Source organism: Scophthalmus maximus, chromosome 1 (assembly GCF_022379125.1).
Source record: "Scophthalmus maximus strain ysfricsl-2021 chromosome 1, ASM2237912v1, whole genome shotgun sequence".
Taxonomy (NCBI): domain Eukaryota; kingdom Metazoa; phylum Chordata; class Actinopteri; order Pleuronectiformes; family Scophthalmidae; genus Scophthalmus; species Scophthalmus maximus.
In genome coordinates this window covers 8,932,563-9,045,662 of record NC_061515.1, presented here as the reverse complement: position 1 = coordinate 9,045,662, position 113,100 = coordinate 8,932,563, and the positions used below count along the sequence as shown (strand labels likewise).

Below are 113,100 nucleotides of genomic sequence, written 5' to 3'. Positions count from 1 at the left end.
TTAAAAAAAATAAACCTTGGCCTGCTGACAAGCCTCAGGCGCATTTTGGTACAGAACAACTCCTCTTGATTCATCCTAGCTTCTGGTATGTTAGTTGTGAAACAGTGAGTCTTTACATGACAACTCATACAGGTAAAACAGGAATGTGCTGCTGGCGGCAGAGAGCCAGAGGAAACGGGGTTATACAGGGCAACTGCTGCTCAACGAAAGAAAGAAAAAATCCTCAATCCCAACATTTGGCACAGGAGAATCTTTTCAGTTTTTTTCTGCTTTGTAGACTAGTCATTTTCCTACAGGTAAGTGGAAAATCTTTTTACCTATTTTCAATACAAATCACATACTACTTTATGAGCGAGGTTCATCTTGAAGTATACATTACTGGTAAAAAAAAAAACTGTTCAATTAATTTGATCCAAAGTAGGACCGGTTCCTGAAATCAGGCTGCTTTTCTGCACTGCTTCTTCCCTCTGCAGTAAACAACAAAGACAAACCCCAGGATTTGATTTCCTTTTTGTCAGAACCAGCCAAACAAGTTCCTTCTTTTGCTGAGGGCGGAAAAAGGCTGCGTGCTACAACACACTGACCTTGGGGAGATGAGGTCGACAACAATAATCCAAGAGATAAAGAGGAAAAGTAGACGAAGGAACCAGCGGCAGTCTGTCAGTCAGACCCGTTGATACAGGGGTAAATACAGTAGCTCGACCTGCATTCGCTCAAATTAGGCAAATGTTATTTTAGAGAGACAAAGCAATAAAAGTTTACAGAGAGATCTGCAAGCATGGAGCAGTATGTCATCATTTATGAATGCTAAAATAAGAAAGAGACAATCTAAAACATCATTACAGTACCTATATACATGGAACAGCCATGTGGATTTTAATGTTGTGTTTTTTATGCGGCCTGTCTTTGAAAGATTAATGATTAAATCATTTTACATGATTTCATGGCTTTGAAACTTTCTCGGTTCTTGGTTTTAATGTTGTGGCTGATGGTTGTAATCCGTAACAAACACACATGAAAAGGCACATACAAGCAGGGATTTTTATTTTGTTAAAAACAGAACTTATCTGAGAGTAAAAAAAAAACGGTAGCCACGTGCTACAGATGGCCAAACAACCCAGAATGTCACATTTGACTTAAAAAATATGTACATCAAAAATATGGCTTGACAAATAAAGTTTTCAAATCGCAACAAGCCTCTAGGCCGGGAGTCTATATGGCAGGAGTCAGACGTACAGTACACACACAATGGCTTGCATAAACAATCACAGGTAACAATGAGGACGGTTATGTTGACTGCAAAGACTCCACGGAGTATAGCCACGTTTCTTTTTCTGACACCACCTTGAAACACTGCATACTAATACAAAAAATACTTGCTTTGTCTTTCCTTTTGTCATTTAAAAAAAAAAAAAAGTTTCCTCTGTCGCACATTTGCTGGAAAGATTAAAAAAATGTCCTTGAATTTAAGTGACACTCCCACGGGAAACATTAGACCACTAAAAGAAGAACGACTGCCCAAAAAAGGTGCTCCGCTCTGTAACAGCAGTAAATGACAGAAGACGGATAAAATTGTCCAACCGTTGTTGCTTACATCCCTCGTCGACGTAGCTACTTTAGCTCCGGTGTTGCCCCTTCAGAGGAGCAGAGGAGCGCCCGAAGAGTCTGTTTCAGTGTCGTGGTGGTAGGGCGAGTAGGTGGTAGTCGTGCTGGAGGAGTATGCTACAAGAGAGAGAGAGGCAAAATTTGAGAGCGTTGAAAACAAAAAAAGAAACAACGCAGTGGGAGAAATAGCCATAACAGCACATTAGATTTCATGAGATTTGAAATGTTGAGTTTAATCCAGGACGTTGACAGGTTCCCAGGCCGCGATGTGAAAGTTGTAGAAACACAATGTGGTGTAAACCTCATTCAAAACACATGTAATTGGACACCCCGTCCTTACAGCGGCCTCTTTGCTGAACAACAGCACACACAAAAAAAATGCTGCTGTTTAGTGATCCACCTGTAACCCAAGTCATCTCGCTGAAATTACATAATAATCCAGGGGACATTATGTGGCATATATTTAATGTGACTTGATCTGCTGCTTAAGCAGGTGGTGTAGCATGGCCCCTTGAGCTGGAGGGGCAGAATGAATGAGGGAGATTTATAGGTGGGTGTAAGGTGGCAGGTGAGGGGAGGAGGTGGCTAATGAGCGAGGGATTGTCATATGCAGAGAAAAGGGCAGGAATGCTTAAAGAGCGGAATGCTGATGGAAAGTGGAGAGGAGGTGAGAAAATGCCTGCAGCAAGTACAATGGACTGCACAGGTAATTTAACCTCAGTGGCCACGACAAATAAGGATTGTAGCTCCATCGGCACAGGGAATACAATTCAGATTAAGATGTGAAATGTTTCTAACCAATAATCAACTCTGGTGCGGAATAATTCTGGATCTTAATTCAACTCTTAATCCCTTCGCTCGTGTTTTTTTTGCTTTTCGTCACAACGGAAAGGTACAAAAGAGTCTGTGCCTCCGATGTGGAAAATTCCCACTTCGTGCTCACTTTTCCCGCTGTAATGTCTCATCTTCCTCGCCAGCTCGTCCGACGGCGTCTGCTCCGACACTTTCACCTCCGGATCTGTAGCAGGGGGAGGGAGGAGAAAAGAAAGAAAAGAAAGACAAAAATTAACACAAGCAGAAGAGGAACTCCCACCCTAATTTGCCTATTAATCCGGTCATCCCATCTATTGTGCAATATGTTTGAGAAAACACTGTGTACGTGTATCAACTTGCTTAAGATTATTGTTATTAGGTCACAGCCTGTAAAAGACAAACAAAAGAGCTTCAGCGGCATTACAACAGATGCTGTGAGTCACTCAGAGAAGACAGGTTAGACCATTGGTATATTTAGTATGAAACATCTCAGTTTTCATGTGGTATAATCTCATAAAGACTTATACAGCAGTAATCATTAGTGGTAATTGGTTTAACAGATGTTTGCATGATGTTCTCACAGTCACTGCTCATGAAGGTGTTGGTCATGGTCTCGTTGCCGCTGTCGGGTAGAGTCCCGTCACTCCTGCCGTTGGCACGCTGTCCTGTGGACTGGTGGCTCTTGTTCCTCTTGCCCTTCCGCGTGCTGATGCGAATGACACCGTGCACCAGCTTGCACTCGGCCTCCTGCTCCTCCAGGTTGTAGTCCTGAGCGATGCTGTAGATGAGCTCGCTGATCTCGTTGGTCTTGCGGGAGAACGAGGAGTCGGACGTGCACTTGGCCAGCTGGTCGATCTGGTGCAGGGCGTACAGCTCCAGCAGCTTCTTGGTGATGAGGGAGTCGATGTCCGTGCCCGTGTCGCTCAAGTCGTCCAAGTCGTAGTCCTCGCGGGAGAGCAGGCTGGTGTTGCTGACCGGCCTGTGGCTTTCCCCTTTACCGGGCGCACGGGTCCGTTTTGGGGCGGCGACCGGGTACCTTACTGTCTGACCCGCGATGCGCACATCCGGGTAGCGGAAGCTGTCACTCGTGGGCAACTTGGAGGCCTTGGTGGCCTTGCTGGACTCCAGGGGAATGCCACAGGTGGGGTTGCACACGGCCATGCCATTCGGAGGGTGAGGCTCGCCGCCCGCTTTAGGGGGATGGTCTGTGGAGCTCTCGTTAACAGGCAGACAGGGCTCTCGGCTGCCATAAAATCCACAGGTCAATACGCAGCAGATAAGAGCCTTGCAGCTGCCCCAGCCCACCGAGGCACAGGAGCCACAGGCATGTCTGGTGCTGGGCGTGTTGTCTGCGGACCCGGGGATAAATCCGATAGTCTCCGAGCCCCGTGCCGTGCCGTTCCGTGGGTGGCCTCTGCTGCGACTGTACTTGTTCTCTGAGTACCGGGAGTGGTCAGTGTTGTGCTCGTGCAGATGCTCCCCGTGAGGATCCTTGCAGGAGTCTTGGCTCTCCCTGGAGATCGTCCGAGCGTGCCTGTGCTTTTCCACCCTGGAGCCGGAGCCGGAGCTGTGGTGCTTGTGGTGGCGGGACGCCTGGGGAGCCCCTGTGCTGTGGCCAGGCATGGCTCAGAGCGCCCGGGACCTGGTGTGGGAGAGACATGTTTTTAGAAATAACAGCCAGGTATACCCCCCCCCCCCCCCCCCCCCCCCCCCCCCCCCCGTTTGGTTGCCACACAGACTTGCAAGCAGTAAACGCACCACAGCATTTTTTTTCTTATTTTTTTTCCTGTAGTAAACACTCTCCACTTCAAGTAAATAAAGCCACTTCCCGTGAAAGTGGCAGAATGTAAATAAACCAGACCAGCTGGATTGATTGCTGGCCTGATAATCAGTCGGCCCATTCCGTCGCGCCCTTAAAAGCTTGTTTGGCCTCCGGGGAACGTGCAGGTAAACTGTTGACCGAGAAACAAACCTCGTCCAACGTGTAACCGCCTGCTTTCCTTCAACCCACACACACACACACACACACACACACACACACACTCACCGCATAAGAGGAGACCGGGCTTCGTCCCTTTGTCCCGGGCCACTTGCTCGGCGAGCAAACCGCGGAAGTCTCGAGGAGGCAACTTCTCTCCTGCCAGCGTTTCAAACGCGGAGGGAAGAAAAAAACCCAAACAACAAGCCCTCGGTCTCCCCTCTCCCCCGCCCACGGGTTTCCAGGTGACTCCGCTTCCACGCAGACAGACAGACAGACAGACAGACGGACGGACAGACGGACTCCACGGAGCCGAGCCGAGGCCGAGCGACGTCCTCCTCCTTTAGGTCAGAGGACGACGAAGAAGAAGAAGAAGAAGAAGAAGCAGAAGAAGAAAGTAGTCCCAGTCCCTTTGCGCTGTCGAGCGGCTCCCGGTGCTCGGCTGTTACCTGCGGCTACAGCGAATCACAGCTCCTCCACCCACAGGTGGGGCGTGACGTCACGCGAGGCGGACATAATCGCAGAGGAGGGAGAGAGGTGAGGGGGGGGGGGAACTAGGGCTGCAGCTAACGGTTGCGTTTTCGCTGTCGATTAATCTGTTGACTGTTTTCTCGATTAATCGACTAGTTGTTTGGTGCATAAAATGTCCGAAAAATCGTTTCTCCCAAACCACAAGATGATGTTTTGTGGAGCTGCAACAGTTAATCCATTAGTAATCGACTACTCAAATAATCGCCAAATATTTTCGATAAACGATTAATCGGTTCAAGTACTTTCTCGTGGAAAAGAATTGATTTCCGCTTCTGAAATATTTTCTGGTTTCTTTTTTCTCCGTTGTGACAATGAACTGAATATCTTTTGGTGTGTGGACAAAACAAAACATCGTCTTGAGTTTTTGGGAAACAAAATTTTTCACCATTGTATGGACCAAATAACTAAGCGATTAATCGAGAAAATAATCAACAGATTAATCGATAATGAAAATAATCGTTAGTTGCATCCCTATGTTTTGTTTTGTCCACACACAAAACATATTCACTTCACTGTCACAGAGGAACAAAGAAATCAGAAAATATTCACATTGAAGCAGCTGAAATCAGAGAACTTTTACTTCCCCCCCATAAAAAACTATTCTAACCGATTAATCGATTATCAAAATAGTTGGCGATTAATTTAGAAGTCGATAACTCATCGATTAATCAATTAACTGTTGCAGCTCTAGAGGTAACACAAGTGAAAGGGAAAAAAGGGACAAGAAACGAACAGTTATGCAATAAAAAAAATGCAATTGAAGAAGAGCAAATGATTAATTGGCTCAAAATTTGATCAATAAAGTGGGGAAAAAAAGTTTGAGCTTTGCATACCCAGATAGTAAAATGTAATATAATAATATTATACATTATAATATAATGCAACATAAAGACTGAACTTTATTTTGTTAGTGGCATTCCAAATATCCGCAATGCTGTAAACACACACACACACACACACACACACACACACACACACGTGACAGGCATGCACAGAGATGCACAGCTGCACAGCCAGCAGGTGTATTTCCACGTATCTTTCATTCTGCCCTATTTTTCCCTCTATATGGAAACACTTAATCACACACTCGCTGGTTTGAAATAGCAGGGCCACCTCGCCTGGGAAAATAATGTGAGTCTGTGTAGTGTGGTGGTGTCGTGTCGTTTCGCTGCAGCCACAATAAGAAAACTGGCAAACAACAACATTTAATAATCAATGTTATTTTATTCATGATGATTGTAAATACAGGTTTCATATCAAATACACACTGACTTTAACTTTTTTCTTCGACTAAATACTATAAAAACTAAAGACGCATAGCTAATTAAATATAGGGAATGATATTTCTAGATTAAATGATAGAAAATGTAATAATGACTTATTCTTAAATTGACTGGGTATTTATGGATTACAGTTTCTGAGGTCAATAAACACGTTCCATGCTACTGAGCAACAATCTATGTCCTTTATCCAACGGAAACCTCCGGCAGTATGTCAAGATATATAAAGAAATAATACCCCAAAAACACAGACAATCTTCAATGAGATGTCTCCTAGTGTGCTTTCAATCTAGTCTATGTTTTATATTAAATTTTTATTATATAAAATTTATGTCACTTTTACACAAGCAATGTTTTAGTGCCTCAAAAACACAAAGGCACTTTTAGGGTGAGGTTTATAAATGCAACATGTGCACAGACAGATCAAAAGAATACAATTAATTCATAAACGTACTGTCCTAAACTATTCATATCTACATCTAGCTTATATTATGACAAATCATTTTAGTATCATTAGGAGATCATAAATTCACAGAGGGGGAGGTTTTCACCCGTTTGACCTGTGTGTCTGTGGGAACCGGGACGATGCAGGTGTCGTTCGGCAGCTGCTGTGACAGAGCTAATCTTAAGTGCCCTCCTGCCCTGCCGCTACTGTCGTCGGCTGCGATGTGGCCCAGCCGGGGGTCTGAGTCAAGCTCAAAGCGGTAGTGATATCCCTCCAGAACGTCTCTACATGCATCTCTCATTTCATAGATCCACTTCTTCATGCCTTTGCGGTTCAGGTAGAGCACGAAGAGAAAGACCATCCCCACGAAACCCAGCACCAGCCCGAGGAAGACGTAGGACGTCTGGAGGGTGAGGTCGGGCGCCTCTGCTTGGACTGGGACTACACAGCCAATAGCCTGGACACTGAGCCCCCGCAGCCGGGCGTCGATTAACGCTCTTGGTGAGGCGCATCTCACAGCATCCACATCGAGCACCGCTCTTGATTCATTCAGCCAAGTGACAAAATGATGGATTTTACAAGAGCAAGTGTAGGGGTTGTAACCAAGAAGGATGCGGATATTGCCAAGCTTCTCCAGCTCCTGTAGAGAATCATCTCCAAAGGTCCTGAGGGCATTCTGTGTCAGGTCCAGCACCTCCAGATGGTTCAGGCCAGAGAAGGTCCCACTGTAGACAGCTACCAGAGAGTTGTTTGTGAGGAAGAGCTGCTGCAGACTGGGAAGGTGGGAGAACATGCCCGCGGGAAGAAGGACGAGGTGGTTTCCGGAGAGGTCAAGGCGGAGGAGCCCCCGGAGGCCACCCCAGCGCAGAGCCGTGGCGAGGTCCGTCAGGGCGGTGGAGTTGTGCAGCGAGCGGCTCAGGTTGAGCTCCTGCAGGGGACTGCCAGGTATGCTGAGAGCCTCAGGGTGGATGAGCGCCAGTTGGTTCCCACTGAGGTCCAGGAAGCGCAGGTTGATGAGGGCAGAGAAAGTGTGGGACTCCATCTCTGTAATCCTGTGGAGACGACAGACACTGTAACATCTGTAACATCCAATGTAATTCTCGAGCTTGGATACAAGTTGTGCATCTCTCTGTCTTGTCTCTTTCACATCAGCAAAGTTGGTCACACTATCCAAATATGGCTCAACATACATGAATGGAGAAGAAACAAAAGCACTGACATTCTCACCTATTATTGCTTAAAATGATGTTGGTGACATTTTCCATCTCTGTAAATGATTCAGGCGCAATCTGTTGTATATTGTTCCCTGTGATGATGACAGTCCTTGCATATCCTGGTATACTTTGTGGCACCGTGAGCAAATCCGTAGAAACACATTTTGCTGTGCCAGTGACAGCAAAACACTCACAGCCAAAAGGACACTCCGAGCACAGGCAGGGTGCACAAAGCAGAATTCCCAGAAACGCACGGACTGCAAAAATACACATCTCGAAATTAAATAGCCAGTTAAAAGGAAAGATGTAAAAAAAATGTTAACACAAGACTGGGATATACAGCAGAGCAAATTTGAATTGCATGTGAAGTAAGAGAAAAATTCAAAAAGCTCTCGCTCTCACAAACTAATCTAATACTGCAGAGGCGGCAAACGCTGCTCGCTCCGGCATCAGTACGTCCTCGTCTGCTCCGCTCCGGGAGTAAGAGTTCCCATAAAATTGATGGTAGGTCACATCACGCAGAATCTGCTGGGGGAAAAAAAGCTAACGTGGTTCCCTTAAAGGTACAGAGGACGACTGGGGCGTCCACAGCCTGTGACCTACACGTCTGACAGGGGAGAAGTGAAAAAAGAAAAAGAAAAGGGCTCTAACACATCGAGAGCAAAGTTACAAAAACAGAAATATTAAACTGACATACAATAATAAATAACACTCTTTCAGGTACACAGCATTAAAAACTAATCATAAACAGAAACGATGCATGATAATGTAATTTATTTTTGCTCATAAGTTTGTTTAAATCAAAGGAGTAATAATAACATTCCAGCACAAGGTGGTTTAATTGAAAACATTCCAAGTTCTGTGTAAGATAAAAACAACAATATACACTCACATTGAAGAAAAAAAAATACAAAACACTGGATTAAAGGGAGGAGGACATTTTTTTGACAGTTCGATATCTCTATTTTTCACATGTGGGCCCTGCATCATTCTATCTTTGGGAGCGGCTCATATCTCTTAGACAAATAATTGATGAACTATATTTCAGCGTTCAGATTTCATGGCCATGCATCACTGAAATGTACATTAGCCAGGCTGGAAACACATTCATCATCGCCATCCGTTGAAAAAAAAAAAACGTAGCTGGAGCTCACCACCATTACTTTACCGAGGTTGGGATCTTCCTTCATGATCCTCCTGATAAACTAAGCAAAAAAATATACCACCATGTGAAAAATAGCAATGGTAACTTTTGAAGAGATGTAATCCATAAAAACATAAATAACAAAAAAAGAAAGTATTTTTCTTGAATCTTTAAACCAGGGTTTGCCCTTAATTACCCTCCTTGAGACTAGATCTCTACAGACCACTATAGACAATGAAGTCCTTTATTTTGGTATTTTAATGTCCAGCACATCATTCATGTCAGTGACAATGTATGAAGTATAACCAGAGTCCATGAATCATCCCGTTGGACTGCTCCGCTCTGTCACTGGAGGTTGAACGTGAGGACGAAGGTGGCGAGGACTCCGCACAGCATGAAGAAAGGGAGCCAGGTCTTGAGGAACGCTGCCCAGCTGAAGGATAGAAAGGGGGTGACGCATGTTAGAGTAATCCTCAACATACAGAATACTGTAAGTGTGGGTGGGAAGCAATGAGGGTCAAACGTCCAAACGCCTGTATATTTTGGACAGACAAGGTTGTGTGAGGTGTGTGGAAGTGTCACATGGTCCAGTCTCTTTGCTCCCAGAGGCCCACAGCTCCCCTCTCTCCCTCCCTCCCCGTGGCTGCACCCCGGCCTTGCCTGCGTCCTACTGTCCTTTCCACCCAGCCGGCGCAGGGAGTCCCAGCAGAGAGAGGTGACCTCCAGCGGCGACACAGAGGCGAGCGCTGCTGTCAGTGATGAATTACACGACTCCCCTTTCTGTTAAAAAGACTCCTGTGCCGTGGGAGTGCATGTGCGGAGGCAGCACAAACTCTGACGCCAGCGTTCTCTATGTGGGTCAGTGGAGAATAATGAGGAGGGGCTCTCCGAGCCATATGTCTCTTAATGCTCTCTGGCATCCAGCAGCAGAGCAATTAACAGAGTTTTTGTGATAAAGTTGCTTCAAGTGTGTATCATTTTTCTGTCTTCTCTGTAAATATATGTATAAATATATACATAAACACCCATGGAAGTCTGATCGGTCAAATGAATATAATGTACCACTGTAGCTGTAAATGGTAGTCGATTAATCAAAGTTTTATTGTGGTTTTAAATAATTGCTCACTGAGAATCTTCTGGACATTTTCCTGCTGTATTCTCACATGGGCTCATTTGGACATTTTAAAAGGAAAATTTTACAAGGGGGCTGGCAGGAAAAGTTCCGTAAAACTGTTCCGTAAAAATTCATTCACAGGAAATTTCACTTGGGGTTAGGGCACGGAAAGTCAAGACTTCAGTGTCTGCAAGCAGTGGGCCGGACTTTGGCTTTAAATTGTTCTCACCATGTTAGAACAAATGGCAGAATGAGGCTGTAATAACTCACCTCACGTGTTTCCCGTGAATGAGAGACCGCGTACACAGGTTCACCATGTTCCAAGACGTGCTGTTGTCGTAGCACATGAGGTTGAGGGCCATGGCAACGTGGGAATGGCAGTTGTCGAAGCAGAGATTGTGCTTCAGAGAAACAGGGGAAAAAAAGAGTAGATATCATTGTTATGCATGTTAATATTGAAATGCGATTGAAAACCTTAAAATGTTCTCTTACCGGTCTACACTTGTATTCCTCAGACGCATCATGCACTGCTTTGTCCCACGTTGCAGCTCCGCTGCCACACACTTTGTCCACATCCAGCTTCCAATACCTGCGATATGAAGTCCAATCAAATGATGTCAATTTTTAATGTGGGATTTGCTGTGACATCTCTGTTGAAATATTATTAAGGCACCATTTTTTATCAATGAACTTACTTTGTTGGTCTACCAAAGCCCATGTTGTCCTCCTGAGGAAAAAAAACATACATTTGAAAACATTTATTTAAGCATAAGTGAACTTGTGCTTGACGTTATTGCGTCATAGCACCTAGGCTGAAATTGTGTTTGCTTTTGTCATGTGTGTGCGTTGTTGGCCACTGTTTATAAATTGCACTATATGAATAATTTATGGATGATGGATGAATGTATTTGATTGTGTTTTTAACACCGCAGACACTGTGATGTGACATCAAAGGCAAATTTCCCCATGGAAAAAGTAAAGTCCATCTCATCTTATCTTATGTCCGAGTGGTTTATTATTGGTGCATTTAAAATACATTCTCCCGTCATGATCAGCTCGATGACATTTCACGTTGGAGGTTTGCATTTTGAACCCACGTGACCCCACTTCGAGGCTGTTTGTTGCACCTGATGCATTACGCGACGATGATGATGAGAAGAACTCACCGAGACAAAATATGATCCTGCGAAATCCCGGATGACTCCGGAAGAGGTGCAGATGCCCATGTGACCGATGAAGGGGAGCACCCACCTGCAGGACGCACAGAACAACACACGGATTACACGCGTCACCGTGAGCTGCGTGTGCACTCATGCAACAACTCATGCACAATTGTGCAGCAAGAATACACAACATAAGTGGTGATTTATTAAAAAAGAAATGGACAATATAAAATTTAACTAGCTGCTGCTAACACCGCTGCTTCTCCACAACAACATTTAGACGCCAAGCTCTCGGGACCTGGACATCATCAGTCACAGTATAAGCTCCTTACGACAAGAGAGGAATCGGCGTCCAGACAACGCAGTACGGGTAGCGGCCGTGTTTCCTGTCGCCCTTTAAGAAATCGCCTTGGTAGTTCATCATCACGTCGGTTTCATCCACCTCCGCCATCACTGCCCCCGGAGTGACAAGAGGGAGAGAGATGTCAGTGACGCACAGGCGGCGCCAGGCGGCGCTGGATGGGAAGCCGGAAGCGCGTAAAGACGGTCGCCATTGGCGGGTCAGTGAACGCAACACCGGTCATTCGTGAGTCGACTGCGGCGTTTCAGAACCTCGATTTAAATGGGAATTAACACTGTTCCGCACGGTTAAAGTGATAAAATAAAAACGTTGGTCATTTTTTCTAGGCTCAGTTGTTGTGTATTCAGTTATGACTGAGGCACGGATGTAAATTAAACACGAGTTACATTTTGTATCATGTATCAAACAAATGCAAAATCTTATTTTTTTTTTCTTTACAGGTTTGGGAGCCTCCTAAATCTAAGTCTTGTTTCACCAGCTTCATCATCAGTATTATAACCTCCTCTCCTCCTAAAGCTGGGTCACCTCATTACTGTGCACAGCATATGGGCCACGGGATGCTCCCGCACTACTCCTGCTCATGATTTACTGTGCTCACATTTGTATCCTAATAGTCAGCAAAAGGCAGAGAACAGCAGACAATGATGAACGAGCAGGGAGCCAGAAGGTTCACAGCACATCCCACACCCACGGTACATCTTCCCAACATAGTTGAATCCGTGCTGCCAGGGCCTGTTGTTGGAAACAGTTCAGTCGTCATCATCATCATCATGGAACAAAAGTACAAGAGATGATAAGGTGTTCAATCATTTGATCATTTTACTTTGCTTGCAACAAAGGTTATGACAGGATTCATCAAAGAAAAAACACCCAACATATCTTAAATTAATGATGAAAAGTAAAACACATACAAAGCCTTGCGTGTGGTGCATGGTGCCGATTTCTTAACTTTCACTCCATCAGAGAGGGAACAACCCAAAGATCTTGTTCTTTGAGCAGTGGATGTGTTGGGTTCTACTACGTCTGTCTTTTTTTTAAAAGGTCAGTGAAGCCTCATGCAAGCAGGACTGAACGCCTGACTGCAGCGGAGAAGCCTAACTTCACCTACTTACAGTACAGAGCATTATTGAAAACACCCCCTTTTATCTATTTTTTGGGGTAAATGATCACCATTACAATTCATAGGAAGAGTGTGTACCTAATAAAAACATCGGACAAATATGTTATCATTAAAAAATGGATGGGTTGTTAAGATGAGGACACTCTCTTCCCTCCACCAAATATGTAATATTGTAGTATTTCCTTGCTCACTTTTGGTGATGAGCCGACCCTTCTCAGTATTGAATGTAAACGTTTGTCTTCGTTCCTCTCCTGGAGGACGACCTCCCTCGAGCTCCTGGGTGTTCAGTCGCCAGCGCTGCACGTCTCGTCTCTTCAAAATTCCCCACATGGGCTCATTGAGTTGAGGTTGAGTGGTGGCAAACTTGACCACGGCAGCTTTTTCACCCTGTTCTGCGATAAGGATGCAGCTCGCCTTGGAAGAGAGAGGGAAGGGGCATCGTTGGGCTACGTTGTGTATCCGAAGACCAAGTTGTGTAGAGAGCGATGAAGTACAAATTCCCCCACACCTTCAATATTATTTGCTAATCCTCTTGTGCCCTGGATCCTTTTCTGTGCAATGAAATAAACCTTGTTCAGGTCTCCAGACAAATTGTCTCTCTCCGATTTGATGTTTAATTTGTGATTGTCAAACAATTACATCTTTTTGAAGATTCAAGAGACAACTGCCCTTAATGTGCATCCGAAAAACATTTCATGAAATGTTTTTGTCAAATACAGTAGGATGGACTTTCAACGTGGCGTTTTAGCATTTAAAAAAAGAAAGAAACAATGTTCCTGTTTAGTGTTGACACATTATTGTAAACTGATTAACAAGTTAGATTGCAGAAACATTACATCACTTGTCATGAGAAATTATTGGAGTTGACAGGTTGAAGTGAGGGTGTACTCTTTTATGCTGTATACTGTACCACAAAATGAGCGTGTGTCCCAATCGAACCCGACAGAAGTTTCATTTCACGCCAAATGACATTTACAATCAGTCAACAATGCATGAGACTTCATTTTAAAACAAAAGCTGTATTAGAAGGTGTTGGGATTTTTTTTCAAACAAATATTTGTTCAAATAATACCTCTTAAGTAAAAGGAGTACAGTATGACAAAATGATGTTTCAATGAAACAGAGAAAAAAAACATTAATCCTTGGCCGCTGAAATGACAGACAACCTTTGGCAGAAGAAACCATTCCTTTTTCCCCTCTGACAGTTATAAACTAAACAAAGCTTGTAAATACACTTGATCGCAACAACGCGGGCAACTTTCACGACTTGCAGATTCTAATGAATTCTAAGCTTTTTTTTCCATGATCAAAACTGCAACAGAAAATATGACCCAGTCTAACTCAGAATCGGTGATGTGTGTGCGCAGCCTTTCTGAGATGAGCGGGCACTGTGACTTCTCTTCTTGAAGAGGAGGCAGCAGATGCAACAAAGCACCGTCTTCTGGTCTGTGATGCGATCCTCCATGGAGGACACTGCCACTGTGTGGTCACACTGACCTAAAAAAATAGGTCGCCCAAGTGCAGGCTTCTCCTACGTGTGTGCGCGTCTCTCCAACATAAACCTGAGGAGGGATAAGTGTCAAACTCCTTCTGCGAGAGAAACTGTGAGTGACATAAAAGGTGCTCTCCTCAAAAGTGTCCCCCCCTGCAACCGCAGAGTGGAGGGAGGGGCTGAGGTGTGAAAGGGGGCGAGATGGGCGTCGTCTCCATCGTCAATGACTTCCCCTCCCCAAAGTGGTCTCCGCCAATCCTGTCTCAGGATAGCGGAGGGCGATGCATAGTGCAGAAATGTGGCATGACATTCACTCAAATGTTATCGTCAGACAGAGGGGAAATAAAAAATTCAAACGGGAGCTGGGAGAGCGCTTCGCTGTCTACATCCATTCTGCAGAATGGCCCGACTGTTTGCTTAGCTTGGCCGACACTGCACTTGTCCCTCTGAGCTGTCTTCGTCATCCGAGCCGTCTGGGCCAACGCCACGCAGACCCGTGATGCGGTAGCCCATGTTGAGCAGCATAACCTCCAGCGGATCGGCGTTCATACGTCGCTGGTTTGCCTGAGCAGCACCCTCCATGTCCTCGACCACGCGCCCGTTCTCATTCTCCGTCTGTATAATGACAAAATTGCGGGGAGGAGAAAGGGAAATGAAATAACGGGGTAAAATGAAACTACATACATATATATATACACTACCGTTCAAAAGTTTCGGGTCACTGAGAAATGTCTTTATTTTTGAAAGAAAAGCACTGTTTTGGATAACATTAAATTAATCAGAAATACAGTCTAGACATTGTTGATGTAGTAAATTACTATTCTAGCTGGAAACGGCTGATTTTTAATGGAATACCTACATAGCTAATCGAGTTAGAAGGCTAATTAATGATTAGAAAACCCTTGTGCAATTATGTTAGATGAGAGAAGCTATAAAACTGGCCTTCCTTTGAGCTAGTTGAGTATCTGGAGCATCAGTATTTGTGGGTTCGATTATACTCTCAAAATGGCCAGAAAAAGAAAACTTTCTTCTGTAACTCGACAGTCAATTCTTGTTCTGAGAAATGAAGGCTATTCCATACGATAAATTGCCAAGAAACTGAAGATTTCCTACAACGGTGTGTACTAGGGCTCTAACCAGAATAGAAAGAGAAGTGGGAGGCCCCGGTGCACAACTGAGCTAGAGGACAAGTACATTAGAGTCTCTCGTTTGAGTAGTAGACGCCTCACAGGTCCTCAACTTGCAGCTTCATTAAATGGTACCCGCAAAATGCCAGTCTCATCGTCCACAGTGAAGAGGCGACTCCGGAATACTGGCCTTCTAGGCAGAGTGGCAAATTAAAAGCCATATCTGAGACTGGCCAATAAAAGGAAAAGATTAAGATGGGCAAAAGAACACATTGGACAGAGGAAGATTGGAAAAAAGCGCCAGCGCAGTCACCAGATCTCAACCCTATTGAGCAGTTGTGGGAGCATCTTGACCGTATGGTACGTAAGAAGTGCCCATCAAGACAATCCAACTTGTGGGAGGTGCTTCAGGAAGCGTGGGGTGAAATTTCTTCAGATTACCTCAACAAATTGACAGCTAGAATGCCAAAGGTCTGCAAGGCTGTAATTGCTGCGAAAGGAGGATTCAATGACGAAAGCAAAGTTTGAAGGACAAAATTATTATTTCAAATAAAAATCATTATTTCTGACCTCATCAATGTCCTGACTATATTTTCTATTCATTTTGCAACTCATTTGATGAATAAAACTGAGATTTCATGGAAAACATGAAATTGTCTGTGTGACCCCAAACTTTTGAACGGTAGTGTATATATATATACACAAATTAATACACAGATTTTAAGTTGTTTACCTCTGGTCTGGGGTTCCATAATCGAACGACAGGGTCAATGCCGCTCGTAGCCAGGAAGCAGTAGCTGGGATGGGGCTGCAGGCAGTTGACTATGGACTCGTCCCCCTGCAGGATCCTCACCAGATTGGTCGTCTCCTTTTCCCAGATGAAGAAGGAGCCGTCGTCTGAGCCACTGACGATGTACTGCCCTTTGCTGTAGAGGAAAGGAGGAAAGTATTCAGACCTAAATGTGGATATTTTGAGCTTTATTATTAATGTTGGACTTGCTGAATCACAAAACCTGATCGATATAGTTCCCACAGACTAGATATAGGAACGGGAGCTCTTTATCACTGTGTATCTTTGTGGTTCTAAGAGCTTGTGACTGCCCCCTACAGGCCCCCTGCAGGCTGAGGGTGAGAGCCCCTAACCTTCCGAAGAAGTTGGCCTCTTTGATGTCAGTGGTGGTGTTGCAGTGGCCGCAGTATCTGTGCTTGTAGTCGAAGCTGCGCTCTCTCAGCACCAACTCGTCCTCGGGGATCGACTCTTTCCGACTGTACCAGCGGAAACGAATGGAGCTGTTGGCCTTTTTATCTTCGGCTTGAGAAGAGAGACATCGAAACGTATTACAACGGAATCATTCACTGTAAACAAAATGTGGGTTTGCAACAAACCTACTGAATTATCACACGAAACCTAACAAAGATCCCCCCCCCCCCCCCCGCTTATATCAAACTCCATTTCAGTCTTCCAACAGTGTGTACTCTGTGATTACACTCAAGTTCAAACAAAAGGGTGGTGGCAGTGTATGTGCTTTTTTATAAGTTTATTTCAAGCTCTAACTGTGCACATTTTTGCTACACATACGACAGCTACAGCCTAGTGTGTTTTTCTCCTTCCGTACCTGATTCCGTCTCGGAGAAGAGAGCAGCCTTGATATCTTTGTCCAAGGCGTCACAGGCACTACTGTGTGCCTGCTCCGGAAACTTTCCCTTGAAGTCGTCCAAACACTCCAGAGCCTCAGTAACGTACTTCAGCTCAAACAGACACCGTGCCAGTCTGAAATGTGCTTTCAGGTGGCCGGGGTTAAGATTCAGAGCCTTCAGACAGTCCTTGAGGGCATCGTAATGGTCTCCGTCCCTATGAATCAGAGGTAAACAAAAAACACTTTGCTTTCATGGCCTTCAGGGAGAATACAATGCAATTGTCTGTCTGCGCTGGCACTTCAGGGGTCACGACACGATGAGGCCTACCACTTGCGTTTCATGTAGGCTGCAGCCCGGTTCCCGTACAGCATGGGGTTGCAGTTGGCCTGATGAATGCCTAAACTGTACAGCTGGATGGCCTGTGTCCACTGCTGCTGCGCGAATGCATCATTGGCTTCCTGCTTTATCTTCTCCAAGTGAGGAGGGAGCTCAGCAAAACTAAAATAAGGAAAACAGAAGAAACAAGACTCAAACGTTTGCACTCTCACACTGTGAGACAATCCATCAGTGTGTAGAAGCAATCAGTCTCAGGGTGAAAGAAAATCTACCCAGAGCGCATCTTGCTTCCGGCAAAGTGAATATGGCTAGTTGGCAAGTGCATTCCATTGGAGACGCCGTTGGTCGTCTTTCCATTCTGCACATCTCCTGAGAAGCAAAAGATTTGGAAACCACCATTACATTTTCAGACACCATACTTTGTACCATACTCTGGAATATTCTGTGGCATCTGAGTAGAGCAGCAGGAGGCGTGAAGATGATTCCGCTACGGAAAGCAGTGTTTTTGTTGACAGACATCGACGCGCCCTCTTGCTTGCCGAGATTTTCTTGCTGTATTTTCACTCTGACATTCTCCAGATATTATTTGACCGGGGGCTGGCATGATAAGTTCTGGACAATGTCCACAGCAACATTTGCCTTCTCATATATAGCCCCCCTGGAGAAAATGTCTGGACTTTAGTGCATTGTCTAAAAGCCTTCGGCATCCTTCAGCTTTTAATTTTTTTCTGGTTGCACAGACCCACCTGCTGATGACTGGCACTTTTTGGGAAGCAGGAAGGTGTATGGCTTCTGTTTAAATGTCAAGTCAAACAAATAAACCTAGAAGAAGAAACAAAAAACAAACATTACAGATCAGAAAATAGATAACTCCTCTCCCCATCCCTTTGTTTGTTCTGAGAAGCGTTACCTGTTCCCCGCCCATGTTAACAAGCAGCTCTGTGCCATCGGGACTGAATGTGACATAGGTGGCCACCAGGACCCTAAGGCGGTTATTGTAGTCGGGGAGTTTGACAGGCAGGTGCCCTGGAGAATGCAAACAGAAACTGATGTTATTCAAACACATCCTTCCTGTTCACTTTCGTGCAGCCTCTGCATGTACTGATGTCTTAACCCTAGAATAAGAATCCAAATGTTGTACAGTACCTGCAACGTAATACTGCCCGGCTCCGTCGGGGATGGGCTTCTTACTGTCACAGAATGTGTGCACAGCTGCCGACGTGCTCTGACTCATAGACTTCCTGTGTGAGGAACAAAACAACTTGGGTCAAAACCTAGAAATGGAGAACATACCACATCTCAGTGATTATTGAATTTTCATTAACACAGAATGAAATAACTTATAAAATATATATAATAATAATTATAACTTTTACTGACCTGTAGTTGTGAATCATCCTGATGTCGTAGAGGCGTACAAAAGGACCATTGGCTCCCACTGCCAGGTAATTATTGTCCTGTGGGTTGACGGCCAGACACTTGGCCTCGACCAGCTGACCACAGAACTCCGTCAGGTCGATCAGCACCTCAGAGCGTTTGCTGCTCTCCCTCAAGTCATATTGTCTGTAGCAAAAAAAGGAGAAATTAACATATTACCTGTGGTCAAAATTAGACATGAGATGTGTTTTGACTGAACTAAAAGTGAGGTGATTTAAATCAATTTCAATCCATCGTGTCTGACCTGATGATGCCGTCCTCCGCAGCACTCCAGAAGGTGTTGGGCCACATGGGTGCAGTGGCGATGCGTTTGACTCTGTTGGTGTGATCAGAAAACATATGGATGGTTTCCTTCACCGTCAGGTCGTGCACGTGGACCTTTGTGTCGGCTGCGCCCGTTATCAAAATTCTGTCTCCGGAGTGAGGGAGGAACTGTGCAGACAAACAAACACAGCAGAATGAAATTATGAGAAATGTCTTGTGATTAGCTGCATAAAATAGTTCAGTTATTTCCAATGAACACTGATGGCAGCATTAATAATATGTTTACCCCAGGAAGAATTTATAATCCATTAATATTCCCATTCCAATGCAATGAATTGAAGTCTCACTAATGGTCTTAGATAAAACCTCCAATCATGTTTCAATATAACACTGTCCTTCATGTTTGTGACATAATTCCCCATCATGTGAGGAACCTCCAGTGGAAGGCCATCATGGCAATGTCTGTGTGACATGTGAAATGTGAAACACTAACTTTTCACACAGGGAAGCTTTTATACAGTAGAACATTTTCCTCCAAACAACGTGCCACTCAGTAAATGATCAACAGTGCCACCCAATGTACAGGAAGTGAAGTTGTAAAATAGAGAGCATGAGGTGAGGCACAGCAATGTCCAGAATCTGAATGTTAATGGTGAGTCAAATTTAGATTCAGGCATTTAAATGGATAAAATGCACTTTCAATGAAACATGAATGGGAGTAATTCACTGATCTCTCTCTGTCCGTATACAAAACATAACACCTTTCACATCGCTGCCTTTATCACACTACGACTTCATAAGTCAGTTAATCCAGCCACTGTAAATGATTTCAATTCACTCCTCCACCTGCGGTTTTCAATACATCCATCTTCCATCCATGTAGTACCTCCTTACCTTCACAGAGAATATATTTGCCGCATGACCCGTGTGCATAGTTGTAAGCTTCTTGTGTCTGAACGGATCCCAGATGATGGCATGCTGATCGTCTGAGCCCGAGGCCAGTAGACTGGATGCAAAAAAGTAAACCACAGGACAAGTCAGGCAACATTTGTACAGGCCCTTCGCGGCCGATGCCGTTTAAAATCTTGCACTGTGAAACACTGAACAGCTGATGCTGTTTTATTTTGGCGATATAAATCAGTGCCTCAAGTTGAGTGCTGAAGGTATCAAGTGTGAGGCAAATGTTTAAGAGCCACTTCTTCTTAGCATATAGACCCCAGTACAACATAGTGAAACATGGCGGCCCTGTATTCATTTGGTAATTAGCTGTGCAGCCATGATGGGCCCCTTTCCATTACATACCTTACAAATAATAATTTTTTGTCATAGTCATGTGTGTGTGCTGTAACCCAACCTGTGACCCCAGGTCAGAGGTCATAAATGGAATAGAAGGTAACGTTTTTGAAGGATTTGAAGACTTACTCTCCTCGTTCATTCCACTCCAAGCAGTTCACGCAGCCCGTGTGGCCCTGTTGAGACAAGGTGCAGTAGTATCCCATCAGTCTCCCGTTTTTTGTTGTTGTTGTTGCAATTCTTTCTCCATCTACACGTGCACACGCAAACACACAAACAAACAAACATGTGCTGTGACCGACCTGAAGCTCAGCCTCCAGTCCAAGTCTCTTGATGAAGGGGTCAGTCACGTGATAGGACCTTTGGAAGCCTGCAGCTCTTTTGTCCTGCAGACATGAATCAAGAGTTTTGCCACATCTCATTCGTCGGGTGGTATCTGGGTTAGAAACCACCAAGATCATTTCCATGTACGTGATGTGTCTACTCACCCTGATCTGCCTGTGCAGGATGTCTCTGGTGATGTTGACAGCAGTCATGGCTTCACCGCACAGCACCAATTGGGGGTCGGGGGGCTGGAGGGTTCCAGGGGTCAGAGCTCAGCTGACATTTACTCTGGATGTCTTGAGAATCAGCTGCACAGATGTTAGAAAAAACATTCAGGCTGGTTGGACAATATACAGAACGAACTCTCATCATAAGACCCCGATTTTTTTTGATTTTTTTTACATGGGTTTAATGGGAGAGGGAGGGTGAAAACAAGTTTGGAGAGATTTGAATTATTCCCTCATCTTCGCGTTCTTTAGAAGACAGCTGAACAATTCGCATGCCATGCAGTTTACATCTCACACAGCAGGTCAACAGACTGTGACAGCACACTGAGCCTGCCACGGTCAACGATCACCAACCAGGCGAGTGCAGTAGCGAGGTAGCTAATGTTAGCCACGCAGCTCTGCCACTACAAGAACCGGCGGACTGTCTCGCACATAAACTGACACTCATCCTCACGTTGAGGTGCTGTAACCCTGCAGCACTCGTTCGCCACCTGTGCGTCGGGCCTTCCACAGACCTGTCGCTCGCCAGGTAGCTGCTGCCGTTAGCGTATCTGCGTGTTGCTAGCTAAACACATCGTCCACATCGCGACAACGTCAACATTTTGCAACACTTTACTTGTGGATCGCGGCTGCGTGGAGGAACCTCGCCGCGTCCCTCGAACTAAAACTGCGTCTGTCAAGAAATGTCCATTTGGTAAACGTGATTAATCGCACTCTGTGGGAGTTTGTTGACAGCAGGGCTCTCGCTAATAACGCTGCCTTACATGAACACAACCCTCCTCCTCCCACTGAGCAGCACATCACGCAATTTTGATCCGCCTCTCGAAAACACTGCCAACACTTCCGGTGCCTTTCAGAATAAAGGCCTTCTCCTTTAGCTCACGTTAACAAACATTTCCATCTATTGCACGAAAAGTCAAACCATTGTAAAAAGTAATAATAATAATAATAATCATTCAGAGATAACAATAATAATACAAAATAAAAGCTGCAATGAGTAAAAAAGACAGTCAGCAAAGTTTTTTTAATATTATAATGGTAGCATAAATATTATGATGAACTCATGCACTCCTGGACCAATCCATTGATTATTATTCCTGTTTCAATGCTATGGATTAAAGTCTCATTTACCTCCAAAATATGACAACACAATACAACATGACATTTTCCCTCCAGTATTCCAGTTGAGCATTTAAACCATATGCTAAAAAAAATAGTTTTATTGTAAATTAAGAAATAAACCAAATATGCACTGGTCACATGAAGAGAATGGAGAAATGCTTATTTTACCAAGCAGCCAGACAAAAGATGCAGATAAAGGGTCTGATCTGATCATAAGTGGCAACCTGAGGATGTAAATATGACTTGAATGGGCTCAGTCAAATGAATAAACAAAAACAGGACTTTTATTGATATGATATCAACCTTGCAGGTCACAACCTGAATGCTGAACCAAAAAGAAAATGAAGAAATTTCAAACAGGACATATCCTGTTTCTTAAATACAGTGAATGCAGCCTGTCTCAGTTCCTACTGTGTCATTTCCATTACACGCGCATGTTCTCTCAGGTGTCACTTTCAGCTTCTATGAGGCAACATCTTGGACCACTGCACTGACATTTGGATGCTTTTTTGTCCTGCATTAGTCATGATACAGCCACACCCTGAGCTTTAGCAGAAGAAAACTTGTGTTAGTGAGGTCAGGGAAAGAAATTTTGTTCTAATCTTGTTATTGTCACATAACACATGAGGCCTTCCAAGGTAAGTTTTTATACAGTTGTCTCAACACTAGTTCAGACAGCACCTTATTGCAGTTAAATTCAGCTAATCAGTTAACTATTGTGTATAGATCATTATTGTTGTACCAGTAGAAGATGGAAATTAAACAGATGTTGCAATTTCTATTTCATCCATTGCAAAAAAAAGAAATCCTAAATTACGTGTCACTGTATGGTTGAGGCAAAGTATTTACAAATGCTATTATCAATGTCACAACTTCCTTCAAGTCACTGATGTCAGCAATTGGGGTATTTTCCACATACATATAATACAGAGCTGTTCTGTCACCAACAACATCACCCAAAGTGTAAAGTAGAAGCGTTTGAGTTCAAAAAATGGGAGAAATTAACGTTTTGGTGGTGGTATAGCTAATATGGAAAATAGAAGGAAAAAAAAGAACAATAGAGATTGAGTATTAGTCTGCAGCTGTCTTTTGTATGGTACTTTTGCTTTTAAATATGTTCAAGGACAATGATACCTTTATTTTATTTTTTTTTACATTTAATCTTTCAGTGGCATGACTGAATGTGTGTTAAAAGTGTTTGTAGGTTCAGATTTCAACACTTTTAAAGCCCTGTGGATTGTATGGAAGTCGTATTTTACAGGTTATTCTTGCCCTCTCAATGCATCTTGCTTAGGTTGGCTCGTTTTGTGTTGCTGTTGTGGTATTTGGTCATGTGGCAGAATTAACACGGTCACATCTTTGTTGCATCAACATAAATTTTATGGGGGGGAGAGTTCAAAAATCGCCGCTCCTCTGTTTTTTTAAGCTGTTGTTTGTAGACGTGACCACGGCGGGAACACATACCTCACAAACAGAAAAACAACAACAACCAAACACAAACGGGTTTGAGGGAGAAAACGTGAGCCGTTGGAGCTCAACGGGCGGCGCTGTGGTATTAAACAAGCGGCCACTGTGTCTTGGCTGGACCGTCTGCCAGCGGAGGAGGATCAGTTAGCTAGCGGAACAACAGCAGCAGCAGCAGCAGCAGCAGCAGCAGCGGATGGTACAGATTCGGCTTCGGTCACCAGCCTGAAACCGAGATTTGTTTCTTCTTTCTGTGTTCATGTGGAACTAAAAAGGTAACGTGAATCTAACATCCGACACCGAGGGCTGCCTCAGTGATGTTAGCACGGAAGTCTTTAAGATAATGCCAACGTTGACGTTCACTTAGGGCAGCGAAGCAGACGACAACGCTGTGTTAGCTAGCCGCTAGCCGTTAGCCGTCTTGTTAGACGGAAACCGATTTGTCATGGATTAGCTAAACGGTTAACGGCGCAGCGCATCGTAGCGCAAATGTTGTGGGTTATGATACATTTGAGAATAAATTGTCGCTTTTAAAACAGCCTTGACCTGGATGTGTAGAATTGTCGCGTTTTAGTTGATAACGTAATTTTTCTCCAACAAATTCAATTTAGCGATTAGTCACGTTTGGCTGACTTGGCTCTCATTGGCTCCTTAAAGCGTTAGCGAGTCATTTCCGTTTTGAATTAGCTGGTTGAGGAGGATTAGTCTGTAACAACCGAGCTCCGCGGATCCACAGCCCGTCGTTATATCCCCTTCGCCACTGGAAGGTGCACGACTCCCCGAAGCGTCGCAGGGATTAAACATGTTCGTGTAACAGATTATGTAACGCCACGGAGATGTGCCCGTGTTGTTATTCCTGTTGCCACCCCAGAGGAGTCTCTCGTCGGGGGTTGTTGACGGGGCACGTCGACGGGCTTTGATAGGTGATTGCTAATCAGTCACTAGCTAACAGCTGTTGTCCCGAGCCACGAACACTCGGGTCATAAAGTACAGTAACTGTGCTCGTGACGAGGTTTTGGACTCAATGGCCATGTTACATTTCTGTTTTCCCCAGACAGACACACGTGAAGACTAGTTTGTCAAACATAAGTTGAAGTGTTTCAAAACCAAAACAACGTTGATCGTATTTCTCAGTGTGTCAGCACTTGTATGTAAATATAACCTTTCCCCCATCTGGTCATCAGGTGACATCGTCTTGTATGGAATGACAACCTCACAGAGATATATTGAATCCAAACCAGCGGGTAAGTTGGCACTGAAAATACACAAACTGTGTGTGTGTGTATGTGTATGTGTGTGTGTGTGTGTGTCAGTTGAGCGTGTTTTGATAACCTCCTCTGTTTCCATCGTCGTCCCCCCTTCCCCCTTTTCACAAATGTACATCAGCTCGGTTTGCTGACATGGAGTGGCAAACACCAGCTGTGTCAGAGAAGTTCCAAAGCCGCTTTGGCCGCCGGCCTGGAACATCGGACAGTGGGGACACCGGTCTTGGCACCTCAGCATCTGACAGCACAGAAGGTGAGGAGGACTTTTGCACCTTTCTTCCCCTCCTCGTGTTGCACGTGTTGTGTAACATTGTTTTGAAGCCTGTCTGCCAGTGGCGGAGTCTCATAGAGCCAGAGAGCTTAGATTTAGTTTTTATTTAATAGTCCGTGATGCTATATATCATAGGATATCTGTATTACACAACATGGTTGTTTGACATCTATATTTAAGGTGAATTGTAAATTGATAATGTATAAAGTTGTGAGGAGGCACAAATGAGCCTCAAAGCTTAAGCCCCTGTCTTGTGCTCAGACTGGTAAGACTGTCTTGTCACTTGTGTCGTTTTCCTTCTGCTATTTATAGAGTGGGCAAAATGTTCATGATCCACAATCCATGATTAGGAGATTTGCAGAGGTCGATTAAATCCCCAGCCAAACCCCCCCCCCCGGCTCTGCTGCACTACTCTGGTGTTGTGGCTAATTGGGAGGATGGGGCGTTTGGATACCAGGAAGGCTAAATGGAAACTGGACCCATGCCTGTGGTGTGAAATGTCACACTCGACATTCATTTTTATATTCTCATGGTTTTAATTTGAATATATAGTGAGTGGAAAAACGAGCAGATTCTCTTATCAGAATGGGTCCGTGCACTGGCTCACTGGGATGGGTGGTCACCCTGTTCAACAGGAAACCCTGCGAAAATAATAGGTTGAAAAGCAAGCAGGCTTGAACCAACACTGTGCGGTTTGAGCTTCACAAACGCTGGTGTTTATACGCTGGATGCTGGCTGGAAACTTTTCATAACAAATTCAAACATGTCACTGTTGTTTCCCCATTACGCCAAGTTACATTTACTTCTGTTGACTTTGGTGAAACGCAGGCCCAAGGATGAATTTAACACCATTTATTTGAACTTCTTCTTACTTGTAATCTCTTTGGTGTCACTAGTGTCCATATTCTGTCTGACCAGGGGTGTGTCAGCATATAAATTCATTTCATAGGACCCTGTGCAAACGGTTAGCCACCCGATGCTGTCCTATTGTTCGCCCCTTCATATACGATGCATGGTTTAGTGCTTTTCATATCACCATGGTGAATTAAATGCTCTCTGCACACCTCCTGTCACACGTCCAGTCACCAGATCTAAATCTCACTAAACCATAGAGGGTGTGAAGAACGATTATCATCTCTCAAAGATACAGAAAGCTCTTTCTTCTGGCGGCGTCTGGTGTTAACCTACCAGCCTCCAACCATTGCAATCACACCGCTAAGCTTTTGTAAGACGACATTCCTTAAAGGACTGAAGAAGCATTCAAGCAAGTAGCAGCCAAGCTTGTGTAACCGTTTTTCAAATAATTTGTTAGGTTTGCGAGATTTTGTCCGATCCCCTTGCATGTTTTGTTGTGTTGTTGTCTCTGGATACATTTCTCTTGTAGCTGCCGTCCACAAATAGGACTGACTGTAGCTTCTTGAAGGCTTTACGTGTTTCGCTACAACCGGTGAACATACTACTGGTGCTGGTGAATCTTAGTCCAGGCACTTCAACTGACAGCAGTGCCTAGCAACATGACAATTAAACCCCACATTTAGCCACAATAAAGACCTGTTGTAGTAACACTGCATATCATACTTAAAACGTAAATTCAACAGCTTTAGAAGCCAAACTGTTTTGTTTTTTTAAAGAAAGAAGCAGAACAGAAAATGAACATGGTGATAATCAAAACAAAATGTTTTACAGCTCTACATAATTGTTGTGTATTGTGCAAAGGCAGGAATGCCTGTGGAGCAAACATCTAGTAAAAGTTGCTCTGACGGAGCAGTTTAGACTTGTTCTTGCTAGTCATGAATTAGTGGAGCCTGGAGGCTTTGATATATTTGACGTTTTACATTCCTGATAGCTCGACGTTATTTCCATAATATTCTCGCCTAGTTACTGGTGTGTGGGAGAGATGTGTGTGAGAGAGAGATGTGTGTTACAGTGGGAGGAGGCAAGGTGCTTAAATAAGCGGCACCAACAGATCACTCTTGTAACCTGAGAGGTGGACTATAAATACCCCTAACCTTTTCCTGTGTGTGTCGGTTTTTATGTGTTTGGTCAGAGGTTGGTACAAGCTGGTTTGGCTGTTGGAGGACAATACCGCTTTGGCATGGGGGCCCGCCTGCTGCGCGGTTGCCGGTCATGGCTTCACGAGTTGTACAGTTATACCCAGAAATGCAGAGGACAGACTGTTGGTCGGATTCGAAGCGTTCTGCAGCTCTGTGCTCACCTAAAGTTCAACTTGTGAAAAAATGCCCCAGCTAATAACATGTTTGATGCGCACGAGTGATTGCCGGGTTTCCAGACATCAGCGAGACTCTCAGGTTTGTAACACAGTTGAAATCAGACTTATGTAATTTCCACTTGTGCTGAGGCGTGTGGAGACATCTGTAGGTTGGTGGTTGTGGTCTTGATTTTGAGAGTTATTTGTGAGCATAGCGTGTGATCTGATATTTGCAAATGAAGGCAGTCAACATTTTTGGGCATGTCTAATGGTGCAGAACGGGTGTGTTCTCTTTAGAATAATCTGAGGGTGTTTTTCTGTAAATGTTGTAAAGAGAATTATGAAGTCTATGCAAATCAAAAGACCATGTGTTCTATTGTAACAGAATTTTATATTAAGATATGATTGTCTTACATGTACAATGTGGCAGGTAATACCAGCCATATGTTATATAATCATGTAATGTAGAGCTTTTCCTCTGCCCATTGGTTTAAGTCTATTATAAGCCTATTCCCTGGGTTGAGTCAGACAGAGCCTGTTAATTCTTTCAATGGTGACATCTCATCATCAAAGTAGGCCACCCATAAACCCTGCTGCGTCTACTTTACATCACTGACTGAAAATAGAGAAAATTGCCTGCGGTAGTGTTCTACATATTCTGCACCGAATTTTTAAAAAAGATGCATCTGTATGCTAAATGGTGAGAGAGTATTGCCTATTGCTTTTTCTGTTTCTCTTTACAGATTTCTGCAGTTCTAGCAGCAGCCCCTCTTTCCAACCCATCCGCAGTCAGATCCCTATTCCCACTGCACATGTCATGCCATCCACGGCCGGAGCCCCGGCCTCTAAGCCCCAGTCATGTGTCCAGGAGGACTGCCTGTCCTCGCTTGAGAGTCACAGATCTTCCTCCGGCTCCAGGACCCCGAGCGGCTCCACCTCGAAGTCTTCCTCTCTTTCCAAGTCGGCATCGTCGCCCAACTTGGACGCTCAGGCCGGTGTGGGAGGGGAACCCTTGGGTCCAAAGCCAGACTGCCTGAGCCGCTACCGCAGCCTCGTCAACGGGCTGGACCACTCGCTTTTCCCCTCAGACCACACGCGGTTGGATGAGGGCCAGAGGTTTGACACTCCTGCCGTCGAACCTACTCTAAATCAGTCAGCCCTGTTGGGGGGGTTATGCCCTGATGTCAGACTCCGATTACAGGCGAGTGGGATCAGAGACAGCCCGGACTGTGTGTCTGAGGCCTACAGAGGAGGCATGGAGCACAGCTATAAAGTTCTGCCTGAAGCAAGGCCCGGGGTTGCCGGCACAGCAGAAGCCTCTAATCAGAGGGGCAGTCAGCCTGGTGCAACTGGCTCTGCTGGAGTCTACACAAGCCCTCTCAGCCTGCAGACACAGGCTCTGCTGAGGGAGCACACCGGCTCCAAAGGCTATGAGCCACTGCGGCAGGACAGATGTGGTGAACTGTCCAGCTGGCAGCAGCAACAGCAGCACAAGCAGCAACTGGAGAGTTTACGCCTGCAAGTGGAACAAATGCAGGTAAGCATTCATCCTGAGCAGAAAGTTATATAATTACACTAATGCTAAAGAAACACAAACCTGGGTATTGAGATGATACTTCCACTGTTGTCTGCGATGATGGGGAAGGGGATTCCTTTTACAACACAGTGAAAAAAGTAAAGGCCAAAGGAGGAGACATGTGGGGCAGTCGGTTATTGATGGCCAGAAATTCAGTGCGTGACATTCACATATAGGTCAACACAGGAAAACTAACGTCCCACTAAACAAAGCCTGAGGGCGCACAGACGCCTTGTCCTATTTTAAAGCGAAACGTGTCAAATCAATCAGCCCAATTACATTTACCAGAGCTACAAAAGATGGTCTCTGTTTACAGCTTTGAAAAAAATTGTCCTACTTTATTTTGCATTATGTTGATATGAATACCTATTATGGATAAAACAGAAAATCTATATTAAAAAAAGTTTGCTTCTACACTTTTGCAGCTTGTTAAAAGCTGCCGACATCGAGAAAAAAAAAACGTTTTACACAACAGCTCTTTACAGTGTTTTCAAAGTTCACTTCCTCTGTGGCAGACACTGACTGTGTGCCACTCCTGAGTGACGGTTGCTACTCCCACATCCTGTGTGCTGACACTTTTATCACTTGAATACATTTTCTAAAAAAAACCTTTTTGGCATTTGAGATAATGAGAGTGGACAGAATATTCAAATTTTAAAAATCTGATTGGACCCAAAGGCAATTTTACTGTATGAAATAATAATAATAATAATGATAATAATGATGTTGTCTTAACTATGGGAAGGCTTCTGAAGCTGTGGTTTGATTTGAGTGCAGCAGTCATCCGTTTGTTGTGGTACTGAATGTTTTGTTCAGAGCACTAGAATATGCCGACACTTGGCCGCCCGTGCCCTCACTGTGTGTTGGAAGAAAGACTTTAAATAGTCAGTTATGTGAAATTACATTCTATTCTAAAGAGAGATCGGCTCTACTTGATGCTCAAGTTTTATTTACCTTTTGGTTCTGGCCATTTGAAATTGACATTCACACATTTCACACACAGAAAAGTAACTTTGCTTTGCTGTAAAAGAAATTTGTTCAGGAGTCAAGCTAACTGAGGCAGTTACTGTTTGCATTTTGTTCTGTGAGCTATTTTTGCCTTTTTGTTTTGTGTTTGTGTTTCTGTTAATACTTATAGTTAACTATTTATAGTATACTAGGAGAAAGTGAGAGGATGTCCACCGTGTATATTTATGATCAGGTTTAAAATTATACACGTGTAAATCTTCTCGTCTCTCATCGCCAGTGCATATTTTCTCTCCACTCGGCGCAGCTCTAAAGTGTCACGTGCTTTAACATCTCTGTTACAGTTGTTGGGCGCCGGTGTGGGTCAGTACCCACCTCTGTACTCGAACCCCGTTCACTCGGAGTCTGGCAAGTGGGACGCTCTGGTTAAAGCCAGTGAGAGTCTGTTGAAGGAGAAGGAGCTCATCATCGAGAGGCAAGTGTTTCCAATGATTTTACTGCACATGTTTGGACATTTTAGGGAGGAAAGAGTCTGTTTCTTTCAGTTCTTATTAACATTCAGAATAACATCATTTTGTTTTCACACAATGTTAGAGTTGACTGTTTGGATGATTTAATGTGGTGGGAGGAATTAAGTTTAAAATTGTTTTATTGTCCTCGAACCCAAGAGGCTTCACACATTGCATTCTGAGATTGTTTTTCCACAGTGTTGTTGATTGTATTGTTGTTTTTTCTGTCGATGATGGTTGGACCTGTTTGTGACGCAGACAAAAGCAGCATATGGCCCAGCTGGAGCAGCGTCTGAGGGAAAGCGAGCTCCAGGTCCATGGAGCACTTTTGGGTCGAGGGGCGTCTTATGGGGACATGTGCATGCTGAGGCTACAGGTTGGTGAAAAACTCAACCTGGTTCTCACAAACAACAACAACAATGAGAATTCTTGTTTCATACTGTCTTCACCCGTACAAACACTTTCGCCCGAAGAACGTTCACTGAAGCTTTTGTATGACACTGTGGCTTCACAGGAGGCTCAAAGAGAGAACGCATTCCTGAGAGCGCAGTTTGCTGAGCGCACGGACTGCGTCGCCCTGGAGAAAGCAGAGGCAGAGCGCAGACTGGGAGCAGTCGAAGCTGAAACACGCCGACTAACAGACGGTCTGAAGGAGACCTGTGAGAGACACGCAGAGGAAATGAAGAAACAGGAAGAGAGGGTTGGTTCTTACCTAATGCCCCTCTCCCTACACAGTGTCGCAAGCAAGAAAATTACATAGTGACATGAACAAAAACATGACATTGATAAGTTTAAATGATATCAGGCCGTACTTTTTTTGAGAATCACCGTGCAGGAAACTTTTCTTTTAGAAGAAAATTTAAAATCTTGCTGAAGTCGTTTCTTAAAATTCAACATATGGTTGTAGGAGCATTTTGTTACATGCTGTTGCTACATACACTTGAATCACATTATCCCTCTGACCCAAAGTTCCCGTTCTGCTCTGCAGATCCGCAGTCGGGACAAACACATTAGCAACCTGAAGAAGAAGTGTCAGAAGGAAGCGGAGCTGAAGAGGGAGAACCAGCAGCGTATCGAGACTCTGGAGCGCTATCTGGCCGACTTGCCCACCTTGGAGGACTACCAGAACCAGAACAAGCAGGTTAGGATAGTTTCTGATTTATTTCCGTACCTTCTCACTCCGCCTGCTCGGATTAATTTGGGACGAGGAGTTTGAATAATTCAACTAGTTTATTTTTATACCAGCTCCTGGAGGCTGAACAGCAGGCAGCCCAACTACAGGAGCAAGTAAAAGAATTGGAGGTCTGTCTTGAGACAACACGCTCCCAACTAAAGGAAAAGGACGTCCAGCTGGAGGAGCAGAAACGCAGGGAGAGAGACCTGCTGACCACCATCACTGAGTATGAACACACACACACACACACACACACACACACACACACACACACACACACACACACACACACACACACACACACACACACACACACACACAGTCCGATCAACATGTGCAATCTTGCCAAAAGGCATGTTTGTTCTCTTTGCTCTGTGTGCACAAAGAAACGTTAGTGACTCTGCATAATGTCCATAATAATAATGAGCATAATTTTTGTCCTCATCAGTATGCAGCAGCGGGTGCAGCAGGGCCTCGAGGACGGAGCCAGGCTGCCATCACTGGATATTGAGAAGCTCCGAGGGGACAACAACTCTCTGAGAGAGGAACAGCAAAGACTCAAAAAGGTCTGTTGTTAATGACACGTCCTCTTAAAGAGCCAATATGTGTTCACCTTATATTTGAAAGCCCCAAAATCATCTTGTCATTACTTTCATAGTGTAGATGCTCTTTTAATGTATTCTGTTTAGTTTGAACTGCAGAGTGCCTCTGCTGCAAACCTCTTGTTAAACACAGTATTCCCATGTCCAACTCATGTCACAAACTTTTGCTCCCACAGAAAAAGGGAGAAAGAGAAATACAGTTTGATATTTAAATGAAAGGAATGGGAGACAAGTATCTGTTAAGCCCTGGAAACATGGAGACAGCACACAGGATATATTATGTGAATGGCGATAAACCAAAAAGATACATTTTTTGACCAGTTCTTACTTTATCGGTGCTGTTCTAAGTTGCAAATTCCTTTTTTAATGATCACTTCTTCTTTTTGGCAGGTCATTGAGAAGCAACACCTAATGATGGAACAGCTTGGCTCCCAAATCCAGGTGTTTATATCTTCAGCGTTTCCCTGCCCTGTTTGTGGTCTCACCTCGACATTTGTGAGTCATTAATCATTTGTGTTGGTAGGCTCTGGAGGAGCAGATATCTCAGGAAGAGAGCAGCTCCCAGGCTCTCAGAGAAGAGGTGTTGGCCAAAGAGCAGAATGCGTTGGAGCTCCACACGGCCATGAGGGAGGTGAGATAAGACTGATCCATACGCGGAGAACCTTCCTCCCTGACTTGACTGCTCTACTAACACAAACTCCTTGTGTTTCAGCTGTCGGTGCAGAACCAAGAACTGTTGGAGCAGAATCTGACCCTGCAGGAGCAGATGAGCGATCCAGAACAGAGGGGCACCAACCAGGCCTCCTCTGCCCTGCAGCCAGCCGGCGCTCGTCTCACACAGAGGCTCCACGTGGAGATCGCCTCCTGCCTCAGTGACCTGCGCTCGCTGTGCAGCATCCTGACCCAGAGAGCTCAGGGACAAGACCCAAACCTCTCGCTGCTGCTTGGTCTCACTTGTAAGCGTGGCTCGACTTTTAACTGTGTCCGCAAATGCTGCGTTGCCTTGACGTGTAGTTACATTTGTAGGGAGTTGCACACCAGGCAAAGATGTAGCTTATGGCTTCAATTTGATACAGAAATAAAAATTGGCCTTTTGAAAAGTTCTGTTAATCTATTTTTCAGCACCTCCGCAAGTGGCAGAGCAGGGTGAGGACTGGATGAGTCCAGAGGTGCTGCAGAAGAAGCTCGTCGAAGCCCAGCAGCTCCGTCGAGATGTTGAGGAACTACGTAACGTCATACTGGACCGTTACGCGCAGGACATGGGGGAGAACTGTATCACCCAGTAACCTTGCCGCCCCCGATGATGGAGGAAACTTGCAGAAGCCCACGCTTTTACCTCAGAAGCGTCTAAAACAACTCTTCTGTCTTTCATGCCTAGTTACTGAATGTCAGAAAAAGGACTGAAATGGATTATACATTTTTTTTAAATGAGGACAGAGGAAAGCCCATATGGTTTAGCTTCTACTTCCCTCGACTGACTGAACGTCAAGTCTCAGAACCCTCCCTTCTTCCTAGAGAGTTCATCTATTTCTGTCCAAGGGCTAACAGAAAATAACTTACCTCTAATACTTGATCCTTTAAGCATAGTGCGTGTGTTTTTTAATAATGATGACATGATACTGTCAGTTACCAAACAGTCTTATACTTTTTGTTCCGCTGAAGTGGATGACTATTTGTGTAGAAGTCCCACATATATAATTTATTTAAAATTTTATTTCCCGCCTGAGGGGAATTATCCAAGAAAAATGGTTGACAATCAACTGAAAATATTTTAACTTGTGCTTTTAACCCTAGTCACAATGAAAATGTTGCTAACTTGCCATTATTTAAAATGGTAGACACTGTAACGTTAGACTCTTAGCTGTGAGGTCAAAGACGAAAACAACCAAGTCAGCTTCTAACACCAACAGGCCTAAAGCGGTTTTTACTACCAAAGAAAACTCTGGTCGACGGAAGTTGTGCAAGTCTCCAAATGTTTGTGAGCGCTCCTCCCTGCTGCAGGACGCATTCATGAATGAACACCAACATGTGCCTTTCTCACGTTTCGCAAACAGCAATGCTAATTCATTTCAGACCAACCACAGAGGGGCTGATTGCAGCAGCTCTCTTCCATTCTGACTTTTCTCTCTCAGCGTGTGAACCAGTAGTGTAGTCAATACATTCCCTGACTCTGAATGTAGCAGATAACTGTGGGCTGCGTCAGAGCTTGCGGAGGCCCCGACACTTTTTTTGTTCTTTATTCCTCGTAGTTAAATACAACTCATCAGTCTGTGTGATCGTTGTAGCCTCTGCTCTGTGTAGACCAATAACTTCACAGGATACTGTACGTTTCCATTGACAGTGGCTTCAACAGAGTGGATCAGTGTTTAATAATTGTACGCCTGAGAACCAGTATTAATCTTCAGTATTATTTATTTTTATTTTGTTTGCATCGACAACTCAGCGTGAAAGTGTTTCGGATCCTCCCTTATGACTTGCTGTAATAATGTGCTAATGTTTGAGTTAACTTTGGAATCAACAATGTGTAAAGGTCCCATGAAGTGGCTCTTAGATTATTTCCTTCTGTGGCGTTTCGAATGAGTTGGCAGGCGATAGACACCGAGGATGAGTCGCTTCCTTCATGTGGAAGAGGGACATGTTTTAATCCCACATGGTGGCGATGATGATGGTGATGATGGGAGGGGTTGGCTGGATCACCCCTAAATCTCAGATCACATTGTACTCGACGGGATTTTATGTTTGCAAGATAAGCCATTTTTAAAAGACTCGACACTTTACAGGAAGAGAAAGGGATTTTAATATGAAAATATGCAACAATTACTTTTGACAAAATTTTACAGAACAACACACCCAGGGACAAACAAGCCATTTAGTTTTTCATTTCATGGGACCTTTAAACTCGAGTAGCACAAGATTTCTCTTTGGAAAAGTCAGGTTCCGCATGCCTTAACTTAACATCTCAAATGTTTTGCGAAAGGGAAAAAAAATGATGTTTATATTTTCATACTTTTGTCCTTGTTTGTATTTGCATATTTTAGAAATAAAGACTTTCAACTTTTTGTTTTAAATTGTTTAGAATTCCATTTGATTAAATTTTTTCAATTGATTTTTTTTTATCTGCAGTAGATACCTCCTCTGTGCAGAGATCCGCAGGATCCATTCAGGCTCTGACTTGATTGACTCCACAGTTTATTTTGTCAGTGTGATAAAAATATAATGTTTGACGACCAGCTCGGTTCTAGTGGCACAACAATCCTCATGTCCTCATGTTACTGTACATGAAGTGGTATTAATAAAAACCCTGAGTTGAGGTATTAGAATTGGTATTGGGAGAAAAGGAAGTGAATCCAAATGTGTAAAACTAACAGGAGTTTTTGAAACTCAAGTGTCCTTTTGACAGGACACAAGATGGTTGAATTCCATTTAGCTGCTTCAGGGTCCAGATTTAAAAACATCCATATTTCCTAATAGGTTGATCTGATTGACTCCAGTCAGTAGTGCCTCTTTTTCAGCAGCAAAGCGGCGTTCGTCGTGAGGCCACATGACCGGAGCATCCTGCAGTCGTCTTGGTAGCGGCACTGTGGGTATGCGCTGATGATGTCATAACCAAGGAGACCACCGCCTCTGTGGTGTAAGAAACACAAAGAGGCCAGTGTTGGCATGGTTACGAGGAAAGACGCCAGTAACTCTGGACAGGAGGATGTGCCGGCTCTCACCTGTGTTTGTCCAGATACTGTCGCAGGTGGCCGATTGTTTCAGAGAAGCGCATTTTCAACACGTAGGTTTGATTACCGTCCTCGGACTTCACCTTCAGTGTGATGACATCGCGGGCTGACGACGGCCTGTCGGAGCTGAACGTCTGCGGCCTGAGTGTGGAAAGAGACGAGAGCACTGAACTGTGAGATAATGTAATAACTTTCTGTAAAAAAACATGCAATGAAAAAATCAAATGAGCGACAACTGACACATTTCTTTCCAGATAGTATAACACTGTATTTTATGACATGGACCAAAACTGACATAACTGACTGCAGTGCAAGGCATTAAAAAAAAATCAAATGCACATTGTAAACCAATGCCTTGGACTGATCTCAGATTCCTGCATCCTAGACCACATCACAAGCTAAAGAGCTTCGCTGGCCAAGTGGGACCTGACCTATTTTATTTTTACACAAGTACATGTACATACAGTAATCTCCAGAATCTGGACTATTAGTCATTGCTGCCAAGAAAGGATTCTAATCAGCGTTTGCGTCATGTAGCGTGTACTTGGATTTAGCAGTTCCTCTCAACCCTTTAAACCCGGTTCTTCATTCTAATTTCTGCAAAGTTGTAGAATTAGCAAATTATTTGCACAGTGATTTGACACGTTATATCTGGATAATGCTTATACTTTGTTAAGTATTAAACCACAGGTGCCTGGTTTTTCCATCTCTGCGACTAAATTGAACCATTCTACATCTGTGCTGCCTCATTTTATTGAAAGACATATTTTTCAAGTTTTAGAGATGTTGGAATATCCTCTATGGTTTAAAATATCAACATCAAATGTGTTTTAAATGACATATCCCAAGTGCAAAATCAGATATTTGTTATTTTAGACACAAACATGTGAATCAGGATTTTATATAAAAGTTGATATGTCACGTACTTGATGATAAAATGTTCATACCTGTCTTTCATCGCCTGCAGTGCTGCCGTGTCGACGAGGATCACTGAGTCGCTGCTCCGGGCGTCAGATGAACCCTGGTCAAAGTGCCCGTTTGATTATTAACATTCATAAAATATATGTGAGTTTATGAGTATAGGTGCTTTTGGAGTGAGCTGGATCTTTTTTGTCTTCTCACCCGCAGGGTTGCTCTCAGCGTGTCCCTGATATCGATCAAGTGACCCCCCTTGACCACCGCCTTGGGCATCCGGTTCAGGAACTGACCCGTGGTCAGTTTCTTGCCTGTAGAAAGAAATACATGAGGATGACAATGAAGACAAAAGGATTTCCATCAGGTGTCAAAGAGGGATGTGTTCATGAACCAACCAAGTGTTTGAGAGCTGGCGACAGATGACGGTTCATCTTTCTTGCCACAAACAGCCTGTCCTTCACCGGGGAACTTCTCCCACGGTGGCCTGAAGATAAATTCTTCATCTCGTCTGTCATGAACCTACAGAGGGAGTCGCTGATAAGACACAAATTTGCACATTTGGAAAACGGAAATCAATGCAGACTCACCTCAAAAGGAACACCATCGGGAAATCTTTCATGTAGCTCAGATGGAAAATACCCGTCCATCAGATCTTTCATGCATTGCTGCGCAGACCAAAGAAAGACATTTTGAGCCATCAAAGGTCCCAGTTTAAAGTATGCTTCTTCTTTTTTTTTTGGCTGTGCAGTTTCACATTGCGAACCTGGGTGCTGTGCTCCTGATAAGAGCGGAAAGGACCGTCAAACATGACAATGCCGTTGCTGTAGAGCCTCAGTTGAATGGGATCCTTTTTCGCCAGCTGTGCCCCCGTGGCTGTGGATCGTACAAAAGACTCCCCCTCCCCTGCGAGGACGTTCAGCTCCTTGATCCTCTGCTGCACGAGGTCGAAGTTCATGTGGAAATCCCTGACCCTGGAGGAGGTGCCTTCAGGGGGAAAGACAACACAGTACAATGAATTAGGAATCTCTGATGACAAAATATCACTCTGTGTTATGTTTGCAGAGAAGCGCAAGGCCCATAAGGATAAAAAGTACCTGGCTGCGAGAGGCCTCTGCCAGAGATGTGTGTCTGCTCACACTCAGCGGGGTCACTGGTCTCCCCATCTCCCACCCAGATCAAACCATAGTCATTCAGAAAGCTCTATACAGAAAGCAGACGTAATCACGGTTTGACCACAATACGAAGTCACATGATAGGATGATTTAAATGCCGTATTGAATCAACGTACCTCCATCTCGTGCACTTGATTCTGCAGCAGTCGGCACCTTCTTTCAAGATCATGCGAACTCTCTAAATCAACACAGCATTGGCAACATTGAGTCAAAAATCATATCATCTCTTCACATCTTACCCTGTTGAAGGTGATTTACTTGATTCTTTCTGAACCCGCAGCTTCCGCTCCAAAACAGAGATCTTTTTATTCTTCAGAAGAATGGAGAAAACACTGAGTGGGTGAGTGTGACAGGTTTCAAATATATGCATACAGTATATATATATATATTGCTGCCATTTAGTTGTTGGTCTGGAGGAGGTGTGTGTTCACCTTGCACTCTAGCTCCTGGGCTTGGCTCCTCACTTGTTTCTCCAGCAGGGTCACGCGCTGCATCATGGAAGACATGAGCTCAAAGTCGCTCGGCGGAGCAACTGATTATCACAGCTGGAGTTAGATTGTTTGTTTGTATAACAGTAAATAAAAAGCGGATTGTTTTTCGCTTTGGAATTAAATGATAATTTTGTGTTCATTTGTACCTTTCTTCAAAGGGGCTTTTGACTTCGACGTGGGGGCGTTGCTGGCCGGAGTGCGACAGGGTCGGGGAGGATGTGGATCGAATGAATCATCCTCATCCTCGTCATCATCAACCAATGATGCCTGAAGCTCTGAAATATTAAAGCACATTTCAAAGATATGTGAAAGTCACAAAAAGGACTAACTGGAGTTAATATTGAAGCAGGAACTTTTCATTACACTACACTTCTACTCTACTACACTTATTTTTTTTACTACAGCTATTTTACTGTTACTTTAAAAAAGATTTAACACAACAAAACTATAAAAAGCTCTCAAAATAAAACTGAATACAACTATTAAGCTAGAATAAACATCAAACTATGAAACTTTTAGTTGATTGATAAATTAATTAGTCGAAAATGCTTTTCACATGAAAATATTATGATGTTCGGATATTGGTATTACAGACACATTTCTCTGGATTGAGTAGTTTATGATTTTACTTACTTATTTCTAATTTGTGTTTTCATAGTGTGGTATTAGTACATTTTCAAAGGATCTCAATACGTCCTCCACCACTGCTGATAACTTCTGTTTGAGTCAGTGTGTAATGTTCTGCTTTTACGTTTTACATTTGACGAGCCTACCTTTTGACATGTTCCTCCTGAAGGGGACTTTTTCTCTGCCACTGCAAAATCAAAGACAATTCAGTGTTCAACGTTTCCCCCTAGTACAATAAAACATATAGAACAGCACTGTGCCTCATCATGTCCAGTGAATAACCTGCCATTGATCACTCAGGACGCCCTGCAGGGGAGCGCGCCTTGTTTTCTTCAGCATCGACAGAGGTGAGCTCATGTTCACTTTTAGTTTACACCTAAAAATAATAAAAACACCATTCAGTTTGAGATTCTGTTTCTGTATTGACTGAATACATATTGTGCAATTTCGTTCAGGTCATTGTCCGGAGTGTCGTGTCGACTCCTGTCGTGGCTGACATCACTGTGTGAGATGATCACACCAGCCATCAAAGGAAGCTTGACACGGCAGGTGGATGGATGATCACGCTGCATCAAAATAAATACAGTGTAATGGTTCGAAGTGGGATTCACTTACAAAAAAAACCCAGAAGGTGTGTGTGTGTGTGTGTGTGTGTGTGTGTGTGTGTTACCCAGCTGCTGGTGCTGGTGCTGTCCTGTCAGCTCACAGGAAGTGTTTCTTCTTCTTCTTCTGTTTGTTGGCACTCCGTTGCCATGGGAGCCGCAGGGGAGCCGTCGTACAACGAGGGGACGATGCCGCGGATGGTTCCTGTCTCGTCCACAAGGGGGCGCCCGTGTCTGTCTGTCAGTTTTTTTCAATTTCAATAAACTTTATTGGCACGAGCCCCATTCACATGCGTTGTAACAGAGTATTACTACAATATTAAAAGACAATTGGGGAATCGAATTAAGAAACCTACCGATGCAAAAATAAAATATTTGATAAGGTGAAAATAATTAAAGGAAAAGATAAACAAAACTTGAATATACAGTATAAGTAACATAGGTTATATCGGTCTCTCTGTCAGTCTTTTCTCTCCTGATATTCGGCCCGTGTCGCTTTTTGTTTGCTTCAAGCAGAGTTTGCCCCGAAAAAACGACTATTCAATAGATTGTGGTCTTTTTAAAAAAGGTTTTTTTATTGCTTTAGAAAAATAATAATAACATCCACACAGACAGCGGAGTCTAAACAGCATGAGCTCATCATCGCGCCTCCCCTCATCTGCGGTCGACGTTGCCGCTTTGTGTCCTTAAAAACCCCCACACCGGTCACGGCGGGCAGACCCACAGGATGCCGGGGCCTGGTGCCAGTCGCACGACGCCTTCGCCCTTCACCCGGAGCTGCTGAGGCCGGTCCGGTCCGGTCCGGTCCGGGCCATGGCCGCGCCCGTCGCGCACCCGCCCGACGACTGGCCGCGTGTGGGCGACGTGAACACGGTGTCGGAGCCGGAGCTCCCGCGGCCGCAGAGAGGCCCCCCGCGGGTCGGTGATGGAGACCGCCCCGAGCCGCACGACGGCAGCTTCTCCCCGGCGGAGAGCGCCGGCGCCTTCCGGTCCACGGAGCACCTGGTGGCCCGCTTCGACGAGGCGTTGTCCGCCTGCTTCCGACACGTCAACGCCCAGACGGACAGCGTCGCTCCCGCCGCGAGGGAGATCTCAGAGGACACGCTGCTGGAGAAAGACGAGTGAGTGAGTGTGTGTGTGTGTGTGTGTGTGTGTGTGTGAACCTCTCATCGCTGCAGCTCGTATTAAACACACACACACACACACACACACACACACACACCTCCATCAGGCACCGTGTCTGCAGTGTGGGAAACATGATCTATTATATCAGGAAGCCAACATGTCTCAGCAAGGATTATCGTTATTATCTCTCTACCGGGGATGTGTCGGCCTACGACGACAGCCATCTTTGGTCAAGTCCTCATCATAACGGGTCCTGAGCTACAAGCCGTAGGTTTCACCCACACTATCGGCACGATATCTGCATCTGTCCTCCAACGCCGTTTTCAACACCGATATCGGCTGATGAGTAACCATAGCAACACGTGAACTATATACAGCCGATATTTGTGAAACTGGCACTCGAGTGGTCATTCCCTACAATGACACTCTGGTCCCAGTATCTCTTCATCCGTTGACTGACAAGTGCTTGGTCTGAATCTAGAAAATAGTCTGAAATTATTCTAAACATATATATATTAATTGTGACAGTCAACTGACGAAAATACTAAACATGTTGTGGTTGAGGCATTTTAATTCGCTGCCCTTCTCTCTTCTTCTGCATCATGGAGAGTTGAATGGTTTCGTGACTTTGAATGTGTCACCTCGTGAATCGAGAAGCTGTGCGAGGTGCAATCGTTTGACCTTTTGCAGACTCAATCATTAAGTGCCAAACCAAGAAACGGCCAGAAGTCATTGATAATAAACATGATAATTAAGCCCTGAGTAGTCCTTTGTGGTAATTGATGAGTTGGCAAACTCAAAAGTACTCAGAAAATCACCATTACAAATACATGAAACATAATCACTACACATTCTCCCAGTGACATATATTTAAAGCAGTCCAAAAAAATCCTGCGGCCTTGAGCTTTTGTGGCACAAAAATCTAATCATCTGTGGCATTTTCATTTTGATAGGGTTCCATGTCGGGGATTACAGGGGTGTGCCATATTTGCCCCCTACACCAAAACTGAAAAATGAATCTGATTGAATGATTGTTATGTGATTTCATTAAGTATTTCTGTGCTATCTTATTTCACGTTCAGTCCCTTCAGTGCCTCTGCTACAAGACAAAAGATAAGAGTTGCTATCAGGGCAGATGATGCTGTTTGTAATAATGACTGACATGTAAGTGATTGATGTTTTGTCTCCGCTCCCCACAGAGTCTGGAACGCTTTGACCTGTAACTTTGGCCACGTGATGCCGGTGGACTGGAAGAGGTCTCGAACGCGCCGCCTCCACATCCCCACGTTCAACAAGGAGGAGAAACCTGTGAGTGATTCCACCCCCCACCCCTCACCCCCCTTCCCATCACATCCCATCCCTGTCCCACTTTCCCCTCAACCCCAGCCCCCCCACCGCTTCTGCTCTCTCGCCAAATCACATCAGTTCATCGCACAAATCTCAAATTTTTATTGTGCCAGGGTTTAGTGCTCTGATTAAATCCCCCCCTCCCCTTGTCCTGTTGCTGGCCAGAGGCGGACTGATGTCCCCGAGGAGCTGTCGGACGACGAGGAGCTGAGGGAGCAGCTGGACATGCACTCCATCGTCGTCTCCTGCCTCGCAGACGAGCCGCTTTTCACAGCAGAGCAGGTGAGTTACACATAAACACTCCGACCTCCAGCGTAGTCGGGCCTGTTATCAGCCACACTTGCTTCAAAAGCCTCTGTGACATTGGGACGCGACGGAAATCCCTCTTGTGATTCCCGCAGAGATTTAACAACTGATGTTCAAATTCTTTCTGTTGACACTCGCAGGTTATTGAGGAGATAGAGGAGATGATGCAGGACTCGCCCGACATGGAGGCCGAGTACGATCCCTCTCAGTCAGACCTCTCAATGCTCTCTCTGGACGTCCAGCGGCCCCCCAGCAGCCCCAGCTACAAGGACAGTGAGTGTCCGCTGGATCAGGAAAAAATGATCAGTACATATGACACAATCCTTTGTGATATGTTATCAAAACAAAGGCACCAATATATCACGATGTGTCTTCTTGCAGTACTGAGTTTATTACATAAGTGTCATGATGTGTTCTTGTGAATATTTGCTTGTAAGGCCTTATCCTGTTACTTGTTAATAACACACTGGTACATTGTCAATATCAATATACTATATCAATACATCAAGGGTTTCTCCCCTGCACTGGGTTCTTGATAATGTGTTTTTCTAACCAGTTTGAGTTTAGTCCATCACACTGTTTAAATATGTATTAATCCGCAACTGAAAATTACTTCCATTTGAGTAATATCTAAAAAAAGAACTACAGCTCCCAGCTGTTTTAGGTTGTTATTTTACATATTTAAAAAAATTGAATATATATTTATGTGTTTATATTATTAGGTTGTTGTTTTTTCAGATTTACATTTTTCAGCATGAATGGGCTTCAGGCTGTGCCGGAGACTGGGGAGGGAAGTCAGAAATTATTATGTATTAAAAATACACTGAAAGGATTGTTGGTTTGAGATTTTTATGGGATTTACTGACAATAAGAAAAATGTAAAATAAGTCCGGGCTTATTCTTAACGTTTATCAATGCACTGGCACCTGTTTTTTAATGCATATGCTGTAAGAAAACAAAAAAACAATTACATTATTTCTTATATATCTTCACTTTATATTTTCACCTCAGATGTGAATCTAAAACTTTTGCAATCTAAGCTGTCTGTAAAATTCTCTGAAACTGAAGGCACCTTATAATGTACTGAATAACTTAAGTATATAATTGATTCTAGCTCATTTCTGTTTGTGTGTGCTTTGTGTGATTCTGTGCGTTTTGTATTTTTTTCCGCAGGTGTGAGGACCCTGAGTGTCGCGGAGCTGAACGAGCGTCTGGAGGAGACGGAGACGAACATCCGGAGGTTCTCAGAGGAGCTGGTGCAGCAGCTGGCTCTCAGGGACGAGCTGGACTTTGAGAAAGAGGTGAAGAACAGTTTCATCTCGGCGCTCATAGACGTGCAGAACCGGCAGAAGGAGCACCGCGAGCTGCTGAAGAAGAAGAAGAAGCTCAAGGGCGGAGCCGGGACGTCGCAGGGCCACGCTGACAGAACACTCGGAGCAGTCAGTACTTTATTCTTGCAGTCAGACTTTAAAGGAAACTTTATCCGCCTTTTGTGTCAATTTATTTTTATCTCCTCATTGATCTCTCGAATTGCTCCTGTAATCACGTGATACCTTGAGATCTTTACTTTTCCACCCATTGCCTGAAAATCATTTTCTTTTCTTTGATTATCTCTCTGTCTCATGTTTCTGGGCTTCGCTTCCCTGCCCCTTCAGCGCTTCAGCGTGGAGGGACTCTCCTCTGTCATTCAGAACAGCTTCCGGCAAACTTTTGGGAGTGGGTGCAGTGAAAGACAGGTTTACTTCCCTTTTTCTGTGTCCTACCTGCTTTGCTGCAATGAAAATACACACTTTGATGCAGTGTCGTGCCACAGAAGCATCCACATTATCTCAGCCATCTTAGTTTAATGTCTTAATGTCTCTCTCTGTGTCCTTGTCAACTGTAGTATTTGACCACAGTCATCCCTTACGAGAAGAAGGGACACCCTCCTTCGCTCGAGGACCTCCAGATCCTGACCAAGAGTAAGTTTCCTTCGTCTGTGCCGACCATGCTCGAGCTTGAGCCGCTGTGACAGATCCATTCACTCCCGTTCTATCTGCTGCTCCTCAGTTCTACTAGCCATGAGAGACGACAGCGACAAGGTGCCCAGTCTCTTGACAGACTATATTCTCAAAGGTGAGCTTTTCTCTTTCTCGTCTGTTTACTGAAGTTCTTGGTGAGATTCTGTGTGTGTGTCGTTAGCGTGTCTGCCCTGTTGTTTATATTATGACCAATCAGTTGTGACCATTTACAAACTATCTGTGCTTGACTCTGCCTTTGACAATTTCATCGCATTTCATCGCCGTTGATGTTCATTTTTCTATCTCAGAATTGCAAAACTGACAAAAACATAATCTTTCAGAGACTTGTTTTATCCATCCAGTCCGTCACACTGAACATGTCACACTTTTATTTTTATTTTGTCAAGTTTACAGTGTTTGGTTAAGTTACCATTACTGTTGCTTGGTTTTGTAGTTGAGAGCAGGTTCATAAGTAGATGAACAATATGCACATGGACAGTGCGAAAGTCATAATGAAAATCAGTTAGTATCGTTGAGTTAATAAATTTGGCTGTTAACTGTGAACGATAATTTGATTTAGTGTAAAATACTATAAATGTGATGCACATTAAACGATCAGTATGTTCCCTCTGCATGTCCTGGCTAAACATCTGAGCTCTGTCTCTTTGTTTGTCCTTAATTTCACAAACATCCTGTTTTCATTCCTCTATGTTTTTTTCTTTCTCTGCGTCTTATGTTCCGCTCGGCCTAATTTAGCTCTGGTGTGAGCGACGGATGGAGAGGTTTGTCACACACTCACTTGTGATGTGCACTGTTGTGTTGTCACTCACAGGGGAGTGGAGAGCGCCCCCTCTCTGCCACTGCAGTGTAGTGCAGTCTGACCCTGATGTTCCCCTCACTTGTCCCCCTCTCCCACACGGTGACACACTGTCTGACTGACTGTCTGCAGCTTTGGTTGATCCCTGCTAGTGTCTAAACTCACAGACAGCGACTCACATACACACAGTAGAGCTCCATTTACCCCTGCAGTTAATATTTAAGATGTTGTGTTATGATTTTTAGTTGCCTGCAAATATTTACCCTTCAGATCACCCCAACTAATGTTTGAGATAAAGTCTTTATGCGTCATTTAATATGCTTCGGTCTGTAGCCGATGTGGTGAAACGTTCACAGGTGTTTTTATTTTCCCCCTTTTATTTTTCCTCCTATTTATTTCCTAACTTGCAAAATTACTGAAATCAACTCATACGCATATCTTTGCTAATGTTCATCTCTGTTGTTATTGCAGTGCTTTGCCCGACGTAGACTAGAGGGACGGTGCCTAATACTCTGCCGAGGCTTCACATAGTTCACCGTGGCAACAAGATGAAGAGGACTCATTGTACGTTTTTTGTTTCTTTTGCAAACATGAAGCACTACTTAATTTATTCCTGCATGTTTTTAACATGACTTTTTTTTGTTGTTGTGTTCTTTATTTAGTTGTATTTATTTATTGTGTTGTGATTTTTTTTTTGCAAACCCTGTGAATGCCCACTTATTTTCAGTGTTTTTAATTTTCTTGCACTGTGGACAAGATTTCTAAAAAATTAGAAATTATATGAGAAATTTACCCAGACAGATAAACAAGCACTGTTTGGAAAAATAATGAGCTCTGCTTGTTGGTTAAAGGTGAGAGCAAAGCTGCAATGCAAAGGGCTTTGTACTTATCTCAAGTGTCTCTTATCCACTGAGCAATGAACAAAAAATGCACAAAGCACATTGAACACAGACATTGCAGAAATAGAGAAATTATTAAAAAAACTGTTCTAAACCGTTAAGACTGTAAAATTGAAGCGCTAAATAATGTATTATTAATGTAAAGTATTTACTGATCCCCAGAGGGACACAAGATATTCCACTTGCATGTAGGAACAGGATTCAGACAAAAATAAAAATCGAATGTCAACGAATAACAAATAAATTCATTACACAAGTTGAGTATGCATAAACACAAGGCACTATATGCGCACAACCATGATATAATTCATCACAGCCTTCCATATACCTGCAGACACCACACACTTCCATTATGTATTCTGTGGAGGATGAAGCGCTGAAGGCGAAGGTGATGTAGTCTGGCCGAAATTTACTAACTAACTAACTAACTATGCATTTGAGTGAATATTTTATTGTGACACGTGCACTGACTGTGATTTTGTGACGCTGACCAGCTCTGAATCAGAGGCTCTCGGTGTCGACGTGGGGCAGTGAAACACCACGACTGGGCATCGTTATTCTCTATGTATTTACGAGCTGCCTTCGCCTTTGCCTGAACTCTTTTGTATATTTATTATAAATGACTCATTTTCAGTGAATGTCATTTAACTGTTCTGCCTCCAGAACCGGCTTCATTGTTGAGGTATTTTGTAAATATTTTGATTTTAAATATATTGATAAGATCTCTCCCTGTTTGTGTCAATTTTTTTATTTTATTAATTTCATAACAGAGGCAATAAAAGAATATTAAACACACAAGAGCAAACATCAGTGACAAGAAGAGCCCAAACTTCCCTAATCACACCATCTGAGGTAAGGTGTTGACATGCTGTAAAAGAGATTTTTATTTTCAGAAGTGAGGTTTCACATATTAGAGAGATTAACACAAATTTCTTATCTGAACTCATGTGAAACTGAAGTTAGGAGTTGATCCTGTATTTCCCCAAAGATTTGAATTCAAATGTCTCTTGGTCTAAGGACGCTTAACAAAGTAACAAGTAGGTATGAACATTAATAGTTGATTCAATTATTATTATTGTTGTTTAATACTCTCCACTTTTTTAAAAATATAATCAGGTGAAACATAATTATCAAGATTTGACATAAAAGGTCAAGCTACCGTTTGTTCATGTTCAGACGTGGAGTCACGGTAGCGCTTGTTGCTTGCAGTGCTCACAGAAACAGACTGAGAGATATGTAATATAACAAATATTAAGCTCACATCAGTGATTTTTCATTAAACAAGTCTCTTATTACATAATAAGTCTCTGCCATGTGTCACGTAACCCCGCCTCCAGCTCACAGAGGAGATCCAGATGTGTTCTCTGGGAGCAACCCCCCTAAACATCCCACCTCTGGCCTGTTGGCAGCCTCAGCAGAAACAAACAGACATTTCGACGGGAATCAGCAAACAACTGTGAATGGTCGTTTGTTAATCAAAAGTTTTTGCTTTCAAGTTACAAGCAGATGCGGATTTTTTGATGAAGAAATGTCAACTGTTCCATTTCTTGTTTGTGTGAGAGATGTGATTCAACACAGACCGATAAGGACCTCCTGTGGTTTATTGGTAACACTACAAACATATGGAACCGGGGGTCATGCTTGCCTGGACCGTAGTTAAACGCTGCACAATCCTGCGCCCCATCCGTCTCCCTGCAGCGTTTCAAAAGCTCACACAAATGTCTGTAAAACATCTGTAAAACATTTGCTTTCCCACTGCTATAAGATTTCCTCATTTCACAACTCTTGAGAAAAACAACAGTCTGGCCAGGACTCGGAGCTGTGAGGAGCCTTTTCGTGCTGCTGCACCAAAACAGTATTTTTCAACACTTTGCATCGAGTGCTATGGAGGCCAGAGGGGTTCGCCTGATGTTCTGCCTCCTGCTGCTGGCACACTGCACGCTCCAGCAGAGCAGCTCCAAGAAAAGAAATGGCAAGAAAGGTGAGATTTTAACTTGACATTAGAGAAAATGAAACAACATCCCAACTTGTTAAGTATCTGGATAACTTTGACCGAAACAAGACGACTGAACTGCGATGTGAAAGTCCATCGTAACAAACTTCTGAAGGCCTTATATGAATACCTGAATACCTTTTTCAGACTCTGCAAACAGCGCAGCAATCGAGGAGCTGAAGAAACAGATCAACGACATTGTTCAGGAGCTGAATTTGTTGAAAGAGCACCAGGCTTTGCAAACAGGTAAGGGAATTGCAGCCATCACCTGGGATGCACAGTTGCAGTCTCACATCAGACTCATCTTTTAAAGTACATTTTTACTTTACAACAAACATGCTGTATCCAAAAACAGAAGACTAATTGAACTAATTTAACACCTTCCTTGTGACGGAGAGACAAGTGTAGGTAACAATGACCCCGGAACCACACTGACTCTCAACATCTTCCCCTCTAGTTTGTCTGAGAGGCACAAAGATCCTCGGCAAGTGTTTCCTGGCCGACCCGGTGAAGAAGACTTTCCACGCAGCCAGCGACGACTGCATTGCCAAAGGAGGCAGCCTGGGCACACCTCTGACGGGGGACGAGAACGACCAGCTGTACAGCTACGTCCGCCAGAGCATCGGCCCCGAGGCGCACATCTGGCTGGGCGTCAACGACATGGTGACCGACGGCCAGTGGGTCGACCAATCCGGGTCCGGCGTGCGCTTCAAGAACTGGGAGACCGAGGTCACCCTGCAGCCGGACGGGGGGCGCGGGCAGAACTGTGCCATCCTCTCCACCACGGCCAACGGCAAGTGGTTCGATGAGAGCTGCAGAGCCGAGAAGGCCTCGGTGTGTGAGTTCAACATCGTCTGAGAGCAGATTTCTGACATCGACACGACTCGTACGAACAATTAGAGCAGCGTGCAGTTAAGAAATGAAGAGCATGTGACTGATATATGAGCTATGAAAAATAATGTGCTGCATTTTCTCCTGGGCTCACGTTTTCTTGACCAAGCCATTCAGATCCTATTCCACTTCACACAGTGGTCTGGGATTCACCGTGTCATTGTATAAGCTAAACTCACTGGCACATGACATTCTACATGCTTTCAGCAAAACACACGGTCTCAAATACTTAGAACATATCAGATATTCATCAAGGTAAACACCACGGGATGGCTTCACTTTGTTATGTATATTTTCTAAAGCGTTATTCCGTGTATACAAATTCCTTCTCTTTTCTTTTTTCATTTCTGAAAGTTATAAAATATAAAACATAATGTAATGTCAATAAACACGTCTCTCCTCAGTGGCAACCCTCATATTCTAAAACACTTGATTATTTTTTTATCAATAAAAATAATATTAATAATAACAATTCGTGGTTTGAGTTAGTTTTGTCTTTTACCCAGTTACTATATTTGCAAGGCCAATGCAGTTCAGCAGTTTTTCCTTTCAAGATAAGACTCAAATACAAAGAGAGAATGTGATTCATAACAAAAACAATTTTACGATGGAGCAAACTTCCAACTTTGAATTCTGCCTCCCTCTGCTGTTTATTTTGTGAACAGCAGGAGGCAAATTTCATTCCAAGACAATCTATTCATCTTTCTGGACAACATTGTCTCAAATCACACCTAACTTTCTGGCATCTTCTAGGCAACTTGATGTCAATATTGAAAACTCTACATAAGTATTTTTGAAACGGTTATTTTTTCCGTTTCTCCGAGCTGTCCTCCCCAGAAAATGTGAAAAACAGAAAACAAAATATATTCAGTTTGTATTCACTCACAGGACGAGCGACTCAGATCTTCACAACAACACACAAAGACGTCCTGACCTCTCACCACACATATGTGAAATTATACCTCTTTTAAAAGTTCCCTTTAATTAATAGGAAAGATCCGTCAGCTTAAAAAAACACACACTGACATTTCTTTGTGACTGCACCTGTAAGTGTTTACAAGGTTTTTTATTCCATGTCACTGCAGTCCAGCACAAGGCGTCCGTGGTCATTGACACAAATAGCAAAAATAAAATGAGCTCTCAACTGATTCACAATCATCGTAATGCACACAGAGAAATAAAAATAAGTCTATGTAGGAACAAGGGAAAGGCTCACACGGTTAGCAACAGATCAGTCTTTAGAATTTCCTTGAGATGGGTCCAAATGCAAAAAACCCCCAACTTATTCCTGTCTGAAGCTATTCTAAAATCTCTTAAGTGTATTAGCCAACTCTGCAAGGCACATTTATGAAATGAAAACTAGAAAAGGTGTAAAAGCAGTGATAAAAACAAACATATATATATATATCTATATCTATATATATAGATATATATACACACACACAGAGAGGACGCTGTGCACATACACTGCTGGTGCAATCGCCTGCAACACAGGCCATCATCAGGCCATCAGCCTCCGATGATGCTATAAAGTGCAATTTATTGCAGCAGCAGTGGAGGAGTCCTCTCTATTCAGTGGTTTGAGCGTAAAAAAAATTACCAAAAACTCTGCATGTAAACAGCAATCGGGCGCGCCCCTGTACAAACATCAATACGTACAAAACAACATTCATAAAATATCCTGAAAGCACAACTGTCCTTTATTATTATTATAAATTGGTATAAAGGGGCTGATTGATACGGCTTTAAAAGTGTCTTCATTGAAATAAAACAAGGTAACAGCCGCATGCAGGTTTGAACAGGGTTATTTCTTTGTGCCTGGCTTCGGTGCAAAACTTCAAGATGCTCAAGAGAAGCAGAAGAAGTAGAAGAAGAAATTAGGCTTCTGTCAAGGCCGAAGAGCAGGTAATCACACAGATGCCAGGGAATGAATATCACAAATGTTCCAAGTTGTACATTGAAGAAAAAAGCTGAATCCAATCTTCTCCTCAGTCTCCACCCTCGGGCTCCAGCCTCGGCCCCAGATCCGGCGAGCGCTCCCCCTCGCTCGGGTCCTTGCTCTGGTAAATCTCATTGTCCACCATGGGCTGGCTCCGGGGCCTGCTGGGGAGCGGGGGAGCCTGCTGGGCTGCGGGCAGGAACGGCCGGTAAACCCCGACCTCTGTGTCCTCGGCGCCAGAGTCTCTGGAGACGAGCGGCCTCTGCGAGTCCGCGTGTCCTTCGTACGGCCGGAACGTGTCAGACTCGCCGTAGACGCCGATATCCATCCCCTTCCTCAGAAGGTGTGTGTAGACCAGGGTGTCCTCGATGGAGGCGTACACGTGGGACTCGTTGTCTTCTCGCGTTTTCGGGAACCCGTTGGGTCCCGGCAGGAAACTGGTGCTGTTCGGATTGTAGATGGACACCTGGTGATCCAGCTCCTTCTTCTTCTTCCTGTTTGGTGGGAGAGACAAGAGGAGGAGAGTTTTAGCTGCATACAGCGTCTCTTGTCACCATCTGTTGTCCTGTTGAATGAGAGGAAATAGTAACGATTACTTACATATGACTTATTAATATAAAAGAGAAAGCAGGTGCACTTACTTAATCACCACAAAGACCATTACCAGCACGAAGACAAAAATGACCAACAGAGCAGCCACAACACTCAGAATGATGGTCAGCAGAAGATCTAAACATGAGAATCAGATATTTCGTTAATATTTTGGGCCATAATACATATATTCAACTGTACAATCTTTATTTGGAATCCCCCCTAGTTAGTACAATATTCTTGTCTGAATTTTGAGCGTGCAAATTACTGTCCAGTCCCAAAAAAAGAAGAACGTCTTGCAGCTGATTCATAAGTAACCCTGCAAGATCTCCCCTTACTCTTGCTCTCCCGCAGGGTGATCTTGGTGATGACGCTGAAGTGTCCTCTCTCGGGCATACAGTTGGACATGTTGAGGTAGAACCTCTCGGAGACAACGATCTCCGGCTCGGCCTCCTCGTCCTCCCTGCGACTGTAGTCCTCCTCCCGGCTGCCGACTCTCTGCACCCTGATGTTGGTGTGGCGGTTGCTGCACTTGGGCCGGCTGAGGTTGGCGAACATCAGGTGCGCCTCCATCTTCGGGGGGACGGACACGATCCAGGAGACGGTGGAGTAAGACTTCATTCCCGCCGGCCAACCAGGAGTGGCCAAAAGGACCGGGGTGTCTTTCTTAGGCAATACAGTGAATATGTATCTTTCTGAATAGAGAGTTAGAAAGAATTGAATATTAAATAATCACAGATTAACCATCATTTATTTCATTCAACCGAAGCTACTCGTTTTTTTTTTCGTTTTTTTTTACCTGATATCTCCTCTTTAAAACAGACGTCCAGCACGTGCTTGTAACATGTCTTCAGCGCACTGCGCCCCACGCTGGACGCAGTGACCGACATGTTGGTGTGGATTTGGACCCTCTGTATGGCCCCCTGAGGGCAGAAGTGTCCGATGGCGGTGCCGTCGTCTTCGGCCACTTTGATAACAAGGCTGTCGTTGCACGGCTGTCCGGGCAGGGACTGTTTGAGGGGCCCGGCGGGGGAGGTCAGCTCCACGGTGCCGTGCAGAGGAGGACGGAGAATCCAGGTCACTCTGCTCAGAGGGGCGGGGAGGCAGCTCGGCAGCATGGGCAACGAGAGATGGACCGGAGCCTTCGGGCAGTCTGTGAATCGACTACACTCTGACATGAAATAAAGAACAAATAAAACACATTTACTCATTTGGAGTAATAACAACTTGGTGAAAATACAGTAATGGTTCTATTGTTAACAAAACCTGTCAGTCACAAAATAAAAGCTGTGATGTTTAAAGTCACCGTTTAGTAGCAGCAGGTAGAGTAATTAAAAAAACACATTTCAGTGGGATTTTCAAAAGTAATTTCTGACACCATCTCATTAAAATCTGATATGAAATATTGATCCTAACATGGAGCGGTGTAAAAACTACTCGGGGTTTATTTTCCCTGTTCAACCCTCAAATGTGGATTTACCTATGACTCTCATGGCGGTGACCTGTACGTCTTCAGGCGGACAGTCCTGGAAAGACAGCTCACTGTGCGACGTGACCGTGATGTTCTCCTTCGTCACGGAGTTTATTTTCATCTCGCAGTTAGAGGCCGGCCCCACCTTCTCGACGTGAAGAGAGAGGCCCCCCGCTTTGCTCAGGTCCACTTTGCACAACACTTGAGAAATAAAGTGCAGCAACGACATTAGCATTTGTTCCTTTTTTCTCTTAATCGCACACAGACAAGTAAATGTGTGGGGCTCGTGCATTTCAGCTGACATCATCATTCGTCACAACCGCATCGAACAGCAATCTGAATTTCATTTTGACTGATCGAGCTCAATGCCCCCCCCCCCGATCACTGAAAGAAGTGTTGCCCGTCAGGCTGCTGTCATTCGTGACTCAGCAGTGACGCAATCTCAGAGATCCCCAGGGTGAACCCGAGGCCTCAGATACTGATCGTTTCGGCCCACGTTTCGGGAAAATGTTGTAACACCCCTGACTAATGAAACGGCGGCTGTGTTGTAACACGATCACTAAACAGGGAAAAGGGGAAAGGAACGTTAAACACGCGCCTGCCGTAACATGCGGGAGACGTCATTCATGTTCCGCACTAGTTTCTGAACCTACACAGAACTATTCCCAGAGTTGATCACTGACACAGAAAGACGAAGCTGCTGTCATTTATAAATTGATAAGTCAAACAGTAGATTGACACAAACTGTATCTGTCATTATTCCAACATTTGCAGCTTTAAAGCCTTATTTCACATTTGTTTTTTATTCAATAAATAATTTGGCACTGACTATTTCAAAGATTTTTAGAGGCAATACCAATTTTTTGGAGACTGAATTGGTACAAAAATACTTTAAAGCAGCGATACTTTTTTTGGGGGGGGGGGGGCACTTGGAGGCAGCAAAAACAATCTGTAAACCCAGTCTACGCTGTAGACACAACGACGATATATTATTTACATAAGAAATTTTGATTTGTCGAACTCTTATATTTGCTCATCCATCAGACACAAAGCAACGGTAGTTTTCATTTGCAGTGAGTGATGAATCCAAGTTCAACAATCATTCTCCTTTTGTTCCATTTCCAGAAAACCCCCCACAGTCAGTTAGTTTCATAATTAAAGTAGAGATTAAAAAAATGGATTCGTCAACATCCATCTCAAACCCTAAATCTAAATATCTCTAGGGCTCAAGGTCTATTTGACCATATTTCACAAATATTTGAGATGATGAATTGAAATCCATGTCCAGGGGGCCAAATGCACAACCTTAAAAAAGTTTATGGCAAAAGCGGCCAAAGAACAACATGATCAATTGCAGATGTGGTACAAACCTGGTGAGCTTGCACTTGAAGTAGACACCTGGACGCCAAGGCGGAGTCCAGGAGAACCCGCTCGCCTTCTGTCCATCTCGCAGTTCCTCAGCGTCATGGAGAAGTCGCCCCAGGTCTGCTGCAGCTGGGGGTCGGTCAGTCTCTGCACCAGCGCTCCCCTCCCTTTGCTGTGGTACTCCACCGCCGTCTCCTTCTTCAGACAACTCGGCTGTGTGAGGTTAAGCAACTGAACGGCCGTTTTGTGTTTCGCCGGGACCTGGAAGTACCACTCCATCACCTTGTTGTCGGGAAAGCTGTCCGGGTAGTTTGGCGAGAGCAGCGCCGAGGACGAGGCCCCTTTCGGTAATGTCAGCGCGATCTTGGCGAGGGCTGGGAGGGAAACAAATAAACAAAACCATCAGATGAAAGTGACTTTGAAAAGACTCAGAGATGTGAAAACTTTCACCAACTCACACTTGATTTCCTCGCCGACAGACACATCAAACTGGCCATTTTGCAGCTTCTGCCCTGCCGGGACCTCCAGAGAGAAGCTGCCCAGTTTCAGTATCTGAGCGCTGCTGATAGCGCCCGCTCGGCAGTATTTCCCCACGGACACATTCCCTGTATCCTGGAAGGCCTGGAGGGTGTAGCTGTGTCTGTCCGGACATCTCTCAGATGGATGTATCTGCCTCAGACCCGTCCCGCCGAAGTCTATTTTGAAGGCTTTTTGCGCTGCGCCTCTCAGGTTCCAGGTGAACTTGCGGTCGAAATCCAGCAAAGGGAGTGAGCCGGAGTCGGCCTGGATGATGTGCCCACTGCACGACTTTGTGGTGCACTCTGAAGGAGAGGATTTCACAATAAATAGAATCCACACGTATTGTATCAGTTCGGCAAAGAGCACTGTACAAGATAACCTTTTGTATTTTCGTTCATAGAGTGACTGCGGCGCTCTTACCTATACTGCGGTTAATCTCAACCCTGAACACATCTTGAGGTCTGGAGCATTCAAACTCCACGGCGACGGGAGTGTTGTCTTTGAGCAGCAGAGACGCGACGCATCGCCGAGAGCGCCCGGCCCCCGTGCACACTTTGCAACCTTTGACCTGAGCGTTGCTGATGACGAAGGTGGTGCCTCGGTCGGGGGTGATGGTCAGCTTCTGGACCCCTGGATAAAAGACACGAAGAGTGAGATAAAAGATGTCCGGTCCTGAGTCATAATTGGAAATATCAGAATACAAGAATCGGTATATATTGTTAGATGGGCCGCTTGTCTCCGCTCCTTCGATGACTAACCACGCAGGCCTGCAGTGAGCAAACAGAGCCGTGTCAACACACTCCAGCACATAATGTGCAGCGTGAATCAACCGCCTGGCGCCTCACACATCCTCCTCTACTCCTTCTATATTTATCTATATACGCTCCTGGAGTGGACAACAACAACCCATCATCTGACCTGTGACACATGCAATTGTCCTTGCCATGCTTTTAGATGGTGAGGATTTTGGGGATTCTTTGTGGAACAAACAACAGAAAGCCGCCCAGGCGTGTACAACAACAACAACAACAACAACAACAACAACCAAACATACAAACCCCACAGTGCGGGAGGGACACTGCTTTTAGTTTTGTTCCTTATCCTGTCTGGGTTGATTTACTCAACTGAAGCCACCCAGGTTCCCAAACAGTTCACCAAAAGCCGCATTATATGATAAAGTCTTATGATTAATCCGCGTTGCTTCTATACAACTGCGCTTTAATTGGAGGAATAATCCCCATTCGAACAACTATCCCATGTTTAAACAGCAGATCCAGCAGCTTCCACACCATCTCTGCCCCCGTTGGTTAATAATTACGCGTCAACTTACCGGACACGGTGGAGACGATGCCAGAAAGACACAGGACCCGCAGACACACTCTGATCGCGGAGGAGGACATGCTGCTGTCCCACAACGTGTACAACTGGTCCTGGTGCGGAGGGGGAATCGGCGCACATGTCATCGCTTCTTGTCCAGAGCTGAAACCTTCGTGCGCAACATTTTCCTGTCGGTTTCTTTTTTTTTTCTCCCTCCTTTCAGGCCGAAGTCGTCGAGACTCAACGCCTCCACTTCCTAATGTGTGAGTGCGCGTCAGCGGCCAGGGAATGTTACGACACCAGGTGATGTCAGGGCGTGGCCAGGTCGGCCATTTTGCCAGGTGCAGAGTCCAGAGTTTCGTGCATAAAGCGTTTTAGTCTGTTTGCTCTGTTTTAGTATGTTATTTTTGTGTGCGTGTTCCTCTTTTCATTTCATCGCTGACCTCCTTGACCAGGACTCCCTGGCAGAAGAGATGTATCTCAGTGGGACTTTCCTGATTAAATAAAGGATTAAATAATCTCCACAAATATTGTCAATAAATCATTTCGTTCACATTTAAGCAAACAATTATCATTTTAGTTCAGTGTTCAGGATAAATCACAGCAATAACATTACAGAGAGCAGATTTATTGTAAAAACAATACACTTTAATTTTTCTTTATAGAGATTTAGGCCACAACACTGACGCACCGAAGCAGTAACTTGTATTAAAGTTGTGGTTTACTGGTGTAAATCCCTGGGCTGTTTGGAAAGAGTTCATATCAGTGAGGTGTGATTCAGTTTTCACTTTCCATGGTTTCATAGCTTAAATAAAAGTCAAGGACCCACAGATCAGCCACTGTTTTCAACAGATAAACCTCTCTGACTGGTTTGTGCCCACGCACAGTATGAAATCTGAAAGATCATTTTCCAGTCAGACTTTGTCAACATCACAAACGTCAGTCCGCTCAGGAGGACACCCTGATAAAGTCTCTCTTGTCTGGGACACGTAACACACCAGTGGTTAAACCTGTAACTGGTCCTATACACACAGTGGCACTAACGCTCTCACACATAGAAATCAGGTAGGTTGTTATGTGGTAAAACTCTCTTTAATTTTGGAAGGCAAAGAAATGTCTTGTGTAAGGAAACATCCACGTTGTACAGCGCTGAAACATCCATTTGTGACAGACGGGGAGTAATCGTCCAGAGCATCATTACTCTACACTGGCGATTAAAAAGAGGGGAGGGACAGAGAGAGGACCCCAAGATGAATGAGGTTAGCTGATAAAGATTTTTACAAAATGTACAATATAACCATGAGCTTTTATGAATGGATGTAGTATGAACCAACTGTATAGAAACGATTTACAGCCACCTCGAGCAGCACTGACATTAAGATGCTGCTCATTATTCAGCCATACATTATCACTCTGAAAGGGAATATCTTAATCTATTGAAGTAGATTTTAGTCATAATAATTCCTTACGTTCACCTTAAAAAACTGAGGTAATTTGTGAAATTATCATTATTATTATTTTTATCAGATATATAGCTACGGAGTTTGCTCAGTTTTCTGAGCATAAAGAAAGATGGAGCCAGAGGAGCCCCCCCTAAGTCAAAGGTACATCTCATGTCAAAATCAGTTTTCCAAAGACTTCAAGCATTTGACATTGTGGCCTCAAAATATTTAAACTTGAAGTGTGGAGTAAATTGATTCAGGCTACTGAGAACAGGTCAGAGGAAATCTGAGATATAGCCTACAATCTTTTTTTTTTTATTTTCATTCAAACAGTAACAGCCTACAAATAAGCACAAATTAACTTGACATTAGAAATCTAACAATATAAATATTGAAACTCTGTGTCAGTCATGAACAACATCGATGTTTCATTATGTATTGGGGGGAGAAACTATCACACTTACTCTGAACATGACCGGGTTAAATATATACTGTATGTGACGGCACATCTCGAAGTTCAGTCTTAAGTGCAAAAGTCCTACACATGGCATAAGGCAAAAAACTTTCTAGAAAGATTAAAAACTATACAAACACAGTTTTAAAGAGAGAAAGTCTGCACAGTTCACGCTGACATAATCTATGGGAAGGCCTACAAGGGTATTCAAAAACACATTGGTATTGGTCCCAGTATAGATTACTATTGGCTAGCACAAGTCTTCATACATTACCTTGGTTGTCCTAACGAGGAGGAGGTTTATTAGAGAACAACCAGAAACTAAAGCGTTTGATCGAAAGAAAGTTCCCCAGACCTCCACCATCCTTCATTCGCGTGGAGAGTTTGAATGGCTACAGTTACAGCAGTACAGGCAGCACGGGCTCATTGCTATTAAGGGTCATTTCGATTATCTCGGTCTCCTCTGCTCCATGCCGTTGGGCAGAAACCCTGCAATGATGGGCACCGGCCATATGAGCGCAGCAACGCTCCACACGATGATGACCAGAGTCATGAAACACGCCACAAGTGTCGACTCGATGGGCTTCCTGTTCAGCCGCCAACTTTTGTCCCCCTTCAGCTCGTCGAGGCTGAAATCCACGCAGCAGAAGGCGACCTGGTCGCCGCTCTGCTGGCCCCTCGACCGGCCCTGGCCGAAGCGGCGGTAGCGGGACATCCCGCAGCCCACGCACAGCCGCAGCTCCTGCTGACCCCCGGTGACCCCGAGGTGCTCGACGACGACGGGCGAGATCGCCCGGTTGAACGACGCGGAGAAGAACGCCCTGCCGTGGTTGTTGGTGGTGTAGATGAGCACGTCACACTGGAAGCCGAAGCTGCTGTCCCAGCGCGCCACCAGCGAGGTGGGCAGGAGCCTCTGGACGCTCACGTTGCACATGGAGGAGGCGGCGGCGGCGGCGTCGGGCGAGGCGTCGCCCTCCTCCGCGGACCTCTTGGAGAAGCGCACGTCCACCTCCAGGTTGGCCAGGAACCGGTCGGAGGAGTTGCTGGGCGGCAGCAGCAGGTCCTCGTCGCTCCAGCCCTGGCATCGCTGCAGCAGTCCGGCCACCGCGGTCAGGGCCAGCAGCAGGGTCGGGGAGGCGGTCAGCATGGCACAGGGCGCGTCTCTCCCGCTCGCATGGCGCTGTGACGATGCGCAGGGCGGCGGACGAGGCGGGCGCTGTTTGAATGGGCCAGTCTAAATTGATAAAAAAAAAAAAAACCCACAAAAAACGCAGCTCCCGACAGAGAGATTGAACACACAGCGCGACAAGGCACAACTAGACAGGTTCAAAGCTTGTCACATGCGCGCATCCCGACCCCCCCCACCCCCCTCCCGTTTGGATATTTCCCTTCTGACTTGCTCTCCAGACGCGCCGCGCAGTGGCTCCGCGGGAGAGGCGGGCGGAGCAGCTCCGTGCGCGGCGCAGCTCCGTGCGCGGAGCCTCGTCGTCATCGCGGCTCCGAGCTTCTCTCCTCCTCTGACACCTCAGGTGTGAGCGCTGAGCACCGGCACACGGCGGGGCGGCGCGGGGGGGGGGACACAGGCACCGAGGCTGGACCTCCTCCTCCTCCAATCAGCAATCCTTGCATGAACACATTCCTCTTTGTCTCTCTGTCTTCCACGATCAGACCGACTCTTTTTGTTTCACCCATGGGAGGAGAAATGTGGCGCACTGTATTCAGGACAACCTGCAGACACCCGCTCAGAAAATTCTGACCATACATCACATAGAAAGACTCCTGTGAATCATTTATCAATCTATTTATTTTGTCGTCCAATTCAAATATGCTGATTTAAAAAAAAAAAAGAGAGTCAGATTTCCCTAATAACCACAATATGCGAACAACAATATCAGTGTGCACCACTTTGGTCAACACCGAAATATCACGACAACTATCGGACGGATTGCCATGAAACTTTGGTTCTCAGTGGATGAGTCCTACAACCACTTCTTACATCTCCTCTTTCGAATCCTAGAATGCACAACGCGTTGGCCTTCATCAACGGAGGACCTCGTCTGGTCCCACTCCCGTCTGCCAAGAACCAAAATCTGAGGCTGCAGTAGGGTCCACGGGCTCATGGAAACTGGACAGTGGAAGCCTGATGAATCTGGATGAATCGGCTGACGATGCAGATGGCCGGGTCAGAATTTGGCATCAGCAGCACGAAGCCATGGACCCGACCTTGTGTCATCGGTCCAGACTGGTAGCGGTGATGTAATGGTGTGGTGAATGTTTTCCGAGCTCACTCTGGTCCCCTAAATACCGATCAATCATCACCCGAGACTATCAGGAGTATTGTTACTGACCACTTCCATCTCTTTATGGCCATACTTCATCATATATGATATATGATATCATATATGATAATAATGATAATGCTTCTTGTCACAGAGCAAAATTGGTCTCAAACTGGTTTCACGAAAAGGACAGTGAGATCAGTGAACGTCAGTGGCCTCTCCCAGTCACCAGACCTGAATCCAGCAGGACAACTCTGGGACGTGGTCGAACCGAGTGGCAACCCACCATGATGTCACCCAGTGGTTTGTGAACTGTCCTTTCGAAGCCTTGAGTTTAGCATTTTGGACAGCGCCACCGTAGTTTTTTGAAACCAGAAGTAACCATATTTGCTCCGACTCGTTCCCAACTTGGTGTTCCCTAATAAGGTGCTCAGTGACTGTTAATTTGGTGCTCTGGCGTCCCCCACACGGTGGGATTCCAGGTGACAAGAGGGTAACTGACAAGGTAACGCCGATAATTTCGACTGTTGTTTCATCAGAGCTGAGAGATAAGAAGTTAATCTGCGTACCATGCCGGAAAGATTAACACCTGAACCTTGACCTAATAAGAGTACATTCCCTGAGTTGGGCTGAGCACAGATGACGGCCACCGAATGAGCAGCCGTCCCGCCGAGCAGCAGGAACTGAAGAGCTTTGGCCGAGGGCACGTCACATCAAAATGTGATCCTTCGGAAATGTAAGGGACAATTTAATTCAGCGTGTTGAGAGTGAAAATGTTAGTCATTTGAAAGTATTTCCCTTCGTTCAGTGGCAATACATCCTGCTTTTGTCACACGTTACACCCTCACACAGGTTTCTGTGCTCGTCTGCAACATTGTAAAAATACAAGGTGAACCTAACCCTCATGAAAACTGTTCTGTGGGCTTAATTCGACTACATGCTGACGTTACACAACCCTGTAGATAAAAAGAAAAGGGGGGGTTTGCTCCCTAACAATTGTTCTACACAACAACCTACAATTCAGCACACTCGACGTTCAAGACGAAAAGTGCTGTTACAATTGTCAAGTCATGTCCCTTTTTCTTTTTTCCTTTTTTGTCCCTGTGTGGCAGCTTCTCACAAACACAGATTACTCCAGTCGAGATCAATCTTTTACAAAAGCAAATGAAAAAGTAAGAGAATCTGGTTCGGTCGCAGCTGTCTTTACACTAATACCACAACCAGGCTGTCGTAGACGACAATAAATAGTTATATTTGGTAAGTTTTCTAGCTTCGATTCATGAAAACACTAAAGAGACAGTCCAACAGCCCCGGATCAATTTGCTTACTTATTCATCCGTTGCCCGCCCGAGAGCTTTCTGTATGTTGGTGGTTGTTCCTCTCGGCCATGTTGTGGGCTCAGGGGCAGCCAGACGCATAAATAAACATGTGCCTCCACTGTGCTGAGGCAGCAGGGGTTTTGTACACAGTGTGTGTCACCCACCTGGCTGCTGTATCCGACGCTGGAGAGGACACAGTCGCTCCCACTCCCACTCCCATGCCCTCCCCCTCCCTTCCACTCTTTGTATTTTGGATCCCGTACTTTATCACGCACGGCAAATCTGATTATAGCCACAGCTGGGGACACAGTCGCAGTTAATCTCAATCCCACGGTGTTCAAATAAAAGTTTGAACGTTGGGGCCGTTGTGGCTGAACACCTGGTCCATTTTGGCGAAGGGGGTTTCAAGCCGCGGCCACTGCTGTGAGCCATGGTTGGCCCAAATCTAACTGAGCTGCATTTACTCAATCAAATATCAATTTTCTGCTGCGTAAATCCATAGATATTGGTTGATATCTGCCTACAATCATTATATGTGTATTTAAATGTCAGAGTTGATGTATTTTCTCTTTTAGTTGACATCCCAAATCAAGAGCTCTCTGACGTTTTAAAAATAATGTATGGACACTAGAGGCTCCTCAAAGGTGTAAAGGGTCATTATATTCATTTTGTATTGTACCCACCCTCCTGAAGAGGCTGTCCCCTCCTAAAAACAAACAAAATACAAAACAGATATCACAAGCATCCCCCAATCACTTAACTGTCCATGTACCACGCTTCTGATAGTCAGTTTTTCAAGAGCGATATGGAGTTTAATGAGCAAATAATTATGCGTTTTGCCAGTGTACTCTTCCTAACAAAGTATCCATAATGCATCAGAAAAGATAATAAGCTATTGACAGAATTGGGTCATTGACCAGAGGCAAAGCGGTGATGAATTATTCTCTTTTATCTTTGCAGGCTAGGATATTCTGTATGAATGGGCATGAATTGTTTTCTTCTGCGCTCTTTAAATGGTATAATTAGCTCGGGAGGCCTGCCTCCATGTATTTGATGTGAGGGCCCGCCGACGAGGAAAAGAGTCTTTGGCCTCAATTTGCACCTGAAAGCCCTCGCTCCTCTTGTCTCTGTTTAATTATGACAGTGAATACTCCGCGACCGTCTTGCTTTAAAACAATCATGTAGTTATTTGGTCCTCTTCCTCCACGCTCAGCCATCTCTCTGGTGCTCACAAATACTCCCACACATTTTCCAAATGCTGGTCCCTCCCCGCATCAGACATGCTCTCTAGACAACGTACTGGTGAGCGGAGCAAGAAAATATAAATGACTTTCTTGTTCATTAATTATGCTATAAAAATGTAAATTGCTTTGGTGACAAAAATGCAAATGGGACTAAGATAAAAGTCTCTTGTGCCGAAGGAGAACGTATGAAACATTCATTTTCTCGAAATGTTGGCTCTTTATATAGGAAAGCCAAAAAAGGAGGACCAGTTAGTGGCTCCTGGCCTTCATCAGCTCCGTGCTGGATCAGACAGCTACAGTCTGACCCACCGAGTTCCACATACAACCAACTTAATGAGAAGTTTAGGATTGGGTGCATGCATCCTGATAGTCACAATGTTCAAGGTCCCCCTTTTTACAGCTGAGCCTGATGAATCCCCTGCTGGTCTGCAGCAGTCCTGTCATACCACCAATCACTGCCAGGACTAATCACCACGGCAACAAAACAGAGGTTTCCCTAGAAGCAGGGGAGCAGACACACACTCAAACACACACACACACACACACACACACACACACACACACACACAAACACACACACACACACACACACTCACACACACACACACACACACACACACACACACACACACACACACACACACACACACACACACACACACAGATATTAAACTTGTATTGATAAAAATAAGACTAATAACATCGTGGCCATTGTTATTGCCATGTTTGGTGTTAACCGCAGCCACTAATACATATTCCTATCAATGCTGTGTTCAGATCCTGTCTATCACAAAATCTTTCTTCTGAAAAACAACACTATATTCAGAATACGATAAAGTCAGGTGGCAAAGAGTCAGTGATTTGCAGAGAACTGGTGACAAAACAGTTAAAATCTGGGCAGCGTTGTACAACAGTGATCATTATGTGATATTACATTCAGGCTCTGAAGCTATAACATTTTGAGAAATGGTTCAATAATACCCGCAAATGAAATCACGTTCTACTAACATAAGGCAGCAGAAGAAGCGTTCATGCTTTATTTAAAGGGGCCCTCCACCTATTATACACACAGAGTTCAATTTACTGTATCCTTGTACAGGGAGTAAATGTCTGAACACATCAGACATATCAGCCCCGGCTGTTTCAATAATGACCATTCTTTTTTCTGATCTATCTCTTGTAAGTCGCCGAACTTTAATAAAGTGCGACGCTAAATTTCCGTAGAACCCTCTTAAGCAAAAGTAGGAATGTTAAGTTAGATCAAAGAATTAAAACTGCACTAAAACATATACAATTAGAAGTGTATTTACAGGATAATATGCAAAAGTATTTATGTTTTTAAAAAGTAAAAGCTCATATGCAAGTATGTCTTACATAATGTTAGATATTGAATTATCATAACGCTGCATTAACATGAGAGCAGCCTTTTAGTTCTCTTGTCAGTTGGCATTTTGGAGTCAATTATCTCACTACTTGTACATTCGGTGGGGGATTTAATCCATAACTATGCGTCACATTTAATAAGATGAAAATGAAAAGAAAATGTTAGATTCTGAAAAGCAATTACTAAACTTAGATTTTATTAATGTTAACATGTGAACTCCCTGGGAAGCAGAACTGATGGTGTGTGGATTATTCTTGTGAAATAAAAATAAACTGCACAAAGTTGAACTTGCCGTCAATCAACTGTTGGGAATTCATAATTACAGTGTCGACTCCCTGAAATGTAGTGGAGTAAGTACAGCACAAATTGTCTTGGCCCCAAATATTAGCACTCCTTCACTAAGTAGATTGTCAGTCTCTCTCATTGTTAACCTTTAACTGAGAGCAATTAAAATGCTTATGAACACGTGCAGAAATTTTTTTTTTTTTACCCGGGGACACAACAAGATGGTAATTTAAAACTCATTGTGTTTGAATCTTAATCAGATTGCCACCTGAGCCTCACTTACAGCTGGTTTGGGTGCATCTAGAAGACTGAAGAGGCTGTGCGCTAATTAGTAACAGGGTAGTTTCGCAGAACAGTCTGTGCGTTGCAGAACCTTTGTTTTTGTTTTTTTATCCCGTGTGAGTGGACGTAGTGCAGCAGTGGGAGAAAATGAAGATCGGGATAGAAAGTGATGCTGCTAACAGATTCTTTAAACTCTTGTTCCAGCTACTAACCTCCTCATCTCCTCTGTACTGCCCATGTTTCTCTCTGTGGCCTTCGTCTACCACAAGAGTAGATAAGTGTTGAACACGTCGGGCTGTCGATGTGAAATAGGCCCTGGAAATAACATCACACTCATTCGATTCTCTGAAGCACGGTCAGAGGCGTGGGGAGACCTATTTCAGCCTGCTCCCTGCCGCTCTGAGGGAGCCGAGATGGTGCGAGATTGCCTTCGCCGTGGACCACTTCTTATTGAGGCAGATGTGGATTGTGAATCACACACACGTTCATGAAAGGTCACCTTGGACAGGTGAAGACAAGTCAGCCCCCCCGCTCCTCCCGTCCCCTCATCTGCTTTCTACCTAATGCATTGCTGCTCGGGCAGCTCCGCCTGGTCGTTTGTCATCTGGTTCTCCGCTGGTGAAATGCAATCGTCCCCCGAAACAGGGAACGAGGGGGTGATTACCATGGGTTGTTTGTCATGGTGGGAACGGGGAGGCGGATGTGGGTGGAAAATGAGGATGATTGGTTGCTTTCAGAAGTGATTTGTTTGAAAAACAACCAAGGCTGCTTGTACCTGAGACTCAAAGGAAATGCAACGGTCCAAAAACGCACAACTTTGATGCAACCAAAAATAAATGATTAAAAGACATTGAATTCAGAAATGATGCCAAGCAGCACTTTAAACTGTTAGTCGAGTCGTATATAAAGAAGTGGAACACTGAGACAAAGCTGGCACTTGGGAAGAGGATGAGACTTTCACAGAACTGATTCCATTTTTTTATTTTTGTCTTTTTGTTTCTCCACTCATTTCCAGCAATAACCTGGCTTTGTTCACTCAGACGCTCCCCTGAGGACGTCAACTCTCCATCTGCTCCTGTTATGTGACGCCTATCATTTTCACTTGTTACATGGATGGAGAGACATTATTTTCATCCAAATATATAGTCGGGGAAAAGCTAATTTCAATCAAGATTCAGTGATATTCAATCATTTGTGAGGATGTTGTGCTCTCAGTGGAATCTGACCAAACCACACCCACACAATCCTGACGGAAACGATTATCTGAGGGTGTTGTGTTGGAGAGTTGACAATGAAAAGGAGACAGGGAACAAGTGGAGAGAGAGAGAGAGAGAGAGATGAATGACTTATCAGCAAACCAGGACCTTTGCAGTTCTGTAGCATGTAACGATTCAGCAACTGGAGAACTACATTATCTGAGTTTTTAAGACTTCAAAATGAATTGTAAACTTGACAAGTGGTGATTTCACGTGGAGTTATCTACTGGTACTATGTATTCACTGGGTGCACTGCATGGCTTCCTTTCACTGTGCTGGGCCAAAGAAAAAGTCACATGACCAGACATAAAATCACTACTGTCATATCTACAATTTGGTTTGTGTATGGATGAAACAAATAATATATAACATGTTGATAAGTTGAGCTATAGTTAAATTCAATGCAATTCAGTTTTATTTGTATAGCGCCAAATCACAACATAGGCACTAGTAAGGTCACGACCTCACAATATTACAGAGAAACAGAATATTTCTACAAGAAATTTCAAACAGACCTGTTGGGGGGAGAGGATAGAAATTGGGGGAGAGAAGAGAGAGAGACCAGGAACAGTTATGTAACCATTATTTCCCAAAACACTGAACTAGTCCTTTAAAAAGATATACCTACAACTGTGATTCATCCTAAACTTTAATTTGAATTGTTGTCAGCTCATGCGCAGTTGGAACAAATTGTAGCGTACATAAATAATTGTTGGGAAGTTCTGTTAATCTGCTAGTTTTGTTTCTTTAATAAGAGCTAGAGTGGGAAGTCTAAATTGTTGTACCACCAGAGAAGCATATTTTCCGAAATTGTTAACATTTCATATTTTGGATTGCAGGTTCAGTTTTGAACAAATGGTAAAACACTATAGCACCAGCACCTGCAGTTCTCCATGAAATACAGGACTGATGAGGCGATGTGTATGAGATTCATTCATCAGGCTTTATGTGGAGAGTTAGAGTCTCAACTGGGTCAAAAACCCATTTCCCTGGCTCATTCCTCCTTCTCAGCCACATCCTGTTGTGCCCTGGGCGGAGGGGCCCATTTAACTCTGATGTGCAGCGGCAGGCCGGATCAGAGCCCAGGTTTAGCTCGCTGACGTCAGGCTGGAGAACTCTCTCCAGCTAATGACAGCCCACCCTCCTTTTTCTCTTCAGTCACCCGCTCTGACTTCTCCTATCTTTCACTTCGTCTGTCTGCATGTCAGATCAAAGGTGAGAGCCACGGGGAGAGGTCGAAAAAGAAGAAGACTCAGATGAGACGTTGCCTGTCTCCTCCTCCTCATTTTCCTCCTCAGCTTCTCTCTGCTCTGTGATGACGATAAAGTAGAGGTGCTGTCTCTCAGCAATCACCGTACATACTGAATAAAAGGTGGAAAAAGTGATACTCTCAGAAATCACTTAAAACAGAAGTGTCTCCTGAGATACTTGTAGAGGTGCAGAAAAATGTGTGTCATGTAATCAGCTCAGTCATGTTTTTGGCAAACTCTTTGACGACTATTTATAAGTTGATTTAATTTGGTTTGAAACGATTTCGTCTGTATTCCTCAATCAAAGATGGAGGCAATCTTTATGAAGGGATATGTGTTGTAATGGCCAACTAGCATTTAAATTAAGCTTTCAAGATCAACAATAAGCAATTATTAAGAACATTATTAAGCCAGGTTGTGAGATATAATAGGTGAAACAGCCAGCTGCGTTTTATACAGTGTTGAATGATGAAATAATCCTTATATAAATATGAAAGCGCCTGGTTATCTTTCTCCCTCCCAAACTCTGTGGGTGTGTCATTGTCAACCCACGACGTGTTAATAAAGTTTATTGAAACCAAGATGGCGGCGCCTGCAGTGAAGTCGTGATCCAGGGAAGCAGGTCACTTGCAGGGGATTTAAAAGCTCGACGTGAATATTTCTAGTATGGATTATTGGTTTTATGTCATCGGCAACACAACGCGGAAACAAAGGAGCGGGAACTGAAACTGAAGGTACATTCATTCAGCTTGTATGTGTCGCTAACAAGGCGCGACTGGCTGCTCGTGTGTTGTCGCACCAGAGGTTACGTCTGTCATGTGGATTGATGCGACACTGTCGTAAATGATATCCTCATGAATATTAGGACCGTACATCAAGACATGTGACACGTTACATCTGCATTACGTTTGTCTCACTGTGTGTGTGTGTGTGTGTGTGTGTGTGTGTGTGTGTGTGTGTGTGTGTGTGTGAGAGAGTGACCAGTCGCTTGGTCGAGAAACAATCAACTGTTTTAAAATGTTTGATTGGTCATTAATCTATTCAGCATTGGGTTGTTCAATTCCTAAACATTGTTTTTGTCCATTGTGTTTCCTATTTTGTTTGTTCGTCAAATACTTAAACCATTATTTGAATTTCAAAACTGTTGCCGCTTTATTTTCCATCAGTCAGTCACTCAGTCAGTGGTTTCATCATTTTGGCTCCACTATTTATTCCCAGTAAATTTCTGACTGTAATGTGAGTATTGTGATTAGAATTAGACCAAAATAAATAATACATTTCGCTCACACTATTTGAATTACATAAATTACAGGTGTTGTCTAATCAAATCTAAATGCATATGACAGTATTGCTTTAGTTGATTAATTCTCCGGACATCAAACCCACTTATTATTTTGTTTTTTCTCAGCACCAACATGATGCCTGAATTTCTTCCCATACCGAAGCCTTCCCCCCCCCCTCCAAACACGATTTGTTACTTTATTTGTTTTACAAATAGATAAACTACAGTTGACACAGTTATTATTAATTCCAGTAAGTATCTGCTGATGATGAGAAGAGTAGGAGGTCAAATGAGAACACAGCCAGCGTGCTGTTTGCAGAAGTTTTACCGTCTGTCTCTACAGGAGACGCCTGAGCCCGACGAGCCCAGTCACCATAGAAACATTTTCTCCGTCTCTCGCCTCAGCTCACTCACTCGCTCGCTCACACCGTCGGAGATGGTCACCACCTTGAGTGCTCGGCTCTCCCAGCATCGGGCCTGCCTGAGGGAGCAGCGTTGGCTGCTGCGACGCTCAGGTTACACTCCAGAGAATTTAGTGAAAAACAGTCCTGCGGGTGCGTGGGTGGCTGGCGGAGAGGTGAGACAGCACTTTGCGCTGTTTTTACACTCTTTTACTTGAAAAGTGTTGTAGTTATCGCCCAAAGTTTTGTCTTCTCTGGCCACTAATTCCTCCCGACTGCTCAGAGTCTTGATGAATGAGGCCTTCCACCTGACCGACAGTTGAATGGACTATGTTGTTGCTCAAAGTCTCTTTCATGATGCGTCTTTTGGTCATTATTTCATTCGCGCCCCTTAAGATCTTCACCTCTACACTTACTGCTAATCCTCTGCCGTAACCCTGCATTTTCATAACCTCTCTGAGTGAGTTCACCGTGGATCACATTTTCTTGTTTACCTATCATACGTCAGGCGTCGGGGGCGAGCAGATTATCACTTCCTCCATTCGGCAGCTATAAAATTCTCACTCTCTGTCTGATGTTCTCAGATCGCTCGACAGGTCAGATTAGCAGCAGTTTTCCTCATTTCCACGTTACTGTGGCAACTGTTTATATGTGTCTGTCTGTGTGTGCGAGACAAATTTAGCGTCAAATCGTTTTTTTTATTCTGTGGACTGTCTGACCAACATCAAGCCATATGAGAGTTTAGCCTAAATCAATAATTAGTTTTTTTTTTAGTTCCTATAGTTGTAAGATTGATAAACTGTCAGTTATTATCAACGAATCTGATTAATCATGTTTTGGGATTTTCCTATAATGCAGAATTTCATTCTTTCTTCCTACAAGTATTTACAAAAATGATATACTGGGAGCTGGAACTTCCCACCAGGTCAATGTCCTGCTAATGCAAAATGTCAATTTCCCAACAGCGGGGCAGATTCAAAGCGGAGAGATGAGGGAGTGAGTGACTGGAAATCAGATGATTGAAAATTTCATTCTCACATCTGAGCAGGGGGGCGGTGTTAATGAGAACAGGCGGCCCAGAGCCTCACTGTGATGCAGAGCGGAGTAATGTGGTGCAAAGAACACAGAGTGTGAAATGGCAGCGATGCAAAAGGAAATTTACGTGGTGAGCTGCAGAGCCGAGGCATCAGGACTTCAGATCCTGATGCCTCCAGATGTGCTGTCCTGTCTGTGGGGAAGGAGTAAAATTACCTTGGTTCATTTTTTTTGTCTTGAGAGCACTGATCATTATCATCCCATGATGGCACATTTCTGTGGATAAGATGTTGTGATATTTTTCATACCTCCTATACCGATTCAGTGAACATATCTTCCTTGTGGTTAGCAGCATTGTTTTCCCCTTTCACCGGACCGTTTTTTCAAGACTTGTTCTCTTTGTCTCTGAAGTTTGAAGGTTCTTAACTGTTCTGCAAAACAAGCTCAGTGTTTTACTTCACAGCTGAATCAATGTCAAGACTTTAAGTTGTATCAGTTTGTCAGTTTGCGTGGAGTCTAAGAAAATTTAAATACTGGTCAAATTGTTGTTAAATGCATGCCAGTGGGACAAAGATCATCACATTAAACATCAATGTGTGGCTGCACTTTTCAAATTCCTCGTCTCTGTTTTTATTTGGCAGAACCATGCAGGTGTCAGCGAGGAGGCTCGCTCTGTATCCGCTGGCCTTAGCCCGGTCCGGCCGAATTAGGGCTCCTCTCCTGACTCCAGTGCACCGCCTCTTGTGCCCCAGCACCCGCACCCTGTTCAGTGAGACAGGAGTGTGGGAGAAGGACTACCGGACAGAGAACCGGTGCAGGGTGGAAGAATGGTGGCACCCACGCATCATGGCACAGTGGCAGAAGGATGCGCTGGAGGAGGTAAAAAGGCCTTTGTGTTTATCTTGTTGACATCAGGCTAATAGAGTTGTTTACCTGTGTACTAGAGTCACATTTATGATTGATGTATCAGTATTAGGTGTTGTGCATGTTAACATCATATCCTGGTTTTAGAAAAACATGGATGAGCACGTAGCATGGTTTTTAGAAACTCGGATATGCTAACTACAATAATCCAAAACCAAAATAAAAAAATGGACTGCGCATGGTCTATTAAATGTTTAAAATGTAATGAAAAACTTTCAAGAGCTTTAAATAAAGTCTTCAGGAGTCTCGATTTGTCGAACCAAAGCTTCAAAACCAAAATATATCAACTCTACAATGAGAAGCAGCAAGTCCTCATGTTTGAGATTCTTTCTGACAAAAAATTTAGTAGTTGATCAATTTTCTGTGAATCAATATAACTAACAGATCCTCTCAACCAAATGCAGCAGAGTTTGGGCAGCCAGGAAAATGAGAAATGGTGGACATGTTGAGAAATGAAGATCCACCTTCATGCAGAAATTCAGAAACCTGGATATTGTTATAAAAATGTATACACAAAATATGAACAACTAGGTTCCTCCATGCTGGATGTAAATGTCTTCAGAATCAGAAAAAATTCAAAACCAAAATATTAACCGAATGTGCTGTAAATGTACTATTGCTAAGTGTACTTTTAAATCTATCAATATGGGCAGATCTGTTTATATATACGTCTGAAACACATTCAAAAGACTAATTGACTAATAGATCTTGAAGCTCCTTCAAATGAATCCTGGCTCTAACTATCCCAGGCCCCGTAGCTGATCTCAGACCTGCAGATCGGGTTCATTATATATCCTAATGGTCTGTCTGCGACAGGCTGACAGTGATTAGGTACATTCATGACATGCCTGCTCCTAATTAATTTATTGAAAAATTCATGACCCGGGTTTCCTGTAATCACGTATAGCTGGGTGTAACCGGTGCTTACCGTGCTGCCGTGGTAACAGTGTCGGTGAATGTAAACCATCCATAATCAACAATGCCACCGTTCAGATTCTGACGCTGTAATCAGAGGCATTAGAGCCTCGTGACAGTAATATACCAGAGGAGTCAGTCGGCGCTCTCGCTCCGCATGTGAGGATTTATTATGTTCCTGTCCAAATCTCGTCAGGTTAATGTGGTGTCTTTTATACCATACAAATTTAAAAGAGAGACAGATGATATTAGAGAAGTGCTGCTGCACCGTTATTGTCTTCTCAGGATTAAAGTTTTATGATCTTTTCTCCTCCTCCCATGATATTATCTCGTAACGCTGCACATTACTTTTGAATGTCTGTTGTTTTTCCTCAGGCTGCCAACAGGAAGAAGTTTTATGTCCTCTCCATGTTCCCATACCCGTCGGGGCGACTGCACATGGGCCACGTGCGAGTGTACACCATTAGTGACACCATCGGTCACTTCCAGAGAATGAGGGGCCATCAGGTATATCTGTCTTTCATTACATGTCTTAAGCCAAGATAGTTTATATTTTTTGACTGAAGAACATAGACGGGACACTATACAGGTTATTACAGACTTCTGTAATTATTCAATAGGTTACTGATGTTTTCCTATGATTATTATTTCACATTCCACTTTATTCCCCCCAAAAACCAGAAAGAGACGATGATCCCAATTCTTGACTAATATATTACAATGCTGGAATGTAACATTAAAAATGAAGGGGGTGAATGGTGCAGTGGTTTTCTGGAGCAATCAGATACTTAGATGAGTAACAAAAATGAAAATTCTTATAGTAACAATAAATTCTTACCTTATTTAGGTGCAAGAACTTGCAAAATTGGTCAAAAGAATCAATTCACCACCTGTTGTTTATCAGGAAAGTGTCTTTTCTTAAATTAAGCAGAGTTGTAGATGCTCACAGCTATTGACTCAAATATACCTAAACTTCTCACAGAAGGTGGCTATTCCTTTTATTACTTTCTTTACAAGTCTCTTAAAGGATGTGTCACTCGGAGAAGCATATATTACTGTGGTCCACTCTCATTTCCACTCTTCTGCCCCATTTTGATGTTAACCTCAATATTACTCCTTAAGCCACCGTTCTGTCCTGGAACAGTGAGTCAAGTCTTTCATTCAGAATTAATGGAGGTCTCCATATCCAGTGCATGATATTATGCAGTACCGACAGTATCATTGCTGCTATCTGTGCCGTCGCCCTCACTCTTATCTGTTTATTCCTGCTCTGCATCATCATACAAACAACACATTTATAATGAATATCTGTTTACACGTGCTCCCTCTCTGAACTCCGCTGCTTCGTATCTCTTAACTCATCTTCTGCTTACACAGTGAACATGGTGTAGTGCACTGACCTTAGCGTTTATTTAAGTACCATTAGTAGTGTAATAACACCTCCTTGAGCTGCTACCTTTCAATTACACGGCCACAGTTTACACTTAACTGGGAGCGTGTAATTAGATGTCCCTGTTTGTTGTACTCAATTCCTACTGTGCTGTATTGACTTCAAGTATTTGCACATCATTAGTTTACTAGAAATTAATGAATTGTTCATTTGTTGCTTGATTATTCTACTTCCATTTTTCAATTTCTTTAATTTTTTCTTTCATGTAGTCCTAACTCAGTTTGGCTGTTCTTCTCTTGTTAACTTTCTTTTTCTGCTACAATGGTCCAATTCTCTAATCTGTGTTATCCTTTGGCATTCCTGGGTGAAAACACACTCTTTAGTCAGACTAAATGATGCCATAATATTCCATTTTTATGACGCTTTGGACCTATTGAACCTTTTAAAAATGAAGTCTGAAAAGCGAGGACATGTTTCCCTCATTCTTGTCGGCTGACAGATGGAGAAAGTAGAACGTGCTAAACCTGCTTTGATGATCTTGAACGTTCCCGTAAAACATCTCCTTTCGGATATAAATAAGTTAAAGGTAAAATCCATACTCTCGATCTCGAGCACTCTTGTCTAGTTATTGACTGGACTCTGTTTCAGATCAAAGCGCTGCAGTCGATATTCAGCTCTCACTCTATTCGAGTCCTGTGAACGGTCGGTGTAGCACATCTACGAGGGGGACAACCAACGTCCAGTTATTTGGTTTGTTTCTGTCTCCACGAGATCCATCCTCATATTTATCCTGAAACAAAGTTGCTGTAAAGTGAGCCTCTCCTTTCTCTTTTTTTTGGTTTTCTTTTCCTGATGGATTTTACACTCGACGGTGTGCATCATCTCCCTCAACCGCAGAGAGAATCCCTTCAGCTTCTGCCTGGTTTCTCCCCAAACAGAAACATGGTTTCACACGACTGGTCAACTATTTCCTGCCCAAGAGTCTGTCTCCTCTCAGCATCTGTCTCGGCACAAACCCCCATTCTGCTGTAGGCACACGGTCTACTTAATTCACTAGTTAAATAGGGAGGTGCCGTCTGTTGATGGTCACACCTTAAAGTATTTAGTCTGTGAGACAGTCAGAAAGATTTTAAGCACAATGTTCTAACAATAAAAAAACAACATTTTGCTGTTAAGTTTTAAAAGTGATACAATATGCTTTTTCAGTGTTTCACTCCCAATACAAATGAGCCTCAGTAGATCAAGGAGATGTCTCCACAAAATTTTAAATTGTTCCTTTGAGGCAAAACTATACAAGTGGCTGGATACAACTAAGTGAATTTGTTTTTCATAATTTTTAATTAAATGATCATTTGATGTCATGCTCATTCTCCTCCCCCCTTTTTTTTTTCTTCCTTTGGTTGTTCTTCGGCTCCATAGTCATTTAAGGTGGTGATAATAAAGCAGACAAGTGCTGCTTTTGCGTTTCAAAGCGGTCACAGATGGAGAAAAGCTTCTTGCTGGAGCTGTGTAGGTGGACACTTGCATGTGGCTCAGTGGCTCCACATTCACTAATCCAGACTCCAGGCACCTTGTCCTTCTTGTCGTCACCGCGAGTAGCCTGTAAGCTGAAACTCGTCTCCCATTGGGACACTGATCTGTTCAGCATCACAGTGCCAGATGGTCCTAAAATCAGCCTCCACTCACTCCCAAGTCTATATCGTTCACTGCTTCCTGTCACTAATGCTCTGAAATGTGCTGTAAGATAATTGTCTCCTCTTCACATTTTGTGTGGACGTTTAGTGGAGCTGAAGCTTTTAGCAGTGAAAAGATAATGTGCCTCAGTTGCTCCCTTTGAACTTTGAGGATTGAGCTCACTAATTCAGGCCAGAACTGTTTCAGTTTAATGTCGTATTTTACACTGAATAAACTCAATTAGCAGCAAATCCGTCTTAATGAGGTGTTTGTTTCATTGTGCTGTGTTATTTACATAGTCTTTTTTCTGGCTCGCGCCTCGCTCCGTGTGCCTGTATTCCTCCTGAGAAGTCACAGCGGTCTGCCGCGCTCAGCTCTCTTAGCCTAATACTATCCAGCACTCGGTTTTACAAATGAAGCCCATGCAGTTACCAAGGATACCACTTCGTTTGAAACATCAAACCCGTTAGAGTCCGTACAATGATCCTCTCCTCTCCTGTCCTCGACTCCTCGTCACTCTGCTTCTCCTCTGCTTCACTCCCGCCTTCCACTCCTGTGCTTTGATCTCGTTTCTCTCTCTCAGTGAGCAGAGGAAACCCATACAGCCAAGAAGCTGAAGGGGAACAAGAGATGAGTGAAAAGAGACGTCGTCTCGAGTCGACAATAACTCCTGTCAAAGAGAGTGTAGGTTAGAGGGGTGCACGGAAATGGATGTGCATGAAAAGAATAAGAGGAAACGAGGGACAAAGCGGGCGTACACCACAGAGCAAATCACTGTAGATTGTGATGTTGTTTGGGGATTTTTGTGAAAAACTACCCATTATGTAATTTGCATCAATCTTGTTTGAACAAAGCTGTCACGTCCCGGTGTTCCGTTCTAGGTTTAACCTTTCCTTCCATTTGCTTTTTCATTATATAACAGCTGCTGTTACATGAAAATTGCAGTCAGTCTGCATGCATTAACCACAACGTGTAATGGAGTTGAGATCTCAGCAGGGACTGGCGCATTAGCATGTACGGGTCAGTGTGTGTTGCAGAACCCCAGCACTATTTTGCTGAATAAATTACCCTTTTGCAATGAATATTTTTTTTTTCCACTGGTAATGTTTGCATAAATGCTCCTTTCACATGTCGGATGACGAAAGCAAAGGCCAAACTCTCAAAATGCGAGTCATTCATTGTCCCCCTCCACTGTGGGTTATATATATAAGGAAGTTTGGATGTGGTCTGATAACTTAAATTATTTATTTGTTATAAAACCTAGTCCTAAACAGTGAACATGAAAAAATATTAAATATATTTGACTCCTAATTACGTGTATCTGCTCAAGAGCAAAAACTTGTCAACTAGAAAGGCTTCAGTTTACCAACAATAAACGCTAAGATTTGCGAAACAAATACCAAATTGTACACACTTAGCCCACTGAAAATTGCCTCATTTTTCTTTTTTTTTAGCTTTTAAATCAAGATACATTCATTTTCCCCTTCAAAATTAACAAAAATGTTGTTGCAAGGGATCTGCCCTTTCATCAGCATCCGCACCATAATGTAATAAGTTATTTCCACGCTCCAGCCCCATCCCTCCACCATGTTTGGTAGAAATTAATTTACTAGTTTTTGTGTAATCCTGTTAAAAATAATAAGGCTGCAACTAACGATTCTTTTCATTATCGATTGAACTGTCTATTTTTGTTGTTGTTGTTTGGTCCATTAAATGGTGAAAAATGTTGATCGTGTTTGCCGAAAAACCCGCAATGAGGTTTTGTTTTGACCACACAACAAAAATATTTATTCTAACTGTCATAGAGGAGCAAAGAATCAAGAAAATATTCACATTTGACTTTTTTTCTCTTCATAAAACCTACCTCAATAGGTTAATCAATTATCAGAATAGTTGGAGATTAATTTAGTAGTTTATTTTAATTGATTAACTGTTGCAGCTCTAAAAATGAACAAACAGACCAACCAACCAACAAACAAACAAACAGGCACAGGTGAAGACATTACCTACTTGGCTGAGGTAACTAACATACACAACAAGACAACAAGTAAAGTAACAAGTATTTTGTTATATTTTTAACATGTTATGGTGGAAAACAGAATTGTTTGCAACAATTTGAAATGAATCACTCATCAATCACTTGAAATTGTTGTCGATCAATTCATTATTCATTTATTGATGACATCCCCACTAATGCAGAGCCCATAACTGCATCCACAGGTGCTGAATCCGATGGGTTGGGATGCCTTTGGACTTCCAGCCGAGAATGCAGCCATCGAGAGAGGCCTTGACCCAGAGGAGTGGACTAAAAGGTAAGTAAAATATCGCTTCTGTTTGCATTCATCAATCGTTCATACCCTCAGGTTGCGTCTCCTCCTCCCCTCAGTAACATCCAGTCCATGCGGGAGCAGCTGGACAGCCTTGGCCTTTGCTTCAGCTGGGACCGGGTGAGGAGATAAAATAAAATGTGGGGAGCTTTGAGGTCCGGCTGGCACCTCACACTGCTGACATGACTCTGGCTTTCTCTTGACAGGAAGTGAGCACTTGTCTTCCAGAGTACTACAAGTGGACGCAGTATCTGTTCGTCAAGCTCTTTGAAGCAGGGCTGGCATATCAGAAAGAGGTAGGAATGGCCTTTGCACAAAAGTGCCCATCTTGATTTTACTTTTTGAAGGAAAAGTATCATTGGTGTAGGTCCCTGACAGCTACAAGATTTGACAGAGGCAGCTCACTCGTGGAAAAAAAATTAATGAAGACAAGAGAGCTTTTGATTATGATTAATGAAATGGGACAACATTGAAAGTATGCCTTGGTCTGTCTATTCAATCCAAATGTGTATGTGTTTTATTGTACCCTCTTGTGTGTGTGTGTGTGTGTGTGTGTGTGTGTGTGTGTGTGTGTGTGTGTGTGTGTGTGTGTGTGTGTGTGTGTGTGTGTGTGTGTGTGTGTGTGTGTGTGTGTGTGTGTGTGTGTGTGTGTGTGTGTGTGTGTGTGTGTGTGTGTGTGTGTGCGCGCGAATCTGTCATCCAGGCAGTGGTGAACTGGGACCCTGTGGATCAGACAGTGCTGGCTGACGAGCAGGTGGATGAAAACGGTCGCTCCTGGAGGTCGGGCGCTCTGGTGGAACAGAAGCTGCTCACACAATGGTTCATCAAGACCACCAACTATGCCAAGGTATGGCTCTTTAATGTGTGTGTATGTGTGTGTGACAAGTGTTGTCTGAATGGCTGACCAGCAGCTTCGTGCAGGCCGAAGTGAGAAGCTGACTGCTCTGATAACAATCACGGCTTACACTTCAGTAGCAGCAGCTGCTGCCGCCCTTCCTCTCTGCTTCCACAATCAGACCCCTGGAGACCGTCATTTGTAGCCGGGGTGGCTCCCGAGCAAAGGAGAGAGACGCATGGAGTCTGGGTAATACCACCACGCGGCCTGGCTGGCTGATGAGAAGCCTCTACCTATTCAGGTCAGAGGTGACCAGGCCTGCTGCAGGGCAAAATGACAGCTGTGGAATTACATGATGAAACCACAGGACACATGCATTATACATGTGGTACATGCGTGTTAGACATGAAGGCAAGCATGTGCAGACACCCACATTTTGTGTGCCAAGTGGTCCTTGATAAAGTTTGTCTGCCCTTTTCAGTTTGGAACATTATCTCAGTAAACAGAAATCCGTCAATTAAACTTGACTTTTCTCAGTTGAGGAAATGTCTAATATAAGTGTATTTTATTAGTCTGTCGATATCCCCATTAATTGTTTCATTTTCGATTATTTCATTTTCAATCATTCAAAAAAAAGTGAAAAAAATCATCAGATATCTTGTTCTGTCCAAACCCCAAACACATGCATGTTACAACTATTTGAATAAAGGCAGATAAAGATTGTCTTTCAAAAGCTAAATCCCCAGAAAGAGTCACATTTCTGCTTGACAAATACAGATTATTTTTCTGTTAGTTGTAACTTAACTAATCAATTAATTGACTTGTCCTTATGACAAACCGATGCCATTAGCAGCCAAGGCAGAGCAAGTTTGGGCAGATTTTTACGTTCCTGTGAGTGGATTTTTCATACCATACTGAAATACAAGAGAAACCAGTGCCTGAGGAAGTTCAGATTCAGATTCAGACAACTTTATTGATCCTGAGAAGGGCAATTCATTTGCAGCTTACCCCGTCAAGGACAAACAGACAACATCCAAAATGTCACGTCAAGCACAAATCAGTAAAAACTGACAAACAGAGGTCATTGTAGGACAACTATTAAGTTAATAAGGTAAATAAATAGGATTGAATAATTAAATACTAATAAATAGGCATTGTTACATGCTTTATCGTGTGAAAGATCTATTGTTAGGGATCCTATTTAAAGTGACGACTGTCTGATTTAATAACCTGATAGCAGAAGGAATAAAAGATTTGGTGTAATGATTAGTTCTCCTCAGATGTGCTCGATAACGGCAGCCTGAAGGCATCAATGAGAACTCCTGAGACAGAACATGAAGAGGAATATTCTTTGCTTTTTTTGTGTGAAATTAAACTAAAAACAAACGTGTGTTGATTTCTGATAAATACAAAAACACAGTTTTGTCTTCTGTGGATTTTGTGAATTCATGTCTTATTTTTGTTAATTTTCGAGTAAGGAATCACTTTGTCAGGCGGCAACCAGTTTTAGCCGCGGCGCCAAAGTCGCCCATGCTTGTCCGTGTCAGAGGTGTGAGTGGAGGTGGAGGGAATCGGCCCACTGTGCCAATGTGTTTCTGCATCTTTTAATTTTTTCTTGACGAAAGGAGAAGTGGGAGGAGGAAGGTGTTAAGAAAAAGAAGTGAGAAAGACAGATGGAGAGAGAACGGAGGACCGTGTCAAACCAGAGCGTGCCAAATTAAAAAGTGCTGTAATTGGACTGTGATTTTCTGCATGTGCATTTCTCCGCTCGCCTTTTATGTGATGGAGTCAGTCAGGCAACATTAACTACAGACATTAACTACAGACGACATTTATTCAGCGGTCGTCAGCTCAGCTGTCAGGTCGCCACACCTTGTACCGAGAGAGTTTGCTCGTGAATTGTGACCATATTGTTTCCGTCCTGGACACAAATGACTGCCTATTATTACCAAGATGGATGTTTGGATGTGGAGCTGCTTCCGTGATGTTAAATTATCAAGTGGCTGTTGCAGTTTTCAATTTCATGCATAATCACTCTTGTTGCACTCGCTGCCGAGATGATTCACAAACGAAGAACTCGATGCGTCGCTCGACTGTAATTGTGGTTCAAATTCCTTAACCAGCTCAGATAAAAAAAACTACTCCCATGGCAGCATTGTGTGACATTTTTTTCAGAAGTGTACTTGATATCTCTCTCTCTCTCTATCACTCTCACTCTCTCTCTCTCTCTCTCTCTCACACACACACACACACACACACACACACACACACACACATACACCCCTTGGTTATTGCTTTAAGCTTTTCTTAGTTGCCATGGAGACTCCTGTCCTTGCTGTACATCTTTCAGTTACTCCTGCTTCTGAGCCAAACTATATTTTCTTGCCCAGTACAGGACAAACATTCATTCCGTCTTTGTTTAAAGTCATCTTCAGTTATCAATCATAGCTTTTTCTGTTGTTGTTGGGGTTGTTTTTAAAAAAAATGTATTCCTGGAAACATCTTTGTTTTGCTGCGTCTCTTGTTCGAGTCTCTCCATCATGTTGACACACATTCACTACGAATTATGTCTCTTTTCTTTTCTCTCCCACTTGGGACAAAAATCCATAGCTGACACATCCGGCAGCCATGCCAGTGATGACTGTAGCCGGTGTTTATGTTTGTATTGGCACTGCCGCGATGAGCTACTCCATGCTGAGCAGCACTGCGAGGGGGATTGTGGGTAACAGATTGTAACAGACTGAAAGGGAAATTGAGAGTTTCAACATCTCTGGCCTCAGCCCCAGCTGTGACTTTTTAGCCTCAACCTTGTTGATATGCATAGCTTTCATTAATCACGCAGGATAACAGTTGGGTGTGTGTGTGTGTGTGTGTGTGTGTGTGTGTGTGTGTGTGTGTGTGTGTGTGTGTGTGTGTGTGTGTGTGTGTGTGTGTGTGTGTGTGTGTGTGTGTGTGTGTGTGTGTGTGTGTGTGTGTGTGTGTGTGTGTGTGTGTGTGTGTGTGTGTGTGTGTGTGTGTGTGTGTGTGTGTGAGTGTGAGAGAGAAAGAGCGTGTGCGCACTTTCTATGCGATTGCTTTCTTCTTGATATCAAGGAAAAAAGGGTGAGAGGAGGTCAGGATTTTTGAAAATCCCCCTTTGTCTGCATAATGTGACTGGCTTGGTACTGCCGATTTGTCAAAAATAAATTGGCTGGGTTTTGAAGGAGCCCACACAGAGCTGGAGTCAATTGCATGATCCTCAACAGCCACACACATATGACGAACTGGTGGCCCTGTCATAAAAAAAAAAAAATCTCCTTTCCAAAAGTGAAGTGGAAAATTAGCTCTTTCCTAAATTGTACAAAGCAGGAAACGTGTGCCTGTCGTCCTCCTGCAGCCTCTCCTGGACGCCCTGGCGGACCTTCCAGAGTGGTACGGTGTAAAAGGCATGCAGGCAAACTGGATTGGAGACTGCACCGGCTGCTACTTCGATTTCAAACTCAAGGTGATTCTCCGCTCCCTTCTCCCCTTGCTCACTTTTTATTCATTCATCAGTCTTGCTTTCTTTCAATCTCTTTTTCTTTCTTTCAAGAGTTTCCCTGTGGCTTCTTCCTTCCAGCCTCAGTTTTTCATCTCTTTCTGCATGAGCACCGATTGCCTGCTTTGTTTTACATTCTTAGATGCCTCTGTTTGTTTGTGTATTTCAATTTAAAATCATGTACCAAAACATGAAAATCTTTACTCTGTTGTTCGCCTTCAGCGGGTGCATCCATCTGCGAGCGGCAATTTACACAAACAGATGATGTCACAAATTAGTTTCTATTGAGTTTTCAAAGAGCTGTATTTACAGTTTCATACAGAGTGGTCGCTGAAAACCCACTGGGAGCACTCTGAGCTTCCTTATTAATCCACTCTCTTTAAAAAAAAAAGTTACTCTGTCAATTTCTCATCATTTAAAAAGTTTATTTTTCCAGAGAAAAGGGGGTTACAGGATGTGAGATTGCATTTGTGTGTTTGTGATTTTAAATAGAAATAAGAATGTAGTAATAAAAACTAGATGTCATTAAGTTTATTGTATGCCTGCTTATATCTATATCTTATGTCTTATATTACATTATCAAACACTGTCACAGGGTGTCTTCACTGAATTATCTAACCAGTGGGCTGAAGATTATTTTAGTATGTCTTTAATAATAGCACGAGAGACAATAATTACATACAATTATTTTCATCTCTAAATAATCACAGGATTAAAAAACATTTTAGCCTTATCATGTGTCAAAGAGCAACATACAGCACATGTTAAGATATTATTTGTTGAACTGAGGTTTCAACTCATAATTTATCAATGCATTTGTTAAATATTTTATAATAATTTTAATTATGCTGACAAATGCCTTAAACAAGGTGCTGGAGCCAACAGTTGATTTCCTAAACCTGCCTTACTTGCTCTTAACAAATTAACAAGACTAAGAGTTTACTGTTATTCTAGCAGTTGCTGTGTTTGTGGCTGGTTTAAGGTAGAATTTATTATTATTCTCTCTGTGCACAATAATCAGTATACATGGGTGTTAAATTGCATTCCTTCAGTGCTCACATAAAGAACAGATACAACAGCAAAACGTGTACAAAGACAATAACGGCCAAGCAAAAAATAACACAAATTCTTCTGAACCTTGTGATGTGTTTGATGTACGTGGTAGACGTGACAATTTACAATCAACCGCTACAGGGGACAGCCTGAGGAAACTGACTGTCCTCCTCATTAACTCATCTCCAGTGCACGGATGCTGAAAGGGGTTCCCATGTGCGTCTTCTCTTATCTCCCAGGTGAACGGCGTGGAGACGGGGGAGACCCTGTCAGCCTACAGCTCTTCCCCAGAGACGGTGTTCGGAGCAGCCTACCTGGCAATCCTGCCCTCCCACAGACTGGTGCGTGGTAGCAGCTCAGTGCGGCCCTCCTTGGAAAAAGCCTTTCAGCCGGGCAGAGGTGAGCATGACCCCAGCCGGAGTTTGAATCATCTGTCAAGGTGTATGATTTCCTTCTCTCTGAGGTGGAGGAAAACTGTCTTTTTTTTCCTTTTTTGGGGGGGAGTAAAGACAATTCTATTTTCTCTTATCAGCAGCATAATTAATTACTTGCATGCTGTCATGACTTGAAAAGGTTATTTGCAAAGGTTATGATCCCCTGCATATTATGTGTTCGTTATTGAGCAGAACCTAATTATCGAACGAGGCGCAACAGTGAAGAATCAATCCTCATATGAAGAAGGACGTACATGTTCTATTGGATACCTCAGTAAAGTCTACATACATTATATTTTGTAGTTAATGCATGTTTGGGACCGCCTGCATTTTTACCCATGTGAATAACCTGATTTGACCACACTCTGGCTGTGGTAGTTGTAGTTTACTGAAGTGTATGTTAATTGGGATTCCCCCAAGGTTTTTTTTTTTGTGTCTGTTGATAATGAGCTACCGGGGGAAGCGGCGCTGCCTCTCTCACGTCCCCTGCCCTCTGCTCTCCAGACTCTCTGACAGAGGTCACCGCTCGCAACCTGTTCACCGGCCACGAGGTTCCCCTGATCATCTCACACAAAGAGGCGTTTGATGGCTATTTAGACACTGTGATTGGTGAGTTATTGGTGGTGTAGCTGGATGGGTGTGTAGAAATAAGTATTGATAGACGCTCAATACAGTCCTCCTATAAAATGGCAACATGTAAAGAGGTTTTAAACTTAGAAATCTGAGGGGCCATCTTTTAACATTTTCCAAATTCATTATTTGCTTTGTGTCTTCACCTCACAGTATTGTCGTTGCTATAATGGTGTGACACCAGTGAATGTTTGTCTTGCAGAGTATGGAGATGGAACCCAAGGGATTGTTAACAATTAGTTGCATCACATCATGCAGAACATCACCACAGGGTCTTCCACTGTCTTAAGAGATCTGCTATGTGTGTGTTTGTATACGTCCATGTTTGTGGGTTTTTTTACCGACAGGTATCCCAGACTGTAGTGAGGAGGATCTATCTGTGGCCAGAGCTCTGAACCTGCGGTGGACGAGTGTGCTGAAAAGTGACCAAGACGGGACCCAAACGTTGATTAACTCTGATGAGGTCACCCCATCAAAAATACACAAAACACTCATTATTATTAAAGTATGATAAGTAACACAGGTCTAGTGCACCTTCTGAACTTATTTGTCCTCCTCATTCTGTAGTTCTCAGGCCTCAGCAGAGAGGAGGCCTTCAACTCCATTACCCAGAAGGCCAGGGAGCAGAAGGTTGGCGGCCACCTTACCAGCTCCAAGCTCAGGGACTGGCTGATATCAAGGCAGCGGTACTGGGGCACACCCATCCCTGTGGTGCACTGTGGGTCTTGCGGTTCAGTTGCAGTCCCTGAGGAGGAGTTACCAGTGACACTGCCAAAGCTGCCTTCGGTCACAGGAAAGGGGGCGTCGCCTCTGGAGGCTGCTCATGACTGGGTCAACTGTAGATGTCCCAGGTGAGAATACTGCGAAGCATTGTTTACTTTTTTTGTTTTACTGGAACATTACATCATCTATATGGTTCTCCTCTGTGTGATCATTATTCTATTACATGCTAAGGTTTATATTATCAGCATTAGTCCTTATTAGTCCAAATTAGATTTTTTTGATATTGTTTGACATTGTTTATCACATTCAGCATTTTCATTGACACTTTTACAGAAGCTTTTTGTGACGTTTGCCAAAATTGCTGCCCTGTCAGTACGGTGGGGTCTAAAGTGTCGTAACTAATAGCCAAACTGTTTATTTTTATCCTGTAATCACAACAGTATATCGTATCCTGTTAACTCTGGTGCACTCTTCCTTCCTGAAACTGATATGCATGCAGCTTAATTGGTAGAGTACTGGTAAACTATCCACATGCTTAACTTTGACAGTCCTCACTTGTGAAATGTTTATGTATATATAATTATTTATGTACTGTAGCTGCTAGTTCTGCTTGTCAGCTGCAGCTCATTAGGTGAGAGTAAAAATTGCGTAATTTTCTTCGAGCTGGAGGTCGCTGACTCAAAGTCATTGCTAAACTATGAGATAATGATACAGCCAGTAGATTTAGCTTGTGAAGCTGTATGAAGCTGCGAGCTAATAAACAACAATTACAGTGAACAGTACGCTTTACTGTAGTGCCTTTCTATTTTGTCATCTGTTGGCTGGTCACCCTCTTCAGCTAGCGACTCTTCCAAATAAAAAGACTATCTTTAAAATTAGTGCTTAAATGAGTAGTTGGACATTTGTGGTGAAAAAAAAATGTTTATTTGGTTTCTTTTTGAGGCACAAGATAAATCTGAAGTGTTCTCAGAAGACTAGTGACAGCAACAACAACAAAAAAGATAATTCTGAATTTTGTTGGTTGTACTTTTACATGCCTTTAACTATAACTCAAATTGAAGAGTCTCAGGTTGGGAGGAAAAATTCACTCTTTTGTGTGACTTGGAAATGTTCCTGAGTTCTAAGAATCCTTAAAATGTTGGGATTGGGATCCTGTCCATTATGGTGTTTGCAGAGTTATAAATGAATTATGTGAACAACATCAGTGAAAGCCTCTCCTCAGTTCCTCAGTACACAGAGCTGAGAGCGGGCCTGTGAATTGTGTGATTAATGCTTTTGCCATGACAAGGTTATGTAATGAGTGGCGTCTGTGACAGGAGCAGCATGAGATGATGATGATGATGATGATGATGATGATGATGATGATGATGGAGGTTGCGTAAGCGAGCTGTGCCTCGAGAGACGCACACACATTTACCTCTAGTGCACAGGCATAATCACACACCTCTCTCACCAAGAGTCGTCTCAGTGAATGTTTTTTGAAAATGTTTGTGAATGCCGAACACACACACAGCTGGCGTCTCTCCGGAGTCCCTCGCTGACATGGGAATTCCTCTCTGAAGACTAATCACCGTCACGGCACCATGTTGATTAAAACAATGGCCCGCTCTGTTGCAGATGGCACAAGTCATCAGATTGTGTTCAGTGTTCACTCACTTTTACAAAGCTACTCTGATTCCTCCCATCAGTGCTGATTGATGGCTATAATCAGAAAGATGCTGCCCCCCGCACCCCCCCCCCATCTCACCTCTGTTGTTAAATGTCTGTGGAAATTTGCTCTCTTCACTCGTCGACCATGTCCAATTAAAGTTTGAGTGGAGCACAGGCGTGAGGAGCGATGAAAGATGGGTTACAGGAGTGGAGTTTTATCTGTCCTTGAGGAAGTCATTTCCCGTGGGCTCATCTCGTCTCTACCCTCGGCGGCACTGTAAATTGGCCTGCCAACTGAACCCTGCATCGGCTTAGCCAGGCAAGGAAGGTGTGCATGCAAGTGTGTGTGTTGTTCCATGAATTTGCAGGTAAAGGGAGAGACCAACTGGTTAGTGGAGCACACGCACACACACATTCTTAGGCGGACACGCGCACACACACAGCAGCTGGCAGATGGAGGGGCTATTTTCCATGGGAGGAGAGCTTTCATGGAGTGGGCAGCTGCGTCTCTTGCCTCATCTGTTTGAGGGCCTTTTGGCTCTTTCTGGCTCGTCCTGCAAACACACACAGGTTGCTTCAGATATAGTTACCTTTTTTAGTTGTTAGGCTGCTTTCATTGTTTAGAGAAGAGCCACCATCCAGATGTGGAGATGTGACCCTCTGTAGTCGGACTTAAGCCGCCGGTACCAGCTGTCAAATTACCACAACCTAGCCTCCGATTATCCAGAATGGCATGAGGGATGACGTGAGAGATCTAACTTGCTTTTCTTTTTGTAAACCTGATTTTCTTTCTATATTTTGTTCTATTTTTACTTTCTTGTGTGATGGAAGGGGCTTCTTTCTACTTCTGGGTTTTCATCATGTGAAATAACACCTGGCTTCCAAATATTAACCTTGCTACACCTTAGCCTTGTTGCTAGGCAACCTTCAGCTCTTACCTCATAATCACAGCCTTAATATAGACTGGTGTATTATGTGGTGGTTGAAAGGTTTTGCTTCTTTATTTGTGTTTCTTTATTAGAAAGTGCAAGATTTAAAAAAACCCACCTGTGATACAAATGTTTGTGTGAGTGAAAATGTGCGACAAAGACAAAATAGAGGAATCCCATGAGGTCCAGGAAACGATACCTGCTCTGTTACACACATTCTGTCGCGAACCCCAAAGATGCTTCTCTGTTTATCTTTCTGGGACACTGATCTTAACTCTATTGAGACTCATTATAAAGTAAACGGGAGAGACTTTTATTGTTTCAGTAAGAGCTGTGCAATCTGAAACAAATAATAAACACTTTACAAAAGCGCTCACTTCACCGTGTCTTTGCGGACGCCCTCTCCTGCTCTGGGAAAAGTGGTGTTGACAGATTCGGATCACGTACCCGAGTGCTGTTTGGTTTGGACAGAGAGGGGGTGCGAGGTGGCATTTCCAACACAAACACATGATCATGCGTGCGGCCTGCCAGCTCGTTCCCTGTTAGCACAGCCTGCTAGTCGGGGCACAGGAACAAAGCTCTGGTGCCAGTCTGGCTTCAGGTTTGCTTCTCTGCAGGGACATGACCCACACAGCCAGATGGAGCCAGCTTTACACACACACACACACACACACACACACACACACACACATACACACACACACGCATGCACGCAAATCACATAATGTGCCATTTCTCTAATCATACAAACAGGCATCGTTCATTTGTTCTCTTTCTTATTTGACAGCCTAATATTGATTTTTGTGCTTCCTCTGCCAACTTTCTTTGTGTGTCTCTCTCTCTCTCATGTCAGATGTAAGGGCCCAGCGCGCAGGGAGACGGACACAATGGACACGTTTGTTGACTCAGCCTGGTATTACTTCAGATACACAGACCCTCATAACCCACATAGGTATGAACAGCCTCGTCCTCGGGCTCCACTTCACTGTTATTTATCCATATTATTTATTGACTTTTCGTCCTACATCTTTTTTTTCTCTCACATTGACAGATTTCAGCAAAAATTGCACAGACCATATGTTCACACTTTGTTTGAAGAAAAATGGAACGATTAGAAAAGAAGTGGATAGAGTAGATACTGAAAAAAAGACTATTTTCCTTATGTGATCTTTGCAATATTAATATGCAAACTTGATTTTCTCTCTGGCCTTTTCACACATACACTCTGTTCTGTGCTGAATATACTCTCGGAAAGTGATACTCAAACACATAATTATGCTCAATTATGCTTAGATAACCCACTCTCTCCCACTTACCCATTTCAAACAGTGCATTCAGAAAGTATTCAGGCCCCTTCATTTTTTCCACATATTATTATTGTGTTAAGGTCTTATGCTTAAATTATTGAATGTTTATTTTTTTTCCTTCATCAGTCTAAACTCAATACCCAATTCTCCAAACATGTTCAATCAATTGAATGTACCACAGGACAGGTGCAAGCCTTTTGAAGGTGCAAGCGGAATGGAGACACCTGAGCCGAATTTCAGTTGTCATAGAAAATGGTCTGAATACTTGGAGTATGAGTTTGATATTTCAGTTTTTCAATGATTTAAAACTTTAATTAAATTGTGTTCATTGTGTTTTTGCTTTTTTGTTATTGGTTATTTTGTTTGGATTGATGAGGGAACGTTGAATTTAAAGTATTTTGTCATAAATATGCAATATGATACAATGCAAAAAAAAAGTGAATGACTCTGAATACCTTTTAAGTGCACTGTATTCTGTGCACTTTTCTTAACACAAACACACACGCACGCACGCCTGCACGCCTGAAAGTTGCATTCCCTGCCAACAGAGATTATGGAGCCATAGCTTTCACCTGCTGGGATGGTGGCAACACCCTGAGCTTAACAAAAGAGATTAATTTCCCAGTGCCCTGACCTAGCTGTAAAGCTGCTTTAAAAAGTAGGGAGGGGACTGCTCTCCCATCACTTTTCTTAGCAGGACAGATTATGTCACAACAGAAAAAGCAATTACACTATTTGTGCATTTCAGTTGGCCTGCTGAGGTTTGTGTGCACGGGGAAAAGATGAAAATGGGAAGCAAGAGTTGCTGAAAGTAGCAAGCAAGAGGAAGGAAATGGGAACTAGGTGTTATGTGGAGTGTGTGTGTGTGTGTGTGTGTGTGTGTGTGTGTGTGTGTGTGTGTGTGTGTGTGTGTGTGTGTGTGTGTGTGTGTGTGTGTGTGTGTGTGTGTGTGTGTGTGTGTGTGTGTGTGTGTGTGTGTGTGTGTGTGTGTGTGTGTGTGTGTGTGTGTGTGTGTGTGTGTGTGTGAGTGATGCCAGCAAACAGGCAAAATTATTTTCGGCCGTGTGAGTTCATAACTCTTTTCCCGGTTCAATTACCCGGAGACACCATCAGCCGGAGAGGAAAGGGGTGGCGAGAGGCAGAGAGGTGTGGAGGAGAGTAATGACTGGTTTGAAAGGTGACACACACAGATAACTGTCCGTCCCAGAATGCATCATTACTGTAGGTGGAATCCCAGCCTCTGCTGACCGTCACCATGCCAGTCAGGCTAAACACATCGCTCCCTCCATGTTGAAATCTTAACTGTAAACACGAGGTGATGAATTCATAGAGGGAGTTTTCCTTTTACAGCTCAACCTGAGACACACAGTACTTTAGAGAAGCCAGTAACACAGAGGAGGCTTCATGACATGCTTGTGTGTCAGATTCAGCCTGCCCCCTAGAGGAAGACTGTGTGCATGTCTAACAAAATCCAGAGCAGCCGCTACCACCTGATTTCATGATTAGAAAAAATAAAAATAGAAAGTCAAATTTTATATAAGCAAATAAGAAACATTAAAACTATAGAAATTAGCATGTTTCTTATTAATATAAAAGATGTCCAATAATCTTGAACACTTTAATTTCTTCACACTTTTGTTGCTACCTTTTAACTCAACGTCTCCTGTTAACAGCGTACGATGAATTATGTGATGGCTTCACAGTTCACAGCCTCCATGACCCTGCTTTTTTTTTTCATCTCCAGGCCTTTTGACCGTCACCTAGCAGATCACTGGCTGCCTGTGGACGTGTACATCGGAGGGAAGGAGCACGCCGTCATGCACTTGTATTACGCTCGCTTCCTCTGCCACTTCTGCCAGGACCAGAGTCTCGTGGCTCACAGGTGGAGTTGCGCTGTGGTGTGTCCGCTTTCGCTGTGAACAGACATTTTTGTATAGGCGTGCTAATTGATCGTATATCTTGTCTTTTCAGGGAGCCGTTTCGGAAGCTGCTGGTCCAGGGTCTGATCAAGGGCCAGACTTTCAAACTGGCTGACAATGGCCAGTACCTAAAGAGAGGGGAAATAGACTTCACAGGTACACACTACCAGAATCTGCGAACCGTAACACGTCTGCAAGATACGGGAGGGGAGAGGGCTTCCCTCCACGGCCCTCTGCCAGATAAAACCATGCACAAGGGCAAAAAAAATCATGAGAAACGCAGTGAAAAAAAAAAGAAAGTCATAAAACTTTTGATCTTTTTTTTATGGTAGCATGAAATGCAACCCGTATCGCAATTCATCCTTTGTTCATCCCCTCTTTTCTGTGCTTTGTAGCTTTTCCCAAATGAATGACACATTAACCAGTTACTCTTGACTTGAGTTACAAGAAATCCTTTGAAGGATCCTATTAAAAGTGGCTTCATGCCCAAGGATTTCCCGCTTCTTTCTTTTGCTTGGTAACGGGCTAAACACGAGCTATTTGTGGCTTACAGAGAAAGGGAAGTCTCTTGATCCCAGTCTTACAGGCTGAGATTGACTAGGCCTTATGTTTTTTTTTTCTTTCTTCTGTCTTTTACTAAATGTAATTAAACAGTAGCTACTGAGAAGAAGTAAAAATGACCAATATGTATTAGAATAAGATTATAGTTTAATTTAATAACCAAACACACTGAAATTTAAAAATGAGCCAAAAGATGAAGATAAAAGCTAGAAGCTGACTGAAAGAATGTGCTTATTATTTTAGCTGATCTCTGATCTGTGGCTCCTAACCTCCCTCTAGATAAGGAGCCCGTGGCGTTGGGCGGCGGTCGTGTTGAGGTGACATGGGAGAAGATGAGCAAGTCTAAACACAATGGCCTGGACCCCCAAGAGGTGGTGCAGCAGTACGGCGTGGACACGGTTCGACTCTACATTCTGTACGCTGCACCGCCTGAACAGGACATCCTCTGGAATGTCAAGAGTGAGCAAAATTACCCTGACACCTTAAGATTTTTTAATTCAGGATTAATAATAATTTTGTGAAAAGCCTTACCTGTATGACGCAAATTGCTTCCTCAATGGAACTGATCAAATTTAGGAAATTTAATTTCTAAAAGGCTTTCCTGCAACAGTACGTCAAAATATCCTTCCCTTCTGTGTCTGTGTGCGTTCACCACCTCAGCCGACGCCCTTCCTGGGGTTCTGCGATGGCAGTCTCGACTGTGGCAGCTGGTGACCAAGCTGAGGGGGGCCCGGCAACTCGGAGATGTCCCCAACCCCGCCCGGCTGAAGAAGAAGGAGCTGGCGGAGGCTAAGAAGATCTGGGAGAACAAGAATTACGCCATTATAGAGGTAGCAACTCTAGAGCATCAGCGAAATCGCAAACAGCCCTGACCACTAGGGGTCACTAATGGTCCAATTTCCAAAATTCACAGCAATTAAAGCTACATTGTGCAACTATTTCACCTTAACATAACAATTTCACAGTCATTTTGGTACACTGGCTTTTAATGGGTAGAAAGTTGCCACTTTCATTCCCACTCCAAGCCCTGATTGCCTTGTTCTTACACCACATAATTTTGGTGAGCGAGTGTGCTGACCAATTGCTGAAATCACACCCAGCAAATTCAAATTAATAACCAGTGTTATCTCTTTAACATATCAAAGACCACAAACAGCGTTTGGTGCAGCTGCTGCAGTGACAGCATTTTCAGCTCAGGAAGCCAGAAGTCATGGTCACCCTGCTTTTTTTTGTGTTCAATCTCTAACATTGAATACATTGTGCAGTTGGAAAGTAAGACACCAAGTTACAGGGTACTGTGTGATAGCTTGGCTTCAAAGTAGCATGTCACTCATCACACAGCCCGACAGGACATAGTCCCGAGTTCCAACCAATGCTGGAAATCCGTTGCAACCTGAAACCCCCACAGTGAAGAATAAGAGAAGAAGGGGGATGGAAATTGATTTTAAATCCACTCCATCTCTTTTCACACTTTATAAATAGCCTCCTTTGGCTGCCAGGTTTGATTCTGTCTCTCCGTCCCTCAGGGATAGTGCTTTTAAAGGGCCGCAGGCTGTTTGCCATAAGCCTCCAAAGCCAAGGTTATCCTTTGATCTGTCCATCAGAAAGGCCCCAGGGATCGACCTCTGCCTCCCTAAGGCCTCTCCCAAATGGCTTTTCCTTCCCAGGAGGCTAAGCAGGGGAAGGCTTACATGGTGTGCGCCTTCAGCGGGTGAACACGGTGATAACAGGGAGGAGGTCCCTGTTATTGTCTTCTAATAATTCTTCAGAGGCAGAGTCTAAGTTATTCCATAAAACATCAGGTCAATCCGTAAACATCTGTATGTCCAGTGAAAGCCTCAGACGTTATTACTTTTTATTTTATTAACTGAGTCACCTGTTGTTGTTTTTTTAGGTGACATCTCACTTCACAGAGGATTTCCTTTTCAACGCAGCCATTTCACGTCTGATGGGACTTACCAATACACTGAGTGTGAGTGCTCCGTCTTGTACCTATAGAAAACAAGAACAACTTTTATCCTTTATTTCCTTTAAAATCCCTTTCCCCCACTGTGTGTGTGTGTGTGTGTGTGTGTGTGTGTGTGTGTGTGTGTGTGTGTGTGTGTGTGTGTGTGTGTGTGTGTGTGTGTGTGTGTGTGTGTGTGTGTGTGTGTGTGTGTGTGTGTGTGTGTGTGTGTGTGTGTGTGTGTGTGTGTGTGTGTGTGTGTGTGTGTGTTTTCTCAGAGTGCGACAGTCAGGGTGCTTCAGCACAGTGTGGAGTTTGAGGAGGGGCTGGCCTCGCTGGTGATGATGACGGCTCCGATGGCCCCTCACCTGGCTTCTGAACTTTGGGCAGGTGTGAGACCTGCAAACTATTGATAAATGATATTTCTTTTTCCCTCTGCACATGCACACATTGTATGCACTCAGGGTAAAACATCCACTGTCGAGACCTGAGACTAAATGACCAAGTGATCATTTCAAATACTTTCACTTTATCCATTGAATCTATCATTTGATCTCAATTGGATCTCCCCTGTCGCAACGACAAAAGTATGTGAAATGTGGCGTTATTTTTTAATGTCTGTAAGAGGAAGTTGCCTCAGATAATGGTGACACTGCTCCCTATGTAACGCCAGTGAACGGCCAGTTGAGAGACTTTTTTTCATCATATTAACTCCTAAACAAATCTTCTGTACCTTTCACCTGAAACACACTCGCTGTCCATCATGGAAACTGAAAGCTCTTGACCTCGTGTTGAAAACAAACAATAGAAAGAAAGAGCTAGCGTCACCTTTTCATGCGTCGTATGTAAGTTTACCTCTGCACTGTCCTGCACAACATCCCCCTATTGTCAACAACACACGTACCTAAGTTTTCTGCACACAGCTGAGAGAAAAGAGGTTCCGGTGAAAACACATTGTCCAGCTGATGACTAGAGTCAGGAAAACATGACGGGCAATCCCAAGGAGGAAGAGTTCTGTGTGTGTGTGTGTATGTGTGTGTGTATGTGTGTTTTTAATAATGGCTTGCATTTGGGTTGTGCTAATATGAAGTTTTAAACCTCCCCTATAAACAGGAAATACTAGGGAGGGTCCTGACCCCCTGCTGCACTCAGTCCGGCGGTACTTTTTCTAACTCTCACTCGTTGTTTGTCATTTTACACACACACACACACACACACACACACACACACACACGGGGCAGGATAGAGGAAGTTAACATCCTTCCCCTGTGCCTCCAGTGGGATGTACACTCGATGGTTTCACTCAGTCAGGACTGATTTATTGGTTATTGTTTGACGCTTAACTGTGATAATTTTTCTCAAAATGAAGGAAAAACGATTCCACAGAAAAGTCATTCCTAAAAGACTAAAGTCTAATTTGTCCTTTGTCTGTTTTCAAAAAACAATTTTCTTCCTACTCCTTGGCTGAAAAAGATACCATTTTTTTTTCTCTGTACCTCAGTGAGTGAAACTATCTCTTGAGTGTTTGAGTGTACTGTATAGTCAATGACACCCTTCTGGGTTTTCCTCCGTGTATCCCCCAGGGCTTTGCCAAATAAAAAACCCCCTCAGCCCCCTCCTCCTGCGGGGAGGAGACGTCCTGCAACAGGCCTGGCCGACTGTGGACCCTGAGTACCTGAAGGTCCCTGACTTTGTGGAGCTGTCAGTACTGGTAGGAACACACGCACGCATGCACGCACGCACACACACACTCAGTTAACTCATAAAATGTTCAGTCTTTCGGTGCTCTTAAACAAATCTCCTTTTTTTTTCTAAATCTAAAGGATAAAAGATTTTCACTCAGCGACAGGCCTTTACTCATTATTTATACATCCAGTAACTTTGTTAACAGACACATGCACATATCTGGCTCTTGCATCCGCTGCCATTTTCACTCAAACTTCCATGATTGCGTTCAAAGTCTGTAATTTTCAAGGGAGCCTGTGATTTGTGTGCCAAGTGGTAAGCTTTAAGCTAAATACACAAGTGGATCAATAATTAAAAGACAGGAACTGAGCCGCTGTTTTATTCTTAACTTCACTCTCATTTCTTGTGCTATTTTTCTTCCCTGATTCGTCCGTTTGGCTGCATATGTCATCATCAGGAATGAAAATGTGTATGTGTGTGCAGCGCACGTTTGCTTTTCTTTTTTTGTCACAATGGGCACATACATTTTTGGAGTCAAGACTTTAGAATTAGAGTTAGGTTCGGGTAAGTTCCAAGGTTTCTCTTTTAGATGTAATCGTAGGGTAAGGGGCTGGGTAATGCATTATGTCAATAAGTGTCCCCCATAGAGATAACATTTTTGTGTGTGTGTGGAGATTGGAAGATTCTATTGGAAGAAAACTGCTTTTTTGCAGATTAAAGCAGTTTGAGTTTTATCTTTTAAATGAGTCAATGTTCAGGGCAGTGTGAAGACTGACGTGTGTGTGTGTCACGTTTATGTGTGTTGCGTTCGTGTGTGTGAGCATGTGTGATGCTTTCATCTGATTCAAGTTGATTTTCTCATGCTTCCCGTCACAGCTGGATGTTCTCTCTGATTTTCATAGACATGACAGCTGACTAATAGCACCTGTCTTTCACCGGTGGGATTCTCCCTCTGTAATCTGACAGAGACAAAACAGACAAGACATGAAAGAAAGTGTGCGTGCGTGCGTGCGTGCGTGCGTGCGTGCGTGCGTGCGTGCGTGCGTGCGTGCGTGTGTGTGTGTAAAAATAACACTCGTTTACACATTTTCCTTTCTCCATTACTTCTTGTGCATCTCATACACAAAAGTCCTTAACCCCATACACACCCTGTCCCCTGACACACTAACATACACATATGACCGCACACACACCACACATATTTGAGCTCCCAGGGCTTGATGATGATGATGCTGCTGCTGGTTTTACTTCAGACGGAGCTCTCTGTTGTGGGCTTCCTCGGTTCTGTGGAGGCAACCTCACTCCGCCTGTCCTCTAATCAGGAACTTGGGTTTGTCCCAGAGGGGAGGCCAAGGCTGAGGCGCCTCAGACACACGCACAAACACACACACATAAACACACACACCCCATCAATTTTCAACCACTTCCAGAGACATGATCACATTCACCATGTGCCCATATGCACTTGCTTCTAAACATACAAGACCGTATGCCCTTCCCATACCTACCACTAACTATGTGGAAGGAGAGGTGGAGCCTGTTATTTTGAGACTTTTATGTCAGGAAGGAAGACTTTGGCTACAGCCTGACATGGCACAACTTTTTTTTCAGTTGGATTTCTCACATCTATTTTACCTTTGAATTCTCACCCTCAGATAAACAACAAGGCCTGTGGCACAGTGACGGTCCCCCTGCAAGTGTCCAAAGATACAGAGCGGGCGCAGCAGCTGATCCTGGAGAGCCCGCTTGGACGGGAGCTTCTTGGCGAGCGCAGCATCAAAAGAGCCATCCTATCCCCCCGGGCCGCCCTCATCAATTTCCTTGTTGACGAGTGACGTATGGCCGTTCACCACCACGTTTCTAACTGGTACATAGTTGTAGATTCCTCTCAATCAGTGATTCAGCGCGGGGAGACAGACAGAGGAGGGGGACTTGCTTCCAATTAATCAAGACAAACAGAAATGATGGTTTATATTAGTTGTCAAAACCTCAATGTAAATAAGACATTTTATTTATATTTTCCTGTTTTTAATAAAAGACTCAAGGAGCAACAAGTTTCTGCTTTTTCTTCTTTGGTATCTTTTGTAAATTGTCAAGTGAGATTTAGCTCTCATGTCCATCAGATCCTTCCCTCCTTTTAGTTAGACCCTCTTTCAATCTCACATGGCCTAAACACCACTTCAGATTCCAGTCATTTTTCACATTCCCCTATACAGTAACGGCAGTGTCAGCATCACACCCAGAACCACGACTTCACACCCCTGTGTCTGCCCTATGCCCACCCGCCCGCCTGCCCGTTGTCTCGGCCGAGTCACGCACTCATGATCTGCCTTATCAGTGTTTGTCTCCACCTCTGGTTCCGCTTTTAGCCACGGATTTCATCTGGGCCACCATACATGGGCCCACTATCTGGCTCCTGTCGCGATCTGAAGGTCTGTTGAAACATATCTAAAGAGTTAAATGTGGTCGGGGATTTTCAACTCGCCGCCACATCATGGTTGTCCATCGCTGCACTGTGCGACATCCATCAGCTCAGTGTCTCTGTGTCAACACAGGGCCAACATGACTCAGCCAATATCACTGTCCTGCCGGATCACATGAGCCGGGCGGCACTGAAATGTATCCATCTGTACACCCACTGGCCTGTCTCTTTACCGGCTGTGTGAGTAATCGGTTTTCTGATATGTGCAAGCTTTCGTCTTTCCCGACTTCTATTCATCTCGAGTTCATGTAAGTGTTTCAGTAGCTGCGTATCAGAGTGTGAATCAATAAGCATGAATGTGATCTGTTTGACAATGTGCCAGTTTTGCGGGGGAAAACAAAACATTCCTTACTGATCCCCCAAACCTTGTCCCATATTTCTGTGCTCTGTCTCTGACATCAGGTGACAGGAAAAGGCTCTCAGGAGATTCAGAATAACAGGAAGAGAGACCAGGAATAAGAGAAGGGCCGGTTGTGCGGGTTATATTGGTCACAGCACGAATCATACAGTGGTTTTATACTTCTGTCATGTCCTATTTGTGTCTGCCATATTCTCTTCCACACATTCAGGACTGGCTGTATGAAATTCGTATTAGAGGTCATTTTTAAACCTCTGGTATTTTATTGTGTAAATTCTGCTGCACTTTTTTTTATCACCTGCTTTTTCACTTTGCTGCCTCGTGACACCAGCTCAGGTCTGAACTTGAACTTGCCAACTGAACAATACGCTCAAGTTGGAGTGTCACTGAAAAGAGCAACGGCATAGCTCATTTTCAGTGGGTCGGACGTGCCGGGGAAGTTACCACGTGTGTGAATGAACCGATATGAATGTAGGATATTTCTGAACAGTGTTCTTTTGTAAGATGAGTCCTGAGCCGTGCTGATGCATTTCCTCTAATTAATTTTGTCACTGACAGCCCCTGAAGTCATTTAACACTTTTCGTCAGCTCTGCAGTTTCCATGACGACTAGGATTATTGAACAGGCAACAGTATTCCACAGTGACTCACTTTCTCTTCTGACCACAGTCAGTGTTTGTTACACATGAGATGTACAGCATGATTAGTCTTTGAGGAGATTTTTTTAAGAAAATCCCTCTCCTTTCTCTTGAGAAACTGCCGGTGGAAAGAAGAAAGGGTGGAGTGCGCAGCACAGTCACAGCCACCCTCCACTGTGCCAGTCCAGTGCCTGGATTGGGTTTGTGTATTCTCACAGGACGAAGCGGTAATGCCACAGCTCATTATCTTGGCGGATGACCTGGAGGCTGGTAATTTGGTCATCCGTGGATGTTTCTTGTGTGAGCTCACTGCATAAGCAGATTTTCACTGGGGCTTTAATTGTGTTGAGGATAAACCTTAACTCTTGGCATGCACGTGAAGGCACCACACTGCCAAAGTTATTCATTTATTGACTACCTCTCCATGGTAACAGGCTTTTTAAGTAAGTTTGGCCTTTTGTGATAGTAAAATATAGGTAATGTCCAATACAGTGCAAAAGAAGACCTACAGGAGAGTTTTGTCCTTACAGGATCTACTGTATGTACAGTATACACAAAAAAAGTTGTATGAAATTATCATAAAAGTGTGGACAGTTATTTTCTAATCGCAATATTTCAAACAAATCTGCCAAACACATCCTTATCCATCTATCCAGAATTACTGTTGTCAGGAACTTTGGACTTATAGTGACGATCTCTTTATCAGTTTGCTTCCCAGTAGAAGAAAAGAAAAGAAAAAAGGAAATGTTATATTGATGTTATATTTGAATTTGATTTAGTTTTTTCATTCAATCAGCCATCACGCAAATGTAAATTTAGGTTACCTCATAGTCAATTAAACACGACAATAAGATTTAATATTGCTAAAGACAATATTAGACTCATAGGAGAAACATTTCAGAATGAGATGTTTGATATTGCCTAATAGCCCATTCCCTAAGACCAATAAGTCAAATCTGATGTGAAGTGCTTGTCGCCTGGGAAACAAACTTCTCATTATTATCATTTCATTTTTTTTGTCCTTTAATGATGTGTTAAGGTCACCAAAGGGCTAACTGGTGAAAGCAAATGAACTCAAGTTTTGCACATGCTTGAATTTACCTCACAAAGAGATATTGTAAGAAGCAATTGCAAATTGCATGATCACTTTAATGTGGAAGGTTACACTCAGAATTTGCATACATATTAAATTTTACATTTTCCAATCATGAAGTCAATCCCTGAACTTAATAGAGACTATTTTATGATACTTGTACAAACATTAAGTCTTATGATGTCTTCATAAAAATCTATTTAGTTGATTACAACTGAACATGCCTCGCCAGCATCTTTGTTATCAGCAGCTTTCTGTTGGATGTATGTTAGCATTATAAGTAAATGGCAATATATCACATCATATTATGTTGCTCCATTTTTTTTCCAAGTACTGACTTAGACATTTTACAACCTTCTCCTTGAATATCATCAGTTTGCAGCTGAGAAATAAAACAAGGTAAGCCTCTTGCTTGAAGGGAAGCTTGTACTGTGATGTCTGTCCCATACATTTTTATATACAGTCTATGATCCACTATAAACCCACTGTTTCTATTACAGCACCAACAGCAGCCTGAAGCCCCACCTTCATATTTTTTTCACGCCAACAGGGGCTGTCAAACAATATATACGCACACTCAGGCTTCATCCAGGACATGAAATAAAATGTGTTCCTGTATGTTTGCCAGGGAATGAAGTCTTTCTTTCCCCCGTGTTCGATTTATGATTTTATCCCACTGTACCCCAACTCCGTCTCAGATATTCCAGTCCAGGTCAGGATACAATGTGGAGGGGTCACAGTGTCTGCGAGTGTTTTCCATGAGCAGGAATGTGTGATGTCATTCAACCAAAACAAAGGGGCAATCACGTAAAGTACGCCACTTGAGTATAGTTACACTCAGGCATGTAGCACCAAATCCTATATAAGCAATCTCTGTGGGCCCCCCTGCAGCTATAATGCTGATTAATGTATGACACTGTTTGTGTGTTCTAATAGTAACTAGCTAGCTAACTTCTACTGTGTTCAGGTAGTAAAGGTTACAGTTAGCTAGCTAGCTAACAATAGCAGCTGTCATAGGAGGAGCTTGCTATTAGCTAGCTCACCTTTCTTTTGAAAGAAATTAACTATCGGTTGTTTTACCCTTCGTTTGTTTTTTCTTTCTTTCTTTTCAATTAAATAATCAAACTTATTACTAAAACACTAGTTACAAACAAAAACCTTTTAATTCCAGGCTTTTCAGGGCAGTCTGCCCCCCCCCCCCCCGGTGCTACGCCCGTGGTCACCCTCCTCCACTGACCCCGGTGAAAAAAACCTTTTTGAAGTGCAGCCCTTTAACTTTATGACTAAAGCAAAAGGCTAAAAAAAAATGAAAAAAATAAGTTAGTTTGCTGATTCAAAGAGAAGCGACTGAGTCAACTTGATGTCGATATTTTTAAAGATGACACAGGATGTGAGGGCCCTCTCTCTCTCTCCCTCTGTCTCCCTCCCCCTCTCCCCCTCTCTCCTCCCTCTCCCTCCCTCTCTCCCTCCCTCTCTCTCTCCCTCCCTCCCTCTCTCTCTCTCTCCCTCTCTCCCTCTCTCTCTCCCCTCCCTCCCTCTCTCTCTCTCCCCCCCCTCCCCCCTCTCCCCCTCCCTCTCTCCCCCTCCCTCCCTCTCTCTCTCTCTCCCCCTCCCTCCCTCTCTCCCCCTCCCTCCCTCCCTCTCTCTCCCCCCTCCCTCCCTCCCTCTCTCTCTCCCTCTCCCCCTCCCTCTCTCCCCCTCCCTCCCTCTCTCTCTCTCCCCCTCCCTCCCTCTCTCCCCCTCCCTCCCTCCCTCTCTCTCCCCCCTCCCTCCCTCCCTCTCTCTCTCCCCTCCCTCCCTCTCTCTCTCTCTCCCCCTCCCTCTCTCCCTCCCTCCCTCTCTCTCTCTCTCTCTCCCTCCCTCTCTCCCTCCCTCCCTCTCTCTCTCTCTCCCTCACTCCCTCCCTCCCTCTCTCCCCCTCCCTCCCCCTCCCTCCCTCCCCCTCCCTCCCTCTCTCTCTCTCTCCCCCTCCCTCCCTCCCTCCCTCTCTCTCTCCCTCTCTCTCTCTCCCCCTCCCTCTCTCTCTCTCTCCCTCCCTCTCTCTCTCCCCTCCCTCCCTCTCCCTCCCTCTCTCCCTCCCTCCCTCCCTCTCTCCCCCTCCCTCCCCCTCCCTCCCTCCCTCCCTCTCTCTCTGCCCCCAGGTTCCAGTCTTTTACCCAGGCCCACTCAGTCTGAGAGTTATTCCACACGTGTGGTGATGAAGATGATTAGCGCCGCTGCCCTCGTCTCTTCTTGAACTTTGCGTCTCCTTCATTGGAGCACTGCGCCTTTAAGGAACACTGCGCGGCTCCGTGTGTTCAGTCCCAACCGTCGACCGGCGGCCACGTACGGCTCCGAGCTCCCGACGGTCCTCACCCCCCCCCCCCCCCCCCCCCCCCCCCCTCTCCCCCCTCCCCGAGGTCCGGACGTCAACTGGAGTTTCATCAGACGGACGTCGCGACATACAGCAGCTGTCTGCACCACTTTGAGGTGTGTTGGAGTTGTTTTGTGTGACAGAGCTGCGGGAGGGTTGTGTCGTGAAGGAGCGCTCCCCCCGCCGGGACAGTGGCGCGGGAGGAGGGGGCAGTTCCGAGGGGTCGCCCGGGCTATCGGATCCGGGATCTGCTCACATTTATAACCAGACAGGCGCAGGCTTGTTCTGGGGGGGGGGCAGAGCTGAGCCGGACGGACCGACACGCTTTTCACTTTCTTCCGAACTTTTATTGATTGAACTCGGACGATTTCAAGTATCGTGGGGAAAGTTTGAAACAACTGAAAGAAAAAATAAAAAGTTTAACTTCGGGTCCGGATCCTTTATCTCGCGTCCTTCTATTTGACTTTTAATCATCTTTGTGCACAAAAAAACCCAAACTGCTTGTAACTCCAACGTTGTTCTCTCGCCGCAGCGGAGCCGAGCGTCGTCGACATGGACAAATACGAGGATTTCGGACTGGAGGCGAGTAAGTTCATCGAGGACCTGAACATGTACGAGGCGTCCCGCGACGGCTTGTTCCGCATGAGGAGGGACGCGGGCAACAACCCCGACTTCGAGGAGACGCGCAGAGTCTTCGCCAACAAAATGACGAAGATACACATGCAGAAGCAGCAAGAGGAGATGGCGAAGACGACCCAGGCCATCAAAATGAATGGGGGTCACGGCAGCGCGTATTACACCAAAGACAGGCCGCCCATCAACAGCTCCAGGCCGCCGGGCGAGGCGGCAGCCAAGCCCCCGATCCTGTCTGGTCCCGTGTCGGGCACCGCGGCCGGGAGTCAGTACGCGCCGCCGGACGGACACAAACACCACGCGGGCATCCTGCCTGACCCTCCTGCAGACAGGGCCCACTGCTACGGAAACACTCACGATAGTAAGGAGCGTTTAGAGCCACACTCGTACCAGCACAGCAGCCCCACTCCTCCCCCCAGCCCCGGAAACGCGTCCCATGGCGCGCCCGCACATGCCCGTCACCCGGCCGGCCAGCCGGCCGCCTGGGCCCCGTGCAGAGAGAGCCAGCGTTCTCCAACTCTGTCTGGCTCCGGGAGCAGCACTCCATCTCAGCAGCAGCAGCAGCAGCAGCAGCAACAGCAACGCCTGCCCGCACCACCCACCGTCAACAGTCTTGCATCCCAGCAGAATCAGGCCGGCAGCCCTCCTGTACACCGGAGTCCACCCTCCTCTGCCGGGCCAGCCATCAGGGGATGGGCCGGAGAGCCCTCTGGATCTGCAAAACCAGACCTCATCCCCGCCCTGCCTTTGAGTGCCTTCACGGGAGGAGCAGATTTCCACGTGCAGCAGGCCTCCGCACAGCCCGCGGCACACTGTGCACCACCTTCTCCAATTTTGAGATCCCCCACAAGCCACAATGGCCCCGCGTCAGCCTCCTCAATGCCACCTGCAGCCTCTGAGACACCTCAACCCAAAGCCCAGGTGACATCCGCCGCCTTGAGCCATGGCAACGTGTCCAAAAGCAGCAGCAGCAGCCAGGGTCAAGGTCACAGCCAGACACCCAGCTGTGGACAGGCTGCCCGCGTTGAAGCCGAAGTCGTGTGTTCCGCCAAGGCGATCCAGCAACCCTGCCAGTCCCTCCTCATGCATCCCCCCGAGCAGGGGCCCTCGGCCGCGGAAATAAAACTAGAAGCTCTCACTCAACGTCTGGAGAAAGAGATGGATGCCCAACCGAAGGCAGACTACTTTGGTAAGACTCTTTAGACTACCAACACCAACAAGGAGGCTTCAGTCGGTTAGGTCACTGATATATGGCCCATTGAACGAGAGAACTGCCCACTCACAGCTCAGACCATTTACACATACACACTGCCCTCCTTTGTCGTCTGTTTATTAATCTTTCTCTCACTACAGTAAGAGACAGACACATTCGTTATATGCGACTTAATCGGGAGGGTGGTCCCAGTTGTCTTACATCTTCGTCTGATGGCGTTCTCGACGGTCCCCGCTGATGTAACAGTTAAACTTATTAGGCGGACACTGTAGGAGTTCTTTGTTTCTCCCGTGGAGCACAGGAATAATCTTTTTCTAGTTTGTTTCCCTGTCTTCTTTTTAAATGAGTAATTAGCTGCCGTCTTGGAAGCTGCAACAAACCCTTGAGCAGTAAAAGGTGATGCTAAGGACAGAAAGAAGAATTCACTGCACTTTTATCTCCTCCCAGAAATTTTAATAGGTTACTACTGAGTCAACATTGATAAGTTAACTCATTAGCTTGAGCTTGATCACGTCGGTCAAGTCTGTGCTCCATTAAGTCTGCGCCTTTGTAAATGTCCCTACTAGGTGACTGACAGTCGCATCCCCCCCCCAAATGATTTCATTACTGCAGAGCTGTGCTTCCCCATTTCTCATTACTCTTCTTGTGAGCATGCACGGCGTGCTGTTTCATGTGATGAACACATTCGCACAAGGAAAAGTAAATGGTCATGAGTAGCCTCACCTGTGACTGTACAAATTAGGAACAAATAACCGATCAGCAGAAGTACTTCCGCTGCTCTATCTTGTCCACCACAGTGGGTCGATCAAGTAATGAATGGAAAGGGACAAAAACACATTTGTGTGTTTGTGTGTGTGTGTGTGTTGAAAACAAGACAAAACGTAGTGCTCATGTGCTGGCCAAGTGTTTGGATTCAAGGGCCATTCACGAAAACGGGATGTCCCGCTACAGGAAAGACAGATAGAGGGGAGGGGAGAGAGAGAGCGTGAGATGGGTGAGATCGGGTTCAAAGCCACAAAACACCCCCATTACACACACACACACACACACACACACACACACACACACACACACACACACACACACACACACACACACACACACACAGGAGGAATTTCCTGCACGAATGCCATGATTGTAATTGACAGCCTTCCTTCGTCCCCCCTCTGAGCTCATATTGGTGTGTAACGGAAGAAGTTCTTGAGTAGGTCACTGTCACGACAAGGCTCATAAATAGCACAGCGATGTGAATAATATAGATGTGTGGGAGAGCACAGTGTGCAATCAGCAGACACACACACACACACACACACACACACATTCCCAAATAGCCCACATAGCCCACACATGGTTCCTGTGAGGAGTTTCCCACCAGAACATGGCTCATCCTCTGAGTCACGCTCCTGTGCCAGAAAAAAAACTTGTGTAGGCTCGCATCCTTCACAAACTTCATAATTCTGCATAGATAAATAAATTAGATAGACATATTCTTTAAATGTTTTAGTTTATTGTCACATTAAATGGTAAATCCCTTTTTTTTTTTTTTTAAATGGTTAGATCATTGAAGGTCAACAACTCTTTCTGTGTATCAGCACCAGTTGAAATGTTCTTTTAAAAGTCTCTGCCAGTGTCATGGTGGTTGTTAACTGATCTAGTGAGCTGTGTGCGCGCACTGGGCTTGGATCGATCAGAGGTCCCGGCCTTACACCGAGTTCCGATTGGCATGACTGCAGCCGGAGGTTCTGGGAAAATGAGTCCGGTGCCAAACGGCTGCACCGGGGGAACACTGAGGAATGTCTGTAGGAAGAGAGCAAAGGAGTTTTAGAAACAAGCTCCTAAGATAAATAAGGGTGGGGAGTCCCGGACAAGTTTAGAGGTGCCAGCGGTGTCGCTGAATGGATGAGTAGACTAAGTGAGAGATTTAGGGGCGAGTCAATGGACGCTTCTGTGTCCTTTGCCACAAGAAGCCGAGAGGAAGTAAGATTTATAGACAAGTTAATCCAAGAGGAGAGAAGTGGAGGGGCATCCCAGTGTTATGCCTCCCTCTTACCCTGACACACACACACACGCACACACACACACACACACACACACACACACACACACACACACACACACACACACACACACACACACTGAGTGTTGTGTTAAGATGGATGATTAATTTATCCCATCTGGCTGTAGAGTGGAAAGCTTAGTCTTAACTCTTCCTAGGGATTCTTGGCTTCTGCTTTGGCGGGCTTCTGGAGCCTAACTTTTGTTTATGTGTGTGTGTGTGTGTGAGTGTGTGTGAGAGAGAGAGGGACTGGGCTTGCCTCTAAGGCATGTTTGTGTTTATGTTGCCATAGTGACACAGCATATTGTCATTAATGTGTTACAGATGATTATTTAGTCACATTTTTAGATTGAATAGTTCGCTTACATCATGGCTCACACCTTCAATCATACTTGTTACTACTAGCACTAAAATGGGACGTATACTCGGCAGCTTGAGTCTGTTCTCACACCCCTAAAGTCGCGTTTTGTATAGATTGATAGAATTGCAATAATGAATGGAAACAGTTGACTGAGTAGCCCGACATTAAAGGAAGAGCAGGTGAAAAAGTTGGTTCAAAAATAAGAAATCAACTTTTTAAGCAATGTGCAAAAATCAAACAGTCGATATAACTAGCTAAGCTTAATAGAAACACAGTTGAAATTGTTAGTTAAAAGTTATGGAAAACACTACTTAAACTCATCTGATTGCTGGTTTGTTTTGTATGTTTTGTTTAATGTTTCAATGTCATTGCAGTTAATGAGATGGCGATGTACATAAACTTGCTACCTGTACCATCAGTGTTTAATCATTTGGTGTAATAGGTGAAGCTGAAATTTTGGAGGTAACCAATAATTTAGCTTTCAGTCAGGGCCATTATGGCCAGCAAGCAGCCATTTACTGGGAGTTTAGACAGCTTATAAAGGTGTTGGGGGGGGGGGGGGGGTTACAAGGGCTGATGAAGTTGTGGCTCCATGTTTTGCTTCCCCTCCCCCCACTTGCAGCCACAAGTCAGGGCCCAGAATAATCGCACTGTTTTGGGATACAGGACTCTGGCCAGAAGCAAGTTTGCAGTGGCCCAGCCGGTTAGAAGGTTACTTCAAATACAAAGAACTATTGGTTCCACATGGGAAAAGAGAAGAGAACATTTACTTTTACTGCATTTTTCTTCTTGCCGGATGTTTAAATCAAAGCTATAGATATTTTAAAGGAAAATGTCCTTGGCCCAGTGTCAGATCCTGAAAAAGTACTGGACTGTGTATATATACGGTTTTCCTGAGAATCTTCTCAGACGCAAGTAAACATTTACAAGAAAAGCTGGGAAAGAATGTGATTTAAAGGGCTTTCACTTATTCATTTTAGCAGTTTGAGGGCATGACAACTTTATTGTGTTTTCATGTAAACAAAAATCGCTTACGCAAGAGCAACATTCTTTTGCTTTCTAATAATATCCCTCTATTATCTCTAAATCTTCTTTCCAGCCGTCGGGGCCCCTGATGATGTGTCCTCTGTTGTGGTATTAGGAGAGGCTTTAGCTGAATTATATATATAGCCCAGTTGCATGTTGCATTACTGACTGTCTTTGAGGAGAAACATTTGAAGAAGGTTATAAAAATGTAACAGCATGTGTTTTTTTACGGGGGGAGGCAGCCGCGTGATGGTGTGTTGGATAAACTGGAAACAGAAGTTTCTTTGTCAGTTATTCGGGGAGGACCGGGGCTGGGCGGTGCTGGGCTGGGCTAGGCTGGGCTCTTCTGCTGAGCACTACTCTGTCTCCGGGGAGTTTTTCTATAAAAACGTACGCGCATAAATAACCTCACGCACACAGACGCACACGTGCTCACACTGAAAGAGAAACTCGTGGTCTCGCTTTCAACCTTGGTCAATGCTGTTGCCCCTGCTGCATTTGCTGTTACTTTAAAGTCATACTTCATCATATGATGGTCGTATCGTACCGTATCAGATCGATTTAGCGGCTGACTGACAACCCATTAGGGTCGGCAGAGATGGGGGTTCTCACTTGTCACTGTCCATATGTCAGTTGTCATATCACGCCTCGTACATACAGTGCCCTTCTCAGAGGGAGAGGTGGAGATTGACAGGGAAGTGGTGAGATGTTGTCATGCGAGGGCTCAGTGAAGAAAAGTTGCGACAGATTAAAAAAAGAAGAAGTTATATATTGATCACATGGAAACCTGGTGCTGTTTATGAGCTGTCCAAAGTCAAAGGAGCGCTTATGTTATTTGTTTCAAGGTGTAAAGTGGGATTCTTCCCAACACTTTAAACACATCTCACTTTCAAGTGTTGTGAGCTGTTATTTCTACTTAAAAAAAATCAATTCCCCTCCACTTTGTCTGTTACAAATCTGTTTGGCTTGGATGAATAAAGGGATTAATATTAAGTAGACACGGATATCGCTCTATGAAGCCACACACCGATTGTGTGTGTTGTTTGGGCAGGAACACTTTGATTTCTATCAAAGTCTTTATCAACAGACTTCCCGGTCTCTGAGCCAAGTCAAATAAGCAAATAGGGATATATTTCCCCTTTCCATGATACAGCTCGCTAACCAGTTTCCTGACTTGTGATATTTTTTTACCCACCTCTGCCTCCATTGTTTTAGTTTGGTTTAATCTGAATCAGAGCCTCCACAGCTCTCTCCTTTATCCTGCTACAATAATCTAAGTATGAAACCCAGAGTTTGAATGGGAAAGTGGACTCACAGTATGACTGTACTTTGCATAATTTCAGTATGTGTTGATTTAGTGTGTGTGTGTGTGTGACGACATCTGTCCGTGTGTTGATGGGGAGTAGATCCACAAGTTGTATTGATCCGACTGAGTGAAAAACTAGATTACATAAATGTGTAACTTTTCTGACAGAGATATTCTGTGCTGTGTTGCAGGACTCTGTGTCAAGTGTAACAAGCCAGTGTATGGAGCCAACCAGGCCTGCCAGGCAATGGGCAGCCTCTACCACGACAGCTGCTTCACCTGCAGTGCCTGTAGTAAGTACTCACACACACGCACACACAATACACACACAATATGTCTTAACAAAGTCTATTCAAACACTTTCACCTCCTCTCCGTGGCTCTTTCACATGTTGAGATCATGTCAACTCCAAACTTATAGGCTGCCAAACACCCTGTTCTCTCAAACGGAAGCTGTGCTTCGTCTTCAGTTGCTCACTGCCCGAGCGAAAAAACACAATTATTCAGGGATTACTGTCCTGTGCCGCTGGTGTTTGGTTTCTGGGTGTGCCAGTCACTCCTCCAGCCCACACAAAGACACAGACCTAATTCATACGTTACACAATTGAATAATTTGTACATACTACTCATACTCTGCAGCCAACTTTTAAAGTGTGTGTCCAAATCTTGTTGAGCTTGAAACTGAACAAGATTTGCTTTTAAAACCACAGATGGGAAGTTTAAATGAGGTGTGACTATTCAGCGTGTGTTGCATGGCATCCTTTATGACGGAAGCGCACATTGCAGCAACTTTTAGTGTTCGTCAAAACCTTTTACAACATCTTCAAAAACAATGTTTTTTTTGTATTTTGATTCTCTGAGGCAGAAACTATGTAAACTTTTGAGACAGAACGAGCAAGTTAGAGGAAACTACAAATATGGTGGCACAGCTTACAGCTAAGTATCTGTCTCATCATGAGATGTAAATGGCAAGTTCCATAAAGTTTGTTAGTCTGGTGGAGCTTGTCGCTGTGACCTGTGTATTTTGTCACTTTAACATGTTTCAGTGGAGTTCCCATTCAAGGCTGCACTGCTCAGTTTTCTGATTTCACTTTGTCAGAACAGACAGTTTACCTGACCAGTTAGTAAGCGCCAGGCATCGGCTGAGGTTCATCTCCCGTGGCCACACTGTCCCATGTTTTGGCTGACCTTTTGGAAAACACTAACTTTCTATGGCTGAAGCATGACCTGGCTCTCCTCGCCGACCAATTAAATCCTCTTTCACAATTACGATGGGTATGTGGAGTATTTGCGGCACTGTGATGACCTCTGCCGAGGCCCATCATTCTACAGCACGCCCCAATGTATGATTAACATCTTTGTCTTTTTGTTTTACTCTTCCTACCCGTGTGTGTGTTTGTGCGAGCGCGCGTGTGTCTGTGCGTGCATGCGTGCGCGCGTGCGTGTATGTGTGCACATCACATATTTTTCATACCTTGCTCCATGTGAGGGCATATGGGTTGAGTTTGCTGTGAGCGGCCCCAGGGAAAAGCATCTCAGCTGGGGAGGAATGCAGGCATAGGGGCCCTCAGTAGGTCGGCTCCAGGAGGACACTGTTGATGTTATGTCAGCTGGGGGGGCTATAGTATGCACCAGCGAGACCATTCAGTGGGAGCACTCCACCCACCACATGCAGCGAGCATACAGTGGCAAACTGTTACATACACATGCACACTGTGTATTCATGCTTGTGCCCACACAGTTAACAACACGATGCAGTTGAATACACAAGTGCTTTATTAATAGGCACCTCCTTTCATCTTCCTCCTCCTGAGTTGCATAACAAGTCCTCATGACCGTGAACTTCCTTCCATGTCCTTACACCAGCAGTTCCCCCCCAGGGTGACTTGAGAGGCAGCCAGGCAGGAGAACATTCCTCGTGGCTGTAGGGGAGCTCAGGCTGCGTGTCTGGGATTCAGCACTTTGCAGCACTCCCCTCCAGGACAGTCATTGACTGTTTACAAAACAATACATCCCAATTCCAGTTTCTATGTGAAATGAATTGCAGGGGGGAGTGACTTCACACAACTGAATGTCCGTTCCTGCTAACTACATTAAGTGTTTGGGTGTTTTTCTTTTCTTTTTTTCTGGTCATTTTTTTCCACCAAGCAGCAACGCAAGCAGGAACAGTGATATTGATATTATATGTCAGTTTCTGCTTTCATAATACCAGCCTCTTATCCCAGCCAGTTCACAGTCTTAAGAGAACAAAAACAAAGATCCAATTGGCCCTGAATCCACTGGTATGTTAACATCTGGTGGGTGGAATGTCAGGACCTTGTCCAAACGTCCCAGGTGCTGTTCAGAGTTTAAAGAAACGCAGACCAGACCATCAGAGAGAGAATTCCTTAAGTTGCACTGAGCTTTTTTTACTTTGTCAAAAACCACATATAGATATTTCTAACAGGACAGATGACTTTGGATGAGACTAAACGTCAGAGTATACTGTCCGCAAATGTGAAATTGGTACAAAAGAGATGTGGCTCATTCGGTGAAATGTGTCAGTTGAGTAATTTACTCCCATGAAAGAACGGGGTTAGGGCTCGATTAGGAAGTCACGGCAGGTTCACTGTGACCTGCTTATTTTTGTGAATGGGATTACATAAGGGAATTCATAGAATGTTTTAATTAGAAAGCGGCTCTGCCCTTTCTTTGTTCCGTCCCTCAGGTATTTTACATTTTTATGAAAATGCAAAAGTCACACGTTGCACCGGTGCTTTTCAAACCGTCAGCCCTGACTTCTGACTTTAATTAAGCTCTTATCTTTCTCCAAAGTGCCGAGCTTTCCCGCTCTGACTCACTGGGGGGAAGAAGGCAGGAATGTGAAGAAGAGGAATGGCCCATATCTCACATTCAACCCCTTAATCCTTTCCTTTTTCCTAAAGGGACACAGTTCCATGACTGTCTGTCAATAATTAACCAAGGCCAGTTCCACATCTCGGGCTGACCAAAATGACTTCAAGTATTTGTTGTGCGAGCCTTTGCTAGATCTTGGTTGCTATGTGACCCATATTATTCTATTAAAGATAATGTAATTGTGAATTGAATTGTTCAGAGAATTTCATGTGTCATGTATTTGAAAGGATGTATCATGGGGTTTCTTTTTCTGTTTTTCATCATTGCTATTTCCATATTCAACATATTATTCAAGCTCATTGAACCCAATGGTCAAATTAAGATTGACAATTAATTGTCAATCTTTTTGGAAGACAGGAGACAGGTCAACCTGTTTGACTGAGCTCTTTGTCTCATTACTCATCTTATTAGATGAATATAGACATTTCCTTCTCTTTGTCCTTTTGTTTTTTGTTAATTCAGCAAATGAATTACCCAGCAGATCTAAGGATCGTCATCACATGGCAGCTAAAATCCCCTACAAAAAAAGTCCAGGGTTTCCATGAAGCAGTCGTGCTCAGTAACTTGCCACATTGCCCTTGATGGATTATCGCCAAGAGATCTCTGCTGTTTTAAGAATAAAGAAACAATGATTTTTCTAGTGGCTAAGTGACTGTGTGGTTCTAGCGTGCTACAAGTAATCAGGTAAACAGAGCATGAGATGGGAGATAAAGAGGGCTCCTGTTCACCAAGGTTAACCTCTCCTCCTCCTCCCCCTCCTCGCTGTTGTCCCCTCCCTCACCTCCCCGCTCGGAAAATGTGAGGAATGTTCCCCCCTTCCTGTGGGACCTGGGCAAGAATAGCTATGCGAAGTGAGCAGGGAGGTTTTTGCTTTTGTCTGTGTGTGTTGCTACAAGAAGCCAGATCCAGACCGTAGAACGATTAAAGCACACAGACAGACAGACAGACAGACAGACAGACAGGAAGCACACCCAGCATGTGGAAAGACACCAGAAAGAAGAAGAAGAAGAAGAAGAAGAATAGCGGGGTCGTTGTAGGTCTCGGCCATGAATTCCAACAGAGCAGAGTGTTGAATCTGTTGCACCTGTTGAGTAATTGGATTTAATCTAGATTTAATACTCGTGTTTGATCCAGATGTGTCATTTGTCACATACCACAGCCCAGTGTGTCCCAGCAGTATTATATTAAGACACCAGTGCACCATAGTTCCGTTTATTTGATTTATCTGCCTGGGTTCAGTGGGATATAATGAATATTGCAAGAGGGTCCATTACCTTCGAATTGTTGTAATTAATCACCACCATCTTTATGAATTAGACTTTTTTTTCCCCTGAGACTGGGCTCGTGGCTTTGCAAGATTTTCCACTCAGACGTTTCAACATCACGTCACTGACTTACTGTGCCTTTTCCAATCTCTCTGAGATGCTTGTTGTATCTCAATTAGCACAAAAACTTTTTTTCTTCTTTCTGTAGCCTTTGTGTTCCTCAAGTAAAATCACGCAAATTGACCTTTTCCTTTTGTTCCATCTGTTTCTGCAGGTCGAAAGCTTAGAGGGAAGGCTTTCTACTATGTCGGAGGAAAGGTTTTCTGCGAAGAGGACTTTCTGGTGAGCGGTCGATGCATCAATATTCAGTTTACCTCTAACGATGTGCGTGGTCTCCTAACCTTTGTTGTGACTTCACCCAATCTGCATTTCTGTTATCTTAAATTCTTTTACAAATATCTCAATAATTATGATTTACAAGGAATCATCACAATTATTGTTGTTGTTATTTACATCATTACTATTGTTATGTAATGCAACCAATAATATATCAGCCTTCAATTTAAGTGGACTATTTACTACGACTTAATACTACTTTCACTTTATGGCCCCGTTTCTAACATATAATTCAGATTATTCAGATCAGTTTCCTCCCCTGGGTGGGAGTGGAAGGAGGTCAGTAACTGGAGAAGCCTCTTTGCCATGATTTATAGGGTGTAGGGCAGTCAGGCTGCTCACATCAGTGCATTACGACTGTGTACTTTGCAAGAGCTAAATAGTTTTTCCAATATGCATAATAATCATGTAATGTGCAGTTGAAACCCTCTGGTAGTGTTTGTTGTAATGTCCAGCATGCATTTTGCAGCCAGTGTGAACATTGTGCTGTAATAGAAAAATCCAACCTTTCTTTTTGTT

The 113,100-nt window shown here is 44.1% G+C and overlaps 12 protein-coding genes across 29 annotated transcripts in view; 5 read left to right on the top strand and 7 right to left on the bottom strand.

Annotated features, from left to right (window-relative positions):
• Positions 1–1,027: 1,027 nt before the first annotated feature.
• On the bottom strand, positions 1,028–4,838 carry kdf1a (keratinocyte differentiation factor 1a). Its single transcript, XM_035630291.2, has 4 exons — positions 4,466–4,838; positions 3,000–4,060; positions 2,549–2,623; positions 1,028–1,722 (listed from the first exon to the last, which is right to left on the bottom strand). The coding sequence occupies exons 2-4, from the start codon at positions 4,039–4,041 to the stop codon at positions 1,637–1,639; spliced, it is 1,203 nt and encodes a 400-aa protein (XP_035486184.2). The 5' UTR covers positions 4,042–4,060; positions 4,466–4,838; the 3' UTR covers positions 1,028–1,636.
• An 872-nt stretch (positions 4,839–5,710) lies between these two features.
• LOC118308847 (trophoblast glycoprotein-like) lies at positions 5,711–8,486 on the bottom strand. Its single transcript, XM_035630279.2, has 2 exons — positions 7,880–8,486; positions 5,711–7,704 (listed from the first exon to the last, which is right to left on the bottom strand). Exons 1-2 carry the CDS (start codon positions 8,137–8,139, stop codon positions 6,729–6,731), a joined length of 1,236 nt encoding a protein of 411 aa, XP_035486172.1. The 5' UTR covers positions 8,140–8,486; the 3' UTR covers positions 5,711–6,728.
• Positions 8,487–8,623: 137 nt separating this feature from the next.
• Positions 8,624–11,814, bottom strand: LOC118308869 (transmembrane protein 222-like). The gene is made up of 6 exons (XM_035630300.2): positions 11,620–11,814; positions 11,291–11,375; positions 10,820–10,851; positions 10,617–10,713; positions 10,395–10,525; positions 8,624–9,443 (listed from the first exon to the last, which is right to left on the bottom strand). Exons 1-6 carry the CDS (start codon positions 11,736–11,738, stop codon positions 9,356–9,358), a joined length of 552 nt encoding a protein of 183 aa, XP_035486193.1. The 5' UTR covers positions 11,739–11,814; the 3' UTR covers positions 8,624–9,355.
• A 1,831-nt stretch (positions 11,815–13,645) lies between these two features.
• On the bottom strand, positions 13,646–21,710 carry wdtc1 (WD and tetratricopeptide repeats 1). Of its 4 annotated transcripts, none has more exons than XM_035630240.2 (16): positions 21,523–21,710; positions 20,844–20,987; positions 20,658–20,741; positions 20,485–20,531; positions 19,957–20,068; positions 19,043–19,230; positions 18,742–18,924; positions 18,508–18,602; positions 18,272–18,387; positions 18,108–18,183; positions 17,634–17,730; positions 17,353–17,523; positions 17,004–17,239; positions 16,531–16,699; positions 16,121–16,313; positions 13,646–14,875 (listed from the first exon to the last, which is right to left on the bottom strand). In XM_035630240.2, the coding sequence occupies exons 2-16, from the start codon at positions 20,889–20,891 to the stop codon at positions 14,678–14,680; spliced, it is 2,013 nt and encodes a 670-aa protein (XP_035486133.1). In that variant the 5' UTR covers positions 20,892–20,987; positions 21,523–21,710; the 3' UTR covers positions 13,646–14,677. The 4 variants fall into 4 exon arrangements, with proteins under 4 accessions (XP_035486133.1, XP_035486143.1, XP_035486159.1 ...); XM_035630250.2 differs by having other exon boundaries at positions 20,844–20,984; XM_035630266.2 differs by having other exon boundaries at positions 21,671–21,691.
• Positions 21,711–23,544: 1,834 nt separating this feature from the next.
• On the top strand, positions 23,545–35,132 carry cep85 (centrosomal protein 85). 3 transcript variants are annotated; one of them, XM_035618756.2, is made up of 14 exons: positions 23,545–23,767; positions 24,677–24,736; positions 24,879–25,010; positions 27,981–28,774; positions 30,124–30,254; positions 30,547–30,664; positions 30,803–30,988; positions 31,277–31,429; positions 31,534–31,688; positions 31,911–32,028; positions 32,455–32,505; positions 32,588–32,695; positions 32,777–33,020; positions 33,187–35,132. In XM_035618756.2, the coding sequence occupies exons 2-14, from the start codon at positions 24,697–24,699 to the stop codon at positions 33,348–33,350; spliced, it is 2,394 nt and encodes a 797-aa protein (XP_035474649.1). In that variant the 5' UTR covers positions 23,545–23,767; positions 24,677–24,696; the 3' UTR covers positions 33,351–35,132. The 3 variants fall into 3 exon arrangements, with proteins under 3 accessions (XP_035474649.1, XP_035474734.1, XP_035474814.1); XM_035618841.2 differs by lacking the exon at positions 23,545–23,767 and adding an exon at positions 24,187–24,415; XM_035618921.2 differs by lacking the exons at positions 23,545–23,767; positions 24,677–24,736; positions 24,879–25,010 and adding an exon at positions 25,599–27,337.
• Positions 34,838–39,792, bottom strand: ubxn11 (UBX domain protein 11). 7 transcript variants are annotated; one of them, XM_035619047.2, is made up of 16 exons: positions 39,665–39,789; positions 39,492–39,560; positions 39,281–39,370; positions 39,141–39,181; positions 38,514–38,642; positions 38,308–38,408; positions 38,135–38,186; positions 37,993–38,054; positions 37,799–37,904; positions 37,468–37,688; positions 37,292–37,369; positions 37,100–37,223; positions 36,912–37,015; positions 36,737–36,810; positions 35,781–35,930; positions 34,838–35,688 (listed from the first exon to the last, which is right to left on the bottom strand). In XM_035619047.2, coding segments are annotated over exons 2-16 (1,467 nt in total). In that variant the 5' UTR covers positions 39,494–39,560; positions 39,665–39,789; the 3' UTR covers positions 34,838–35,555. The 7 variants fall into 7 exon arrangements, with proteins under 7 accessions (XP_035474940.2, XP_047186517.1, XP_047186514.1 ...); XM_047330561.1 differs by having other exon boundaries at positions 39,277–39,560; positions 39,665–39,792; XM_047330558.1 differs by lacking the exon at positions 39,492–39,560 and having other exon boundaries at positions 39,665–39,792.
• Positions 39,793–40,155: 363 nt separating this feature from the next.
• Positions 40,156–46,815, top strand: fez2a (fasciculation and elongation protein zeta 2a). 4 transcript variants are annotated; one of them, XM_047330565.1, is made up of 10 exons: positions 40,156–40,717; positions 41,921–42,029; positions 42,234–42,350; positions 42,515–42,647; positions 43,548–43,813; positions 44,030–44,110; positions 44,260–44,335; positions 44,424–44,489; positions 45,131–45,156; positions 45,663–46,815. In XM_047330565.1, the coding sequence occupies exons 1-9, from the start codon at positions 40,410–40,412 to the stop codon at positions 45,139–45,141; spliced, it is 1,167 nt and encodes a 388-aa protein (XP_047186521.1). In that variant the 5' UTR covers positions 40,156–40,409; the 3' UTR covers positions 45,142–45,156; positions 45,663–46,815. The 4 variants fall into 4 exon arrangements, with proteins under 4 accessions (XP_047186521.1, XP_047186526.1, XP_047186522.1 ...); XM_047330570.1 differs by lacking the exon at positions 45,131–45,156 and having other exon boundaries at positions 40,156–40,721; XM_035619175.2 differs by lacking the exon at positions 45,131–45,156 and having other exon boundaries at positions 40,158–40,717.
• A 1,023-nt stretch (positions 46,816–47,838) lies between these two features.
• On the top strand, positions 47,839–49,400 carry clec3ba (C-type lectin domain family 3, member Ba). Its single transcript, XM_035619297.2, has 3 exons — positions 47,839–48,071; positions 48,231–48,329; positions 48,541–49,400. Exons 1-3 carry the CDS (start codon positions 47,975–47,977, stop codon positions 48,939–48,941), a joined length of 597 nt encoding a protein of 198 aa, XP_035475190.1. The 5' UTR covers positions 47,839–47,974; the 3' UTR covers positions 48,942–49,400.
• Positions 49,401–50,021: 621 nt separating this feature from the next.
• On the bottom strand, positions 50,022–56,484 carry cdcp1a (CUB domain containing protein 1a). Its single transcript, XM_035618631.2, has 9 exons — positions 56,190–56,484; positions 55,280–55,489; positions 54,799–55,161; positions 54,346–54,714; positions 52,985–53,176; positions 52,304–52,675; positions 51,843–52,199; positions 51,555–51,642; positions 50,022–51,407 (listed from the first exon to the last, which is right to left on the bottom strand). Exons 1-9 carry the CDS (start codon positions 56,320–56,322, stop codon positions 50,963–50,965), a joined length of 2,529 nt encoding a protein of 842 aa, XP_035474524.2. The 5' UTR covers positions 56,323–56,484; the 3' UTR covers positions 50,022–50,962.
• A 758-nt stretch (positions 56,485–57,242) lies between these two features.
• On the bottom strand, positions 57,243–59,631 carry LOC118313230 (transmembrane protein 158). Its single transcript, XM_035638571.2, has one exon. It carries the CDS (start codon positions 59,217–59,219, stop codon positions 58,521–58,523), a length of 699 nt encoding a protein of 232 aa, XP_035494464.1. The 5' UTR covers positions 59,220–59,631; the 3' UTR covers positions 57,243–58,520.
• An 8,303-nt stretch (positions 59,632–67,934) lies between these two features.
• lars2 (leucyl-tRNA synthetase 2, mitochondrial) lies at positions 67,935–96,562 on the top strand. Its single transcript, XM_035645222.2, has 21 exons — positions 67,935–68,105; positions 70,731–70,968; positions 72,304–72,435; positions 77,213–77,304; positions 77,379–77,439; positions 77,526–77,615; positions 78,023–78,166; positions 81,531–81,638; positions 82,964–83,123; positions 83,663–83,767; positions 84,136–84,251; positions 84,356–84,639; positions 87,944–88,042; positions 90,142–90,279; positions 90,369–90,472; positions 91,157–91,336; positions 91,538–91,707; positions 92,772–92,849; positions 93,101–93,212; positions 94,406–94,533; positions 96,164–96,562. The coding sequence occupies exons 2-21, from the start codon at positions 70,735–70,737 to the stop codon at positions 96,341–96,343; spliced, it is 2,715 nt and encodes a 904-aa protein (XP_035501115.1). The 5' UTR covers positions 67,935–68,105; positions 70,731–70,734; the 3' UTR covers positions 96,344–96,562.
• Positions 96,563–101,432: 4,870 nt separating this feature from the next.
• The window catches only part of LOC118316931 (LIM domain-containing protein 1), an 18,745-nt gene continuing 7,077 nt past the window's right edge, over positions 101,433–113,100 (top strand). For 2 of the 4 annotated variants that reach the window (XM_047328366.1, XM_047328340.1), the window contains exons 1-3: positions 101,554–103,253; positions 108,218–108,319; positions 112,460–112,527. In XM_047328366.1, coding sequence (XP_047184322.1) covers positions 101,984–103,253; positions 108,218–108,319; positions 112,460–112,527 — 1,440 coding nt within the window. In that variant the 5' untranslated portion in view covers positions 101,554–101,983. The other 2 variants (XM_035645235.2, XM_035645240.2) reach the window with 2 other exon arrangements.

Bases quoted from the DNA above. Each gene is read 5' to 3' on its own strand.
- kdf1a (XM_035630291.2), bottom strand. From the start codon at position 4,041: ATGCCTGGCCACAGCACAGGGGCTCCCCAGGCGTCCCGCCACCACAAG. The intron at 2,624-2,999 runs GTGAGAACATCA...CCCCTGCTACAG, and splicing joins CACCTTCATGAGCAGTGACT to ATCCGGAGGTGAAAGTGTCG. The intron at 1,723-2,548 runs GTGAGCACGAAG...TCTCTCTTGTAG, and splicing joins GAGACATTACAGCGGGAAAA to CATACTCCTCCAGCACGACT.
- LOC118308847 (XM_035630279.2), bottom strand. From the start codon at position 8,139: ATGTGTATTTTTGCAGTCCGTGCGTTTCTGGGAATTCTGCTTTGTGCA. The intron at 7,705-7,879 runs GTGAGAATGTCA...TCGTCTCCACAG, and splicing joins ATCATTTTAAGCAATAATAG to GATTACAGAGATGGAGTCCC.
- LOC118308869 (XM_035630300.2), bottom strand. From the start codon at position 11,738: ATGGCGGAGGTGGATGAAACCGACGTGATGATGAACTACCAAGGCGAT. The intron at 11,376-11,619 runs GTAAGGAGCTTA...TGCGTCCTGCAG, and splicing joins ACGCCGATTCCTCTCTTGTC to GTGGGTGCTCCCCTTCATCG. The intron at 10,526-10,616 runs GTAAGAGAACAT...GTTTCTCTGAAG, and splicing joins AGGAATACAAGTGTAGACCG to CACAATCTCTGCTTCGACAA.
- wdtc1 (XM_035630240.2), bottom strand. From the start codon at position 20,891: ATGACTGCTGTCAACATCACCAGAGACATCCTGCACAGGCAGATCAGG. The intron at 18,603-18,741 runs GTCAGTAAAAGT...TTCCTCACACAG, and splicing joins AGGATGATTCACAACTACAG to GAAGTCTATGAGTCAGAGCA. The intron at 18,184-18,271 runs GTAACGCTTCTC...TTCTTCTTCTAG, and splicing joins TTAACATGGGCGGGGAACAG to GTTTATTTGTTTGACTTGAC.
- cep85 (XM_035618756.2), top strand. From the start codon at position 24,697: ATGACAACCTCACAGAGATATATTGAATCCAAACCAGCGG. The intron at 31,689-31,910 runs GTATGAACACAC...TGTCCTCATCAG, and splicing joins CTGCTGACCACCATCACTGA to TATGCAGCAGCGGGTGCAGC. The intron at 33,021-33,186 runs GTAAGCGTGGCT...TCTATTTTTCAG, and splicing joins GCTGCTGCTTGGTCTCACTT to CACCTCCGCAAGTGGCAGAG.
- ubxn11 (XM_035619047.2), bottom strand. The intron at 37,370-37,467 runs GTTCGCAATGTG...TGGTCTGCGCAG, and splicing joins ATCAGGAGCACAGCACCCAG to CAATGCATGAAAGATCTGAT. The intron at 37,016-37,099 runs GTTGGTTCATGA...TTCTTTCTACAG, and splicing joins CGCCAGCTCTCAAACACTTG to GCAAGAAACTGACCACGGGT.
- fez2a (XM_035619175.2), top strand. From the start codon at position 40,410: ATGGCCGCGCCCGTCGCGCACCCGCCCGACGACTGGCCGCGTGTGGGC. The intron at 40,718-41,920 runs GTGAGTGAGTGT...CGCTCCCCACAG, and splicing joins ACGCTGCTGGAGAAAGACGA to AGTCTGGAACGCTTTGACCT. The intron at 44,336-44,423 runs GTAAGTTTCCTT...GCTGCTCCTCAG, and splicing joins CCTCCAGATCCTGACCAAGA to TTCTACTAGCCATGAGAGAC.
- clec3ba (XM_035619297.2), top strand. From the start codon at position 47,975: ATGGAGGCCAGAGGGGTTCGCCTGATGTTCTGCCTCCTGCTGCTGGCA. The intron at 48,072-48,230 runs GTGAGATTTTAA...TACCTTTTTCAG, and splicing joins GAAAAGAAATGGCAAGAAAG to ACTCTGCAAACAGCGCAGCA. The intron at 48,330-48,540 runs GTAAGGGAATTG...CTTCCCCTCTAG, and splicing joins GCACCAGGCTTTGCAAACAG to TTTGTCTGAGAGGCACAAAG.
- cdcp1a (XM_035618631.2), bottom strand. From the start codon at position 56,322: ATGACATGTGCGCCGATTCCCCCTCCGCACCAGGACCAGTTGTACACG. The intron at 52,200-52,303 runs GTAAAAAAAAAC...CTCTCTATTCAG, and splicing joins TTTTAAAGAGGAGATATCAG to AAAGATACATATTCACTGTA. The intron at 51,643-51,842 runs GTAAGGGGAGAT...TCTCATGTTTAG, and splicing joins CACCCTGCGGGAGAGCAAGA to ATCTTCTGCTGACCATCATT.
- LOC118313230 (XM_035638571.2), bottom strand. From the start codon at position 59,219: ATGCTGACCGCCTCCCCGACCCTGCTGCTGGCCCTGACCGCGGTGGCC.
- lars2 (XM_035645222.2), top strand. From the start codon at position 70,735: ATGCAGGTGTCAGCGAGGAGGCTCGCTCTGTATCCGCTGGCCTTAGCC. The intron at 77,616-78,022 runs GTAGGAATGGCC...TCTGTCATCCAG, and splicing joins GGCTGGCATATCAGAAAGAG to GCAGTGGTGAACTGGGACCC. The intron at 83,768-84,135 runs GTGAGTTATTGG...TTTTACCGACAG, and splicing joins CTATTTAGACACTGTGATTG to GTATCCCAGACTGTAGTGAG.